General features: G+C 41.1%; 3 protein-coding genes across 3 annotated transcripts in view; 1 reads left to right on the forward strand and 2 right to left on the reverse strand.

Moving 5' to 3' along the window:
• Positions 1-4,435: 4,435 nt before the first annotated feature.
• Positions 4,436-26,657, reverse strand: DNASE2B (deoxyribonuclease 2 beta). Its single transcript, XM_036758255.1, is given in 7 exon segments — positions 4,436-5,813; positions 5,815-6,049; positions 7,217-7,414; positions 10,639-10,800; positions 12,840-12,921; positions 20,812-20,989; positions 26,346-26,657. Coding segments are annotated over 7 exon segments (1,062 nt in total). The 5' UTR covers positions 26,459-26,657; the 3' UTR covers positions 4,436-5,719.
• A 794-nt stretch (positions 26,658-27,451) lies between these two features.
• On the forward strand, positions 27,452-66,903 carry LOC118846458 (uricase-like). The gene is made up of 8 exons (XM_036755014.1): positions 27,452-27,568; positions 37,863-38,081; positions 40,698-40,814; positions 41,398-41,476; positions 57,104-57,290; positions 59,277-59,400; positions 60,448-60,531; positions 66,075-66,903. Exons 1-8 carry the CDS (start codon positions 27,542-27,544, stop codon positions 66,147-66,149), a joined length of 912 nt encoding a protein of 303 aa, XP_036610909.1. The 5' UTR covers positions 27,452-27,541; the 3' UTR covers positions 66,150-66,903.
• Positions 66,904-97,021: 30,118 nt separating this feature from the next.
• The window catches only part of SAMD13 (sterile alpha motif domain containing 13), a 56,767-nt gene continuing 9,609 nt past the window's right edge, over positions 97,022-144,179 (reverse strand). Inside the window, exons 3-4 of the mRNA XM_036757986.1 lie at positions 114,378-114,489; positions 97,022-97,162 (exon numbers count right to left, since the gene is read on the reverse strand). Of these exons, the coding sequence (XP_036613881.1) occupies positions 97,022-97,162; positions 114,378-114,489 (253 nt within the window). The remainder of the gene's footprint in view (positions 97,163-114,377; positions 114,490-144,179) is intronic.

Consider the following 144,179-nt stretch of genomic DNA (forward strand, 5'->3'; position numbering starts at 1 on the left):
GAATACATTTGTAGCTTCCTCTTTTTCTTTGAGCACTAGTTACTTCCTTAACATTCTTCTCCAGATTCCTCTAATTATTCCGCAAAGCTAAGCTTGACTGGGTTATTACACCAGGCTATGTCAGCAAGTTCAGTTCAATTCAAACAAACATTCACTTGGTATGTACAGAGTATAGGAGACTACAGGTGGGTTTACACTACACCAACATTGATCGAAAAGTAGATATTTCAGTTGAATTTTTTTTAATTATTATGACTCTTCACTGAAAGGACCAGTTATTTTGAGTTTAGGTAAACATGGCATTGATTTCTTGCTCAATGATTAAAAACTAGTAGATAGAGAACTGGGTCAAGGATGATCCAGTTTGAAGTCCCATATCTGACACATACTTACTATGTGACCCTAAACAAATCACTTAACCTCTCAGTACCCTAGATGACTGTCTAAGATTATCGGTTACAAAATAGTAATTCCTCTGCCTGCCAAAGTCAGCTACAAAATAGTGGCTGACTTGGATTAGTAATTAGAGATTTCTCCCTCAAGATCTTCCTATACCAATGAAACAAAACAAAAAGAGTTCTATGTGACAAGAAACAGCAAAAAAATAATGTTTACACTCCAGTCCTAAAAACTAAGCATTAAAAACCAGTTCAAATAACATTTATATTTTTTCCTATAAGATTTGCTCTACAGCAAGCTTTTATAAATATTTTGACATCAAAATATTTTGATTTTTGTAAGTATTTTGATGTCTGCATAATTGGTTTCCCTTGAAGTCTTATGTATTTTATTTTTAAAATATATTCTGAGGAGTCCATAGGTGTGAATAGACTACTTGAAATGGTCCATGATGCATAAAAATGTTTAGGAATCCCTCCTTTAAAGTGTTCTGTGGAAACATATAGAACAAACAAAAAGTCTTTTCACGTGAGACAAGGTAAGTGAGGAGTACCTGAGGAGAGAGAGAGGAGCAGAGGAAGAGAGTCAGAAGAGAGGACAATAGACAGAGGAGAGAGGGAAGTTGTATTGGGCATAGATGGCTTACTCTCTCTACCTAAGGCAAGGGAATTATGCTAGCGGCTTAAAAAGGAAGGGAGGGGAGAGTTCTATGGCATGAATCACTCCCTCTAGATTAACCTTGTCTTTGGCCTTGTCCCAGATACCAAGTGCACGATCTGCTCCTGACTTCAATTTTTCCTTTATTTGTTTTGGTATACACATACTTACATGCAATTGGATTTTGATTAGAGGGCTGGGGGAGATTGAATGAATAAGTAGAGAAGATCGTTTCTTGAAAGTGTTTACAAATGCCTCCTTTTTGGCTCACCAAGGAATTAGGGAATTAAGTCTAACAGAGCAGAAACAGACAAAACTCCTTCCACTGTTGTTAGGAGCCTGCCTGCTTAGCTGTCCTTGGCAATATCATAATTTCTGATTGACATTTCATTACCTTTAGCTATTTGGAATGAGGACACATAATAATGTGTTCCTTGACTATTTAGTGCCAACCAAAACAATAGACTTTAGAAAGGCAGTCGGCAATGGATCATGTGACTGTAATGAGGGGGCAACTTTCTGTTCTCAATGGGATCGGACCTTCACAATTAAAAATTACATCCTTTCGAAAGGAAGAGGGGCAGCACCCACTGATCCTCAGATTTGACACAGCATTTTGAATGTTGTCTGAATGTTGAATGTACAATTTTATCCACAATCTCCCCCCCACCCCAGTCCTTAGAGGGAATTAAGGAGCAGACTACAGAAATTCTGTTAGGAAAAAAGCTAACTGCAAATGACCTGGGACCAGTAGAACTAGTGGCCAGGAGTAGATGAAAACATATTTGAATTTTCACCAATATGTTTAAATTTTATACAACTCGCAGCACAAAGGCAGGCTCAGCTAACACTTTATTTTATAACTAACTAATGAATTCCTTGGCTAATAAAGTGTTAATTGTCCCAACAGAAGCTTAAACGAAACCCTGATTTGTGAATTTGCTGATTGTCCTTCCCTCCTGTTCCCTATTCTTATTTAGTCATTAAAAAAAAAAAGAACTCAAAGTACATTAACGGCTTTGTCTAATTTTATCTTTACAATAATTCAAAAAGTCCCAAGACCAGTACCAACACCTAACTGCATACATAGAAAAGCTGAAAAACAAAGATGTAAAGTGATTTTCCCAAGGTCACGCAGCAAGTCAGGGGCAGAACAGAGTCTACTCACAAATATCTGTTTTTTCTGTGTCTAAAAAGGTGAGTTGACTACGAATAATGTCTCAGTTCTCTTGATACTCTTGAATCAAGGTGACCAGACAACTCAGTAAAATCACTAAAGTTAATAATTTTTTTATTATTGTTAGCTCTGGAGAACACTTGAGAAACATCTTTCCTGTTAGTTGGAACAACATTAATTCAAGGACAATTGGGGCTAGGTCCAATGTGGTAACATGAAGGGTGTTATTTCCGCTTACCCACGAAGCACCTGCAGAGTGGGCTGCCAGATTCCCTCAATCACCCTACTGGTACCCCCTACCCTCTACCCAACTTAACCCCATCAGAGTCCTGTAACCTTCATGCTCTAGTGGTGGGACTGCTTTCTGGACTCAGAGTAGGTCACTTGGCTCTGGTGTTTGGAATCATTATGGGAGGGGGGAGAGGAATTAACAGGCATAAGGCCATCAACGGTCCCTGACACCCCACCCCCAAAAACACATACTCATTTGTTAAATATGGCATAGTAATATTTATATTGCATCATTGCTGTTTGAGAAGTAGATGCTTTTACAGTATAAGCTTAAAGTGGCCTGCCCTTAGCTGGTATCCAATGTCCCACTCTAGTTCTTGGGGAAAAGAAGGGTAGCAAAGAGATACATTCAATATATGGGTTACTAGAAAGAGGGTACTCAGTCTCATCAGTGAAAGCTAATAATCTCATAGGTTATAGATGTATCTTGTAGGCCTTAGATCAGCTTGTCTCATATATATGTATATATGTATCTATCTATCTATCTATCTATCTATCTATATATGTATATATTTGAGAAATGGAGAAACTAAGGCACAGAGTGGTAGCTCAACCTTCCCAATATCATACTGCTAGCTTGGGCTAGTAACTGGACTAAGGCTTGGGACAACTGGATTCTAATCTTAGCTCTGTCACCGTCAATGATCCTAGTACCAAACAAATGTCCTTGTGAAGCAACTGTTGAAGGCTGCCTTGTCTATGGTTGTTTTTGTGTCTGAATTGTGAGCAGGAACAGGTCCTTGAACATGGTAGACATGCATTAAATATTTGTTTGCTGAATGAAAGTGGATGAATGATCAAGTATTGTGTAGGCAGGTGGTTATTTCTTACAGAAAAGAGCCTGCAATAAAGAATTTCTTCTATTAGAAGGAAAGAAATTGAAGTGGGCAAGAGAAGTATCTATTCCTAATTGCTCATTGTGATAGAGCATCTAATGCAATGGACCATTGCTGGGCAAAGGTGACCCTGAGCTTTCAAAGTCTTTGCTGGCAGAGTACAAGGTCTACCAAGTCCCACCAAGCTGGATGGGCTTCAAATATGGGCCCAGTAATAATGAGAGGGACTATCTGATTAAACATTCTAAAATCCCTGGGGTGTGTAGGACCTATAGAATTCATTAAGCCTCAAAGCAGGACTTAATTTAAACTATCCCATTCGGAAAGGTATGTCTTTTAGCTTTATCAGCCTCCGGGGGAAGAGACACCCCAGTCTCATTGTCATTGCTACATAATCAGCTACAATCCAAGGCAGTATGTGATTCCATTGAAAGAGTGGTGGGTGAGGAGGGAAATTCTATGTCTAAGTTAGAAAAGGAAAACGTAAAAGGGAGAGGAAAGGAAATGGGTTGGACAGAGAGAAAAAGGGAAGAGGAGAAGGGAGGCATAGAAAGGACAGAAGAGAAAGGGAGAAGGGGAGGGAAGAGGAAAGAGGAGAAGAGTATAGGAGGAAGGGAGGAAGGCAAGAAGGGAATGGAGGAAAGTTGCTGAATCCTAATAAATTTCATTCTACTCTCACCAGATCCTTTCTGCTGTAATCTCTGGGCTTCCGGGCCACCATACTTCCTTTCCAATATTTGAAGTTCATAGTTGTATTCTATACTCCCTCCCTTTAAGCACCCTGGTCTTCATTTCCGCATCCTCTTCAACTCCCATGACCTCTCCCTCCAATGTGGCCCAATCATACATAGCAATGGTCATACCTTAGATCTAAATTACTGAACTTTCCCCAAGTGCCAAAGTTTCTATTTATGGTCTGACATTAGCATTGCTTTGTACTTTTAGCATTCAAAATCTTTTCCATTTGTTCACTCATTTGTGTTCATAGTAGCTCTCGGTGGTGAAAAGTCCTTGCCAAATTCTTGGGGTGTGTTAAAGAAGATGAAAACAAATGCTATTTTAAAATAGTCATGAATTTTTATTTGTAATAATAGAAGAAACCCCCTCAGTAAGTAGCCTCACCAAAAACAAAGAAAAAGAACCCAGTTTTCATTGGTCCTTGGATATGCCTGTCAGCCTACTTTAGCCAATAGGAGAAGTTGGGGTGGGGCAGGTGGTGGGGAGGAAGGAGCAAAATTTTAGGACTATACAGCAAGTCCATATAATTAGAAATTTAGAACTGTCATCTAGCACAACCCTATCATTTTACAAATGAAAAGACAAGTAGTTTGCCTGAGGCCACACAGATTAAGTGGGGCATAACTTTTATTTACAATAGCTAGTATTTATATAGGCTTTTACGTTTTGAAAAGTCATTTACAGTAGTATCATATTTCATCTCACAACAACCCTGGAAGGCAGGTAGGTGTTAGTATTCCCATTTTACAGACGAGGAAACAGAAGCAGAGATTGACTTGCGCAGGATCACACAGCCATCGTGTCTGAGGATGGAGTAGAACTCAGGTTTTCCCTTCTCCAGGTCCTGTGCTCTCCTCACTGTACCACCTAGCTACCTCTCAACTCTGTTACTCTTTCCACCAAACTTTCCTCTAATTGGTGATAAGCAGCCAAAGAGTAAAGAAGAGAAGGGCCGAACCTAAGAGCATCTTGTTAGCCTGGACCACAAGGCTGAGTTCTGCATTGTGCAGATGAACCAGGTGGCTGTTCATTGAGAGATGAACTGGAAGAAAGATCTGATAGAATTTGCTTTGGGTCCTATTAGATGTGGTGGTGCAGGTGGGTATCAATGACATGGAGACGTTTGGATAAATTCGGGATGGTGCTGAGGACTGAAATCTGGGGACTCAGATCAGGAAGGGTATTTTCCTTTTGACAGTTGGGTTAGCAATGGAGCAGATAGGTTTTTCTAGACCATGGTCTTTGGGTCATCACTTGCCTATTTACTTGTCCATTCTCTGGTGGAGATGTTAGTAAGCAGTGAGTTAACCTGAAAAGCGATCAAAGGACCTGGTCAATTAGAACACTGGATAATCAGTTGAATTTTTGAGAGTTGACTTCCTCTCATGGTGAACTAATTTTTTTCTACATTTTAAATTACATGTAATAATATAAAACAGAGCAAAATGAGCTCTGTTTTCTTGGAAAGTGATATGTTGGAAGTATGGAGAAAATACTATTTTAGTTGATGGTTTTATAGTAAAGAAGTATCCTCCTAGACTCTTAGAGTGTAAGGAGTGGATAAATCATAAGAACAGTAGGGATCCCCATAGGTCGTCCATGCTCTAACAGTTACCTCTGATTAAGACTGATTGCAATTCTGGTAGCGCAGAATCAAACCTCTAAATGCGAGGTAGATGTACTTATTTTGAGTACAAATGAATCCTCCGTCTCTGGAATGGGCTTCGGTTCAGGTCTCCAATGCATGTCCAGTGTTTCTGGTAGTATCTTTGGGAAACACACCATTTGGCATGATCATAGTGGGAGCTGAAAGTAGATTGTCCTGGGATTCTAATTCCCTTGATGTTATAGACATGGTATGAAAGAGAACAGTTTGATGGAAGCTTAGGTTGCCAAGTTTCTACCAGCAAATTGGTCTGCAACTGCTGAGCCATCCAAGCCACATAGATATCTATGAGTTAGAAGAAGAAAGAAAAACGAAATTGATATTTCTGACCTTAGATAACAGCCTAAGGAATAATTTCATAGACTGAAAATAAAAAATGGGATACATTTCCCCCACACTCCTCTCCCTGGGATGCCATTCACATAATGTAGTTAAAAACATGTTCAGTGTCATTAAAAAAAATGGAAAGGAAGGCACAGACCTTGCTCCAAAGAGATCTTTGGAAGTAATTACAGTTAGCATTTATTTAGCATTCTAAGGTTTGCAAAGCACCTTACAAATGTTATCTCATTTTATCCTCATAGTAACCTGGGGAAATAGGTGCTATTATTATCCTTCCTTTACAGATGAGAAAACTGAGGCAGACAGAGGTTAAGTGACTTGCCCAGGATCACACAGCCAGTAAGTCTCTGAGGCTGGATTTGAACTCATAGTTCTAGCGTTCTTTCCACTATGGCAGCTAATTGCCTCTGTACCACCTTGAGAGTAGTCATTAGGCAGTAGACCACTTTCTGGGGAACAGAACAAATAATCTGATAAGGTAAAACAAGTTTGCTTATTCCCTTCTCATCTCTGCTTCTTAAAATCACAAGCTCTCTTCAATTCTCAGCTCAGAAGCCACCTGCTCTCTGTCAGTCGGTCAATTGGCATTTATTAAGCACCTACTATGTGCCAGGCACAAGGTCTTTCCCCATTTTTCAAATTGCTTGTGTTCTACTTCCTCATTGAAATTACTTTGTATTTCTCTTGTTTCTCTGTTGCCTGTGTACACGTTGGAGCTCCTTAATAGAACAGAAACCCCTTGAGGGCAAGGGCTGTTTCACTTTCAGTCTTTACATCTCTAGCGCTTAGTAACATGCTTTGCACATAGTAGAAATTTCATAAATGCTAATTGAATTGTGCCAGCGTAGTGAGTTGGGGACATGGATTAATATCATAATAGAAACCAAATGATTCAAAAGTAGCTCAAGATGACACTGAAATTTTTTGCCCTGGATAAAAATCTTCCAGTGAGGAGATTCGATTCAAATCCTCCAAGGTACAGCTCCTTGGTCCTCCTTGGTATCTCCTCTTCTTTCTCTCCTCCCTTACCTAAAGCAGCTTAGTAGAAAATCTCCTCCGACCCAACCCAAAGGAGTCTAGCGTGTATCTTTCTATGATCATTTTTCTTACCATCAACAAAATAAGGTGATTTTGCAAAGTGGAGGAAGTTTTGGCCTTGGTTAGACTGAAGTCTGGAGAGGCGCCGGCGAGGAATCCTGGGGAGGGGGGAGCCGGTACACATTTTGGGCAAATAGGTGAGCTCAGGGTGAAAGATGGCAGGGATGGAGCAGCTATAGACATTTGGAATGCAGCTTAATAGCTGGGAATCTGGGGAGGGTAATAGACAAAAAAAAAAATACAACAGCATTAAGAGGCATAAATCTTGTCATAAAATTTAAAAGACCATCTTATTTGGCTTCCAGTTCTTTTCTCTACCCTCCACTTCTCAGTAGATGGAATTCCTTATCTAATCTAATTAAAGAATTGATTAGTTTTGGTGGGACTAATTGAGCCTAAATGACACAGAAGAGAGATTGATTGGAAGCCATTGTCAGTGAGGGAAATATAAGAACATAAGATTTTGATCTGGGAGGCAACTTTAGTTTGTTATTTTTTTCCTTCTTGTCTGACTCTTCCTGACCCCATCTGGGGTTTTCTTGGCAAAGATACTGGAGTGGTTTGCCTTTTCCTTCCCCAGCTTATTTGACAGTGAGGAAACTGAGGCAAATAGGGTTAAGTGGCTTGCTCAGGGTCATAAGGTATATGTATAAGGTGGGATTTGAACTCAGGTTTCCTTGACTCCAAGCTGGGCAATCTATCTAGCTGCCAGGAAGGAATTTAGAGATCAACTATTCATACTTTCTCCTTTTACAGTTATGGAAACTGAGGTCCACGAAGGTTGACAGACTTGTCCAAAAGGCAAAGCTGAAAATTTAGATCCAGGTTTTCTCCAAATCCAGTGCTTTTTCCATTGTAACACTTGTAGGCAGAATATGGGACTTGGAGTTAGAAAGACCTGGGTTTATATCCTGCTTCGGATTTCTGGCTAAAGGACCATGGACAACTCACCTGAGTTTCTTTATCTGTAAAATGGTCAGATTACTGACCTCAAATGAAATAATAGATATAAAGTAATTTGTGATCATTAAAATGAAATAGAAATGCTAGCTGTTCTTACTGTAGGAGAGGTATTCTAATCCTGTTTATGCATCTGACCGCTGGGGATAAATCTCTTCGTACTTTCTGTTTCTGTTATATTAATTAACAGGAGGAGACAAGGGAATAACAGGCTTTGATCATGACCATGATATATTACTGCAGAAACTAAGCAGGAATCGTTGTAGCATCAGCTACAGAAATTCAAAAATTCAAAAAACTCCAAGGGAGTAAAATCCCGACATTCTGGGCCCATAGAATTAGAACTGTGAGAGTTTTTAGAATTCCTCTCTTTTTACAGATGAGAGAACAGAGGCCAAAGAGGTAAAATTATCTGTCCAGGGTAACACAGTGCAGTGGATGGAACAATCGGGGTCTCAACCCAGTGCCTATGACTCTAAATCCAACAGTCTATCTATGGCACCCTGCTGCATCTCCCATGCAACAGACTGCATTGCTCTGCAGAGCTCCCTGCTGGGACTGGGGTGGGAGAAAGGGAGATGAAAAGGGGGAGAGAGAGAGAGAGAGAGAGAGAGAGAGAGAGAGAGAGAGAGAGAGAGACAGACAGACAGACACAGAGACACAGAAAGAGAGAGGGGGGAGAGAGAGAAAGAGAGAGACAGAGTCAGATAGAGATAGAGAGATAGAGACAGAGACAGAGAGGGACAGAGAGAGATAGAGACAGAAAGCCAGAGAAAGAGAGAGACAGACAGAGAGAGACAGAGAGACAGAGAGAGACAGAGACACAGAGAGACAGAGACAGAGGGTCGGAGAAAGACAGAGGGGAAAAGAGGGAGATGCAAAGAGAGAGGAAGGGATAAGGAAAGAATAGGGAAGGAGAAAGAGGGAGGGAGAGACATGTAGAAAGAGACAGAGATGATAGAGATAGAGACATGATGGAAATAGGTGACAGAGATAGAGATGGTAGAGACAGATGACAGATAGACACACAGACAGATAGATATGGAATGATTTTCCTTAGATGTCTCTAAGGAGACATCTAGAACATCTATAAAAGAGACTGCTGGTATATCATGATGGTGAAAGAATCATATTTTAAAAGTAAAAATGACCCTAGAAATAATATAGTCCAACACCCTCATTTTATATGTAAAAACACAAAAGAATCTCTAATTTTGTCAATGTGGGGAGCTCCCTAGTATGGAAACTCTTCCCAACAACACAGATCACAACCCATCAATGACTCAATAGGTGAGTCTGGAGACACCTAGGCATACAGTAGGCACGCACAGAGCAGGGCTGGTGTGCCAGTCAGAGTACTCTGGAGGAACAGACCCATGGCCACATCCCCTTTCTCTGAGAAGCAAAAGCCAACAGTGTATGCTGCTTTCCCCTGTTATAGAAGGGGAATATTTAGAAGAAATGCATTCCAAAGGTCTGGAATCTCACCAGGCCTATGCATGTGGAAATAAAATGACTTCCCCAAAGTCTCGCTGTTAGTGTAAGAAGCAGAATTTGAACCCAGGTTGATGCCTAACTCCAGCACCAGCACTCTACCCACCATACTCAGCTGCTCCATTTTAAGGATAAGGAAATTAAATCTCTGAGAAGTTAGGTTATGCATCCAACGACACAATAATAACTAAACCTTTAATGCTTTAAGATTTGTAATGCATTTTGCATATATTAAGTTATTTGATCCTCAAGAATGATCCCATTAAAGAGATACTCCAGAGTTTATTCTCCCGACAATTTAAGTGACTTCCCCATGGTTACACAGTAAATAAGCATCTGCCCTGTCTTTGCTACTATCCCCTGCCCTCTTCTCAACTTCCTTTTGTGTGCTGTCTTCCCCGGTTAGAATGGAAGCTCCTTGAAGGCAGGGATCAGATTTCTTTCTGCTTGTATTTCTATCCCATTGCTCACACACAGTGCTCAGTAAATGTGTGTTGATTAACTGACTAATTGAGGTGGGGTTTGAACCCAGGTCTATGACTTCCAGTTCATTGCTCTTTCTAGGACTTTATGTTTCTTCCAAATCTAGTTCCCCTTCTAAGATTTTAGGGGTACTACCATAGGCCTGTGTGTAGCAGTGACATTTTATTATGTATCCAACTCACTTTTCTCCTTTAAATTTCTCCCTTCAAGACATTATTTTTTTGGAGCAGAAGTCAATCGTAGATTCTACTTCCATTTCAGGATCCCTTAGTGAAAGGAAGGTAACACTTCCCAGTTGTATTAAGTCGTTAAAGAAGAACTTAAGGCCTGAGGTTCCTAAGCACGTCATATTTTCTTTTTCCTTTCTTTAGAGGCTGACTGGCATAAGATTACAAAGTCAATTTCCCCCAGAGAAAAACATACTCGAACCAGTTGGGTAGAAGCTTATCACAGAGAAGTACCTTATCCGCATCAGAACCCACTGTTCCTGGTATTACCTATTTCTACAAATTGGCTGTAGTTGTAAGTTATGCAGATACCAATTTGTCCATTTTTTTCCCCAGTAGATGGATAGCTATAGTCTTCTTCAGGAAAAGGAGGAAAGCGGGGAATTGTGTGAATCAGCCAGAATCCTTGTGATTTATCCCAAAGCAAGAAACCTGTCAGAGATAAGGTTAATAGAGATAAATTAGGAAACCCAAGTTCTCTCTCTCTCTCTATTTCTGCCTTTGATGGTCTGCCTCTGTCTATTTCTCTGTCTCTCTAGGATTTTGTCTCTTTTAAAAATACACCCCAAAGCTGTAAAACTCAAACAAAGGTAATCATAGGCCAGTTTTGCTTCAACTTTAGGCTAATGGTTCATTTGGATAATAAGTATTACTTCCTCTCCACTATTTGTCAAAAAAGAGCCCATGATATGTTTGCAGGTTTCAGAAAAGAAAGCATGCTTGAGTCAATTTGCCTAACTTAGACAGCTAGCCATCCCAGAGAAGGAAGGTGGCCAGCCTCCCTAAGAAGAGTTAAAAGGATTCCCATGTTGAAACCACAGGGAGGGTTTGTTTTGGCAGAATTGCGGTTTGCTAACTTGGAATTGGACATCGTTAAAGGAAAGGAAGCTTAAGCAAGTGTCTTCCCTGCCCAACTGTTTCCAAAAGCCTGAAAAAAAGCCAAAGGGAAATGTGTTTCCAAAGGAAAATTATATGGAAAAAAGGGTCCTAGGCAATTTGTGTCTATGTGTTTGTACCTAAATATAATTAAACTCATATGTGGGGTAGGGAGAGTTGCCCAATTGTGCCAAGACACAAAAGAGGCACAAAAGGCAAATGGGAGACAGTACTAAGTGCTCCATCCAAGTGAATTATCTGCACATAAAATCTCCAGAAAGAAAATAAGAAAAATCCGAGAAAGAAGAATATGGATTGCTTTCCATAATCTTATGAGACATAAGGCTTTCCACAGGAGTGTGTAAAAGTCCTTCTATGTTAATAAGTGCGTGTCAGTGGTTTCTTTTATATGATTTGAGCTATTACTCTCACAACGAAATGGGCAAACAATCACAATGCATTCATGTTCGCTTTAATAGAATAATGGAAGCCTGCCTACTAGTATACCAGTGACTCAATTTCGGAGGATGCATATTTGCAAGAGGAAAAAAGTGGATCAAGAAAGCCACCTGACTGGTGAAGGGTTTTGAGTCTCTGTCATATGAGGATAGGTGGAAGACACTGGAGATATTTAGCCTGGAGAAGACTCGGCTGGGGGACATGATAGCTATCTTCAAATATGGGGAACTCAGCCATATGGAAAAGAGATAAGATTTGTCTTTCTGGGTCCCAGAGGGAGGAATGAGAAGTTATGGGTGGAGGTTACAAAGAAGAAAATTTAAGCGCAATGTTAAAAAAATCTTCCTAATAATTCGAGCGTCCAAAGATGGAATGGGGCTTCAGGAGAGGAGTGAGTTCTCCCTCTTTGGGAGTCTTCAAGTAGACAATAGTCAGCTTCTTACTGGGTATGCTCTAGCTAGGATTTCTTTTATATATCACTTGAGCTAGATGCCTACTAAGGTCTTTTCCTACTCTCAAATTTTGTGATTCTGCAGACTCTGGGTGGAAACAGACTGCCTATGGAAGACCACATAGGGCAGTGGAAAGAGGCCTAGATTTGGAGATGGTTCTGCCATGTGCTACCTGTGACTTCTCCTTGTTGGGCCTCATTTATAAAATGAAGGGTTGGAACTGTATGACCTCTGAGGCTCTTTATAGCTCTAAATCTCTCTTATGGCTTGTGTTGAAATGGAAAATGTTTGGCCAGATGCCCAAATTAATATTGCATAATGAAGCTGGCTGCCTCCCAATATGAACCTCCTCCTTGATGGAATGTGCTGCCTTGCCCAGGCATCATCACCTCTTAGCACACATGTCATTGCACCTGGGGGTAGAGTCTCTCCATTGGACCATCTCCCTCATTCCCCTTCTTGCCACCCCTCCCCAATAGGGCAGATGATGCTTTATTCCACCCCCTCACCCTCCTGCCCCCAGAAGGTCGCTGGTTTTGAAATTGTTGGCACAGGTCTTTGAGTTCTCAGGGGCAAGATGTTTTATGAATCTCAAAGGATAGATAAACAAACAAACAAACAAATAAATAAATAAATAAGGGTTTCATCTCTGACAGAAGACATAGACTCAGGGTGTTGTCGTACCTTTTGCATGGCCCTGCTTCCAGCTGTAATCCACAGAGTGAGGGACGTCGTCGTTATATATCAGGTAGGCAGTGCTACCATTCTGCAGAAACACATTACATTTTTTGAAGACAGTCAATCTTCCGTGGCACAGCAGACAGCTTTGCTACCTACGTGGTTTGGAATGCAGAGTTTTCCTGAACACTCTAGAGATTTCATCCTTGCCCTTAAGAGGCAGATTGTGAAGCAATAAGAGCTTTTTACAGCCTTCTGAAGAATGCCAAAGGGAGCCATCCTGCTTCTGCCCTTCTATGACCTTGCTACAGTTGAGGGTGAAAGCTTGGGGCAGTGGGGGCAGTGCCTGTCTTGGAGTCAATCAGTTGTTGAGCATTGACTGAATGCTTACCACAGCCCAGTTGCTGTGCTACATGCCAGGATTAGAAAGAAAAAGCAAAAAATAGTCCCTGCCCTTAATCGATCAATAATCAGTCATTCCATAAACATTTATAAAGTGCCTACTGTGTGTCAGACATTGCGCTAAATGCTCTACAAATATTATTTTACTTGATTCTCAATGCAATCCAGAGAGTTAGGCGCTATTAGGACCCATATTTTACAGTTGAGAAAACTGAAGCAAGTTGAGTAACTTGTCCATGTTCTCATTGCTAGTAAGCATCTGTGGCTAGATTTGAATTCAGGTCTTTCTGATTCCAGATACAGAAATCTGGTATTATTGTCACTGCTGTTGTCATCTTTGTGGTCATCATTGGTTGTTGTTATTTTAATAGGCAGAAGTGAGGAGGGAGAGAATTCCAGGCATAGGACACAGCCAGTGCAAAGACATAGAGACAGGAAAATGAGCCTTGTGTATAATGAACATAACTAGGGCATTATCACAGTATTCTGATTTGGCCTTAGCTGCTTACTAGTTGTATGACCCTGGGTGAGTCACTTAACTTTTTTTAACCTTAGTTTCCCCATTTGTAAAAAATGGTACTAAGGACAGCACCTGCTTCACAAGTTGTTGTGAAGATAAAATGAGACGAGATTTGTAAAGCACCACGCAAGCGTGCTATATAAATGTTCGATCTTATTTCAGTCGTTATCATTGCTATCAAACGGTTCGACTACTTTGCACCATGATGAATGAGGGAGGGATTCTTCCTCTCATTCTTTTCTTCTTTTGTTTCTGTTTTTGTTTTGTTTTGTTTTGTTTGAGATTCAAATTTGTCACTGAGTAATCAGAACATGCAATAAAATCGTGGCTAAATATTTGTTCAGGAGACAAAATAGAACGAACCAGCCGGGATGATACCTGGGCTTTTCCCACTGATAATATAGGCAGGCTATGAATAGAACTTGGAGATGGAGCTCATCATCAATATATCATTCCTTTTCTACAACTGCTTGCTCTGGGCTGTAATGGCTCTTGCCCTTTCTCTAATGTTACCTTAGAGAGCTGCGCTGGTTCTTTCTCCCTCTATACTGAATGGGACTCCTCATTAGCTATTCTTTTCAACCAATTCAGTTCAGGAAACATCAGTCAAAATGTCTATGGTCCAGTCTAGTCTGATCCAATCCAATTCAATCCAACCCAAATTCCACAAGCATTTATTAAGCACCTACTATGTGCCAGGCACTGTGCTAAGAGCTGAACATATAGAGTCAATACAAAAAGTAGTTCTTGCCCTCAAGGACCTCACATTCTACTGGAAGAGGTGAGATTTGCCATACATAAATGGTTAAGTTTACTATGTGAGAAGGGAAAAATCACATATAATAATTAGGGAGAAAAAGAAAGGATCATAGCTATAGAACTGGAAGGGGCCTTAGAAGCCATCAAGTCAATCTCACTTTACAGATGAGGAAACTGAGTCAGCCAGAGGTTAAGTAACTAACAAAGCTAGAAAGTTATTTGAAGCAGGATTTGAACTCAGTTCTTCTGGACCTCAAAACCAGTACTCTATCCATCATATCATCTAGCTGCCTCTATAGTGGATTTTCTACCCTCAGTGAGACTCAGATCCATGATGTCTGACTTGGGAGGCATCGCCTTATCCATATCCTGTAGGAAGTTGAGGGGTTCAGAGCACCGTGTTAGGGGCTGGTAGGTTGGACAGGGAATAGTCTTTGCCTTCCTGTAGGTTGTAGTTCAATGGCAGGATAAGACTAGTAAAATAACTAGATAGCTAAACTATGGGGTGAATTCATTAGAGAAGACCTAAGAAGGGCTTTGTAGTGTAGTGGGGTCATCCCAGGGAGGACGAATGGGGAAGCCTGAAGCTGCTATTCCAAAACCCATACCCATGCATGATCCCTGGGATGGCCCTGCCCAGGCTGATTCCCATGGATTCCCCATGAGATTGCCTTGCACATAGTAGGTGCTTAATCATCAAGAAGATGGTGACCATCCTCAGGGAACTGAGCTTTAAAAGATGGGTCAAAATTCAGCTGGCAAAATAGGGAAGAGAGGATGCTTTTGCACCTTCGTAGGAGACCATTGCAATCATCCAAGGAATGGTAATGAGGACCCGTCCTTAGGGTGATGGCTGTCATATAGATGCTGGATAGAACACCACCCCATAGAGCATTTCCCATTGAGATGGGAACATTTCTCCTGAACTCTCCCCAGTTCATTTTTCATTGGCTTATCACCTTTTTTAGCTTGATATTTTCCTGCCTGGAAAAACAGTGAAATTGTATGCATAACATTTCATTTCCTTGCGTGAATCTTCCCATTAAATAAATACCACCGCATTCTCAAAACATCCAGGGGAGTCTCTAAGGCCAAGTTCGTGAGGCCGTGATTCTGAGGACTGTTCCTTGCTACATTTCAGGGATTTTTATCTTATATTTTTTATTCTGTTTTAAACAGCCCTGACTTTCAGGTAGGTACCAACGATGTGCTTTTAGATATGACTAACAAAGATAATTTCCATAAATCTTCCTTATGGGCATCTCCCCACCTAATGACTCAAAAGAACAATGACTAAAATCCCTGCTTTCTTATTGTGAAGCAGGGAGGCAGGAAGGATGCAATTGTTGCCTAATTCTACCAGAATGGTTTCATTTCTTTACAAAATCCAACTTTTCTTTTTCATTAGGGCAGGGGATCTTATTTTCTTTTGTGTCATGGACCTCTTTGGCAATGCTCTGATGAAGCCTATGGGTCCCTTCTCAGAATCATATTTTTAAATGCATAACAAAAATACAGAGGATTTTAAAGGAAATCAATTTTATGGACATACAGTTATCAAAATATATTTAAAAGGTCATAGACCACAGGTCAAGAATCCCTGCTTTAGGGAATATCCATCTTGACAAAGCAGACTATAACAGAAGCTTGGGGTAGGCGTCTTTGGGATAGAATATAAGCTCTTTGAGGACAGGGAGGATTTCATTTTTGTCTTCATATCCCCAATATCTAGCACAGTGTCTGACACATAGTAGATGCTTAACAAATGTTTATTGACTGATTAATTCACAAGCTGAGTTATCTCTAATACAATTAAATTCAATAGACAATTTTAAGTAGAAGCAGCATTGCACAGAGGGTAGAGTGTTGGACTCAGTCAGGAAGACTGGGTTCAAATCCCAGCTTAGACACATTCCCTGTATGATCTTGGGTAAGTCACTTTCTCTTTTTGTGCCTCAGTTTCTTCATCTGTAAAATGAAGAACTTGGAGTAGATGAGTTCCAAGGTCCCTTTTAGCCACAATTCTTGATCATAAGGACCAAATATATGCCAGGCACTAGGATCACCATTACCACCACCACCACTGCTGCCGCCACCACCGCCACCATCATCATCATCACCATCAGTTACTTCTCTAGATCTAATAATCTATGATCCTAAGGGCATATGATATGGCAAGCAATAGGATAGCTGCTGGAATCTACAGAAGCAAAAATGAGGTACCCTCTATCCTTAAAGTACCTTCATAGTGTTCATGATGGCTCCATGTCTCCCTAGGATGGTCAACTGGGTGGGAATGTGTTCAAAATAGCCAGGAAGTTACATTTGGTATGGAAAGTCAAGAAACTTGGAATGAAGGATCTTGCTTCTTCTGGTTGGTCTAAAGGCATTTTTATAAGAGGAAGGATTCCATAAAGGACTCAGGTCTGGTATCCTAGACTCAAAGGGCTGTTCTGGTAACAGGTGAGCCTCAGGTGAATTGATCAAACTCCCACAGAGCACAATGTCCTGGGTGGACAGGCATATTTTCTTTAGTTGTTGTATTTCATAGTGTTTTACTGTGCATTTGGCAGTAGAATGTTGAGGCAGAGTTCCATGTTTCTAATACCAGGACATATGATTGTATGCCACTGGATAGCAATTGACTTGTGGTTGGCTTCCTCATATCTGGTTGGAGGCCAGGCTTTTGTCGCTGAGCAGCAGGAAGGAAATAGGAACATTTGGAGGCAGGCCATGCTGGGGCAGCAGCTGGACTTATAGATCAATTACCTATGTCCACAGAGTTTGTCCCTAAGTTTCTAGAGCAGGGAGATCTTAACTTTTTTTGTGTGTCACGGACCCCTCTGGCAAAAGCTACCAACCCCTTCTCAGGATAATATTTTTAAATGCTAAAAATAAAATTCATAGGATTACAAAGGAAGTGAATTATATTTAAATAAAGACATAAAAATATTTTTTAAAATTTATGAACCCCAAGTTAAAAACTCCTGGCTAGATAGTGTCAGTTCAATAGAATGTATGCCTCTTGAGGGCAAGGATTGTTTCATTTTGTTTTTGTATCCGCCAGTGCCTAGCATAACACCTTGCATTTAGGAAGTGCTCAAGAAATAAATGCTTGTTGAATGGAGTGAAAAATGAATATGTTAGGTTAATGTCAGGGTCCCCTGAGCTCTGAGGTGTCAATAGGGTGGCATCAGTTTGAAGAAAGAGAGAGAAGAGGGTATGCCTTAGAAAGAGTACCTCTCACAGGTACTCAAAGACAGGTATTTCTCTCACTGGCTTTCTGACATATTCATCACCTCCATTCTCTGTGCTCCAGACCTCAGGCAGATCCTCAAGATGGCCCAGTACCAAAAAAGGCTTATGTTTCTATAGCCCCTTTTGAGACTGGACCTATGATGTCATTGACATAGGGAACTCCTTAGAGGAAACTCCCTCTACCAATGCAGATATATATCTATTCTATATTGATAGTTTTAGTTGTTCAGAGCACCAAGGGGTTAAGAGCCTTGCCTAGTGTCACATTCATTGGTTTAGTAAGTATCAGAGGTAAGACTTGAATCCAGAATCAAGGATTCACAGAATCGGAGAGTTGGAAGGGTCCTAAACAGCTGTTTAGTTCCAATCTATACAAGAAGGGCATCCCTAATATAATCTGGGTCTTCCAGACTGAGGCCAACTCTATAGTCATTATGTCACATCTGCCTCTCATAAATAGTGGCTATATATATGTATATATATATATATATTGTATTGTACATTGTAATGTAATGTGTTATAATGTATATATATATATGTGTGTATGTGAGCACACGCATGTGTGCGTGTTTGTGTGTGTATGTATGTGTATGTGTACATATATATACGTATATAACACATATATGTATATATTGCCCCTCATATAAACCCTTTAAGGTTCACAGAGTGCATTCCTCAAAATCTTGTAAAGTAGGTAGTTTAAATATGGTTATTCTCATTTTACAAATGAGGAAGCTGAGTCTCAGAAATGAGGTGCTTATGATTCATCCTGGTTGTTTAGTACTTGAGGGTCAGAGCCAAGACTAAAGCCCACGCCATCAAGATCAATTCTCTCTCCAAGATAACAAGTGACCAAAGACTCCCATGGAGGACACATACATAATGGGTGGTACACAGATTTGAGACATAGAGAGAAGGAGGCTCAGAAACATCTGAATGCAGCAGCCAGGCTGCTTGGTCACAACAAAGTCCTCCCAGTCTCCTTTCTCCCATCCTCCAAAACTTCTACAAAATCAAAATCATGAAGGCTAGTCTCAAATACTATCACTGAATGTCCTGTTAGTCTTCGGTCTTATGCACTGGTGCAGGTCGTCAGAGCATGAGAAGGAAGCTACTGCAACCAGGGTAATTGAATGAAGTTGCTGCCCTGCCTGTGTTGTTGTGCTAACACAAAATGGTCAGAGTATGGTGCTTACAAATCTGAGTCGACAACTTCAATCTCCATTCTGGCCAGTTTGGTTCATTAATTTCTACAGTTTATTAACCCACTGTCTTGCCATACTAAAACTGCATAGTTAACAATAACTAGCATTTATATAGTGCTTTAAGGTTTGCAAAATGCTATAATAATAATAATAGTTAGCATTTATATACTGCTAATTATGTCAGGGCACAATGCCGAGCACCTTATAATTATAATCTCATTTTATCCTCATAAAAACCCTGGGAGGTAGATGCTATTGTTATCCTCATTTTACAGATGAAGAAACTGATACAAACAAAGGTCAAGTGATTGCCCAGGGTCACACAACTAGTAAATGTCTGAGGTTGGATTTGAACTCGGGTCTTTCTGACTCCAGGCTCACTGTTCTAAACTCTACTCTGCTTTGCTTTGCATATTTTAACTGATTTGATCCTTAAAACAACCCTGGGAGGTGGGTGCTGTTATTATCTCTGTTTTACAGATAGGGAAACTGAGGCAAACAGAAGTTAAGTGACTTGCTTGGGTTGACACGGGTAGTAGGTGTCTGAGGCAGGATTGAAACTCAGATTGTCCTGACTCCAAGTCCTGCACTCTGTACATTGTGCCAAATAGCTTCTACATGAAAGTGACCCCTCTCAGGGGTTCGTGAATGAGTCAGCCCATAGTCATCACCACTAATGAAAAAACAACCAATGGTTCCTGTCTTATTAATGGAGGCTTGGTCCTGTAGTTTCATATTTGTGTTCAAGGAGTTTTTTTTCTTCTGTTTCTACTAGGAAAAAAAATATATCACATAACAAATACAAAGTGAGTAGTAATAGCTTTGCTGTCATACCAGCTTACTTAGAGAATCGTCCCAACCTAAGGTGAGGGATGCCACTGACAGAATGTTGAATCTTACTAGAAGGTAGCCTCACTATGTAGTATGACAACTCGGTCCTTAAGGCCTTGAATCAGCATGGCCTCAAGAGCTGTCCTTGTCCCCTCTAGTCTTCTCTCTGGTTTTCAGAGGTTTGCACACAGCTGCCTAGTTTGTAGCTCTGACCTAAGCTGATTTAGATGCTTAGACAAGCCACACTAGTCTCACGCTGTTCCTCATCATGTACTCTGTATTCTAGCCAAACTAGACTACTTCCTGCCCTCTGTTCTTTCCCTGTCCTCTTCCATTTCTGTGCTCTTGCCGCCGCTGCTTCCTGGGCTTAGAATGTGCCTCTACCTTGCTGAAATGATCCTCTTCCTACAAAACCCACCTCAACTCCCACCTTAACCAGAAAAACCGTCCCTGATAATTGATCCCTAAAGTCAAATGGGATTCCCTCTGCCATGACACATCAGCTCCTTCTCTGAAATTCATAATTTCAGAGAGTTGCCTAGGGAGCTGAGGTTAACAGATCTGCCCAGGGACACCAAGCCAAAGTCAGAGAAAGGACTTGATCCTAGGCTTCTTTCTTCCAAGGCCAGCTAAACCAAACTTCTTCTACCTATGGGACCTTGGGCAAATCACGTAATCTTCCCTGAGACTTGGCTTCATAATTAGACTAGATGGTCTCTGAAGTCCTGTGCAGCTCTGGATCTGTGGTCCTGTGACCCCAAATCTAGCCCTTTCATCTAGTATATATCGTGTGCTGTAGGACTATTACATCTCCTTTGCCAGAGAATATATCGTAAGTCTTCTGAAGATGTGGTGTGATTTCATCTTCCATCCCCACTACATGGCACAGTGCCTGGCACATAAAAAAGCTAACTGAATGAACGATCCCAAGCCCCAGGGGTATGTGCTTTGCTTTCTCTTTCATCATCATCATCTTGCAAGATCTCATCCAACCTTGGCTTACCTTGGCTTCCCGTGCCTCATAGAGCTGCTCTAATGTTCTTCCTAAGACGCTCTGGGTCATATTGACTAGACTCTTGCTCCTCCTCCAGCTTCTGGTGGTAGCATCCAGGTACACATACTCTAACCTGCTCCTTTCGCTTTTCTGTTTTCTATTCTGGGGTAACTTATAAAAAACAAACCTGCAAATGGAAAGGATTCAAGGTTCAACTCAGATGACCCCTCCTCCACAACCCCTGACTCCCCACGGTTGAAAATACTCTACCCCTCTCTGATTCTCTTGGAGGGCTTTGTCTGAATCTTTCATTGGTGGAAGAGGCAGATTGGAATAATAGATAAAGTGTTGGACTGGGGGGCAAGATAGCTTGGGTTCAAATACAGATGTAAATACCAACTGTATGACCCTGGGCAAGTCACTTGACCTCTCTTGGACTCAGTTTCCTCTTCTGTAAACTGGAGAGAAATAACAGCACCTACTTCACAGGGTTGTTTTGAGGGTCAACTGAGATATTTCATGTAAGTTTTCAGTTGTGTCTGATTCTGTGACCGCATTTGGGGTTTTCTTGGCAAAGATGTTGGAGCGGTTTGCCACTTTCTTCTCTAGATCATTTTACAGAAATGGAAACTGAAGCAAACAGGGGTAAGTGACTTGCCCACAGTCACACAGCTACTAAGTGTCTGAGACCAGATTTGAACTCAGGGAGAAGAGTCTTCTGATTCCAGGCCTGGTGCTCTATCAGCTATACCACTCTCCATAAACCTTAAAAGTTTTATGTGTTAGATATTATCATATATCATACTTAACTGTGTATATGTCGGTCAGTCCATCAATAAGCATTTATTAAGTACCTACTATTGCTAGGCCCTGTGCTAAGCACTTTACAAGCATTTATTTTTATTTAATCCTCACAGCAGCCCTGGGAGGTAGGTGCTACTGTGATTCCCCTTTGATAGCTGAAGAAATTGAGACAAAGAGATTAAGTGACTTGTCCAGGGTCACCCAGATAGGAAATGTCTGAACCTAGATTTGAACTCAGGTCTTCCTGACTCCAGGCCCAGCACTCTATTTGCATCACTCTTTTAAACAGGTGAACAAAATACCTGGAGGTGTGCTAGAACCTGACTTGCTCAGTGAGAGCTGATAATTAAATTTTCAGTGTGATCATTTATACCTTGGAAATCAGCAAACACTATAAACAGGGGCTTATTTATTGTTTTATTTCCTGCCTAGACTTCATAAAATGATGGAGAAATGTTAATAATTCATATTAAACTTAAAAAATTGAATGTGTTTTCAGGGAGCCAGTGGCTAAACATTTACCAGCATAGCCCTCAAAATACTTGATTTTTTGTCGTTGAATAAAAGTAGGAACATACAAGCTCAGGGTAGCTAGGTGGCACCATAGTGCATAGAGCACTGGGCTTTGAATCAGGGAGACTTATCTTCCTGTGTTTAAATTCAGCCTCAGACACTTAGTAGCTGTATGACCCTGGGCAAGTTACCTAGCTCCGTTCTTGATCTGTAAAATGATCTGGAGGAGAAAATGCACACCACTCCAATACCTTGGCCAAGAAAACCCCAGATGGGGTCACAAAGAGTCAGACACAATTGAAGTGACTCAACAATAACAACAATATAAGCTCATCTTCTATAAGCTCACTGAAAACATCTTTTATACTCCTCCAGTAGCAGAAAAGTCAACAAGATAGAACAAGATTTAGGCATGATTTTGATCTCTTTTTCTAGGTCTCTATATTTTGAAAGTTTTTCATTCCATGTAGTTTAGATGTCATCACTGTTTGTTGTAGAGATATCCATTAAAAATATTCTCAACTTTTTATGGATCAATGTCATGCATGTAATTGTGGGCAACAGTTTGGTCTACAATGGTGCTCCCATTCTAGTGGAATTTATTTGCTGAGTTCACCAGGATATGATAATAGCTAATATTCATAAAGTGTTTTAAGGTTATATATATACTATCTTATTGGATCATATTTGGCCAAGTTATGACTGTAAATGACAAATGAAGCATCAGTTATTTAAAGCCTTCTCACCAAAGGGACAGAAAAAAGCAATGTTCTCTCTAGATGCTAAAGTCTCTTCTAGTAAAGGGGAGGGCAGGACCTTCAGGGCTTCTTTATAATTAATCCCATCAAAAGGTATAAAATATGGTGGCTTCTCCACCCTATGCCTACAATCTATCCTTACCCTTCTCCACACTCATATTACCAAATCCCTCTCACTCCCTGCACTCTCTCTCTCTCTCTCTCTCAATCTCTCTCTCTCTTTTTGTTTTTCTTGGAGGGAGGAAGGCAGGGCAATTGGGGTTAAATGACTTGCCCAAGGTCACACAGCTAGTAAGTGTGTCAAGTGTCTGAGGTCACATTCGAACTCAGGTTTTCCTGACTCCAGGGCCATTGCTCTACTCAATGCACCACCTAGCTGCCCCCCTGCTCTCTTTTAGAATTTCTTTCACATAGGCAATAATATTCTTTTTCCCCTCATGCCCCAAACCCTAATTCTTTGCAGTAGCCTCCTCCACCCCCTTCCTCAGCCATTCTGAGGTTAACTCAAGTCTATGATATATCCAGGAGTCCAACATGACTCCTCTCTGTCTCTGGTGTACGTGCTATTTTCTCTTAACAAGTTTCAGCTTCAGAATATGCAGAGCAAGGAGAGCCAGAAGGAAGATCCTATAGCCACACCCTCCCTCCTTAATATTTATGAGAGCAGCTGTGCCTTGTGAGGGATGATGGCCCGAGTATGCTTAAGAATGATTGCAGCAAGTCTATCTACTGGAAAGGGGTCAACACTTTGGCATGTAACTTTTTAAAAATTAAATTTGATTACTTTTCCAATTAAAAAGCCTTTATCTTTCTCCCTGCTGCCTCTCCCCTCCCTGAAAAAAAGAACAATTGAACCTTTGTAACAAATACACATCATCACGCCTTCTCAGACTGGCCACGTCCCAAAATGCATCTTATTCTGCGTATTGAGTCTATTACCTCTCTCTCAGGAAGTGGGCAATACTCTTCATTACTGGCCATCCAAAACGGAACACAACTGAAGGGATTGTGATTCCCTACCTTGTAAACTTATCATTTCCTCCTCCCTGGTGGTAGGGGGGACTATGGGACCTGAGAGAAATAGCCTTCTGGTCTAATTCCAATGGTGCTGTGTCTGCATGTTGAGTTCCTTAGCAATTGAGAAAACTCACTGCATGGATCTAGCATCAAAAATGTTTGACCTGAGTTCTGTGATTTTTTTTTAATTTGAGAACTATTGAGTATAATTGGTTTCCTTTGTAATCCTATAAATTTTATTTTATGCATCAAACAACATTATTCTGAGAAGAACTATAAGCTTTTCCAGACTTCCAACCCCTACTGGAGGTAAATCTCTGAATCCCCATAACCTGCAAATTTGCCCAGCGTAGCCCACATATACCCAAATGCTCAAAGATATTTCACCTACTTCAAGTTCTGCCAGGGGTCCCTGATTCCTATATCTGAAAAAAAATGGAGCTTTCAAAAGACCCTGTGAGTACAAAGGGAAAAAGGATTGCTTTTCATTTTGGAAAATATTTCTGAAACTCTTCCCACCCCCACCCCTGTCTCCCCCCAAAATAGAGCTTTTCCAGGGTAAACAGTCCAGTGGAAGGAACACTAGATTGGAGTGAGAACACTTGTTCCAAGGTCAAATCATGCCTCTGTTACTTATAATCTATGCAACTGTGGGAAATCAAACCTCCCTGGGGTCCAGGTTCCTCAAATATAAAATGCATAGGTTGGATTTGATGATATCTAAGGTTCTTTCCTGCTCTAAATCCATGATATTGTGACCAATAATCTAGGGAGCTGGATATCTGATACCCTCCCCCCCATGTTTTACTGGAATTGGGACCAACTGGTATTGAGGTCAGAGCAGCTGGGCACTGGAGAAAGAAGAGGAGGAAGAATGAAGTTTTGTCCCCCAACTTTGATGACTGTTGATTCCATTGCTCCAGTAAATTACATCTTTCTGTAGGAAAATATATTGTCTAAGCAGACTTTCTCCAAAAGGGAAAGACTCTGAAAGCAGGTTTCTGCCCCATCAGGATCTGTACTAGCCCAGGCAGATCTCATCCTTGGACATTTGTCTATTGTGCATTTAACCAAGGGCAAGGGAGGAAATTCTGACATCTTTGGGAATTTTTTTTCATTTTTTTTCCCATTCACTTTTTGCCCATGGAAATGAAAAAGGTGAATTTTAAATTAGTGCCACTTTGCATAAATCATGGGCAGGAATATGGGAGAGTAAAAAAATGACTGGGCCAACAGTCAAGACCATGGACACAGAGCTGGAATGGTCTTTAGGGGTCATCTAGTCCAGAGATTCTAAATTTTTTTGTTTGTTTGTTTCCTGGATTCTTTTTGGCAGTCTGGTAAAGAAAGCCTAGGCACTCCTCAGAATTGTGGTTTTAAATGTATAGAATATAATGCATAGAATGACAAAGGAAACCAATTATATGGGAATACAGGTATCAAACTATTAAAAATTTTAAAAAAATTAATGGACACCAGATTAAAAACCCTCATTTCAGTACAACTCTGGTAGCTAATGGAGTATCTGGTATAGTCAGTGCTTACTAAATGACTTTTGAATAATAATAATAGCCACTGTTTAAATAAGGCTTGCAAGGTGTTTTACATATATTATTTGATTTAATTATATGGGTTCAAATGTTACCTTGTATAGTTATTACCTGTTTAACCTTGGGCAAATCATATAATCTTTCTTGGCCTTCGTTCCTCATCTGTATAAAAAATGGAAGGACTAGCCTAGCCTTCATGCTTTCTCAGGTCCCTTTGAACTCTCAATCTATGATCCTTTGAACCATCAGCCTGTTTGCTCTCAATTAGAAAGAGTCAAAGAATGATCAGAGCTTTCTGAGAACCCATGATGATTTTGCAATCTGAACTAAGCAATGCTATATCGTATCACCTTGGGACGTCACCTGGTGTCAGTGACATATCATTGAGCTGCAGCGGCTGCTCTTATAGACCAAGGTTATTCAAATAGTGCACTAGGGAGTAGGCCATAATGCTGATTTTTCCCATTCTTCTCGGGAAAAACCTATTTTCCATGTTGAGAGGAAAACTACCTTTCTCTACCTTTCTCAGACTCCTTGAATGGGAGCCTGGAAGGACCATGGTAAGGAAACAAGGGAAAGCTTTAATTCAGCTATCTGGGCATCTCATTACACTTCTCAGCCACCTCTGAGAGGTGTAGACCAGGATGATAAGTTGTAGACTTGGTCCTACATGAGATTGTCTGTGCCCAGAGGAAGCAATTCTCTCCTATCCCTATTCATTGCTGTTCAGTGTACAAAGATATCAACGCAGCTGAACCCTTTGTCTTTTGGAGGGTGAGGTGGAGGATGGGAGAAAGAGGAGAGAATGGACCCCAAGAATTCCACAGTCAATCCTTTCATCTGCCTGTCAGCCCAGTGCATTTTATTTGCAAAAGTCAGCCTATGAATTTTCCTTACCTACCAATCTACAGCGTCACCATCTTCATTTCTGCAAGAAATTCGAGCTGCCCCCAGGGGCACACAGGAGCTCAGAAAGAGCACAGTGAAGCCCACGCTTAATAATCTCGCTGTCATTTTCTGTCTGCCTCCTCTAGGAAATGCCAGAAAGGACAACTTTTAAAAAGACGACTGGGTGTCTAAAATGTATTTCTTCACAGACCCGTCGACTCCACTTTTTGATTCAGTTTCGTCACACAGTCCAGGACCCCTGCCCTTTCAGAATGGGCTGGATCTGGGAGAATTATGTGGTCCCACCACAAGTGCAGTCAAAGTGACTTAGGGATGCGATTTTCCTGAGCTGTTTGCCTGCCTTGAAAAGTCATCAAAAAGCTTGGACAAGACGGGAAATATAGTTAACCCTTGAGGGCAAATTTTCTGCAGTGTAGAGGATCAGAAAGAGCCTTTCAAGCCAAGAATTATATATTCAATCAATATTCCTTTCCTGGTTCTTCTCCCACCCTCCCACCCCCGACCTAGTCTGAACCTGTTTTTTATGAGAGACACAATATACATACATAGGTACACAGATGCCTCACCAGATGTAAAATGATAATTTCAAGGGGTTGGGGAATGAGATCTGTGATTTCATTGGAGTAGAAAACTTCTTAATGAGGAAACTCCTTTACCAATGTACTCAGTAAATTTTCTGAAACTTATTTTCTGACAAAAGAACATAGGGCCTTGAGAGGTAATATGTTTTGTCTGAGGTATGAGTCAAAGGCAAGATTTGAACCTTGTTCTTTCTGATTCTGTAGGCAGCTTTGCTATGTAATACTACCTTTCTAAAGAAATAATAAAGATAAATAATGAATCCAGTCTTGTGTAAGGAAAACCACCTGTCCTTTTCCCTTCTGGAAGCATATGGTCATTTATTTGAGGTAACTGCTTATCTGACAGTAAAGGAAAGGGTTAAAATCAAAGTGTGGCTCATCCGCATATTGACATGTCTTCTCCACCTCCCAGACTTAACCATTCAAAGTGTAGCTTTAGCTTAAAGAACTCCAGATAGCCAATCGCCTATGATAGGGAACAAATAAACAATGCTGACCTTCTACCCTTCCATACAAATAAAGAAAAAAAAAGCTCTCACCAATAGGTGTTTTGTCCAAGGTCTTCATTCTCATCACTCCTGAAACAGAATCTGAAGACTAAGTGAAAATGTCCCGTTACTATGAGTATGAAAAGGTGAGAATTACTTTATTTGAGGGGGTGAGGGGAGAGAAACAGTAGAGAGACGTAGAAATCATTGCCTTAAATGTATTGGTTTGAAAGTGATTTTTCATCAGAAGTCTAGGTGTAGAGTTGGCTCTGCTACTGAGCCAGGATTGGGGATATGGGTTGAGATTAGAATCACTTTGAGGATTAGGAACCATTCTTGAGTCTAAACCAAAGAGAACTCTTGGCATCAATCTTTAAGTGAATTTGCCTTGGCACTGAGGGTGCAAGGAGTTGCCTTAACTTCCTAGGATTCTTTTGGACAAGTTATGATCTCAAGCCTGATTCCCTTTGAAGCCTGCTGCAAAAGATAAATTAATATCTACCTTAGGCAAACACCTTTGGGTTTGTCTCAAGCTAGACCCTGCAAGCAAAATAGCCAACATTTTCTTTCCCTGTTGCATCATTTTACAAAGTCATGGACCTCAATAGTCTTCCCTGAGACACCCACAGGTATAGATCTTAAATGGTTTGGGCACATTCCAAAATTTCGATGGCTCTCAACCTTTTTGAAATTATGGTCCTTTATGTTTAATTTCACTTCATGATGCCTCTTGTTCTTTTTAAAGGAGCTACATTATTGATGTTTATTTTTGAAAATTAAAGTTAATTAAATGTTATTTTGGTTTGAAAACTTTTTGAGCATTTATTGATGCCTCCTGGGGTCACTGCAAATGGCTGTTTTTAGTATTTTCAGTGAATATGACTATCATATTCTCTGAGACTGAGAATACATATCTGTTTATTTTGGTGGAGTTTTAAACTCATTCTAATTCTTTTAATCTTATTTTTTATATATCTTCCAAATCTTAGGAAATATGTGTGTGCATACATACATACATATATATGTATATATATATATATATAAACATATATATTGACATGACATTTACAGGGAATTTTGTTCCTTCTTTATATCTAATTACTATTTCAAGGATTGCCAAAATGTTAGTGTTGGGTCAAATGCCATATGGAGGAATTTTTGAGAGCCAGAGCAATTCACGAACCAATCAACTCCACTCAATCCACTTCAAGCCAGAACCTTGGGGGAGGAGGGGAGCAACATTCACATTTAGGGAGCAGGGCAAGGATGATGTTCCAGCAAAGGAGATTGCGAAGGAGCGGTGAAGGACAAGCAGAAGAGAGCGGTGTTGCAAAGGCCAAGGGAGAAGGGATTATCCAAGAGGAGGGGAATCAAGGATGTCAACTGCTTCAGTGAGGTGAAGAAGAGTAAGAATTTAGAAGAGGCCATCTGTTAGCATTGGAAAGTTTATTGGTTATCCTGAAAAACAGTTTCAGTTGAGTGGTGAGATTGAAAGCCAAATTGTAAAAGGTTGAGAAGTGAGAGACTAGAGTCTAGGGGGATTGTGGGCTATATCAGCTGAAATCATGGGTCTTTGGAGCATTGAAATGTGATGTGTTTCCATGAAATCCATGTCTCTCACTGTTGCTGACTGCTAGATCAGAAACCTCAGCAACCATCTGGTCAAACCCATACCTGACCAGGAGTTCCTAAATTCAGCCTCTCCTCTCCTCTCCTCCAATATCACTGGCAAGTAGTCATTCAGCCTCCCCTCCCCTCCCCTCCTCTCCCCTCCTCTTGTCCCCTCCCCTCTCCTCCCCTCTCCTCCCCTCCCCTCCCCTCCCTTCTCCTCTCCTCCCCTTCCCTCCCCTCCTCTCCCAGTGAATAGCTTTGCCCTGAGTATACACCTTTGCTCTCTTACAAGATCCAGGCATTCTGGAAAATGTAGTCCTTCTCCATCTCATACATGATAATTACATGGGGATGCTAATACTCGTGCTACTTATTTCACAAAGTTGTGAGAAAAGCGTTTAGTAAACTTTGAAGCACTACTGAAATAGGAGCTGCTATTATTAGGAAGATCAGAGTAAGAGTCGTAGTATACAGGACATTTCCTTAGAAGCTGCTGTGGGGTGTGTGTGGGGTAGCATAGTGCATAGGGTGCTGGTTCTAGAGTCAGGAAGAACCAAGTTCAAACCCAGCTTCAGACACGTCCAAGCAGGGTGACCCTGGACAAGTCACTTTACTTCTATCTGCCTCAGTTGCCTTATCTGTAAAATAGGAATAGGAATAGTAGTCCCTATCTCCCTGGGTTATTGAAAGGGTCTAATGAGATAATATTTGTAAATTTCTCTAAAATTTTACAAAATTCCCCCCCCAAATTTGAAAAATATTTGTAAATGTATAAAATGCTTTGTAAACTTTAAAGTGTGTTTGATAGCGTATCATCTCCCTCTTTCCACGCCTGGGTACAGAGTACTTCTTTTCCCTCTGTTCATTCACTGCAGTTATGTTTCACCCACAGATTAATTGGCAATGAAGTGTCCAGTATTTGTTTGAACCAAATCCATCTTAAGAAAACAACCTAGATCCTAGAATTGAGTTCAGCTGGGAAGAAATTTAGAATTTATCTAGATTCAGTGTTCTCAATCTAGGGTTTGTGAACTTCTTTCAAAAACTATTTTGGTAACTGTATTTCAATATAATTGGCTTCTTTCAAAAATCTTCGCATTTTATTTCATGCATCTAAGAAAGCGTCCATAGGCTTCATCAGACTCCCAAAAGGAGTCCATAGCTCTAAAAAAGGTTAAGAACCCCTGACTAGTCCTCTATTATTAAAGAAAATACCTTACATTTATCTAGCACTGGACGTTCCCAAAATACTTTACATTCTCGTTTGGTCCCCAGAACAATCCAGTGAAGTTGATTAATAGTATATGGGCATTATTATTATTATGGGCCCATTTCACAGATGAAGAAATTGAGATTCAGAGAAGTAAAATACTGTATTTTGCCTGCGGTCCCATAGCAAGTAAATGTCACAGCTGAGATTTGAACCCAGGTTTCTAACCCTGCTTTTAGTCCTCCATGTTGAACAAAGGCTTATGAAGGTCCAATGATTTATCCCAGAATGACTCATGGAAATGAGCAAGGTTTAATCTTTTCATACCAAAGGCTGAGGCCAAGAATTCAGCTTTTTGCTGCATCCTCATTCCCTGATACCATTACCAGTGTGGCAAAGACTAGCAGACAAATCAGCATTCTGGTCCATGTTTCTTTATGATTTCCTCTCCCTGGGTAACATGAGCAGAGAAGTGGCAATAATCGAGTACCTGTAGCTCCTTCTATTTTGAAAGTTCACTATTCAATATGTAACAGGCCATTCTTTCTCCCTTCTGTAATTAATGCAGATGTGCGGTTATCCTGCTCGTGAAACATTTGTTAGGCGAAATCCCTTTATGGTCTCCTGTTTGCAAGTGTAGTAACTCAGGGTAGTTCGTCTTCCCAGGTGGGCTGAGGTAATGCTCATGTTGTATGATTTGGGGGAATTTGCTTCTCACTGACCAAAGGCAGTAGATCTGGGGCCAATCAGGAAATACAACTGCCCCCCTGGCTACAGCTTTTTGACCCATCACTGTTGTTCTTGGTTTCATTAATATGATTGTTACCTATATTGAGGCTCACCGCAGCAATAATACCTTAGGATATCGGCTTAGAGCTGAAAGAGAACTCAGTACTCATATAGCCCAAGCCCCTCCTTTTGCAGATAAGGAAATGCAGGCCTTGCAAAGTGAAGGTATGGGTCCATGAAATAGTAGGGTTGGGACCTGAACCAGGGACCAATCTCTCCAAAGCTCCTTGCTGCTCAGGTATGCTAAATATTTTTTGTTCTGTGCACTGCCAACATTCACTGTGGTTGGAATGTATTCTTATCCCTTATTTAGAGGCATCTAGGTGACGCAGTGGATAGAGCCCTGGGTCTGGAATCTGGAAAAGCAATGTTCAAATCTAGCCAGACTCTGGGAAAGTCCCTGAACTTCACAGCTGTAAAAAGGGGAGAATAAGAGCACCTACTCTGAAGGGTGGTTGTAAAGATATAATCAGATAATATTGGAAAGCACTTAGCAAAGCTTAAATGCTAGCTACTATGATTAGCTCCCATTTTAGAGATGAGAACTCTGAGGTAAGCACTGAGCAGAACCTTCTGAACTTAATGAAAGAACCAGAGAAAGGAAACCAGTTTTCTAATTCTCAGTGCAGTTTGATCTTGGACGCATTCTGCCGTCATTGTATGGCTATTTACGCAGGTGCGAAGTGTTCTAAAGACACAGCCCAGAATTCTCCCCAGGTGTTTTTGTAAGTGCGTATTTTCATATTGTTGCTGAGAGATAGGGATGAGTGCGGAGGAAAGATACTGTCTTTTTAGACTGAGCGGCAATTCTCCCGCTATTTCATCAAAATGTGTGGCAGTTTTCCCCCTATGTCCCCAAACAATTTTCCCTCGATTTTCCTCAGGCTTTCAGAAAAACAAATCCCAAACAAACCACATTTATTAATATCAGAAAAAATGCAAAACCAAATATGAAGATTGAGGTATTTCCCTCTGGCAGCTGACGGGGGAGTAGACACTGCGAAGAAGCGTCTAACATAACAAATGAAACAAACAACAAAACAAACCCGTCAGAGCCTGAGTGAAAGGAAGCCAGCCAGAAAGAAGAAATGGGCATCCTGCTTGGATAGAAACAAGGGTGTTCCAACCACTTAAACCTTCTCCAAACACCTCCATACCTGGTGCTTTTTCTGGTGGAGAATTCTACGAACGTTTTGACTTAATCAGAATAATTTTGAGCTCATGAGTAACATAAAACCCCGTTGTTTCCCTATAGGGAAGATAGGACATAGGGACTACAAAGACCAATAGAGGCATTTGTGGGGTTTATTTTTCATGAGAAACATAAGCTTGGAGCTAAGTCGATGGTGCGTTCTAGCTTTGCAGTGTATGTCTTTGGAGCTGAAATAATTCTAATGCCGTATCTCTACTGTGTTAGGAAGAGGGATGGGGACCAGGTCTGTGATTTCCTTGACCTAGGCAACTGCTAGATGAATAGAATCCGTTACCCAGGGCATCAAGGTTAAAAGACTTGTCCAAGGTCATACAGCTAGTATGAGTCAAAAGGAGAACAGCAACTCAGGTCTCGATTACTTCAAGACTTGCTTACATCTGGCTTCAGATACTTATTAGCTGTGCAGCCCTGGGCAAGTCACTTAACCCCATTGCCTCGAAAAAAGAAAAGACTAGTTCTCTATTCATTCCCCCACTCTCACCCCCCACATGCAAATCGCAGGAGGAAATTTTTCAGTTGATACTCAGTTTTTTATCTTTTCCCCTGATGTTAATAAATATAGTTTGGTTGGGTTTGTTTTTTTGAAAGCCTGAGAAAAACTGAGGGAAAACGATTTGGGGAGAAGGGGAAAATGGCCACATAGTTTGATGAAATTTGTTGAAAAGCTTTCCTCATGACAACCTCATGTGGCCAGTTGTGTATTAACCCCATTTTACAGATGAGAATGATGAGGCTCCAAGACCTTAAAATAACTTGCAGAGTTCACATTACAACTCAAATCTCTCCTGCATCCAGATCCAGTATTCTTTTCATTTGGGTTATTTGTGAAGTTATACTACCTTCCTAAGTAAACAATGCACTTTTTATACTTTGTCACTCTGATCGATCCCTGCTGGCACTATCTCCCATGATGCACACTGTTCCTGTCCATGCCTGCTTATCCTGGGCAACTCTTGTCCACATCTTCCCCAAACCACCTCCATGCCAGGGACTACATGTGTGTAGTCCTTCTTATAGTGTGTGGATGCCAGTGGAGTAAGCAGACTTTGTCCACCGGTCATCCCTGGATTTTGCTGCATCATAAGCCCATCTTTTTTTTCCTGATTGAACATTTCTCTGAAAGTTTCATCTTTGGAACAGTTTGTCCTCTGTAATTCTTCATTTTAATGGGTTACAGCCTGCTCATACCCACCAACCAATTCTCTATTGACCTTTGGGTGATACTTCCCTTTGATTCTTTGGATACTGCGGTATCTGATGAGTCATTGCCACACATCACTGGAAGAGTATTGGTGCTAAAAATAAAAAGCTGGGTCTTTGTCTCAAGAAGTCTGGGGTCCTTAAAAGCACCATGAAATTCCCCAAAGATATCCAGCATGCTCCCCTTTCTCTGATCCATTTTAGACCCAGTTTCTTGTCCATTTGCATCAGTTCACATGAGTTTGATTGTCATTTCTATGCTGATGATTCCTAGAGCTATCTCTGTCCTGAGCTCCAGCTTAGTCCAGCTTGGACTTAAAATGTCCAAAACAACAATTCATTATCTTTTATCTCAACTTCCCCTCTCTCATGAACTTCCTTACATCTGTCAAGGATATCACCATACTTCCTATCACCTAGCGTCACCATCTTGGTGCTGTCCTTCACTCCTCACTCCCTCTTGCCACCCTATCAAATCATTTGCCACGCTGTTCTCTCTTCACGTTTCTTGCACACAATCCTCTTCTCTCCATTCATACAGTCATAACCTTGGTTCAGTCCCCGATCATTTCTTGACTGGACTATTGCAGCGACGTTTGCATTGATCTCTCTACCTCAAGCCTCTCCGCACTCCAACACATCCTCACATGGCTGCCGAAGGGATTTTCCTAAAGCATAGGTATGACTATGTTACTACTCAATAAACTCCACCTCATTACATCAAGGACCAAATATAGATGCCTCTGGAATTGAGTCTCCGGAATTTAGTCTTCCCTCATCTTACTTTTCCAGCCTTATTACACATCTCGGCCCCTCATGGACACTACAGTCACACCAAACTGGCTTTTCTACCATTCTATTCTTTACACTGGCTTTCCCCAAGCTGGTAGTACACAAAGTGTTTGGCAAAAAGTAGGTACTTCATAATATTTGTCGTCTGATTAGTTAATTCTAGACAGAGTTAGGTGGTGCGGGAGATAGAGTGCAGGACTCAGAGGTAGAAAGACCTGAGTTTCAAACCTCCCTCAAGCACTGTGACCTTGAGCAAGACATTCAGTGTCGCTCAGCCTCAGTTTCCTCATGTGTAAAATGGAAATAATAAATAGCACCTATCTCACAGGGTTGTTGTGGGTACCTAATTAACATATGCAAAGTGCTTTGCAAACCTTATAAATGCTAGTTATTATTTTTATTATTGTTGCTATCAATCGACCTGTCCAAGATATACGAACTGATGGATGGATGAGCTCTATGGATGTCCATCCATCCAAGTGAAGATCTTTTCCACTCCCTCACAGTGTGGATCATCAGTCTTAAATCTTTTGAGTGATTATCAGGGATGGTGCTGGGGTTACAAGGACAACAAATTAACCACTCCTATTCTTAAGGAGCGTGTGTCCTATGGGCAGCAAGGGAAGATATGATGTGTAATAGAAATTCTGTGGTTGTTATGATAGATAGATAGATGGATTTATATTTATAGACTTATAATTAATAGATTTATATTTATATATAAATTTATATATACTTATATATTACATTTAATCAGATCTCTTTGTGTGTGTGTATAGACATAAACATATATATATCTATATATACAAATACATGTATACATGTAAATACACACACATACACACACACACAAACACCTGGCTGCACAGCCAGACCACTGCTTTGTGGTCTTGGTTGATTGCTGGTTGACAGACCGAGGCAAGCCAGTGTGACCAAAGGTCTCCATCTTGGTATAGTGGGGAGAGCCACGGATTTGGAGACAGACAACCTAAGTTTGCATTTTGGCTCTGTTACTCACTGGTTGTGGGAACTTGGGGGTCACTTTTCCTCTCTGTGCCTCAGTTTCCTCACCAGCAAAATGAGTAGATTGGACCAGATGGACTTCTGAAGTCATTTCCAACTCTAAATTTATTATTCTAAAGTATGGCTAGGCCCGTTCTGCTGTTAAACTTTCATCCACAACCTGTTTCACCTAACAAATGGCTTAATAATTCTTCAATTGGCCCAAAGATAAGATATCACCCACTCCCCTCCTTTTCAGACTGAAGAAATAAAAATCCATCACCTATATTAAACAGCCACAAGAAAAATGTCTCCTTTCTTCAGGGAGCTTTTCTTCAGTCTGGGCTCTATTTTTGAAGAGTCTAGAGATTCCTTCCTTTCCCCTTTTACTCCAATTTCTGGTGCTTCATACCTTTGTGCTCACAGACATGGCTGAGGAAATAAAATTTTGTCCTTGGGGAGAAGAGGTAAAGACTTTGTGCTAGTGTTCAATCAATGAAACAAGAATCATTTATTAAACATCTGCTATGTGCCTGGTAGGGTGCTCAGAAAGGGAGACAGTCCCTGCCCTCAAAGAATTTACATTCTACTGGGGTGGGAGGAACATAACATGTGACAGAGATAAGCAAATGAAGGATATGGGCAGCTAGGTGGGTCAGTGGATGAAGTGCTAAGGCTGGAGTTGGAAAAGTCTTCTTCCTGAGTTCAAATCTGGTCTCAGACACTCACCAGCTGTGTGACCCTGGGCAAGTCACTTGACTGTTTGCCTCAGTTTCCTCAACTGTAAAATGAGCTGGAGAAGGAAATGGTGAACCAATCTAGTATCTTTGCCAAGAAAACCCCGAATGGGGTCACAAAGAGTCAACATGACTGAAAAATGATTAGACAACAACAAAATGAAGGATATATATGAAATTAACACACAGGGATGGCATATATGTATATATGCATATGTATATGTGCATATATATAAAATCAGTCACCAGGCAGTCAATGAATAAAAATATATGTACCGGACACTGTGCTAAGCAGGGAAAGACAGTCTATGAAAAGAAGTCTTGCAGCCAGGTAGGAAATATTGAGATGGCTGCCCTGGGGTCCCTCCTTAAATAGAGGATCTGGAAGGAGCTCTCCCCTAGCTGCCTTCTACTCTCTCCAACCAGAGAGAGAGAGAGAGAGAGAGAGAGAGAGAGAGAGAGAGAGAGAGAGAGAGAGAGAGAGAGAGAGGCCTCAGGTGAAGGAAGGTACTGAGGAGGTGTGAGTTTCAGAGCTGATGTGATCATGCAGGAAGATGAGTTTCTGGGGGCAGTGATGATGATATCCAGGAGAGAAGTCAGTTGGGAAATGAAGGGAGATAAAAGTATGTGCAGAATAAAGGCAAAATAAAATACATGGTAATTTAGAGAATAAAAGACAAAGCACCTACTATGTGCCAGGTATTATGCTAAGCACTTTACAAATTTTATCTCATTTGTTCCTCACAACTTTGTGAGGTAGGTGCTATTTTCTCATTTTGCAGTTGAGGAAACCAAGGCAGACATAGGTAGGACTGGACTTGAGTTTTCTGGACTCTGGGCCCAGTATTTTATCCCCTGCCCCGCACTGGCAATTAGGGGGAATCAAGATAGACCTCATGTAGAAGATAGTATTTGAACTGAATTTTGAAGGAAGGGAAGAATTCTTTAAGGTGGAGAAGAGGTAAGAATGCCTACCTGGAATGGACACTGGTCACTGCAAAGCGCCGTGGCTGAGAAACAGTAAGGAGGTTAGTTGGGCTGGACCATGGAATGTGGCAAAAAGAGTAATATACAATGGGGCTACAAAGGTAGGTGGGATCAGGTTGTGAAAAGCTTTAAAAACCAAGCAGAAGAATAGATATTTGATTATAGAATAATAGGAAGCCAATGCAGTTTATTGATTTGGGGAGTGACCTGGTCATACCTGCGTTAGATGTCAATGGAGGCTTCCTCTAAACCACCTCTGTATATAAAAGGGCTATTTGTTCAACTCATTATCTAATTATTATCCAATATTATATTCTAGAAAACAAAAATAGAAAAAAATCTTCTCTCCTTGCATGTAAGCTAATATGATATTAATCCATTTTTGAGCCTTTTTTTCATTGGATTAGAGTAAATTGAGACTAAGACACGGAGTTAAAACAATTTGTATTCAAGTTTTACCTAGGAAACTTACTGGCTGTGTGATCCTGGGTAAGTCATTTAACCTCCTAGTGCTCTAGGCCATTCTCTAAAACTAAATTGCAGAGTGGCTGCTACCTTTCATCGGTAGAGGGGATTTTCTCACCAAAGATTTTTCTATAGCAGTGAAATCAGTGGACCCGACTCCATTCCTAAATAATTTCTATGCTTAACACTTTCATAGACATCTTGAATTTTACCCTTTGTCATTAATTGTATGAGAATCTGGCATGTACCAAGCCTCATCAATAATCAATAAGCATTTAATAAAGACTCACTATGTGCCAAGTGCCATGCCAAAGACTGGAGATACAAAACCAGCGCTCAACTAAGAGTCGAAGCCTGGTCTGATTTAGGTACTGTCTGGCTTCCTGAGGTGTCAATCATCTAAGGAAACTGAAATGAATTTGTTTTCGTTGTAGAACACGGACGTGGAATTTGTGCACACTGGATATGGAAAGGATATGGTGAAAGTTCTCCACATCCGACGCGATGGCAAACACCACACCATTACGGAAGTGGCAGCATCGGTCCAACTCACTTTGAGGACCAAGAAAGATTATCTTTTTGGAGACAACTCAGACATCATCTCCACAGACACTATCAAGAATACTGTCCACGTTCTGGCAAAATTCAAAGGGGTGAGTGAGTCTGCTTTGAGCTTTTGGGATATTCCATCTTGGTTTGGCTTATTTGCTCACTTGGAATTCTTGTGATTTGTTTAGCATTTGGTGCCCTGAATAAGTCTCAAAGGATTTCTTTCTTTCCCTGTTCTGTCCTAAAATACTCCTCCCTCCCTCTCTCCCACCCTTCCTTCCTTTCTTTTTTCACTTTCCTCTCTTTTTCTTTCCTTCTTTCCTTCCTCCCTTCCTCCCTTTCTCCCTTTCTCCCTTCCTTTCTTCCTTCCTTCCCTCCCTTCCTTCCTTCCCTCCCTTCCTTCCTTCCCTCCCTTCCTTCCTCCTCCCTCCCCTCCTCTTTCTTTCTTTCTCTTTGTTTCTTTGTTTCTTTCTTTCTTTCTTTCTTTCCTTCCTTCCTTCCTTCCTTCCTTCCTTCCTTCCTTCCTTCCTTCCTTCTCTCTTTCTTTCTTTCTCTTTGTTTCTTTGTTTCTTTCTTTCTTCCCTCCCTCCCTCCCTCCCTCCTTCCTTCCTTCCTTCCTTCCTTCCTTCCTTCCTTCCTTCCTTTCTTTCTTTCTTTCCTTCCTTCCTTCCTTCTTTCTTTCTTTCTTTCTTTCTTTCTTTCTTTCTTTCTTTCTTTCTTTCTTTCTTTCCTTCCTCCCTTCCTCCCTTTCTCCCTTCCTTTCTTCCTTCCTTCCCTCCCTTCCTTTCTTCCTTCCTTCCCTCCCTCCTTCCTTCCTTTCTTTCTTTCCTTCCTTCCTTCTTTCTTTCTCTTTGTTTGTTTGTTTCTTTCTTTCTTCCCTCCCCCCCTCCCTCCTTCCTTCCTTCCTTCCTTCCTTCCTTCCTTCCTTCCTTCCTTCCTTCCTTCCTTCCTTCCTTCCTTCCTTCTCTGAGATCACTTCCAGATCAAAATACTTTGAGACTAAAAGCAAAATGGACTGCCTTGGGAACTAATAGTTTCCTTCTTAGTGGAGATCATTGATTTGAATCTATAAGGAACCTCAGAGGCCACTTAATCCAACCCCCTCATTTTATGGATGAGAAAAACTGAGACCCAGAGAGGTGGACTCTGCCAAAATTCAAGCAGGCAGCATGTTGCTGGGCTGGGATTTGAAGCAAGGCCCCCAGACTCCAAATCCAGCATCGCTTCCACTGTGTTGCCCTGGGATGACTACTTGCTGGGATTGTTGCGGAGGGGATCAGGCACAGGCTGGACTAGATGATTGCTGAGATCCCTTCCAACCCTCATATTCTGTTGTTCTGGGTGAGGTTTGGAGGAGATCACGGCGCCATTCTTTCCAGAGTCCTTTCCAATCCTCTCACATTTTCTTTCTTTTTTTTGAAGTAAGCACTCCAAGTAGCTCTGTGAAGAATTCCTTTGAATTCTCTTAGGATTTTGGACACTTTGTATTTTCTGAAGGCCATTACCATCTATCTCCCCTATCTCTTGCCTTCAGACTAAAAGAATGCTAAGGTACTCTACTTCAGTCCTCCAATTCTTTGTTCCAATTGTTAAACTCTCCCATCTCTCACTGCCATTAATTATCCATAAACTGCAAGCAATCATGCTCAGTACTAGATGAACTGGGGGTACAATGGAAAGAGATCTGAATTTGGAATTGAAAGACCAGGTGTTGAATCTCAGCCCACGCCACTTAGCAGCAATGTCGCACTTGGGTAATTCACAACCTTTCTGAGCCTTGGTCTCCTGTGTACCTTCCAGGGTCGTTTGGTGGAAAGTGTTCTGTAGCTAAGCTGCAAATAGTCCTACAAAACACGAGCTATTTGTACTTGAAGAGCACACTTGTCCGCCTGGCCTCAGAAGGACATGTATTTGGCGTTGTTTTCCTACTCATCCATCTCCACGCTTTCTCCCTCAGAATGGGTTTCTGAGGGGGTGTTTCAGAACCTCAAGGGAGAATTTGTTTTAAAAAAAATAGGACAGATTCTCATCTGTTAAAGATGGTTTATTAACCGTCCTTGGCAGCTCCAAAGACTTCGCTCTGGTGGAGAAGGCTGAGGCCCAATTAGAGGACAGTCAAAGGAACCCTGGAGATGGAAGCAGAACATAAGGGTCAGACCTGGTAGTTTTACTAATTAGCTGTTTGTTCATGGGACAATTCACTTAATGTCACTGAGTCTCCATCTCCTCTGTAAAAAGAGGACAACAATATTTATACCTTATGGGATGGTTGTCAGGAAATATTCAGTTCTCAATTTTTCACGATTTGCATGTCCATAGCAATGAGGCATAGAAGACAGGGACTTCAAGTTGGAAAGACCTGGGTTCAAGTCTTACTTTATCTAGATACTCAGTAGATAGGGAGCATCTAGATGGATAGAGCACTGGGCTTGGAATCAGGAAGACTCATCTTCATGAGTTCAAACCCAGCCTTGGACACGTAGTAGCTGTGTGACCCTGGATAAGTCACTTAACCTTGTTTGCCTCAGTTTCCTCATCTGTAAAATGAGTTGGATGAGCAAATGGCAAACTACTCCAGTATCTTTGCCAAGGAAGCCCCCAATGAAGAGTCAGACACAACTGGAACGACTGGCAGCAGCGCCTTGATTCTTCTTGTTATTGTTGCTGTGTACCTGGGACCAAGTATTCATGTCATCTGGTGTTTTGCTTCTCTTTTGCAGATCAAAACCATAGAGAAATTTGCCATGGATATTTGTGAGCACTTCCTTTCTTCATTTAACCACATTACTAGAGTCAAAGTCTCTATCGAACAAACTCCCTGGAAGCGTTTGGAAAAGGTCGGCTCAATAAGTTGTATTTCCCAGTTTATGTATCTAAAACTATGTGTTGTTCAGGCTCAGCTCATTCATCACTGTTGCTGGTCCTCCTGGCCACCAGTGATTGCCTCTTTGTATTCCTTGTTATTTATTTATGTATTTATTTTGTACACACACACACACACACACACACACACACACACATATACGCATATATACATGTATGCATGAAATGAAATGAATGAAATTTTCAACAACATCTTATTTAATTGGAATATTAACAAATAACATCTTCAATTCATTTGCAATGCAAAGGTTGATGTGCTTTGCAAGATTCACATGAACTCAATGCAATAACTCCACATTGCCATCAATTGCTTATGTGTCCAGATTTTAGGAACACCCTGTGTATGTACATATATATGCATATATATTTATGTATTTATTTTGTACATACATACATATATGTGTTCTCTCTATGGTTTTTTTGCCTGATAGAATATGGGCTCCTTGAAGATGGGAACTGTGCTTAGAGCTGTCTGGCACTTAGAAAATGCATGTGGATTGATGCTGAAAATTTACTGGATATTTTTCTCATTTTCAGAATGGAGTGGAGCATGTTCATGCATTTATCAACACTCCCACTGGAACGCACTTCTGTGAAGTTGAGCAGAGTCCAAATGGTGAGAAAGAACTTCTCTATCCATCTCTTTGTATTGTGGTAGCATTTTTTTTTCTCCCTAGACTCTTCTGTTCCTTAACTGAGACTAGGGGTGGAGAATGCAGAAGGTTACCTTCACTTGATATGGAAACTTATACTTTACCTTGGCGTTCTATTAAAGGAGTACTTATCTCACAGAATCACAGAATCACAGCATTGGAAGAGGCCTTAGAAACCATCTGGCCCAACCTAAATCTAAAACAGAATCCCCATTATGACATACTCCATGAATAGTCTTCTAGCCTTTTATGGCAGATCTCCAGTGGGATAGCTCTAATTACTAGGAATTCTATTTGTTCATATAAATCCTAAATTTGCCTCTTGGTTACTTTTAACTGTTGTTCTTAGTCTTTCCTCTCCGGGTCCAGCAGAAGAAACCTGTCTCTTCCCCAAGGACAGCTTTGGCTCTTTGAAGCCAGCAGCAGAGAAAAAAAATGGAAGATTTTAAAGCACTGTCCATTGAATTATCTTCATTTTAGTTAAGGCTTTCAGAAAGCTAGAACCCTTTGAGTAGTTGATTGTAATGACAAGAGGTCCCAGGAAGGCTCCATTGCCTTCTAGGGTTCTGTGTGGTAAGAGTTCTAGGACAGTGCTTTTTGGACATGGAAACCATGGGTATGAGGAAGCCCATATATTTGAAGGATCTATAATCTTCACATATATGTATATGCACATATAAATTGTCCTATTTATCTATAAAATACACACATACATATGTACATATATATGTATATAGGGATAGGGATTGGGCCTGTGATTTCATTGATATGAGCAACTCTCAGATAAAGAATTCTCTCCATCAATGCAGGTTGACACTTTCTCTGCAACTTATATTCTTCATGAGTCACTTAGAGCACTAAGAGGTTAAGTGACTTGGCCAAGGCCACATAGCCAGGATGCATGAGAGGTGTGACTTAAATCCAGGTCTTTCCACTCTGAGGACTCTTCTTTATACACAACATCATGTAGCCTCTCAGCAGATATACTCCAAAATAAGAAGCATGTCGCTTCTATCTCCATAACACATTCTCTCTGCTCACCCAGCCTCCACCTCACTCTAGGTCTTCTTTACCAGTCACATTGTTAGTTTCCATATCCTCTGATAGGTTTCCTTGCCTCATCCTTTGCCAATCTATCATCTACATGGCTGCCAAAGTTCGGGTCCCGAAGTCACGTCACAACCCTACCCAATAAACTCCGCTGGTTTCCTATTATTTATAGGGTCAAATATGAATGCCTCTTTTTGGCATTTGGAGCTTTTTACAACCTGCCCCCTTCTTAACTCTCTCCACATGCTCTGCCACCCAGTCATTGATATTAAATTAAAATCAGTTAAACAGCGACAAGGATAATTGCATAATTCCTGCTGCTTATCCCCAAATTTGCAAGTTAAATACAGAAAATGATTAATTACAACAACCTGGACCTCATTATAACTGATAAAAAGGAATGCAAATATTAGTAAACAATTTTGCAAACTGTTAGGCTTTTGCATTAGCAAGATATGTGTCCTTGAAAATCTCTGGCATCTCAGCCACCCTTTTGTATTTCTCACTCGCTGTGCTAAGTGATAAAAAACAGCTGATGCCTTCTTCAGATCTGGCCAACAGTCAGAGAAGCCAGGTACCTGAGAGGTGCTGAGTAATTATGGGCTAGGTTGGGTTAAAAAGACTTCTCCATGGTTTGTGGTCACGTGATAACGTAATACTTTGCTGAGAATATCTGTTAGAGAAAATCACAGAAATATTCTTTCTGATGATTTCAAATCCTCTTTGTTTATTTAGCAGCTCGAAGCATCTGCCTTAGTGGAAGGGGGAAGTCCTTCCTTATCAGAATTACAATCATTTGAAACCGAATTCTAGTAATTGATGGGATGCTCAGCAATTCCCCACTTCATCCCAAGAGGCTGAAAAACATTGTTGAAGTTATGGTCACAGCTCGAGTGGGGTTGGGAGTAGGGCAGACAACAGGCTCACTGAACATGGGAAGGAGTCAATTTTTGCTGTACTTCTCTGGAAAGCAGCGTGGGAGGAAGATTAAGACCTGGGGATTTGGGTAGGCTTCCACCTCTGTATGAGTTAGTAGCATGGCACAGAAAGCACCTTAGATATCTTCATTAAGACAGTCATAAGATCTAGACAGGGGTAAGGAACATATGGCTTTGAGGCTACTTGTGGCCTTATAGGTCCTTGGGTTCAGCCTTTTGACTGAGTTCAAGTTCTATTGAACAAATCATTTTATTAAGGGGATTTTTTCTGTGAAGTTTGTATTCAGTCAAAGGGACACCCTTAAGGACCTAGAGGGCCACACATATGTGTTCATGTGTGTATGTGCCTCTGTGTGTGTATGTGTGTGCTTGTGTGCACACGCGCATGTGTGTGTATGTGTGTGTGTGTGTGTGGAGAGAGAGAGAGAGAGAGCGATCGGAGAGAGAGAGAGAGAAGAGAGAGGGAGAGAGAGAATTCGCTTCCACTCCACTGTGGACCACACCAGACCTGGTGTATGTGTATTGTGTTCAGTTCCGGGCAACATATTTTAGGAAGCATATGGACAAGCTGGAATTTATCTGGGATCTTGCAGAGAACTGTAATCATTCTCCATAAGGCTTGGTGGAAAGAACTGGTGTTCTTTGGCTTGAAGAAGAGATGATGAGGAGGGGCAGGATCAGCACCAGTTGATCAATAAGCATTTATTAAGTACCTGCTATATGCCAGGGGCTGGACCAGTGGGGGAGATTCAAAGACAAAATAAAGTAGTCTCTGCTCTCTGGGGCCTTACAAAGAAGGAAGACAGCATAGACACCCATAAGTACACATGAAATACATAGTAAAAATATAGTGAAAGTAAATAAAAAATAATTTTTTGGTAGGGGAGGGAAGCACTAGCAGCTAGTGGGGATGAAAAAAGACCATATATAGGAAGTGACATTTGAACTGAGTTTTGAAGGATAAAATATTCGATATTTGTAAAGTACTTTTCAAACCTTAAAAGCATTATCTAAATGTTAATTATAATAATAATGATAAAAATTATTTCTCCAATCATCATCATCATTATTGAAACCAAAGATTCTATCATGTAGAAGTGAGGACAGGATATATTCCAGGTGAGGAGATGGGAGATGGGGTGTGAGGAACAGCAAGAAGGATGGAGCCAGGTTGTGAAGGACTTTAAATGTCAGACAGAATATGGTGGTGGAGCAGTGGAGAGAGTACTAGGCTTAGAATCAGGAAGACTACCTTCCTGAATTCAAATCTGGCCTTAGACACTTACCAGTCATGTGACCCTGGGCAAGTCATGTCACCCTGCTTGCCTCAGTTTCCTCATCTGTAAAATGAAATGGAGAAGGAAATGGCAAACTACTCCAGTATCTTTGCCAAGAAAATCCCCAAAATGGGGTCATGAAGAGTCAGACACGACTGAATAGCAACAAGAGTAGTTTGTATGTTATCATTGAGGAATTAGAATCTCTTGATCAGGAGAATGATGTGGTCAGACACAAGCTTTTAGAATATCACTCTGGTAGTTGTGTGAAGAATGAATTGGAGGGAAGAGAGACTTGAGGCAGGGAGAACAACTGGAAAACTTCGGCAATAGCTTTGGCAAGGTATCTGAACTCGGGTGGCGGTCATAGGAGAGAAGAGGAGGGGACCGATGTAAGAGATGTGGTGGGGATAGATCCAGCATGACTCGGTAACTGATTGGATCTATGAGGTGACAGAGAGTGAGGAGCTGAGGATGACTCCCAGGTTACAAATGGTGGCTAGACAAATGGGAAGTTTGAAAGGGGGAGAGCTTAGGAGGAGAGATAATGAGTTCTTTATCAATGGAGTTCTTTAAGTGGCGGTTAGATGGACCACATATTTGGAGTGTGATAAAGGGAATTCATGTTTCAACTGGGAGTTGTAAAAGGTGATCGCTGGGATCTCTTCCAATTTTGAGATTCCCTGATTCCAAGCCATCTGTTATCCCCAAACTGAAAATTATCTTTCTTAAAATCACACTGAGGGGACACTATAGAAAGATATTAATGTAAGGCAAAGTAAGATTAAACATTCAAGTGAGTAAGGATATCTAATATTTATATAGTGCTTTCAGTTAGTCAATAAACATTTATTAAGTGCCTACCATGTGCCAGGCACCGTGCTAAGTACTGGGGATATAAAAAGCCCTCAAGGAGCTCACGATCTAATGGGAGAGACAACAAGCAAATAAATGTGTACAAACAAGCTATAGACAGGATAAATTGGAAATAATTAAGAATGAGGGTAATAGAATTAAGAGGGTTTGGAAGAGATTTCATGTAGATGTTGAGATTTTAGCTGGGACTTGAAGGAAGCCAAGGAAGGCAGTAGGTGATGAGGAGGGAAAGCGTTCCAGGTATGGGGGACAGCCGGAGAAAATGCCTGGAGCTGAGAGATGGAGTATCTTGTTCAGGGAACAGTCAAGAGGCCAGTGTCACTGGACAGAAGAGTACTCGGCGGTGGGCACTAAGGTACAAGAAAACTTGGAAAGGTAGGAGGGAGCTGTGGTATGAAGGGATTTGAAGGCAGAGAACAGCTCCTGGAGGCAATAGGGAGCGACTGGTGTTCATTGGGTTTATTGTTTTAAGATTCGTAAAGCATTTTATGTACGTTATCCCTTTTGATCCTTACAGCAGTTCTGGGAGGTAGGTGCTTTTATGATCTCCCTTTTACAAGAGTGGAGAATGAGGCTGAGAGAAACTGTGTGATTTGCCCAGGGTCGGGAGCTAATAAATATCTGGAGCAGGATTTTCACTCGAGTCTTCCTGATTCCAGGACCAAGACACGATCTCCTAAGCAATATCGCCTCAGCTGACTGATGCATGTCAACAACATGCATTAAATGCCTGCTTTGTGTGCAATGCTATACTGAGAGAAATGCAAAGATGATACAATTGGATTCTTATCCTTAAGGAGCTTCTAAACCAGGAGAGGAGATAAGAAAGTACTGTGTGAGATCCAAGGAAGAAAAAAATATTATCATAAATCATTTAAAAATATCAAAACCTGGGGCTTTGGGTGGTCATTATGACACATACATTATTATTCTTTAAGGTCAGACTTTATTCAGCAGACAATAGGGAACCACTGAAAAAACTGTGAACAAAGTGGTGAAATGAGCTTATCCATAGGTGTGAATCGAGTTGAGTGTGGGCAGTGTGTACTGAAACCCCTGGGCATATCCAGCCCACATTCGTGCATGCCTATGATTATGTCTGAACATAGGGAAGACAACTCTGGAAAAGGAGTGGATGGAGAAATTAGAATCAAAGAGACTAGTTATTAGTCTGTAGCAATAGTCTGGGCACAAGGTAATGAAAGTGTGAACTAGGGTGGTGGCAGGAATAGAAAGGATGAGATAGATACCAGAGGTGTTGCTGAGGTCAAATAGGCAGGACTTGGCAATTAATTGGATTTACAAAAGAAGAGATAACTAAGACTTTGTGTCTAAGTGACTGTGTAGAGAATGATGATAGAAATAAGTCTAAAAGAGAAGTACATTCGGGGACAAGTGCGAAATAAATTCAGTTTTGGAGTTCAGCGTTGAGTTTGAGGTTCAGGGAAGTGATAAAACTGAGGGGTCGGGGCTGAAAATATAAATTTGGGAGCCACCTCCATAGACGGGGAGGGCATTTCATGAATAGCACCTGGAGCCCCTCTCCATCTGGGCTTCCTTCAGGGAACTACCCCAGGTTCTATGTTCTCTGTGGGTCAGAATGCTCTCCAAACCATAAGTCATCAGCCCCTCCCTATGGGTTAGTCAGCCAGGGCTTACACTTAATTCATAACAAAGATATTTAATAAAAAGGTATAAAAATAATCTTTGAGGTCCCTCTCCCATATATTCACACACACTCAGTGGAAAGAAGGAACATGCATAAGGTATCCTATAAACCCTGCACTTGTGTAGAGTAACAGTTCAGGCTTCTAATGCTGCAAAGCTGTCAATTTTTTAAAAATGCATTTTATTTATGACTTTTGCTTTTATACGAGTTATTTCTGCCCCCTTCCAAATTGTATCCTCCTTCGCAATAAAGGAAAAAAAATATTAAACAAAACCCTCCAAAACAGAGGCCATGTCTGACAATGTATACAATAGTCTGCTGATCTATAAATGTATATCTATATAATATATAGATATATAATATATATTATATATAATTTATTATATATTATAAATATAATATATAAATCTATAAATAAATCTATAATTATTAAGGGTCCATTATGTGCCAGGCACTGTACTAATGACTGGCAATACAAAGACTCCCCCCACCTCCAAAAACAAACATTCTTTGCCCTCAGAGAGATTACATTCTGTTAACAGACAACAAGTGCATATCTAAACATACACAAATTATACTCAAATAGATTTGTGATCTCACGGTTTTGACAATTTCCCCAACAATGCAGACTGTAACCTATCCATGAGAGACTATCCCATAACTTTGCAGCAGGTAGTCTACCCAGTGTCTGACTTTTATGTCTCTTGGTGGTATGGAGGTGGCCCTGGGTTCTCTAAAGTTAATGCCAGAGGAGTATAAGATCTGTCAAGCTCTACCATGCTGGAATACCTCTACTACAGCCCCAGCAAGAGACTGAGTCTCCTTTCCAAGGATCAGAACAGCTCAGGATATAGAGACACATCATTTTGTGATGAAAAACATTTTTTTAAACCATGGTAATTGATGAAGCAAAAAATATAAATACAGGCATACCTCAGAGATATCGCAGGTTTGGAGTTATTGTGGGTTTGGCTCCAGACTATCACAATAAAGCAACTATCTCAATAGAGCAAATATCACAATAAAGCTAGTCACACAAACTTTTTTGTTTCCCAGTGCATATAAAAGTTATGCTTACACTATACTATATAGTCCAGTAAGTGCGCTGAAGGTTGGGGATGGCTGTGGCAATTTTTTAAAATAAGACGATAATTAAGTTTGCCAGAGTGATTGACTTTCACTTGAACATTTAGAAGCCATTGTAGGGTTATTAATTGGCCTAATTTCAGTATTATTGGGAAGGGAATAGGGAGATTCAAGGAGAGGGAAAGCGATGGGGTGAATGGCCAATTGGTGGAGTAGTCAAAACACATGCAACATTTATTGATTAATACACTGTCTTATACGGGCATGATTCATCGTGCCCCAATACATGTATGATAAGAACATCAAAGATCATTAATCACAGATCATCATAACAAATATAATAATAATTTTAAAAGTTTGAAATATTTCAGGAATGACCCAAATGTGATACAGAGGCACAACATGAGCACAGGCTGTTGGGAAAATGGAGCTGATAGACTTGCTTGATGCAGTTGGCATGAACTTTTTAATTTGGTAAAAAAAAAGCAGTATTTTTGAAGTACAATGAAGCAAAGCACAATATAATGAGAAATGCCGGTACAGAGTAGTGAGGTGGGGTGGGCCATACGAAATGAGGGTGATGGGTAGGGAATCAAGAAAGTTTTATGTAGAAGGTAGGATATGAGCTGAGGGGTTTTGTTTTGTTTTGTTTTGTTTTAGGAAATGAGAGATTTTAAGGGGGTGGGTGGTGAAGAGGGAGTATATTCCAGGAATAAAGGACTACCATTGCAAAGGCCCAGAGATAAAGAGATGGAGGATCACATGTGTAGAACAAGAAAGCTAGTTTGTCTCTATTGTAGAGTGTGGAAAGGGGAATAATATATAATAAAGATGGAAAGGTAGGTTGGGGATATTTTGTGAAGGGCTTGTAAAACCAAGAGAAGAGCTATTTACATTTGAGGCAGTAAGGAAACACCAGAATTTCTTGAATAGGGGAGTAACATGGTCAGAGTTATTTTTTAGGAAAATCACTTTAAAAGCTGTATGGAGAATAGATTGGAACCTTAGTGATTCCCCCACCTCTCTGTCATTGAAGGAAAGAGGTATTTTTCATGTTCTCTTCTCTGGGACCTTATCTACTTTTTGTATTTCTCAGGGTCCAACTTTTATTTAGCGATCTGTTCATTTATATTGTTATAGCTGTCCTATTTGTTATAGTTATTATAGTAGACATAATATTTTTCTTCTCTGATATTAGCTATATGTACTTGGGACAATCCCTTAACCTCTATGTGCCTATGGAAAATCTTTCAGACTTATCTATTAAGTCACAATTGGGTTGAGATCTCTTTTAGTGGAGGAAGTTCCCACACTAGGAGATCCTGACCCTGATGAAACCATAGATATTTCTGTTATCCCTGTTTTAATGATACTAAATTATTTCCTTACCTTATAGAAGGCCTGAAACCCTGCCTATGACTTCAATCAAGGCTGCCTAACTTTAATAACAAAGGCAGTTAAATCTCTGTCATCCATGGAGAAACTGCTAACAATGGTGCCACCCATTGTTATGCCCATAGGCATGTAGAAAGTATGGGCTAGATGTACACTGGCACATAGTCAGAGGAAGGAACTGTAGTTTCATCAGGGTGGGGAGCTCATGCTCCATGCAGGCCAAGGATTATGCCAAGACCAACTGGGCATTTGCTCAATGGCCTGCAGAGTAACTTGGTTGCCATGTCTTGGTAGGTGAGGCAAAGGACAGAAATGTTTCTGCTGAAAACTTTGCCTACAGGCATCATGAACATCAATCATGGGTTGATTTGTAGCATTTAGATTCCACTCCTACTGGTAGATTTCCCCTCTTGCTGGCATTCCCTTCTGTAGTGTCACCAGAGATTCCTTTGTTGCTTCATGCAATGGTGTTTCTTCAGTTTTCATTGGACCCTTCTGCAACTCTGACTACTTCTGACCATTGCTTCATGCTGCTCCATGCATAGTTCCTTCTCTTATGGCCTTCCATTTGGAAAACAATAATTTGTGTTTATATTACAATTTATGGTTTACTATAAATCAACAAACACAAATCTATTAAGGACCTACTATGTGTCAGGCATTGTTCTTGGATCTAGGGATACAAATGCAAAGAATGAAACAGTTCCTACTTTTGAAGAGCTTCGATTCTTATGGCAGAGACAAGTACCCATATAATTATATAGAGAATGAAGGTAAAATAAAAGGCAGTTTGGAAGAGGGACACTGGCAATTGGGGGCATCAGGAAAGGCTTTGTGTAGAAGGTGGTACATTAACTGCATTTTGAAGAAACGGTTATGTGTGAGGAACAGAGAAAAGGCTGGATCAAAGACTGTGGGAGGAATAGTAGTGACCATGATGCAAGAGAGAGAGAGAGGCTGGGGCTGGGTTAGAAAAGGCTAAAATACTTCTCCCTGAAAAAGTCAGACTTGACAACTCTTTCAGCACAAAGCTGAGGTTATGGTCACTATAGCTAGCCAGGAAGTTAACAAAAACCAGCAGAATGTGGTTTAGAAAATTCATTATAATGCAGTTATATCCTTCATTGTGAGCCCTGAGTCTGTAAAATTTGATTCAGGGAATCTGTTCCTCCCCCTAAATCTGAAGGATCAATGCCAAGGCTAGAGCACCAAAGTAAGCTTTGCTCCCAAGATGCTTTGCAATTGAAATATAAATAAGCTAGGATCTAGAACAAAACAGGGCATGTCTATCGTCCTAGACCTCTCATGCCCATCAATACTGCTGCCTTAACTATGCATATCTGCCAACAACAAAACCTCACTGGTCTCCCTACAAAAGGCACTAGTGATGTGCTCATTCATCTGGACTATTTAATCAGCAAATAACATTTCAGGGGTTTGCAAGTTGACCATCAGTAGATGCATCAAGTAAAAGGTGGATGACCATTTGTCCAGCAGAGGGGATGCCTATTTAGGTATGGGTTGGACTAGATGGATGATAAAATCATAGATTTCGAGTTGGGATGGAGTTTCAAGGTCATCTAGTCCAATTTATAGAGGAGGAAATGGAGACCCAAAGAGGGAAAATCACTGACTCAAGATTATACAGGTAGTAAACAGTGGAAACAGTTCTGATTCTAGGTCCCCTTGACCCCAAATCCAATACTCTTTCCCACCGTGCTGAGTTCCCTTCCAACTCTAGGCTCTGTGAATGGACGATTTGCACTTGATGTGATATACTATTTTTTAAGTTTCATGCAACTGTAAGTAGAGTGAGTTGATCACATGGATTCTCTTGGTCCCCAATGCAAAGTCTAGGCTTGCCTCCAACACTGGCACAGAATTGACAATACACATGGGAGTACTTGTCCTCCTCAGTTCTTTTGGAACCTTCCCTTTACTGATACATTATGAAAATGGAGAAAGTAGTTATGGTTTCGAATGTATTTTGGCTTCAGTTTTACACAGAAAGAAATGGCTTATGTTCCCAGAGACAATTAACTATTACCACATTTTTGGCAGAATAAACCCTCATGACTCTGGCACTCTCATTCTTTCTATGAAAAAAAAATCTTTTTTCACACAGCCTGTGTGTGTGTGTGTGTGTGTGTGTGTGTGTGTGTGTGTGTGTTTTAACTTGTCTTGGCAGACATTAAGAACCCCAGATAAAATATGGAGTTTATTTTATCTTCTCTATTGGCAGCATCCCAACTCTCAGCACAATGGCTGAGTTGGAGTCTTTTTAGTTTGCAGATCCACCAATGAAAATATTATGCTTCACACACTCAAAGAATATTCAAATTTATGCAAACAAGAAGCAACTCACCCCCCCAAAAAAAGACTGCCCTTTTCTGGGTTGCATTTCCATGAAACCACTTAATCAGCTTTTCAGGTTTCCCTCAATGATTGTGGAGTAATGCACCAGGATAAAAAAGGGGAGAAAGGAAGAGGAGAAAGAGTTTTCAACACTTCAATTTTCCTGCAACATAATTTTCTCTGGCTTTTAGTATTCCTCCTACATACTCATTAACCTACCAGACTGCAATTTCTTTCCCAAAGAACCATATACTCTACCCTTTAGTTCACTAAGGGAAAGGAACTCACTGACAATTAATAGAAAACAAACCCATTTCCTTACTACCCATCAGGTGTCACAAAGCACAAAACTTTCCCTGAGCCATAAAAAAGTCCTGTCATGAAGAAATATAATTGCTTCCACATTTAACACCCCTGAAGAACATACAGATAGCAGGGAGTGGGATATTATTAAGACCACATTAAGTCATTCTAGTAAAAGATCTTCCAAAGTGGGAGGGGAGACTTGTAGAGTATTCAGGCAGGGGTAGATAGATCAAAGACCATTTACTGGGGGAGAATGAGCCTGGTTCATAGTGAGTTAAGGAAAAAATATGGAATCCAGGCAAGAGAAAAGCTCCCTTGGTGGACTTCTGCACAGAGATGGTAGGTATCATCTGGGTGGAAGTAAGTTGATTGAGCTTTTGTATAGAAGCAAATGATGACGAAGATTATTAGAATTGCACTGTGTTTATAAAAGTCTTTCCTTCCCAAGGCATTGTGAACCACTTTCTATTCTGTTATAAGCAACAAAGACACAGATGGTGCTATTCTGTTCTTATTTCCAATTCCAGCCTAGTTCTGCCCTCAAGGTCTAAGTCAAATTAGTCCAATCTGCCTTCCACATGACTACCCATCAAATACTCAAAGATAGCCATCATGTTATTCCTCCCCAAACACAAATATTCCTGGTCCCTGCAACCAATACTTGAATGACATGGTTTCAAGTCCTTTAATCCCCCAGTAACCCTCCTTTGGACATACTCTAGCTTCTCAATGTCCTGCATGGAGTTAAAAGAATCACAGAATATTAGAGTTGGAAGAGTAATCAGCAGCCATTTAACTCAATCTATACCCAAAAGGCATCCCCACTAGAACATAATAGTCAAGTGGTCATCCAGCATCTGCTAGAAGATTTCTGTTGAGGGAGAACTCTACTTCCCAAGGGAACCCATTTCATTTTGAAATAATTCAAATTATTAAGACATTTTCCTAAAATGTGAAACCCAGAACTGACCTCACCAAGACAGGGTAGAGGAGGACAATTTTTTTTCCTTTGCTCCAGATACATTTCCTCTAGTACATGGTCTAAAATCTCCTAAACTGGTTTTTTTTTGGACATTATAGGATGACACTGACACTATAAATACATATTGGATTTGCAGTCTGCTAAAATCCAAAGACCCCTTTTATTTTAAAAAATTTACTTTTTTCAATTAAGCATTTATTTTCTCTCCTTCCTACCTCCCATCTAAGAAATAAAGAAAAAGAAAATCAAAACTCTTATAACAGCTATGCATAGTTGAGTAAAATAAATTTCTACTTTGTCCATGGCCAAAAAATGTATATTTCATTCTGCCCTCTGAGTCCATAATCTTTCTGTCAGGAGATGGGTGACATTCTTCATCATCGCTCCTCTGGAATCATGGTTGGTCAATGTGTGGATCAAAGTTCTCAAGTCTTCCCAAGTTTTTCATTCTTCTGACATTGTTAAGAGGTATCTGGCCAGAAGTCCCCTGCCCTGCCCTGCCACAGTTAACATTTTAAACCTGAGTAAACAAATTTACATTTTTTTCTAGTAATTTTCACCCTACTTGACTTGACTCCATCATTGTAGCCCATGGATATATTGATGGATCCTGGTTCTTGAATCCAATGTGCCAGTTAATTGCTTTCATAATTATGTTGCCTACAGATCTGAGGACCATGACAACTGTTCCTTCATCCAAGTAATTCATAAAAATGTTGAACTGGAAGGGGCCCAGGACAGAGCCCTGTTTTCCCAGCTGCTTTTATCCTCCTTTCTTAATCATGGATTGCCATAGATATTTGGTATTTTTAAAAAATCGATTATTTCTAGCTTTGTTTAGAGGAGAACACTACACTGAACACTGCAGATACTAATACATATTTAACGAACCAACATTTTACTGGTCATTGTTCTCCATAGGACGTAACAGAGAGGAACGTGAAATAGTAATTATTCCACTTTCACTGAAATTCAGCTACTCTTGAGTGCAGAGCAATATCTATTGAACCACTTCAATTAAAACTGTGTAGGGAGTATAAATCACTGTGCTATTAAAATCTGTAACTAGAATTTAGCTGGGGTCCATGAGCTTTTCATGTTTTGTATCTAGTGAGTACTTAAATAAATGTTTGCTGATGGTCTTCAGAAAAGGCTACTTAACATTCAATAAAGCTAAACTGATGGGACCCTTCATTTTGTAACCCAAACCAGTCACCTTTGCCCATGGAGGGAATCTGGTCAAGGATCCACTTAGACTGAGGAGAACCACTTTCTGAATTAATTCCTTCTAGAATCCCAATAGCAATTTGGAAATAAGTGGCTTATCTCCAAGAATCAAAGTTGCCTGGACTTTTGAGATCGACAGAATTGAGAGGTAATGGGACCTGTGACCATTGAGTGGAGATGAAGGAGTGGTACAGGTATTCCTTTAGATGAAGCAATGTTCATTAAAGTATAACCCTTTGGGTAGTCCTTCCTGTCACTTGCCCATCTTGACTCCATTTGAGTAGTCTTAAAACATGGATATAACAATGATACTCCTCTGTTTAAGAACCTTCAGCAGCTCCCCAAAACCCACGTCACCAGTTTCTTTCCACTTAACCACACTACCACACTGGAATCGCTTGGTGGTGGCGAGCAAAACTTTCTGAAATACATGCATTAAAAGAATATGCATGGTAGAAAAATGACCCAGATCGAGACATGGCTTTTTTTTTCTTTTATTGCATGATCAGCACTGGAATTTGTTTTGCTTTACTATATGTACTTGTAACAGGGGTTTTATTTTTCTTGCTTCCTTAACTGTGAGATAAGAGGATGTGTGAAAGAGAGAAGGCAGATCTGAAAATAAAATAAAATGCAATTTTAAATAGAGAGTGGTGTATACACACGCGCACACACACACACACACACACACACACACACACCCACACCCCAGAACCTTCAACATCTTCCTAGTATCTCTAGGATAAAATGCAAACACCTTTCTGTGGTATTGAAAGTCCTACAGGATTTGGCTTCAACCTTTCTTTTCAGGCTGATTAAACATTACTCTGCCTCATACAGGATGCATTTCAGACCAACTCACCTCTGTATTTTCTCTTCATGACATCTCACATCTCGCCTCTCCGCCTTTGTACAATGTGTCCTTTACCCACCCACCCATTCCTGGAACGGAGTCCTTCCTCATCTCTGCCTCTTAGAAAGCTTAGCTTCCTTCAAACCTTTTCTTAGGGTCTACTGTTTTCTAGGCATCGTGCTAGACACACTGAAACAGTCTCTACCCTCTAAGAGGTTACATTATAATGAGGAAACAATACCTGCCTATATAGACATATACAAATACACTGTAAGGTGACAGAAAGCATTACCAGCTAGGAGACCAGACGAGGCTGTAGCCAACTCTAGAAGGAAGCCAGGGATTCCAAGAGGTGATTGTGAGGAGGAGCATTCCCCTCAGAGGGGACAATCCATGCAAAGTGCCACCTCTGACACAGTACTTTTTCTGACCTTTCCTGACATCCTTATTGTTAATGACTTCCTTCAGCATATATTTTGCATTCACTTTTCTGTGTATGTGCTGTTCCTCCATTAATCCCTTTGTAGAATGTAAGTTCCTTGAGGGCCAACATTGTTCCATACAAAAATGAACAGGAAAGAAATATTTTAGTTTGGCTGAAATGCAATATGCATGAGAGACAGTAATGTTTAATCAGCCTGAAAAGACAGGCTAAAGCCAGATTCTGGAGGGGTTTGTGTCCCTAGCTCCTAACACAATGCCTGGCACTTGGTAGGTACTTAATAAATGCTTATTGAATGAATAACCTCAATGGTTAGCCCATAATATTGTGTCCAGTATTATAATAAAAGGAGTTAAAGGACAATAGGAGACGTGTTAGATGACCCTGGGTAGGGGGTTTCCTTCGTGCTGTCCATGCCTATGATTTTGTGATTTCACTGGTTTAGGGAGCTGTTGGTATAGAACCCCAATGCACTCCCCCTACCTTCTATTAGCTCCTGCTTTAAAATTTATAATTTTAGACAGTTGCCTAGTCACTGAGGGCTTAAATGACTTACCCAGGATCAAATCAAAAGGCTACATCAAAAGTGGGATTTGAAATCAAGTCTTCCCTACTTCAATGCTGGCTCTCAATCTACTCTGTAAGACTGCGTCTGTACCCGCAGACTTTTCATTAAAATGCAGAATGTTAATTACCGTACACAATGCCTGCCTTTGGGTATGGCAGCATGGAGGAACAAGGGTATTCATTTCTGGGTGTTTCAGTTTAAATGGGTGGTTTAGAGAATCTTTCGGACTCCTACTTTCAATTTGAACAGGCCTAGATTGGGGTGGAGTTGGAGTCTTGATAACAGTGAGAAATACATTGTAAATAGAAGAGCTGATAAAAGCAAATCCATAGAAGAGAGAACAATGTTTTCTCTGAAAAGGTTATTCTGAATTTTTTAATTTAAGAATTTCAAAGCCTCCTGGGAGATGCACAATGTGATGGGTCTGGGAGAAAGTAGTGTTTTGGGAGAAAGCCGGGTTGTTTTGTGAAAATTGCAACACCCCCAGAATTTCTGCTTTTCTTCTCCACTGGGATCAGGCTTTTACCAGTTTAATTTCTCCTCTCTACTTCTTTTTCCCTGAACAGGACCCCCAACCATTCACTCTGGCCTCAAGGATATGAAGGTTTTGAAAACAACCCAGTCTGGATTTGAAGGCTTCATCAAGGACCAGTTCACGACCCTTCCTGAAGTAAAGGACCGGTGCTTTGCCACCCAGGTTTACTGCAAGTGGCGTTACAATCAGTTCCAGAATGTGGACTTCCAAGCAGTATGGTGAGGAAGCAGGAGCATGTACTGATCCCCCAACCCCATGGGTTGGGTTGGAGTCCATGGCACCAGAAGGTCAAATAAACCAACACCACATTCATAAGGGAATGCCTCCTCTGATATCTCTAGATGATGGGTGACTGTAGGTTCTCTTCTCTTGAATAATTCTAGTGCTTGGACCTGGCATGTACATGCTTAACAAAGCTCTCTCGGTCTCTGTCTCTGTCTCTCTCTGTCTCTCTGTCTCTGTCTCTCTGTCTGTCTGTCTCTGTCTCTGTCTCTCTCTGTCTCTGTCTCTCTCTCTGTCTCTCTCTCTCTCTCTCTCTCTCTCTCTCTCTCTCTCTCTCTCCCTCCCTCTCTATCTCTGTCTGTCTGTCTTTCTCTCTCTCTGTCTTTCTGTCTCTCTCCCTCTCTGTCCTTTATTGTGACACAGAACAGGTGTTTCAGAGGCAGCATGGGAAAATTTCTGGGTAGAGTCAGAAGGACCTGAGTTCAAATGTCTCACTCTGTCATTTTGTCATACTTGTGTCACCTTGGGCAAATCATATAACATCTCTGTGTCTCACTTCTCTCAACTGTAAAATGAGGAGGTGGACTACATGACCTTTCTTGGGTGAGTTTTAGAGAGGATGTTTGTTCCTATTAGGCAGCAAGCTCCTTGAGGGCAGGGACTGTCTTTTGACTCTTTTCACACCCTCAGCACTTAGCACAGTGCCCAGAACACAGTAGGTGCTTAATAAATGCTTGGTGAATCATATTGAATTTAGGAATAGGATGGACTAGACAGCCTTTGAAGTACTAAGATACTTTGCCCCAAAGGTCCTTTCCAGCTCTGAATCTTTAAGTCAACTTCCTCTATATTACAAAAAAAAATTAAAAAGTCCATCCAAAGGCTTGAAGACAGCCATCACGACCTCCCTAAGTCTTCTCTTCTCCAGGCAAATCACCCCCAGTGTCTTGAACCATTCTTCATATGACATGATTTCCAGATCTCTCACCATTCTAGTCACTCTCTTCTGGATGGATTTTGATTTGTCATGATCTCTTTTGAAAAAGACATTGCCCAGAACTGAACCGAACTCTCTAGAATGGTCTGGCCACTGCCAAATCCTGCTCTGTGATTCTGTCCCATGACCAATCCCCATCGCTCTTCTTTATTTTAAAGATGTATTTCATCTGAAATACATACATGTATGTATGTATATGTGTGTATATGCATACATATTTACATACCCATACATGTTTATTTATTAATGCTACCTTCTAAGTATGCTAGCCTTTCAGTTTGGTGTGGTTTTAAAAGAAAGCTAGGCCTGCATTGGGAATCAGATAGTGCAAGGAGATATAGTTTTGTTATCAATTTGGGGACTAGCTGGGGTAAGGAATGGGAGGATTGAAGTTGTCAAATACCTTCTTCCTATTTTCCTGACAGGATTAGAGTCTGGGGGAGTTTGTATCTCACTGGTGCCAGTTGTCAAATGCACTAGGTGATGGAAGTTGCCTGGTAGCTTGATGCCAGGGGCCAAGGAAGGGGTGTGTGTGTGTGTATGTCTGTGTGAGTGTGTGTCTGTGTCTGTGTGTGTGTGTGTGTGTGTGTGTGTGTGTGTGTGTGTGTACTGGGGAGCGGGTGTTTGGAGACGAGATGTACAGAGGGAGTGGTAATGAGATTTTGAGGCAAAACCAAATATCACAATGTTCTAATATTCTTAAAAGTTCTTTCTTTCCAGTGACTCATATTTGATCATCTATCAGACGACTAGAAATATTGTTTGCCTTTACTGCATGGGGAAATGAAAAGCATAAGCATCATGATATTAGGATCCCTAGCGAGATGAGGTGGGGGGAGGCAGAGGAGAAGGGCAGGAGGGGACAGGTAAAGTCATACTAAAAAGAAGTGGCATTATTAATGAAATCTTCATTTTTTTTTTTTACAAAAAAAGGTCATACCATTGCTGTCTCTTGAATTTATTATTTTCCCTTTCTATGTTTAAGGAATGGTGTTCGAGATATCGTCCTGGAGAAATTTGCTGGGCCGTATGACAAAGGAGAGTATTCCCCTTCAGTTCAGAAGACCCTCTACGACATTCAAGTGTCCTCCCTGAGCCAAATTCCAGAGGTATCTTTTTTTCACTAAACCCTTTGGAGAGTTTAGGTTGGGATAACTTGCTGGAGATCCTCTTGTCTTAAGAAAGATCTTGAAGACAAAAAAGAGAACTGAATACCAGATAAAAAAAAAACAACCTGCCACGGCTTAATAATTCTGTGCAGCAAAGAAAAAAGAACAGGAGATGACTTGGATTGGCAATATGGGTCAATAGCATCATTCCCAACTTGTTGAAAACTCTGCTTCCTTTTCATTTGTTACTGATTTAGGATAACCGTGACCTATAGCACTTCTATGTCACCACCTCATGGTCTCAGCATGGATCCAAGGATGTGCTGATAAATGTTTGAGCGCAGAAGACATACTTTTCAGTATAATCTGCATTACTAACATTTTCTTTATCACCTTCTTAAGTCTAGGCAATCAACAAAACAATCAAGCTAGCACTGATTTGCAGTGTTAGCCTATTTCTGAGCTCACGCTGAAAATTTAGCAATTTACTTTCACTAGCTGGTAGCATACCCTTGAGTGGATCTATGTTTGTAATGAACCAAAAGACACGAGGAGGGGTGTGGAGAGGAGCAAGGAGGTTGTGGGCAAAGGGTGGTTGACAGGAGGGGCTGGTTAGGGGCTTATGTGGAAAGAATTGAATATGTTTAGTATAGAATGATAGAAGTAGCCTAAGAGCTGACCTGGATAATATGAGATGGGAGCTGGCAAAGGAGCAGAGTAGGAGGAGAAGAAGAAATATTACAAATACCCGAGGGACAGCAGCTAGGTAGCCTCAGACACTTACTAGCTGTGTGACGCTGGGTAAGTCATTTAACCCTGTTTAACCTGTTTCCTCATCTGAAAAAAGAGCTGGAGAAGTAATGGCAAATCACTCCAGTATCTTTGCCAAGAAAACCCCAAAGAGGATCACAAAGGGTCAGACATGACTGAAACGATTTAACAACAGAAAGTCTTAAACAGGAAAAATTTGGAGGGTGGTTAAGAGAAAGTGGGTGGATGGATGGAGGTTCAAAACAATCACACTCCATATTATTGAATTGATTTTAGATAGAAGAAATGGAAATCAGCCTCCCCAACATCCACTACTTCACCATCGACATGTCCAAAATGGGGCTAATCAACAAAGAAGAGGTAAGGAAACTTTTGGAGTATTGGGCACATAGCCACTCTCAATAGCCAGCTACCTCTCCCGCCCTACGTTTTCAGAGCAGAAAGCTATCTACCATCTTAGCCGCTCTTGGGTCTTCCAAGGTGACTGCTAATTAAGAATTCCACACTCCGGGAACTACAAGGTCTCAAGGATTGGATAGTCTAGGAGTAGATGGATGATTGGATGCTTGGAGGGGAGGCAGAGGTGGAGATGGAGAGGGACAAAGAGAATAGAAGGTGTTCAAAGTACAAAGCTCTCTGGGAGACTTCCCTGGCAAGTGCTACCTTCCCCCATGTCAGTGCTTTATTCCTCCTCAACCAGCTAAAGAGTTTTATTGATTAGGAAGCAGCAATTCCAGTAGTAAGGAAGATTTTTAGGGAAGATGAAAGGATGTTCATATTTCTAACTAGAAATATAGAAGGTGGGATGAGGGGGCTGCCTTCCATCCATGATGTCTGGTTTTAGAAAACGAGCTAAATTTTGGGAAGGTCTCTTGTTCGTATGTTTGTTTGTCTTCATTTCTCTTGTGAAGTAGAAAACCAATTAAATCATTTCATTTATCTACCTACAAAGCCCAGGGACATTTTTAATGGCACTGGAATCAGGAGTAGTTATTCCCTATTGCTAAAAGACAGGGATGGTGGGGGGAGGAGATAAAAGAGGGAAGGCACTTCTGATCATTTCAATCTATTGGCAGTTTCTTATCATCAGCATCCCACGGTAACATTCCTCTTAAATTATTCTTGTCCCAATTTAATTGATGGATTTTTAAAATTTGGATTTTTCTATTAATATGATTATATCTATTAGTTACATAAAATACCTATGTATCCATATACGTGTTCATATGTATGTTTTATGTCCTGGACTATTAACTTCATGCATGTGGGGAAGTTCCTGAGAGGAACTCCCCCCACCAATGCAAACTGGAAGCTCATCTGTAACTTAGAGTCTTAGACAGTTGCCTGGGGTGTTGAGAAGTTAAGTAACTTCACCATGGTCATACAGTCAACATTGTCACAGGTAGGATTTGAATCCAGGTCTTTCTGCCTCCAAGGCTGGCCCACTATCCACTATGTTATATTGCCTCTTATGTGCATGTATGTGTTAAAACATATATATAATACATATGTTTACATGTATATATGGGCATATGTATATATATATATATACACATATGCTAAAATATTATAAGGTTTCCTATATTTCATAGGATTTTAAGTTGAAAAGAGACCTTTTGGATTCAAATGGTCCAAAGGCTTCATTTGGAAAATGAGGAAACTGAGACCTAAGCAGATTTAAAAATTTGCCCAAGGCCTCATAGGAAGTTAGTGGCAGTGCTGAGATCTGAGCCCAGATTCTCCTCCTCCAACCAAATCTAGTGCCCACAATGGCCAGGCAGTATACACAATTTTGGTCAAACATTGGAAATACTGCACTTTGACTAGAGGTTCTATAGACTCTCTAGGCTAGATGCCTCAGGCATGCTTGTGCCATGTTTTTCTTTATACCCTTGCTAGTTTCTCCATGTTGCCTCTTCTTGAGAACAAGCATCTACCCTTCCCCATGCCAACTCACAGGACAATCGCCAAAAGATGGCTCTTTTAGGATCAAAATATTTTGCATGCCTGCATCCTTAAAAATATAGTTCATGAGCCCCTACCAGTGTGCTTAGCTTCATAGTCAGCCAGAGGACAAAATAGCTCAAAGAGAAAGCATTTACTGGAGTGGCATATTAAGAAAAGCTTAGTGCCTAGTCCAGAGTAATAATGGAGCTCTGGGACCAAAGAAGGAAGCTGATGCAAGTTGTACATAATGATATTTCTCCTTCCAGGTCCCTTTCATGGAACCTCAGCCTAAAACAGCAAGGTAGCGTCAACTGATGAGTCAATAGACATTTATTAAGCCTGTACTATGTGCCAATCACTATGCTAGGCACTGGGGATACAAAAGCAAAGGGAAACATTCCTTGTCCTCAAAGACCTTATATTTTGTCAGGAGAAGCAGCATAATAATAATGACTAGAATTTATAAGTGCTTTAAGTTTGCAAAACATTTATATACACTCTCACTTAATCCTCACAACAACCTGAGAGGTAGGTACTACTATTTCCCCCACTTTACAGCTGAGGAAACTGAGGTGAGAAGTGAAGTATCTTGCCAAGGGTCATATAGCTGATAAGTATCTGAGGCAAGATTTGAACTCAGGGTTTCCTGATTCCAAATCCATCACTCTATCTACAGTGCAACCATATATAAGTATATTTGAATTATATACAGAATAAATATAAGGTGATTTGTTGGGAGAAGACACTGTAGGAATCAGAAAAGGACTCATGTAGAAGGTATCAGTTAAGAAGAAAATACCTCAATATCTGCTGAGAGAAGCAAATGAGCCTCCCCAGACTCTCAGGATCACAGGGTAATAAAGGCTTCTATAAGGGTTGACCAGGTAGACCCTCATCCTCAAGCCTCCCATTCTGGGAGCCCCACTGTAGGGTCCACATTTGCAAGAGAATCTTATATCATCCCTCCAGTAATTTGGCAGTGAAAAGTGCCAAATTTTGCATCCCCATGAGTTTCCAAGGAGGGCTCCGGAGAGTGTGCTATTTTAATTGTCTAATATAAGGTATATCTAATAATATAGATGGAGAGTACCTCTCTTTCCCCTCCCTTCCCCTGGTAGTATTATATAGTTGAAAGACCACTAGGAGGCAGAAGACATGGGATCTTGGTACCAGATTTGTCTCTTATTATCTGAGTAACTTTGAGCAAGAAATTTCAGCACTCTTAACTCTCAGTTCCTTTATCCACAAAGGGAGGGGATTAGACTCAAGGATCTAAACTCCTAAATTTTGGCAATTCTATGAATGCCTAGAGTTCCTTAGGAGGGAGCCTCACCATTCACTGATGCAAACACATATCTGTTCATTTTTCCCTGTGACCAAAATCAAGCTGATTGGGAGATCACAGAAAATGAGTGAGATGAAAAGAAAAAGGGGGGAGATGATTCCAAAAAGAAAAAGCAAAAGGAACAGGATGAGGAACAGAAAGTGAAATTACCCACATGTGAGGTTCTGTTAATATGTCACTTAACATGACCTCTCATTTATCCAGAGGTCACTTATCTTACAGCTTAATTCTCTGGAGCAGAGCAAAATAGGTCTCTCTGAGCTCTTGGAACAGAGGGTACCAAGTCCATGTACTTAACACTCCTGTGCTTTGCTCCATAGGAAAACCCTGTCAGTCCCTCTCTTGGGATCCATTCATTCTTACTTTATAGGCAATTGTAACACATTCAGTTACCTGGGTTTTCTGCTCTAGTCAGATCAGAAGCCGGGAAATCAGGAGGAGGAAAGGACACTCGGAATTGACAGGAGGAAGAAAGGGCAACTGACTGTGAGGAAGACAGGAAAAAAAATCCTAAAAAAAAACAGAGGAGAGAATTCCAAAAGCATAGCCCTCTGGAGCTCTCTAGACCAGGGGCAAGCAACACTTGAGAGTATCATTCTTTGTGACAAAGTGCACTAATTATCATAATGATGGCCTTGAGTCTTTGATAAAATGTTAAATTATCTTCAAGATGCCAGATGGGTGATGTGAAGACTGTATTGATACTCATGGCATTTAAAATGTAGTCGACTGTTAAGGCTGGGGCTGCTTAGTTTTTGGCTTTCCCAGGGTCTTATACTTGATAAACACCATTAGATGGTGAGTTCCCTGAGGGCAGGGACTGTCTTTTGCCTCTTTATGTATCTTCCGGGCTTAGCACAGTGCCTGTCATATAGTTGGGCTTAATGCTTGTTGATTGATTTGTATGGAATTAAAATGGAAATCTTCAAGTAGGGCAAGAATTTTGGTAGGACAGGGAGAAGAACTAGAATGAGAAGGTATGGATTGGGTGCAACCATGGACAGTCACCTCAGTGAGATCAACATCTCACCTTTCCACTCCTCTTTCCACTCAAGCTGCCAAAGTTGTATTGCTAAAGCACAGTGCTGACCAAAGCTGAAGAAACTCCCCCTTCTCCCTAGGGGGGACCTCTAGGATAAAATACAAACTCCTCAGTTTGGTTTTTAAAGCCCCCAACAGTGAAGTGCCAAGGCTTCCCTCTCCAGCTTTCCTGAATGTAGATCACTTTCCTTCATGAACTCAACAGTCCAGCCAAACTGACCAACTTTCTGCTCCCAACACGCCACATTCCATCTCCTTCTTGACTGCCCAGTCTCCCTCCTATGCCTCCACACTTCCACCTCACCTCCACCTCATGGAAGCCTGGTTTCTTTCCAAGCTCAGCTCAGGGGCAGCTTCCCAAGGGAATCCCATCTTGGTGCTCCACACCCTTCATAACCTCCCCAAAATAATTTTGAGTGTATCTGGTAAACAGTTTCTATTGAAGTGTGTGTGTGTGTGTGTATGTGTGTGTGTGTATGTGTGTGTGTGTGTGTATGTGTGTGTGTGTATGTGTGTGTGTATGTGTGCGCGCGAGCACTCAAGCTGTTCTTTCTCTCCCCTCCTCAGTAGAATGTAGGCTCCATGAGGGCAGGGACTATATAATTCTCTAACCTCCAGTCCTACCACAGTGCCACAGCCTCATAATTACTTGTTGGATAAGTGTGTCAAATGTTGCATTGTTGAACAAAGCAAGGATCCACCACAACATTGAATTACTCTCTGTTGAAGGCAGAGTAACTAAAAAAAGGAAGTTAAACCTTGAGTAATGGAAAAAGCAGTGAAGGTCCTAGAAAAGAAATAATAAAACATACCTCCTCTTTCATATCAAAAAAGCTGGGGGACTCTGAGAACAGAATATTGGATAGGTTGTCAAATAAGGGTTCTGCATCAGATCTTTTTGCTAAATCGTTTTTGTCACAAGATGGAGGTGGAAAATGATTTGGAAGTAAAGAGAAAAGGCGTAAATATAATGTCTTCTCTTCTTTTTAACAAGGGGGTAATTATGCTACACTGGAAAGAATGCTGGCTCTGTAGTGAGAGGACTTGAGTTCAAATTCTGCCTCTGATAATTTAGTGCCTTTGCAACCTTGAACAAATTACTTAGTGAGGGCCTCAGTTTACTCAAAAGTAAACTAAAAAGAGAAGGGTCTCTGAGGTTCCTTCTAGTTCTAAATCTATGATTCTATGTAACACTTGGGAGAGATGCTTATAAAATATTTAAAATATTTTCAAAAAAATTTTTTGTGCTGGGGAAGCAGAATGAGGGAGTTCAGCTCATAAGTATATAGAAAATTAGCTTATTTGGAATATCTCGTTCCCTAACAATGCCATATATATGTGTACATATATACACATATTCATGAGTGTGTATGTGTGTGTGTGTATAATTAAGGGCATACTATGTGCTTGTATGTTCATTTTTAAAAACACACACACACACACACATATATATATATATATAATTTATGTGCATTTTTCCTGAATAGTTCCATGACATAAATTAATAAAACACAAGTGAATGGCTAGATGTCTATTTCCCTCAAGCTAATAGTATCGGTTCTTTCCATAGGTTCTGCTCCCTACTGACAACCCATATGGCAAAATTACTGGCACGGTCAAAAGGAAGCTGTCCTCAAAGTTGTAACCCATTTTTGCCAGTCATCAAAAACCATCCCTCTGCCGAAGAGATGTCAGATTGTTGTAGTAGTATTGGGTGTCACAGCAAAAAACTATCCTTGCTTGCTAAGTGCCAGGTTAATTTATAAAGTGTATTTTCTTCCCCGATTCAATCATTTCTCTCTACTGGACCTACCTCACCATGATGTTCTATGGATGAACTCATCAGTAGCTGTGACATGCTTTACAAAAACAGAATGTTCTATGAAAGCAATGATAATTAACGATAGACCAACTTTCCCTTTGGGTCAGCTTGTGCTTTCTCAGATTCCTGGAGCATTCAAATCGAATCATTAAGAAACTAATAATAAATTATAAAGATGCAAAAATCAATTAATTAGGCTCTGAGTTAGGGAGAAAAATATCCAATAATGTTTTTATGCATGTGATGGCAAATTTCTCTTATGGATGATGCAGATAATTTAATGATAGAATCACAGCAAAAATTCATTATGGGAGTAACTTCAATTAGTGTCTGAGTACTGCAAATCTGTAAGCACAATGGAGTCCATGGAGTCCTGGGAGCTCATATGCCTGTTTTAATGACATATTTGTGATTCTATGCCTTGACAATATGTTGGGTTTTAATTTTTTGCAGTCTATAAATAATGATGATCACATAAAGGGTCAGGAGGGAATAGTCAGATTGTCTCTCTTTTAATCATTGAATCACTATGTACAAAAGAGCTACACTTAATAAACACTGATTATTTCAAGACCCATTGGGAGTTTTGTTCTTGTCTTTTTAATGACCAAGTAGCAAAAATGACTGTGTTTTCTATATTATTTTTGACATTTTAGAAACTGAACTATGAGAAATATATCATAATAGAGTGCCTAAGGAATCTTTCTTTGTTCAGGAAATTATCTGATGTGTTTGACGGTAAAATTTCCTGTTTTATTCCCTAAAATGTCATTCCTTACCCCACCTTCTACCCCTTCCTCATCCCACATGTTCTAGACCCAAGGAATAGGTCATCATCACCAAACTTTACTTGTGGAGATGAGACTCTAGGAACTTTTGAGGATGTAAGAACAGCAATTCTCTTAACTGATAGCAGAAAAATAGAGTCTATATTGGCCAAAATCTTCTTGAAGAAGGATATTATACAAAGGGTGAAGATAATTTTCAAGTGAAATTCAGCACTACATTGAATCAACTTACTAACGAAAACTGTTACCCCATATATGTTGCCTCCGTGTATTCAAATGCAAGTTCCTCAAGGGAAAGAATTGCTTTGAGACACTGCCTGGTATAGTAGATAGACCACTGGACCTGGAACCTGATCCAGTGGGTCCAAATGGGAGTTGATAGCTCAACCTCTATTGGCTTTTCTTTCTTCACTTGTAAAAAGAGGGGGTTACACTCTATGACCTCTAAAGGAAGGTCACTTCTACCTCCAGATCTTTAATCCTATGACTGTCTCATTTTCGTATTTGAATCTCTAGTATTTAGCATACTACTTGCAACATAGTGAGTCCTTAATAAATGCTTTTTAATCGATTCAAGTACTTTGGCTACATTTCATTTATTACTAGTTTTGTCATTTCATTCAACCCAAATGTTTGAATGACTTGGAGGTGGGATATAATAACTGACTTTGAGTATCTAAAAAAATATCCTAGGGGAGTACAATAATAATGTATTATTATTAGCAGTTATATAGTGATTTATAAAGTCTTTTACATATGTTAATCATTTGATCCTCACAACAACTCTGCGAGGTAGATGCTATTCCTATCTTCTCTTCGAGATTGAGGAATTGAGGCACAGAGGGGTTAAAAGGCTTGCCTAGGTTCACCTCACTGAGAAGCATCTGAGACTAGTTTTGAACCAAGGTCTTCCTGCCTCCAAGTCTAAGACTCTAGACAATGTGCTATCTAATAGATCCGAATAAGGAGTAGACCCTGTTTAGCTCTAGTGAGCAGAGTTAGAGTGCAATATTGGGTAAAAAGTGGCAGACAGGCAGACTGAAGCTCAACAGAAGGAAAAATTCAACAATTCAAGCTGTCTGAGAGTGAAATGGCATGACTCAAGAGGTAGTTAGCTCACAGTTTCTGAAAGCCTTCAAGCTAAAGTTGAACATCAACTTCTCAGAGATGTAGGACTCGATGGCATCTAATGGCCTAACTCTGGCTCTTTGTGAAGTTCTTAAATTGTGGCTAATCTATCTGGTTCCTTATAAATGTGACCTCTATCATCAGTATTCCACTAGTCGTAAGATTATGAATCAGGAGCTAAAAGGGACCTTATAAATCATCTAATCTATCCCCATTGTTTGACACATGAGAAAACTGAGGTTAAATTATTTACCCCAAACCACACAGATAGTAATTGGTGGAGCTGGGATTTGAACCCGGTTCCCAGGTTCAGCATTCTTTTCTTTGGAATTTTGCAGGAATCCTTCATATTTATTCCAGAAAACAAGAATATGGGAGACTTATTAGACCAGAATCTGTTGGCCCATTTTTGACATGTATCTTCCTGCTTCTCTTGAGTTTTGAAAAAAAAAATTGCAAGTGGTTTCCAATTAACTAATTGATTTGTTATCTCATGCGTGCAGCAGTCTGGACTCTGGTCTGTGAAATTTCCAAAGGATGTGCTCCCATTTTCCCCTTTTCATGGACGGTATTGAGGTTGAGCTCTTTTTGTTGTTGTTGTTGTTGTTTTGGCCTTCTTCCCCAGTCAGGATTTAAATCATGTGCTGAAAAACAGGTTTCATGCTTCACCTGTCCTTTTCACACCAGTAGCGGCAGCATAGCACTGGCAGATGGGTGGGCAGGCGAGGAATGAGAAGCAATCTGTAAGCTGATCCCATGTAGGAGCTGCTGTGGAAACACTTCAGCATTCAAGTCAGGAGGAGGAGACAGGGAAAGTTACCTCCCTTTGAGCAGGGGAGCTCCCCTCACCTCTACTCCTTTCAACCTGGGCCTGTCTCTCCTGCTTCAAGCACCTCAAACCAGGGATTTTCAGAAAGAAGGATTGGTTGTGGTTCTTTTGGGTTTATTTCTTACAGTTGCAAATCACTTTCCTTTTATTCCCCCATTACATAATTTGGTTTTTTTAAAGTGTATATTAAGTTTAACAGAGTAATCACAAATTTGCTCTGTTAATTTGTTTTCACTTATGTCTTTTTGTTTCCTTCTGCACTTTTAAAACTTTTATTGATGGTTTTTCTTTCTTTCTTTTCTCACATGTTCATTACTCCCCACTCACTCACTTCCACTTCCCACCCTCTCACTGCACAAACAGAAGCCTTTCCTTAAAACAAATGAGTAGTTAAGTAAAACAAATTGAGGCCCTGGCCTCATTACTCTGTCTTGTTCTATGCCTATAGTCCATCTCTGCCAAGAGGAGTGAGGTGGGTAGGCTTCAGCACTGTCTTCTGATGTCATGATAGAGGAGGAAAAAAGAGATGAAAGAGAAGGAGGGGAGCAAGAGGAAGAAAAAGGGAGTAGGGGGAGGAGAAGGAAGAGAAGGAGGAAGAGAAGAAGGTAGGGGAGGGGGAAGAAGAGGGAGGGAGAAAGAGAAGGAAAAAAGGAGGAGGAGGAAAAGGAGAGGGAAGAAGAGGAGGAAGAGGAGAAAGTAGAGGAAGAGAAGGGGGAGGTGGAGGGGGTAGAGGAGGGGGAAGAAGAGGAAAGGAGAAGGAGGAGGAAAAAGGGAGGAAGAGGAGGAGAAGGAGGAGGAAGAAAAGGAGAAGGGAGAAGATAAGGAGGAGGAGGAAGCGGAGAAAGAGAAGGAAGAAGAGAAGAAGGAAGATGAATCATTCTGTTGATTCAAGGTCTATGTCATAAGAAATGAGAAAAACAAGAAAGGAGAAGCATGGGAACACATATAAACTAATGCGGATTGAAGTAAGGAGAACCCAGAAAACAATAAATGCAATTGATTATGACAATGTAAATAGAAAGAGTAAGAAAAAAAACAACAGAAAGCTGTAATTCTAATGATCAAACTTGGAGTTGGCTGCATAGGCAACTAGGTGGAACAGTGGATCAAGCACTGGACCCAGAGTCAGGAAGACCTGAGTTTGAAGCCAGTCTCAAATGCTTTGTAGCTGTGTTTCCCTGAGCAAGTCACAGAACCTTTGTCTGCTTCACTTTATTTATCTGTCAAACAGAAATAATAGTAACACCTGCCTCCCAGGGTTGTTGGGAGAATCAAATGAAATAATATTTTTTACAAACCTACAAGCAGTCCATAAATACCAGCTATTATTATTATTAGTAGAGAACAGTAAGGAGATGATATAATAATAAAAAATATCAATAAACCCTTTTTTAAGAAAAAGAAAACATTTAGGTTCTTTGCCTTTCTAAGGTCAAGACTAACATCATTCTTCCCCCATTTCAGGACTTCTTTTCTCCAGGTTCTTTGCCAGGATTTACTGGCTCAGTCTTGAAACAATACTGGCTCCCGCCCCACCTCCCCATGAGCCTTAATTGGAGAGATGTGAGCTTTCCTCTGACCCCCTCTATTTTCCCACTTTCCTTTCCTTAGGACTCTGAACCATGGGGAGAGTCCACAGCTGTTCTCTGATGATGCTTTCTCTTGGCATCCTCTCTTGCAAAGCCATTGCCACATCTGCTCCCATAATAATGTCTCTGGAGAATCATCAGGCTTTTTTTCGAACAAGTGAATTTCATCATTTTCTTCAACTTCCACTGGGTTCCTTGAAGCTTGCAAATTTGCCTCATTGCTACCCTCATCTCTTCATAGTGCTGTTGTCCAAGGGCTTCTTTCTGTCTTATTTTAACTGCATGTAGGCAAAAACGGTCCTAAACACTCTTACTCTGTATCAACCCCTAGGTCGCACCCAACCTTTAGAATGGAAATGTTACCACTGGAATCATAGGATCATAGATTTCCAAGGAAGTCATCTTAGAGATCTTCTAGTCCAACTTTCTCATGTTACAGATCTGGAAACTGGGACTCCCAGGGAAGGTAGGGTGGAAAGGGGTCAGAAGAAGTGTGTTCAAATCCTAGCTCTGATGCCTCTTCTGCCACAATTTCTTTATCTATAAAATCAATGGGGTTGAATTTGATGGCCTTTGAGGTCATTTCCAGCTCTAGACCTACAATCTATGTGATTTGCCCAAGAACCCACACAGAGTAATTAGCAGACCTGGGGTTCAGACTCATGTCCTTTGACTCCAGATCTAATAGAAACCTATCATTTTATTGGCTTCTTTTCCAAACTCAAAAGAATTAATTTCATTTGTTACTTTTAGGGGAGTAGAAGTAACTGAATTTGGTCTCTTGGTCCTCATCTGCAGAATCAGGGAAGTTGGATTAGATAATGATAATAGATAGCATTTATATATAGTACTCTAAGGTTTGCAAAGCAGACCCATGAAGGATAACTGCTCTTGTTATCCTCATTTTGTAGATGAAGAAACTGAGGCTGAGAGAGATTAAGTGACTTGCCCAGGGCCACACAGCCAGTAAGAGTCAGAGGTAGAATTCAAACTCAAGTCTTCTTGACTTCAGGTCTGGCACTCTATCCACTAGACCTGTCTTACTACAGTCTAACATGACCATTTTAGAAACAACGGTAGTATGGTAATATTGACTTGCTTGTGAAGCCCAGAGTGAGAAATGGAAGGGACTGGGGAGGATGATGGGACACATGGACACATATATGGCAGCCAGTCAGTTGACATGATGACTCAGGGGAGATGACTGACTGGGATGTGAAGCATGGTCTGAGCTGGGTGGTCAGGGGCCATATAAGCAGAGTGGGCTAAGTGAGTTGTTTCCTAGTCATTCGCTAGCCAAAATAGCTCTGCCCAGGCAAAAGTTCCAAAGCTGAGCAGGTTTATTCTCCTTCACCCCGGGGGGACTGGGGACCATTTTTTTTCTGGCAGCCAGGTCTGAAGATGTCCTAGGTAGGGAAAAGTAGAGCATCAAACAGAGTGGCTCGCTAGATAGCCAAGTGAACAACTAGATGGAATGCAAAGTATGGTTGAATTTGAGTAAAGTTTACCCTCATTTCCTTGGCATTCAAGGCTTTTACAATTGATGCCATCTCTAGTCCTAGAGTACTCTTTTCCACATTCTCCACAATTCCCCAAACCTGGACTCTATGTGCTCTCTAGAAACCTTATATTTCCTGTTTTCTATGCCTTTGCTTCCATCTTAGGAGCCCAACACAAACGCCAACCCTTCTTCCTCCATGAAGCCTTCCATTGGTAACAATATTTCTCCCCTTAGAATTTATAAAGCACTTTATATTGCTGTAATATACTTATGTATTTTGTTGAATTATAGTTATTTGTTTAATGTGGCCTACAGTTCTGCTAGACTGTAAGCATCATGAGGGCAGGGACTATGTCTTATTTATTCTTTCTGCGTCCCTCAATACGTAGCATAGTGCTCTGCAAAGAGTCGCACACGTAGCAACAATGTAGCTGGCAGCTGCTGTAGGGGTGTAAGACCCAACAAGACCAGCAACAAGAGCTTCCAGCACAGGTTCTTTTGATCTGCTTTACTAAGGAAAGCAACATTAAGGGGTTAACAATCTTACTTTAATCACACATACAAATATCATTCACTTAGTTCAGGAGGAAAAGTCAGCACCCGGAACGTCAGAGCAAATACAAACAAATTACAAACATACACAATATAAACAGACCAAATAACAATTCATAGTTACCCGGAAAGCATCAACATCTAGGTTTACAAGCTGGGGGCTCTTAAAATGGCTGCCCAGAGTTTCATGCCACTCTTCCAGTGACTGAGAACCCCAAGGGAAGACGCCAACCTCTTGAGTTTATATATTCTGTTCAGAGTCAAAGGGAGTCACAACATGTGACTCAGCCACATGACCTAAAAGCATCACAAACATGTTTCTTAAACCCAAGTGGCCTAGGCTTTCCCTTGAGGCAAGGAGGTCATCAAAGACTCCTGATGTAATCAAAGAAACAAAGGCCAGACTCATCAAGGACACTTGATTAAATAAGTACTAAAAGAGAAAACAGTAAAATTAAGTCCCACCTTAATTACCAATACAGCACATAATAAAATACTTGTCAAATTCAATTCAGTTATGGGGGGGGAGGGGCAGCAGCTTTCCTCTTGACAAGGGTAACCTCCAATTGGTAGATCCCATTGTCATGAACCCCGCAGGGGTAAAGAACAATGAACAATTAGAGTATATTTTATTGTACATTCAGAACTAGGACTCTGGAAATAGAAGACTCTGGAAAAAGAGGACTCTGGAAATAGAGTGGGGGTACATAGTTCTTTGCCTTGCCTTCAGGCAGAACTACCCTTAAAACATGTTAGATCATAAAGTCCCAGCTAGTGCTTTCCCTTTGAGATCATTTCCAATATATTCTGTATATATCTTGTTTGTACATGGTTTTCATATTGTGTTTCACCCTCCTCCTTAGATTGTGAGTTTCTTGAGAATAGGATTTGCTTTTGCCTTTCTTTGGATCCCCAGTGCTTAGCACAGTGCCTGGCACATAGTCAATATTTCCTAAATGTTTGTTGACTTGCTAGTTGGCTTCTTGACCCTGGGTTTTGCACTTTTTCTCATAAACCACATTGCATTCCAAAAATCTTATTGAAATCAGCAACATCCTTCAAAACAGCACAGTTCAAATACAGCCTCATCCATGATACCTTCCTCACTCCTCCTGGCCCGAAATGACCCTTCCCTCCTGTGATTCTTTTTAGAATTTTCTTTGTACACCATGTACACTGTCAATATTCTGTTTTATTGTGTATGTAAGCCATACATATGTGTATGTATGGCTTATGTCCTTTACTGGATTGAAAGCTCCTGCAGAGTAGGGATTGTGTTTTGGTCACCTCTGTGGACGTTTTCATGCCCAACACAGTGCTTTGCCCCATGGAGGTGCTCCATAAATGTCTGCTGAATTGATTGTTCAATAAAAAGCTTTCCAACTGGTAACCCCTTAATATCTCTGAGCCAACCAACTGCAGGCATTTGAACAATTAAAAGAAGAGGCCTTTTTTCAATTAGCAGCATTTTAAATCTTTAGGCTATCTTGGCATCCACCCATGCACAGCTCCTTTCTATGTGCCAAAAAAGAAAATTAACAATGGTTATGTGTGGAGAATTTACTTTCTTTTCTACCCTCCCACTCCTTTTCAGGTCTACACTCCTTGTTTCTTTAATAAGCCAAACTTGACACCCAAAGGCAGTTTCCAACCCACTCCATAGCCAAGAAAGAAATGGAGCCAGATACCAGGCCACTGGGGTACTCTCAGGCACCATGTATGGAAAATGTGATTACCACCTACTTTTAATTATCTGAACTCAAGGAGGGGAGACATAGCGTGGATAATCCCAAACCTTGGTTAATCTAAAAAATCGGAGATTGTTAGAACTAGAAGAGGTCATCATAGAAGTTATCTAGCCCAATTTCTCTATTTTTCTCTTGCTATTTCTATGCTCACAACATCTGATCCCTTCTTTCCACTCACACAGTGGCCACCCTAGGTCAGACTCTCACTCTAGCTTAGATTATTTCAACAGTTTCCGACCTGGTCTCTTGGCCTCAAGGCTCTCCTCACTCTAGTCCATTTTATACATTGCTATCAAAATAATTTTCTTTAGCTGTACATCTGACCATATGACTCCCATGCTCAATAAAATCTAGTGGCTTCCTATTTACTCTGGGATAAAATATAAACTACTCTGTTTAGTTTTTAAGCCCCTACACAACTTGGCCCCAAATTACCTTTCCAGTCCCACTGGATATTGTTCCCTTTTCTGATCTCTGCTATCCAGCCAAACTGGCTTATACCTCCTCAATACCACTTCATAGAATTTCTCTCTTCCTTTGAGATGGACATCAGGCATCATCCTCTGCATGAATCCTTTCCTGAGCTCCCAACTGTTGGTGCCCTTCCTCCCCAACTACCTTATATTTAACTACTTTGTATATGTATATGTTTATGTATATAAATCGATGCATTTACTAACTTTATGCTTCTGCTGTGGAGTTTGTGGGGTGTTCAGAGAGCACCGGCACCTTTGGCATGAGGGCTTGCCAAGCCCTTTTCAGGGCTTCTCATCTATCTTTGGTATCTACCTGTTACCCAACTCTTACCTGTGGCTCCAAGAAGCTGTAGCATGCTCAGTGGCCAGACCCTGGTAAAATCACCTCAGCAGATGGGCTAAACCAGGTTAAGGATTACTGACAGCCTCCAACCTGTTGGTGAGTTAAGGGGATGTCTACCCCAAGTATGTGGAGACTTTTCTTGGCAAAACAGCTGGATGACAACAATTTGTACCAGTAGCCGTGAAGGTAGCTGAAGGAGGAGTCATGGGGCACTTAGGGCTTGGTCAGGCATCAAATACTCCGAGGACCCTCTGCCTCCCAGGCCAGTGCAGTCGTCTTGACTTTTACTTCACCACTGGACTTCGATAACTCAGGAAGAGAGAGTGAGGCTGAATTGCACAAAGTTGTGCAATTCATGTGCAAGTCAAGACACTACCCTATAATGTCATTGATCCTCTTCAAAAATGAAGGACAAGCAACAACAGCTTATACTGTATAGGTACTTCCCCCTCCCCCCCATTAGAGTATAAGCTCAATGGGGGTAAGAATGATTTGTTTCTTTGTACTTGAATCTCCAATGCCTGGCAGAGTGTATCTAGGACATAGTAGGTGCTTAATAAATGCTTCTTGATCATAGAGGCTCAGAGTTGGAAGGACTGTCAGAGGCCATCTAGTTTAACTCATACAACAAAATGAATCCTCACCATAACATAACTGGGGGAGCATGTTGCCCAAGGCCACACACATTGTGGTAGAACTTGGCTTATAATGTAGGTCTCTTAAAGTTTTATTCCAGGGCTCTTTTCACCACTCTGACTATAATTGGCTTTGAAATGCAATAGTCTCCCCTTTCCTTGAAGAACTGTGGTCTTATTTCCGCCTGGATTAGGCTCGTGTTAAAATGAACTTGCATTTGGTAGGCAGATAATAGCTGGTGGTTGGGTAGCAGCTTCCAAGAATGTGGGGGGCAGGGTGGCTGGGGAAGCCAACCTGTCATTCACAATTCAATCTGTATAAATAACAAAGTGGCAAGTTGAGAACTGACTATATTGTTAAAACAGCCAGGCCTCAGCTCAATTGGCCCAATTTAGTGAATGAAATTGCAGTCATCTTTTATTTTCATTTTTCATTGTTTGTTTCTGACCTATGTCCACCAAACTCACAAAGGGACTAGAGAGATGGGACCAGTAGCCACACAAATCATTTTGAATGTCATTGAGCCTTAATAAGGAACGCAGACAAGATACATTTGGAATGCAACAAGTTTCTTAGCCAATTTTTCCAGGGGCTTTGGGGCCAATAAAAAACCAGATGCATTTTGCTAAACACATTTTCCTTGACTGATCATAACCTTTCGTATTTCCCAGGAGCTTGAAAAGACAAGTTTTTAATTTATTTGCATGGGTATAGTTTGTAGAGTTGTCCAAATGTCTAAGAATAGAGCATCAGATACACGGCATTTACTTGGTCCCAGGCAGAAGGGAATTCAAACAATGAGTAATTCTCCTAGAGTTCACAAAGGGGCTCTGTTAAACACATTTCTTTTCCTGACAAACAGAAACATCAATTGCTTGATTTAGGCTCAGCCATTGGTTAGGATTACATTTGTCTAAGTTGCTTTCTAAGCCTTCCACCATTTCCCATTTAGGTGGTGTTTTTCCTTAGCATTTTAGCTACTCTAGAGAAATGAGTGGGGATAGAAGGCACATTTTAAAGGCAAATGAGGTCCTTCTGTGACTTGGGTTATCATTTGATAACCTTTTGTGCCTCAGTTTCTCCACCTAATTAATGGGAGTGAAGAGAAGGTAACAACACCTACCACCTTTCCATTTTTTCCTTCATTATGCTGATCTAAAACAGGTGAAGTAATCTGATCTCAGCATTTTAAAAAAAAAGGTCATCCAGGGTCGAAGTGTTTAATATTATATTTTGGTCAGACGTGTGATTTCCCTAGTGGAAGAAACTCCCTGCAAAGAACTTCTATCTAATCTGCAATCTATAGAGGTTGAGAGCCGTTTAGGGGCACTGAGAGTATGCAAGTTAAGTCAAGTCAAGTCAAGAGGCAATGATTAAGCCCTTGTTGTATGCCAGGCATTATGCTGAGTCTTGTGGATAAAAATGCAATAAAAAAGATGAGCTCTGTTTTCAAGGAGCTTACATTATAATGGGGTAACCCAAGATACCCCTAAGAGGAAGATGAAAAGGGGGGTGGGAATGGCGATAAAGTCTGCAGAATGAGGCATGGCTGGTCTAGGTCCTTCCTCAAAATGGCATTTCCATGAGGAATTCCCCATTGGGAGAAAGAAGGACCCAGGGCCAAAAGGAGAAGGAAAGGCTAAGTAACTTGCTCAGGGTGATCTCACCTCCAGGCAGGCTCTGTCTGCTATGTTGTATTCCATCTAAGGGATAAGGGGAAAGCCTTATCAGAATTCCATATTTATATTTGCTAGTTTTAAAAAGATTTATTCCAAACTTAGTAAATATCAACAGAAACCTGTAAAAATACCAAGAAAAAGTTCTAAAATGATCGCTTATAAAAACAAACTATTATTTACAATTTGTTAGCCGGTAGACAAGGTGGCAGAGTTGATAGACGATTGGTCAACCACTGAAACCCTTTGAGCCTCAGCCGATATTCTAAGATCTACTCAGTAATTTATAGCTGGGTTGCACCCACTAGCTAGTGGAGCAAGTCCCCGTATCACTGGGATGATAACAGCTCATTGATATGTATTGAGATAAACTAGATTGTAAACTCCTCAAGGTCAGGGTCCATTCCACTTTTGTATTTGTTTTTCCTATTACTTAGCATAGTTCTTGGCACACAGTAGGTGCTTAATAAATGCTTGCTGCTTGAGTCATTCCCTTCCTCACGAATAACTAGTATTTGTTTTGTTTATTCTTTTACAATATGTGTGTATTGTCTCCACTGATAAAATTAAGCCCTCTGAGGACAGGGACTATTTTTTTTTTGCCTTTGTGTCTCCAATTTCTAGCCTAAGTGCTTGGCGCATAGTTGGTGCTTAAAAATACTTGTTGGCTGATGAGACACTAACATAATTATGGCAAAAATGCCTTGTTTGCTTTCATGTCCCTAACTGACTGAACTCTTTCTCTTGGACATTTTTACTTTCAGATCTTGTGGATATTATCAATCATAATTGCCAGTATGCACACTGTCATTCAAATTCCTATATATTCTTGGTTAGCGTCGGTGAAATAAAGATCTTGGTAACCTTTATAGGGAACATAAACAGCCTCATAAAGATATACAGTGAGATAGGAGATCTACTCCACCACATCTGCATGCTGAATCGAATCTCAGAATCAGAAATTCTCTGAGCTAGAAGGGACCTCAGTGGCCATCTAGATTCTACACCTGTCAATGGTAACCTCACTGTACACTGAATGTTGATTAACCTGGATTACTTCCATTATCCATTGAACTGAGATAGAGGAAATTGTAAACTTTGCTGACTGGTAGATTGTAAATTGATGTTATCCAAGTTCAACAAGGCCCTCACTGCAGCAAGGCGATCCATTTAATCTTCTCTAATTGATTTCCTATTTCACTTCCCACAAAAGATCACCACACCTTTTCTTCTCTCCTCAAGCCTTTCACAACTCCCTCATTCCTCATGCCCCTCATTTCTTACTTTACTGAGAAAATTAAGGCCATTCGATGTGAGTTTCTGCTTCTCTCCTCCTCTTCATCTCAAAACCCCTAAGCATTATGTCCCACCCTCTCCCCCTTTACTCCCATCTTTTAGAAAGAGGCCATGGTCCTTATCAAGGCCAATCTCTGTACATATTCATTTGATTAATCCACTCCTGTCTTATATAGCAGATTACAATCTGAATCATATTCCCCCCCGAACCTCAGAATTTCAGTCTCTCCCTACCTACTGGTCTCTTCCCTACTGCCTTTAAAACATATCTTAGTCTCTTCTGTCAAAATACAACAACAAAAAATCTTCATTGGACCCTACCATCTCCTCATGCACATTATGCATCTTTCTTTCTCAGAAAAACTCTTGGAAAAAGCTATCCATCCTCTCTGTGGCTGCTTTCTCTCTCATCTCACTCATTCCTCAGTTTGGCTTCTGATCTTATCCATTCATTACTGGTGATGCTCTCAATTGCCTAATCTGCTGGCTTTCCCCACTCCGGTCCTTATATTTCTTGCCTTCTCTGCTGAATTTGAAACTGATGATCATCTCTCCTCCAGATAGTCTCTCCTCTCTGGGCTTTTGTGACACTGTTTTCTTCTGGCTCTCCTCCTACTGAAAAAATGGTTCATTCTCAGTCTTCTTTGCTGGACAATCTTCCATATATACTGCCCAGTAACTGTGGGTGCTCTCCAAGGTTCTGCCTTATGGTTCTACTGTTCTCTCTGCACTCTCTCTTTTGGTGATCTCATTAGATCCCCTGGGTTTCATTGTCATCTTTATGCAGATGACTCCCAGGTCTATCTATCCAGTCTCAGTCTCTCCCTTGAGCTTCAGTCCCACATCACCAATTGCCTATTAGGCATTTCAAACTGGCTATCAGAGAAACATCTCAAACTCAACACATCTAAAACAGAATTCATTAACACTCCCCCAAACCCATCCCTATTCCCACACTTCTTTCTTTTTTCCTATCAGAGGCACTACCATTTTTCCAGTCTCCAAGGTTCATGACGTTATCATTGCTTTTGACTTGTCACATAGCCAATCAGTTGCCATTTCTACCTTCACAGATCTTTTACAAACAAATCCCTTTTCTTTCCACTCACAGAGATACCACTTTAGTTTGGGTCCTCACCACCTCTTACCTAGATGACGGCAAAGCCCTCCTAATTCCTCTCCCTGCCTCATCTCTCTCTGCCCCAGTATATCATACACACTGCTGCCAAAATAATTTTCCTTAAGCATAAATTTAACTATGTCACTCTCTTGCCAAAAATAAAAAATCCAGTGGCTTTTATTTCCCCTAGGACAAAGATTCTTAACACTCTTTGTCTGTCTGTTTCATGGACCCCTTGGGCAGTCTGGTGAAACTTTTCATAATAATGTTTATAAAAGAATAAAGGAAGCCAATTTGAAACATATGTTGAAATACAATTTTCAAAATATATTTCTTTAAAAAGCAAGTTCACTCAGCCAAGTTTAAAGACTCCTTCTTTAAGATTAAGCATAAATTTCTTTATTTAGAATTTAAGGCCTTGTCCCAGTTTATTGTTCTAACCTCATTACACATTACTCCCCCTTCCATACTCTACAAATGAGCCAAACTGTTCTTCTCTCTGTTCCTTATACACTCCATCTCTCCCATTTATTTTCCTTTTCTCTGCCTGTCTTTCATGCCTGGAATGCATTCCCTTTTCACCTTTCCTTCATAGAATTCTTACTTCAAGATGCAGCTCAAAGTCTCCTTCTACTTGAAACCTTTCTTGTTCCTGGCTAATGGCACCCTCCCTTTCAAACCACCTTGCATTTAACTACTCTGCATTTATCTGAATATATTTTCTTCATATTTCTTCTGTATATACTTCTTTGTCCCAGATGTTTCCCACAATAGACTGTAAGCTACTCACACACTGGAATTGTTTCATTCTTTATTCTTGTATTCCCAGGTCTTGCAAAGTGTCTGGTACAAAAGAGTTACTCTATAAATGTTTGTTGATTGAGTAATTGAGTGGAGGAATCATCCTTCCTGACCTGAGTATAATACAACTTTCCTGGTTAGTGATTCCCATGCAGAAGGTGCCCAAAAGCTTTAAATATTTTGATGTAACAAGAATTTTCCATTCAAGAGTCAGTGTGTCTGGTAAAGGACCTGGCACATTATTGCTGGTAACCAGACTGGGTTGGATTTAAAAAAGAGAACATTTGGCCTTTGGGTGTCAGACTCTGCCTACAGCCTCCCAGGATAGATGGGATTGGGTGCCTCGTGCACTCTCCTAAAGGCAGACACTGCTGGTTGCCTGCTGAGTTTCACGGGGTCTGCCACACAATCTGTTTATAATTAGAACAGTTGCGGAAAAGCATTTTCAAATTACATATTTCCCAGCATATTAAGAGAGAATGCAAGCTTTCCCAAAAGGAAATGAAATGCAATTTGCTGAATGAATTTGCTACCATTAACTCTGAGGGAAGACATTTAACTTGAATGCTTCCACACGGATAATGGCAATGGAACGGAATAGCCTTAAGCCGGAGTTTCTTTGGTGGATTTGTCTCATTTTCCAGAAAGCTTAAGACCTTTCACCCCAGTGACCAAGCATATATCCTGTTGGTGCTTGGGACATTTTCAGGACTATCCGTACATTCAGGACCAATTCCTCAGCATCTTATCAGAGCCAAGCTCAGAGACATAGCTAGGAAGTATTGAACCTGGGGGCAGTACAAAGCATACCCTGGCAAATGACACATAGCATGCCCTAAATCAACTTTTTAAGCCCTTGAAAGGGGGTGGGGCAGAGTGTATAGCTGCCAGGGGGAGGAAAGGGGCCATCTGGTAGCTTCCTATTTTAACTAAATATATTTGCTAACAAAGCTCTATTATTTCTCTGCTGCTAAAAGACACAAGTGTTTCCCTGCACCTTCTAAATTTCAAACCCTGAAGCAAAGCCCTGGTCTCCCATCTCTCCATATGGCTCTAAACAAAATCCAGCAACCATGCTCAATGAAAAGCAAATTACTAGAGAGTCGATTAGTTAAATAACATGGATCCTGGGTTCCTTGATTTACTTACCTCATCCTGTCTGGAATAAGAAAAGAAACATTCCAGGGGCTCTCGAACTTCTGTAGAATTAATCCTACGTTTCTCTGTTTTGCTTTTAAGGCCTTCTTCAACATGGCACCATCCTTCCTTTCCAGTCTTATCAAGTCAGCAAACATTTATTAAGCACCTACTATGTGTGTGCTAAGTAAGCACTGGGGATATGAAGAAAGGCAAGGACAGTCTCTACTCTCAAGGAGCTCACAGTTTAATGAGAGACAACTATGCACAAACAAGATGTATACAGGATAAACTAGAGAATCTCAGAGGGAAAGCACTAGCAATAAGGGGGAATCTTCACCTGCTCATACGCTTCATTTGTGTTTTCACTGTTTGGAGGCAGCTAGGTAGCACAGGGGATAGAGCACTGGAAGGAGTTAAGTTCAAATCCACCCTCAGACACTGTGCAACCATGGGCAAGCCACTTGGCCTGTTTGCCTCAATTTCCTCTTCTATGAAATGGGGATAATAAGAACATCTCCCTTGCAGGGTTGTTGGGAAGACCAACTAGGAGAATAGTTCTAAAGAGTTTAGTACAGTACCTGACACATAGTAGGAACTCTGTAAATGTGTATTCCCTTCCTTTCCCTCTACTAGGTACGACTACAGCTCCTTCACCTGGAGCTTGACAAGGACTCCAGGAATCAGCATGATCCAATGCAGACAATAGTTATCAAATATACTTCAATTCATTTCAGTTTTGCTCAATTCAGTTCAGCAACCATTGACTAAGCTGGTATTCTGAGTGAGGTACTATGCTAGGTGCTCCAGATATAAAGACAGAAAGGAAACTTCCCCTGATTTCTGCTCTGCCTCAGCGGTTCCTAAATTATTTTTCAACTTCTGGTACCTCCCGGAAGGTTAAATTAATCCAGAAAGAGAACCTGGGCTATTTAATCACCTAAAAAACTCCAGGGGAGGCATTAACTGGTGCTTCATGAGTAGGCACATTGCCCATTCCCACCTTCCCTTCCTTCCTCCTAGCTCTGTTCAGAAACAGGAATGACAAGTCTCCAACAGAGGTATCACTGAACCAAAGAAATCAGCTCTGTGAAAAGTGAACTTCATAGAATTACAAAATATTAGAGCTTGACTCTCCTCCATGTTCTACAGTCCAGCAACACTGGTGATCTTGATCTTCCTTGAACAGGACACTCCATATTGTCTGACTTTGTACTTTTTCACTGGTTGTGCCCCCATGTCTGGAATGATCTCCTTCCTTATCTCTTTCTCTTGGCTTCCAATTAAGATTTAGCTCAAATGCCAATCTGTGCAAAGGGGGCCTTTTCTGGTCTTACCCAAACCTTTAGTGCTAGCTCCTTCCATCTGAAATTAGCTCTGATATTTGATATGCATGTGTATAGATAGATAAATATACATACAATACATGTATACATATATGTGAATATATACATATTTATGTTGTATACAAACACAAATAGCAGTAATCTCAGATTGTATATACATGCACTCACATATGGATATATACATTTATATGTAGATATAGGCACACATTAAACTATTATATAGAAGATATGTGCATATATGTATATATAGGAAAGATATAGATGCATATCTTTCATATGAGATATTTTATATATTTATAAACATACATCAAGCTAGATATAATCTCAGTTGTATATACACACATATAAGTATATATGTACAGATACACATACATTCAACTATGTATGTATGTGTGTATATATACATGTATGTGTATATATATACACATATGGGAAAGATAACATGCATATCTTTCACATGAGATTTTATATATATTATATAAAAACATCAAGTTAGATGTAATCTTAGCAGTATATAAACATATGTGTATATACCTCTATAGACACACATTTGACTATATGCATATAAGTATATGTAATATATATGCATATAGGAAAGATATAGATGCATATCTTTCATGTGAGATGTTTCATTTATAAATGCGAATCAAGTTAGATATAATCTCAGCCATATATACACACATATGTGTATATATGTACAGATACACATATAAATGTACATATAAAACATATATAGGAAAGATATAGATGCATATCTTTCATATGATGTATATATAAATATACATCAAGTTAGATGTAATCTTAGCTGTATATGCACACATGTACATATATGTACAGATACATATGCATTTGACTATGTACATATAAAATATATACTACATATAGGAAAGATATAGATACATATCTTTCATATGACATATTATATATCTATACATAAACATACAGATCAAGTTAGATGTAATCTCAACTGTGTATAAGTATCTGTAAGGCAAGTGTCGTAATATTGATAGTGACCATGAATATGCCTGCTTAGTTTTGTATTGCAGAATATAAGAGACTTTCCACATAGAAGGCAGAAGAAGTAAAACATTTATTCAGACACCAGAGGATCAAATCCCAAAACCAATAACTCCAATTTGACATAGCAGCAATTGTATCCCCAAACCAGTAAGTCCACTTGATTATAACAGCAAGGAAATTAAAACACAATATCACAGCAGGGAGCCAAGCTATCCTATAACCTTCCTCTCTGCTGGGGCCTTCCTGTAAACACTCATTCACAAATCCTAGCTGTCTTCTTGCCTTCATCCTCTCCTCCCAAAGTTCTGAGAGCTTGAAGTTCTAAGAGCCCTTGGAGTTCTGAGCACTAACAGCTACCCTCAGTGTATATATACCATTTTTAGGGCTCCAGGGCTTCACACATCTCTCATGACCTAATTAGCAAAAAGGTGTGGGCTTTCCTACAAATAAGCCTCTCCTAATCAAGCTTCCCTTAACTAGCTCCACCTGAGGCCTATTAAGGAGATTAATGGGAGGGAAAGATCTTTAATCACAGTAACACCGCAACACATACACCTGTATACATACGTATATGTAGATATACAGATACACATACATTCAACTATGTAGGTACAAGATATATATTATACAGGAAAGATATAAATATATATATGAATATTTCCCTCTAAACATATATCTATAGACATGTTTATATCTTATATGTCATTTAGATGCATGATAGACAGATAGATATTTAGAATGTAAATAGTTGTTTGCATATTGCCTCCCGCTTATATATATGTGTTCCTTGAGATCAGGGAACCTGTGTTTCCCTTTCTTTGTACCCTCAGCCCCCAGCACACTTTCTGGCACAGAGTTAAATGCTTAATAAATGCTTGCTGATTTGACTTGTGCTGAAGGGATCCTAAGCAATCATTCTGGGGCCAGCACATCTCTACAGTGAATAAAGCAATGGGTGACATCAAGGTCAGACATGGGGGGAAGAGGACCCTGGGTTAGGCCTCAGAGTCTCAGTTCCCTCATCCCAAAATGAGAATTAGAACATCTATACTACCTATATCTCAGGATTTGGGGATTATGTAGGAAATATTATGTTTATTTCAGTAATTGGGATTATTATTAACTAGCCAAACTCATTTCACAGCAGAGAAAAACTGAAATCTAACAAGGTTTGCCTGAGGTCACACAGTGAGTGATGGGAATAGCCAGGACGTCAAATATGTCCCACTACACTGCTTAACTAATCATCACGGGGTCAGAGAGAAATGGTCCTAGGACAAATCAATATTCTATTTGGATTCCTGCCTGTTGATTGTTTGGCAAACTATGGCTCAGGTAGGTAAAACCCTTGATTCTTTTAAGTGAACGAAAGTGTTGGGATATCAGCCTTGCCAAGTGCCTTTCACATTGGCTAATAATAATAATAATAGTAGCTAGAGACTAATAACATGGTGCCTGGCACTGTGCTAGGTACTTTAAAATTATGTCATTCAATCTGCTGTTGTTACCCTCATTTTTCAGAGGAGGAAACTGAGACAAGCAGAAGCTGAGTTACTCGTCCAGGGTCACACTGCTAGGAAGTGTATAAGGCTGGATTCAAACTCATGTTTTCCTGACTCCAGGCCTAGCACGCCACTTACTGTGCTACCCCGCAGCCATTTATATAGTACCTACTATGTGCCAGGCACTGTTTTCAGTGCTTTTTACAAATGTCTCACTGATCTTCCCAACAACTCTGGATGGTGGATGCTATTATAATCTCTCTCCACCTGTTTTAGCTGCCTTTCCTATCCCCTCAGCTGCCAAATTCATTTTTCTAAAGTGTAGGTTTGACCATGTCATCCCTTTACTCAGTAAACTAAAGTATCTCCTTATCACAAGGATTAACTATGAAGTCTTCTGTTACTCCCTCCATAGAGGCAGCTGGTGGTACAGTGCACAGAGTGCTGGACCTGGAGTCAGAAAGACCTGAGCTCAAATCTGGCCTCAGATATTAGTTTCATGACTCTGGGTAAGTCACTTTAATCTTCGTTTGCTTCAGTTTTCTCAACTACAAAATGGGGAGAATAATGGCACCTACCTCATGGGGTTGCTGTGAGGATCAAATGAAATACTAATACTTGTAAAAAGCCCTTAACACAGGCACATAGCAGGAGCTATCTAAATGCTTATTCTCTTTTCATTCCCGTCCATACACTTGACAATCTAGTTATACTCACGTACTTCCTGTTTCTCATGTATGACACTATCTCAAGACTCTGCACCTTTGCAGGGGCTATACCCCTATGCCTGAAATCTTCTGCCTCTTCACCTTTGCTTCTTATTTCCCCAAGCTTCCTTCAAGATGCAGCTCACCTTTTCTGGTCGTTCCAGCTGCTGATGCCTCTTTTCAAGTTACCTTTCATGTACTTTCTAGGTAGATAGATAGAAAGGCAGACAGATAGACAGACAGACAGATAGATAGATGGATAGGTAGATAGATGGATAGATGGATTGATAGATGAATAGATGCATGGATGGATGGATGGATGGATGGATGGATGGATGGATGGATGGATGGACGCATAGATACATAGATACATAGACAGATACATAGATAGAGACATAGATAGATGCATAGATATATAGACAGATAGATAAAAAGGCAAATGGATAGAAAGGCAGATAGAGAGATAGAAAGGCAGATAGAAAGATAGAAAGGCAGATAGATACATAAACAGGTAGATAAAAAGGCAGATAGAAAGGTAGATAGATAAAAAGGCAGATAAATACATAGACAGGTAAATAGATAGATAGATAGATAGATAGATAGATAGATAGATAGATAGATAGATAGATAGATAGACAGAAGATAGAAAGGCAGATAGAGAGATAGAAAGGTGGATAGAGAGATACGCAGACAGGTAGATATACAGGTAGATAGATAGATAGATAGATAGATAGATAGATAGATAGATAGGCAGATAGAAAGACAGAAAGGCAGATAAATACATAGACAGACAGACAGACAGATAGACAGATAGATAGACAGAAGATAGAAAGGCAGATGGATACATACATACATGGACAGATAGATAAAAGGGCAGATAGACAGAAAGGTGTATAGAGAGATACACAGACAGGTAGATATACAGGTAGATAGATAGATAGAAAGGCAGATAGATACATAGATTAAAAGGCAGATAGAGAGATAGATAGAAAGGTAGATAGATAGATACATAGACAGATAGACAGAAGATAAAGAGATAGAAAAGCAGATAGATAGATACATAGATATATAGACAGATAAAAAGGCAAATGGATAGAAAGGCAGATAGATACATAGACAGACAGACAGATAGATAGAAGATAGAAAGGCAGATAGATACATAGATAGATAAAAAGGCAGATAGAAAGGCAGATAGATACATAGATACATAGATAATAAGGCAGATAGAAAGGTGGATAGAGAGATACACAGACAGGTAGATATACAGGTAGATAGATAGATAGAAAGGCAGATAGATACATAGATTAAAAGGCAGATAGAGAGATAGATAGAAAGGTAGATAGATACATAGACAGATAGACAGAAGATAAAGAGATAGAAAAGCAGATAGATAGATACATAGATATATAGACAGATAAAAAGGCAAATGGATAGAAAGGCAGATAGATACATAGACAGACAGACAGATAGATAGAAGATAGAAAGGCAGATAGATACATAGATAGATAAAAAGGCAGATAGAAAGGCAGATAGATACATAGATAATAAGGCAGATAGAAAGGTGGATAGAGAGATACACAGACAGGTAGATATACAGGTAGATAGATAGATAGATAGATAGATAGATAGATAGATAGATAGACAGACAGGCAGGCAGATAGAAAGGCAGATAGATACATAGACATCCCTCATCCTGTTCCCATATAGTTTTAGTTACTTCAGTCACCAAATAACAAGCATTTAAGTCCTTGTTACATGCCAAGTGCTATGCTTATTAATTCCAGCAATTGCCTTAGACTTTGTTTGATGCTTCTTTGCAGGCTGAGTTCATGCAGATATCTCCCATGAAGGGCCTTTTAATTCTATTCTTGGATCTCAGCTCATAGATCATTTCTCATATTCCATTTGACAAATCTGAGGGCACTTACCTATTATTAACCTTAACTATAAGTTAACGAAGTGATAATGTCTACTTATTCCAAAAGCACTTCTGTAGTTGGTTTTTTAAAATCTCTTTTCAACGTGTTCTAATACTGTCTATAAATAGTCCTCCTTTGTGGTGACAAAGTGTTAATCTTCCTTTGGATGCCTTACTGTAATGGGCCCTATGTTTTGTTAATGTTACAAAAGCTTTTGTTAGGATACTTTCTACATTTGTTATAGTTTGTTTTATAGCTTTTTAAGCGTATGTTACATCTAGTATTGCGTAGGTGTTAATTGCTTTAAACATGTTCTTCCCATTCAGTTTTGATTTCAAGAATGCAAGTAAGTCTTGTTGTACTCAGCCACATCCTTCTGTCGTTGTGTCTCGCCTGGAGGAGACCAAGGCATGAGTAGATATCGCCACCAGCCATTGGTTCAATGTGACTTCCTGATTCAAGTGTGAACTTTTAGTCTCTATATTTCTTTGACATATGTTGAGAATTTTACACTTATCAAATCCAAACAACATATAGATGTTACTGAAGAAAGATTCCATGAAATGATGAAAATAATAATGACAGAATCTCAGAATTTTTTAGGTAGAAGGGACCCCACCAACCATCTAATCAAGAAATCCTCACTATAACATAATCCACAAGTGGTTATCCATCTAATTTCTGCTTGAAGACCTCCCATGAAGGGTAACCCACCACATCTTGAGGCAGTCCAATTTTTGGACGTTTCTAATTGTTAGGAAGTTTTTTCTGAAATCAAATCTAAACTTCCCTCTTTGCAGATTAACCCCTTTGCTCCTGATTCTGCCTTCTAGGGCCAAACGTAGTAAGTGTAATCTGTCTTCCACATGACAATTCTTTACATATTTTAAGACAGTGATTGTAATTGTGCACTCTCCCCTCCCCCCAAGTGTCCTCCAAGCTAAACATTCCCTGTTCCTTCAATTGATCCTGATATGACTGTATTCACCATCCTGGATGACTTCCTCTGGTTACTCTCTAGCTTATCAGAGCTAAACTCTGGTTCCCAAAACTGAATGCAATACTCTAGATGAGATCAATCTAGGGTAGGGTATAGTAACACAATAATGTCACTATATCCGGGAGTTATGTTTCTCTTAATGCAGCCCCAAATCACATGAGCTTTCTGGATGCCAACCCATATTGAGCTGACAATCCACTAAAACCCCCAGATCTTTTTCAAATAAACTGATCCCCACACTGCCCCCATGTAACCAGGCTTCCTATCTTGTACCAGTGAAGATGATTTTTTTTTCAGTACAAGTTCAAGACTTGACATTTATCCCAATTGGATTTTATCTTATTCAATTTAGCCACATGTTCCCATGTAACCCATTAAGATCCTTTGGAATCCTGACTATTTTCCAGTGTGTTAGCCATCCCTCCCAGCTCTGTGCCATGTGTGAATTTGATGACTGTGCCATGTCTGCCTTTTATCCAAGGTACAGCGATAAAATGTTAAACAGCACAGGGTCAAGTACAGACCCCTGGGTCCTCTACTAGATACTTCTTGCCATGTGGATTTTCCACAATTAACTCTTTGATTTCAACTCTCCAACCAGTCCTGAATCCCTCATATTGTATTCAGATAGAAATTGAGTTCAGTGCTGGCACAAGTCACTATCTTGCTCTTATTTTTACAGATTTAGAAGTTTTTGGACTCTTGTTCAGTCGTTTCAATCATGTCGAACTCTTCATGACCCCATTTGGGCTTTTCTTGGTAGCAGTACTGGGATGGCTTTCCATTTGCTTCTCCAACTCATTGAAATAGGAGGAAACTCAGGCAAACAGGGTTAAGTGACTTGCCCACAGTCACACAACTAGTCAGAAGCCAGATTTGAACTCAGGTCTTCCTGACTCCATATCTGGCCCTCTATCCACTGTGCTACCTAGCTGCTCCTTGGACTCTTCTACAGGTGGGTAAAATGGCTGCTTTTTTGGTAATTGAATAAGAATATCGAGATTTAAGTTCGTCTTCCATAGATTCACTGAAAGCAAATTTGGGACAATTCTAATAAGAGTATGACAGGGAAGACGTGTACTTACCTCATCCTATTCCCATATAGTTTTAATTACTTCAATCAGCCAAACATCAAACATCTAAGTCCTTGTTACACGCCAAGCACTGTGCTAAGTAAGCACCAGGGATATAAAGAAAAAGTGAAAACAGTCCCTGGCCTGAAGGAGTTTACATTCTAGTGGGGAGACAACACTCATGTAGATAGGGATGTACAAAAACCAATGATGATAATGATGATAGCACTAGGGTGTGGGAAAGGCTCTATTTTGAAATCCTTTCATTCTATAGTTTGGAGATTGTAAGTATTCTGCCAAATGATCTCAGTTGTGCCTTGGAGGTTTTAACTTTTCCATTTTCAGATCTTTTGCCCTTGATCCATCTGGTCCTGCCCTGATTAACAGCTGACTCACTTGGGTCACCTCTCAAGCAGCCCAGTCATGCTTCAGCACCTGGCCACCTTCTCACCCACCTGGAGCTTCGCTTTACCACCCTTTTTCCAGTTCTGTAACCATGGTCAAATCAGCTCTGCCATGGTTTCTGGAAGAGGCAGGTCAATCAACTCTTCTGTGGCTTCACTCACCAAGCCAGTCACTTTCCAAACCAAAATCTCCCTCCCTGGCCATAACTCTCTCATGCAGATTGCTAAGCTCCTTGAAGGGAAGGATAGCCTTTGCTCTGGTATTTGTAAACTCAGTGCTTAGCGCAATGCTTATGGGAGAACTTGGTTAGAAGATGACTCACAAGTAGGGAGTAAGTATGTAACAAATGTTTTTTTTTTAATTCATTTATTCTTAAATTTTTATAGATCAAATGTTCTGCTTGGGGAGTTGGGATCAAGTGGTGTCCATCATGATGGTCTGATTCCAATACACTTTATTGATTGAATAATGATAGGGATAGTGACCACACTTGCCATTTCATTGATACAGGAAACTCTCTGGGTGAGGAAACCCTCCCTACAAATGCAGGTTGGCCACTTGGAGTCTCAGAGGTGTTTAGAGCACTGTGTTGTGTGGTTGTGGTCTGTCCTTCCTTCTTGAAGAGGACCATGACATCAGGAAGATGATACCATGACTTGCAATTGAATTGGATTTGAGGGAGGGAGAGTGGTGCAAAGTCACCAGCCTCACCTTCTCCTCCAGAGCCATCTGGGTCCAGTAGCCAGATATAGATCAGGACAACCAGAGATGGCAAGTCAAGTGACCCGCCCAGAGTCACAGAGCCTAGGTAGCTAGCTGACGAAACCTGGGGTCGTGTTTTCCCAAGTTTCCACAATTTCATTATAATTATATTTAGATTATAATTCTATACTTAGATTACTACATTGATCAATAAGTCCTGGCTCTTTAAGTCTAATCCATCTGTAATTTCTGGTGGAATGACCTGATTCTCAACTGCCATCATAAACCCCGCCATTTCTATAAAAAAATCGTCATGACTCAGATGTTTGTTCCACCATTGCTTCTTTATTGGCATAGTTAGTGGAGGTCATGTGGGTATCGCCCATGGAGAGCCGTATTGTTGTCCTTAGTGTTGGTATCATCATTACCACGCAACTCATGACTGCAAATACTCGATAGCTCTGGGCCAGGTATTGACCTCTACAGATCCCCATTTTATACAACCTCTCTAACGCTGATGACGAATCGCAAAGAACTATTCTTTGTGTTTGACCCTCCAAAGTCCTCAGGACTTTGGCAAATTAAATTTCTTCCAAGTTATTAAAGAAATCTAATCTAACAGGATGGAAATTCTGCTTTGTATTCCCGATGGCATCCTCTGAAACTCAGTGCAAAAACAACAAAACAAAGGAACCAGGCTTAGTAAGGACGGCCCGTGAGAGTAGAACCCAGAGACTTACACCAAACTAGGCAGCAATTATTTAAACCCACTTTGTCATTAGGCATCTTAAAGATGCCTAAACTTGCCATACATTCTAATCCAATAATCTAAGTGTTGTTTCCCCCACGGCTGAGGCTCCCGTCTTTGTGCCAGGATCTAACTTCTATATAATATCTATATTATATAAATTATACAGTATCTCACTTGCATATGATAAGAGGCCTGATACTAATGTTTACATATTGCTTTCGTATTTGCCAAACACTTTAAATATGTAATCTCATTGGATTCTCATAACAACTCTGACATTGTTATCCTTCCCATTTTATAAATAAATTGCCCAGGATCACACAGCCAGGAGGTGCCGAAAGCAGGATTCAAACCCAGGTCCTCCTAATTCCAAGTTCTGTGCTGCCTCCAGTATATCATACTACCTGTTTCTTGGTATAGATCAATTCACCAAGTCTTTGTGCAGGATCTCAAATATTAAGTGGTTCCTCTCCAAGTCCTCTCCACAGAAGACATTTTGGCCAAAGGATATACCCAACCTGCTCCTATCACTGCTACCTTTTCTTGAATGGCTTCATTTCTTCAAGGTGCAGAACCAGTCCTCATAAATTTATTTAAAGTTCAATGTGAGCTGAAAAAGAAATCAGACTTCGCCGATTTCTGCGGCTGTCTGGTAACAAGAGCCGCCCGGGACACATTTCAAACATCAGCCATCCTCTGTGGCCTGTTCTGATCACGGTGTTTTTCCCCTGGTAAAGTCACAGCGAAGACAGCTTTTAATTATTGTCCAATGTGGCATTCTGATGGCTCCCTGGAGTATGCAGAGCCTGCCTGTAGCAGGCCATTATTCAACGTCTTAGGGACCTACCTTCTGTCTTTGAGTTTTTTTGCCTCTATTAGGAAAGAGACTGCTAGAAAGGCTTCACAAGAGACCAGAAAAGTTGCATAATCTCCTTTCTGCTTTCTTTTAAGTCAGTCAGTCCAAAATTACTTTCCTTCATTTCATATCAAACATTTATTAAAAGAGCACTCCCTGTGTCCCCAGGATAGCCATTGTGTTTTGATCAGTTAACTTACATAATAGAATGTAAGCTCCTTGAGAGCAGAAACTTTTTTAAATTTTTAAAATTTTATCTTTGTATCCCCAGTGCTTTTTGTGCATTTGGGGAAGAAATCAACTCTAGAGAATTTCACTCCAGAAGGAAACTACTGGTAACTCTTCCCATCAATGGAAATCAGCTACTCATCAGTGCTGTCCACTCTTCTCATCTCCTCCTCTGGGCTTCCCTGGATTCCTTTAAGTCCCATCTAAAATCCTTCTGTGGGAAAGCTTCCCCAGTATGTCCTAATTCTAGTACTTCTTCCATGTTGATTATTCCCTATTTATCCTTTATATAGCTTGTTTACATGTTGTTTCCCTCAATAGATCGTGAGCTCTTTGAGGGCAGGAATTGTCATTTTCTCTTTCTTTGTAATCCCATCACTTGGCACAGTGTTTGGCACATAGCAGACACTTAATGTTTATTGGTTGATTGGCATTATCTTAGACAGTACCTGAGGGGCTGATAGTTCAAAGGACTTGCCCAGGATGCCAGAAGGAGCATATGTCAGAGGTAGGATTTCAACAACCATTTTCTTCAAGGCTGGTTCTCTACCCACTACTTGCTAAGCTGCCATTCTCCTTGAGTATAGTAAGCACTTAATCAATGCTTCTTGGCCTGCACTGGATTGATTTGGACTCACCAAACAAGGGTCCCAATGTCTATACTCAGGAGTTTTAGAGAGAGTGAATGTGAGTGTGGACATGAGGTGGTTACTAATGGCTGCTGTCAACTACTACAGTGTTGAGGGAGTACAATGGCTGGAGAACAGAATAACCACCAAACAGAGTTGAGAATGTGGCAATACACTAAAGCAGTAATTTGTTTTTCTTTGGTCCTTATAACATCCCTGGTGAATCAGAGGAGGGACAAGGATTATTTTCCCCATTTTGCTGATGGAAAACTATTCTGGAGAGGGGAAGTTATTTTCTCACAGTGTACCTTCCATCTTACAGAACCTTCTCAGTGTCTGGTCACTCCAGTTCAAATTGATCTCTGCCCTTTTTGGAGTCTAAGAAGGATTAGGTTTGTTCTATTTGGCTACAGAGGGGAGAGGAGCAATGGACAGAAGCTGTGAAGAAGAAAACTTCATCAGGAAAACCTTCCTAAATAGAGATGTTCCGAAGAAGAACGGGATGCAGAGTGGTGGGGGGGTTGGGGAGGGAGGGAGTGGTGGCATGGGGTGATGAGTCTTTTCTCATTGGGGGCTTTCAGGTAAAGGCTAGATGGGTATGTTGTAGTGAGATTTCTTTTTTAGGTCCAGGTTGGACTTGGTGACTACTGAGGTTCCTTCCAACCCTTGTCTACATCATTCATTGGAGAATTTTATCTTTTTTGTTTAGTCTCATTCCTCCAGCTCTACTGTGTTTCCCTTAAGGAAAGGAACTGAGTGCTTCCTGCATCTCCCTTTCTTGGCCTTCTTGACCCTAGCAGAATCCTGGGCATATAAAGGTGGTCCAGAAATCTTTACAGAGCACAGGCTGAGAGAGACAGAGCTGGAAGGGACCTTTATAGTCATCTTGGTTCAATCCCTTTCATTTTATAGATAACAAACCAAGGCCCAGATAGGTGACTCCACTGTGTAATAAGCAGTAGAATTGGGATTTGAACTAAAATCCCATGACTCTTCAATTCATCCCTCTTTCCATGGTACCATTCTGCATCTAAAGAATGAATTTAGGATTAGAACATAAATAGATATATTATTGACTTCCTTTGTTAAATGGCTTACATTGTTATTCTCAAACTTCAGCCTCCATGTTGTCCAGTCAAAATACCTCCACAGAAAAATAACTAAATGAAAATAAAACGTTTTAGGGATGACCTTTGTTAGCTTGGGGCAAAAGGGAATGACCCCACATTTTGAGATTTCTTCTGACTTGAAATTTCCAGTTGCCCATCTGGACTCATTTAGCCATATTTAGCCATCTAAAGCCCTTCACAATCTGGCAGCAGTCTATCTTTTTTCATTAATTTCACCCCACTCCTCTTTAGCCAAATCGGTCTACCTACTGTTCTCCCCATTTACCATTCTATCTCCTACCTTTGTACAATTTACTCCCCATATCTGTGATACTGTCTCTCCTCACCTGTTCTTCTTGGAATGCCTAGCTCCCTTCAAAGTTCAATCAAAGTTGCATCTCCCAAATAAGGCCTTTGAGATTCTTCCAGTTTTTAACCCCTCTGATAAAATTATTTTTTCTATATTTTGTATTGATTAATCAATGTCCACATTGTATCCCCTCATAGAATGTAAGCTCCTTGAAGGCAGGGACTCTCCCTCTTTTATATTCATATCCCCAGCAACATAAAGTGTTTAGCAAAGAGCATGAGTTTAATAAATACTTGTTGGAGTGAAGTAAACTAAATTAATTCCCCCATCTCTGTACTTTATTTGGCATGATGTCATCAGAATCTGAACATTAAGAAATTCTCCAGAAGATAGTAAATTCTAATCCTAAATGAAGAAGTGATAAAGCAGAAAAAGCAAAAATTCATTGGGAATGAACCAAAGCAACACTTTATTAGGACCACAGGGCACCAATTCAACAGAGCATTGGAACAAGCAGATTGAAGAAATTTCTCTTGGAACAGAGATGAGTAAGTAGCAAGCCCATTTATTCTAAGCTGTTAAAAGCAAGTTTTCAAACCAGAAATTAAATAAGGAAAGCATCAGAAGATTGGGGCGAAAAATCACACCACCATAAAAGAATATACGTCAAAAAAAATTTTGTGTAAGGAGCAAGCCTTTCTTTTTTACAGCTGTTTGCAAAGTTTTTCAAAACACAAGTTATTATAAATATAAACCATAAAGTAGAAACATTTTCTTCCAAACAATAGAACCTATTTAAAAGCAACTTTACACAGAAAATGTCATTACATCCTCATGAAAACAAGCTAGAAGTGGATGATTACCCCAAAGACTTAACAGTGCTTCACTTCTCAGCATTGCCTTTGGTTCGAGAATGGGCTATATGCATGTTGTCTGCTCATTCCTTTAAAACATTATATGATAACATATGTAAACCTTAATAAGGTCAAGTAGAGGACCCTCTACAAATAAGGGTGTTGGCAATTCCATCCAAGTAACACAAAGCTACAAGGAGCAGGAACTTGGGGGCAGGGCATGTTTCTTGCTTTCACCTTTCTCCTTCCCTCCCCCAAATTCCACCTGCCTTTTTCTCTTTCCATCTCTCTCTAAGTCCATAAGCAAAGATGTTTGTTTTCTTGTCTGGTTTTTTTTTTGAGAGTTTGGGGGAAATAGCCTATGAAGGAATGAAGAAATACGTAAAGTAAGCCTTGTCATTCAAAGCACTGTAGCCTAAATCCCTCCTGATTCTACTGATAAACCCCCAAAGGAAAACCATGCATTCCAGTGGCGCTCCTAGCTCCCGATGGATGAATCGGGGACAGTGGATTGCCTATTCTATCCAATAGGATAAAGTTTTCTTTTGGCTTAAATTCTCAACATATACATATATATGTATTCTATGTTTACAAAGTTTCATCACATGAAACTAAATTACTTAATCATTTATTATTTGAGGTCCAAGGCCCCAATTTGACTTTACTATGAGTTGTTCTTTAAATGCTGTGTCTGCAGAGGTTTTACATGATATTCGTAGATTTTCAGAGCAGGACCCAATTTTAATGAAAGTCCTGTCAACACATCATTCCTTGTCATCAGCAGCAGGGATTTTCCATCAATTTCCTAAAACAGAAAACATAAAATAAAACCAATTTTTATCTCTAGAAGCTCTAGAGAGTCTGAGATAAAGGAAGAGATAAAGCACCAGGAATTGTTAGCAAACCAAAAAACCCAAATCATTTTACATCACATGGGACAAGTTCAAGAAAACTGTTTCCAAGTGTTGTCTTCCCCTTAAAAAAGCCAGACAAACTGGGATTTGATTAAACATGACCCACATCTAGTCACAGCTATCAAAATCTCAAATATTACATCTTAGTAACTGATGGTGAGGTCTATAGCTTATGACCTTAAGATGGGAAAACCGTAGCTCTCTAGATTGAAACATGACAAAGAGAACTAAGTTACTGGTTTCTTCAAATGATGTGAAGGGAACAAAAAAGATTCCTAACATCGGGCACTTGGATATGCTAACTGTATGTTGGCTGATAGGTTAAATAAGAGACAGGCACTCAGATGTTCCTGAAGTCACATTCATATCTGACATATCTTGACCTTATTTGGGTTTCAGTTTCCCTCTTAAAGAAAAAAACAACCCCGTATTCCAACCTCACACTAGACATTAACAGTTAATATATGTGTTAGAATATCCAGCCAATCAACTGGGATCAGAGATAACAGGATTTAAAGCTGCAGGACCTTAGAGACCATCTACTTTAGTACTTTTATTTTCAGATGGGCCTGACAGTCGGACAAGTGGAGTGGTTTGCCCAAAAGTCGAACAATTAGTGAGCAGCTGAATCCAACTTGAGTGACTCGAACCTGAGTCTTCTGACTCCAAATCTAGAGGAGTTTCCAGACGAGCAGGCTGCCTGGAAGATCTCTAAGCTAGCTGCTGATGCCACATTCCCTTCTCTGTGGTTTGCTGGGATGCCCACACAGAAAGTTGTAAGGAAGAAAAATCAAGTTCCCCATAACCAACAATTTAACTGTCAACCAAGCATGCTATCACTTCTGCTCTGTGTTGAGCTACATAAGCAAAGGCTGGATAAACACTTTTCAGAAATGATGTAAGGAAGATCGTGACTCACCTGTGAGTTACAATAGCTGGCCCCTAAGATTTGAGAAGCATAAAGCCAACGAATGTAATCTCCTTGAGGGTGAGGGCAGGATTGGCTTTATTTTTGTCTTTTACAGCTACTGGGACCTTAGACATCTTTTCTTTAAAGTGGATGCATGACATTACCAGCATAGAAAACTCTTAAGTATGGAGATTTCCACCAGATCAGTACTCATCAGGTCAGTTAATTATAAAGCATTGCCTGGAGTCCCAAGATGACAAATGATTCGCCCAGGGTCACTTGGCCAGTATAGGTCAAGGGCAGAACCTGATCTTACTGACTCCAAGTCCCATCTTCTATTTACTACAACATGCTACCTCTCTCATACTTTGCACACAGAGTCAGCTCATAAGGTTTGCATGTAAGAGTAAGCTTATAACATTTGTTTAACCATGGACAAGTCCTTCCTCTTCTCCTAGTAGCCCAGGCAATGGACTCTAAGGAAACTCGAAGCTACAGTAGCGTTGCCCATTTGGATCAATAAAAAAGTTTCTACATTGAGAAGCAGGTCCTCATACAGATAAAATCCCCGGGCAGAACCAAGATAAAAAGCTTCAGTTTCTTCATCTGAGTAAAGGGACACTAATGCCTGTACTCCAGAGATTACAAGGGTTGGCAAAGCTTAAAATACCACCAATCCCTCATTAACCTTGTTCTTACTGTCTAATTGAATGGAATCTCAAGGTTACAAGCCAACTATTTCATCCAAGCAGCTACCAGTATGGGCATGAATATATGAATAATCTGAGACGCAATGTGGCAGAGTAGTCTGAGTGCTAGCACTGGAGGGAGGAAGATTTGGGCTCAAGTCTTGCCTCTGATGGATAATTAGTCATGTGACCACGGCAAGTCACTGAGTCCCTTAGCATCCCAGGCAGCATTCTGATACAATAAATTACAGGAGACTTGCTGATCTATATCCTTATCAGTTCAGAGAGTTTCCACACTGGAAGGTTCCTACACTAAAGAAATCTCAGGTCTAGGGGGCGGGAGGGAAGGCACGGAGGATTCTCTCTCTCTCTCTCTCTCTCTCTCTCTCTCTCTCTCTGTCTCTCTGTCTCTCTCTCTCAGACTTCTAGAATAGAAAGTGTTCTGAGATCCTTGGAATGATAGTACTGTGTGTAAAGTCACCTACTATTTATCTCTTATCAACATCATTGGCATGAATACAGTAGTTAGATACCTGGATTCAAGCCCCTAAAATGCCTGGCAGTGCCAGGGCTCATTCTCCCCCCTCATGCCTAGACACATTTTCACAAATAAAGCAAGTTGCTTTCCCTGTCACTCCACGCTGCAGGTGAGCTCATTTAGGCAATGGAGGTCAGTGCCTAAGTGGAAGGTGGCATCCAACTGGGCACGAGGCTGGAGGAAAACAGCTCTGAAAAGAACCGTTCTTTCCCCAGGGTGATATAGATGGTTCACTGAAGGGATCAATTTCCTAAACTTCTCATCTACTTGAGGAAGCTGTTGTGAGAATAAATGTGATCAGATCCTAACAAAGTGATCTGAATATCTCCTGGGCAGAGTGCTAAGGAATTGAAATGACATCATCATCATCATCAACTTGACTACGGCCCCCATAACACTCCAATTCTCCAGGTTCCATGTTGTTCCTGGCAATAAAACTGAAGAAAAATCCCTATTAGTTTGGACTAGGTCATTTGGGGATTTGGACTTCTCAGGCCTTCACTGGACTTCACCATTGAACAAAACCATGCAAGTTGATCACATATCACCCAATAACCAATGAGACAAACACCCAGAATGGCTAGTTAAGAGGGCAAGAGAATAGAGTCTTTTAATAGCCACATGACTAGGTCTAGCAATGCACCCTCCCAGTCACTTGATTCTTTTCTCCCCCTTCTCCTTGGGCAGCTAAGTTGGGAGCTTTATAAAGATCACATAGAATAGAAAAATGCAGTGTGGGGCTCCAGGCAACGTGTTTGTGCCACATTTGAAGGCTCTGTGAAGTCACCAGCATTCAGAAGCCTGAGCTGATCAAGGTTTGTTTTCTAGAGACAGGAGACATGTAATCTTTTTCTGCAGTACTACCATCCACTTGTTCTCATTTGAGATTTTTTAAACAAATAGTTCAACCTACGGGCTCACCAGCCTTGCTTTTAGTCACTCATTGAAGGGGACTCTGTGTGTTCTACACAAAGATTAAGACAGATGAATCTGCCTCCACCCTGCCCTGTCAAATCAGGAGGCTTCCAGGAGGGCCTAGAAAGTGAAGTCTTTTCCTCTCTGTTGGCATTATGTTCTACCACAACTCAGCACTTCTGTCAAAAGCAGAGAATGTCTGTGAAAGATGCTGAAATCTGGCTTCCACTTCAGACACAACGGAAAATCATGTTTCGTGCTCCAATTTTGTTTTCCCTATGCTCAGCGGACACATTGCTGCTCACCTTGGACCAAGATCAGGAAAAGGGCTAGATGTAATTCACAATTAAAAACATCCAAATAAATGTATGGGCTCAATGAACAAGATAAATCTGCCAATGGCGTGCTTTGGGGAGAGGTAAGTGATAGCTGCTAGGCAGAAATAAGCAAGTCTATCTTGACTCTCCCGCCTCCTGCCCTGTGCTCTCTCCCTCCCCTGGACATAGGCGGACCTCGACAGAAGTAACCCAGGCACTTTTCACTGTCAAGGCTCTGCAAACTTCCTGAGGTTAAAATACAAACAATAAATTTCCGTGGCAAAACCACAGAGGTTGCAGGGTGGCAGTGGGGGCAGCCCCCCTCTCTCAGAGCAGGACCTAACACAACTGAATCCAATCCAGAGAAGCCTCTGGTCCCAGAAGGCAATGGGAGATTGCAGAAATAACATTAGCCCGAAAGTCAGGCTCAAGTTCCACCTCTGACACCAGCTAGGCACTGCGAACAATTGACCTAACCCCTCAGCGTCCTTATCTGTAAAATGGCTAGCTCTGTTGCGAGGACCGGATGAGATGGACACAGCCCTTTTCAAACCTCACAGCCTCGACAAACACTTACCCCTGTCAGGCATATGATGATATGTGACATGGTGGTACGATGTAAAGGGGAATACTGAGCTGGGGAAGATCAGGCCCTCATTGCCTCCCTCTCGTCTTCAGTTTCCTCCTCCGAAAAACGAGGGAATGAGACTAGGGAAAGTCCTGCCCTAATATTCTATCATTTTATGTATTGCTTAAAGGCCATGATGCACCACGTGGCAGGGAAAACCAAAAGCTTCGCACAATAGGGTATGGTTTTTTTCACTTTTATTTTGAGCGAGAATATTGCTGACTTAAGGAAGGACTGGGACTTCCATCATCATTGTATCTCTCAAGAAAACATTGACCAGGAGCAGCTAGGTGGCACAGTGAGGAGAGCACCGGCCCTGGAGTCAGGAGGACCTGAGTTCAAATGTGGCCTCAGATGCTTGACTTACTAGCTGTGTGACCTTGGGCAAGTCACTTAACCCCAATTGCCCTGCCTTCCCTGCCAAAAAAATATTAACTAAACTGGGGCCCCTGCTAAGAAAGAAGTAATTTGAACTTTACAAGTTAACATTGACCAGTATTTGCCAATGACATCAAGGAAGGTGAGAGGCCTTCTATACATATATGTATACATGCACATGTGCAAATATATTTAATAATCCAACATACATAATATACACGTTACATTTATGTTTATGTATGTATATACACATACAAAAATGATTATATATTAGCAAAAAAAAGACATTGAAAGGAATTTGCTAAATGATTGATTCCATCTTGCTGTTCACATTCGTCTATATTAGTCAGCATGGTGGTAATGGTAATACTTACAAATCTCTTTACGCATATTATTTCATTTGAACCTCACAACCGCCCTTGAGAAAGGTACTGTGCCTATCATTATCCCTGTTTTACAGATGAGGAACCTGAAACTGAGAGATTAGGTAATCTGCCCCTCTCCCACCGCCATCACACAGCTACTTAGTGACAAGAGGGAGGATGTGAACCCCGCTCCTCCTGACCACAATGCTCAATCTCCCATGCCAAACGGTCCTCAACAGAAAAGGCGACATCCCGTCATGTTCATGTGCTTCATTGGGATGCTGCCTATTTATTAATCTCATTTGCTCTTCAAGACAATAGCACTGTGACACGAGCAGGGAAGATCTTACCCTCCCTGTACAAATGAGGAGACTGGGGTTCCAAGGAACTTACTCGCCAAGCCTGGTGCAAAGATTTTCTGCCCTCCTAAGCTAGTGTTCTTCACACTGGACCATGGTTCTTCACACACAGACAAGGGAGAATGAACCACCCGCATACCACAAAAACAAAAAAAACATTGACTCAAGTATTCCCTGTAAAAATGTACATTTTTTTAAATGGGGAAAAAAGTCTGACAAGAGTCCTATTAAGGGTCTCTTTTTAGAGAAGCAACATGGAGAGATGGAGAGTATCCTAGATTTAGAGTCAGAAGACCTGGGTTCAAATCCCAACTGCTGCCTATCTATGTGACCTTGAGACTGTCACTTAGGTTCACGCGTTCTCAATTTCATCACCTATAAAATGAAGGGGTAAGACCAAATCTCAAGTTCCCTTCCAGTTCTAAATCTATGGACCCAAATTGTAAAGAATGTGGGAGCTTTCATCCTGTATTTCATACATACATACACACACATATTTATATATATATGTATATAGTATGTGTATATGTATATATGTATGTGACATTTTTATTTATGCATGAATTTGCAAATTATAAGGGACCTAAGATGCAAATAATTGGTTATTTTCATGATGGGCCTTTTACTGATTAATCACAAAACCATAGGTTATGGTCTAGAAGGAATCTCAAAGGTCATGTAGGTCAAACCTTTCATTTTGAAGATCAGGAAAGTGAGGGCCAAAAGCACTGAGTGACTTGCCTAAAGCTACATAGAGAATAAGCAAATGAGCTGGGATTTGAACCTGGGTCAAGTGATCCCATCTTTCCACTATAACATGCTGCCCCCATTGCTAAAGAATTTAAAAAAATTTAAAAAAATTTTTTAAAATAATAATTTATTTGGTAACTTTTTCCTCCAAACTGCTTGATTTTTGTAGAAAGTGAAAATAGTTTAATAAAAAGCAATGTAACCCAGCATGATATATTAACAGTGTTTAATCAAACTTTTAAAGCACTAATAAGTATGTTATTTATTTTTTTCATTTTTGTTATTATTACATAGCATAAGGTCTAGGGGATTCCTACCAGTCCTTCCATGGACCAGCTTAACATGTGCCACTCGCATGCCACAGGTCTTCTCATCCCTTACCAGTTGTAGCTGAGGAGCCTAGTGGGTCATCCTCTCTTCTTCTACTTCGATCCTCTCTCTCCCATTTTCGAAAATTTTCTTTGTTATGATTCTCCTGCCATTCACTATCTGAGTGTAGGTGGTGACCAGTCTGAAGCTGCCCACGCCATTGCTCACAAATGGTATGAAGGATTGAGCAGAGCGTGAACTTCTTCCTGAACTCAGCGTCACATAGGTGGACTCTGTGCTCAAAATGGGGGAAGTATGATACCTCCCCCTAGCCCGGGGCCAGCGCCGGCCCCCTGCGCTGCTCACGTGGCTTGTGGATAAAAAATCCTCTGAAAAGAAGTCATCCTCATCAAAAATGTCCTGAAAGACACTGTGTGGCCTTTGGAACATCAGATTTTCTTCTAGCCGACTTGTCTCTCGGCTGCTGTCACCTTTCTCTGCTCTTCTGATGGAACTCTCTCTGGAACTGTCATAGTCATCACGTTTCCTGGCGTCGGACAAGACCTCGTAGGCCTTGGCAACTTGTTTGAATTTCTTTTCTGCTGCTTCTCTGTTCTCTGGGTTCTTATCGGGATGAACCTGCAAAGCCAGCTGGTGGTAAGCCTTCTTAATGTCAGCTGACGAGGCGTTCTGAGGTACCCCCAGAATTTTATAGTAATTCACCATGCTTTTTCACTGGACTCAGAAACAACATTAAGTCATCTGCTCCACAGAACAGCCTGCTGCCCTGAGGAATTCCCACACACCTGTGAAGGATGGATGGCAGCTTGCTATTCTAACCAACCACAAGACCGACCCCACCCCCTCCCTTTCCTACCACATTGTTTCCTTGGCAGAAATTTTGTTCTGGGGAAGAAACCCCACTTTGGTGTCCTCTGGAATTTCTAACCCCTTGTCCTCAGCAGCTCATTGCCAGTGATGGAGTGATTGTGAGCTCAGAATTCTCAGCCAATGACTCTGCGGGCTGAGTTTTGCCTTGAGATCCTATTGGTGGAAATGTTAGGATCATGGCACAGAGAGAAAGATGAAGTATTCCGAAGGGCCCTGGAGGCCAGTGCTGGGCTCACCAGGTGATGGGGATGAGTTTTCTGTTAGCTTTGGCTCAGAAAGGAGATGACCGTCACTGCATCATGCTTCAGCTGATGTCAGAACAAGCAGGTTATGCATCTGCACCAGACACAAAATCCAGTTCAGCTCATTGTGAGGGTTAGTACATTTCAGTGACCTAACGGAGTTACACACGCCTGTGTTACCTAACTCTTGTTGCTAGAAGCTGGTAGGTGAGAGAGGAGCCATGTTATCAACAGTTACCCTATACAGCTCACCCTGGGAGGGAAGAAGAAGTATGATCCTTATTTTCACTTGTAGAGAGCCTTGGGATAAAGGATGTCTTAAGAAGCAGGATAAGAACAGAAGGCTTGCAGAGTTAAAGCTAGAAGGGGCATCTAGACCTCTCAAGTTGGATTTACCATGGGCCTCCACTCTCTGTGCTAGGTGCTACAGTTGAGGCAAAAGGTAAAAAACCAATCAGTCCCTGTGCTAAAGCTCACATTCTATCAAGATGGACAACACATACCTATAAAACAAACACAGGCCACTTGTAGATACATTCAATAATTTGGGGAGCGCAACAACTGAGAGGTGTGAAGGAGAGGACCTGAGCCAAGCCTTCTAACATGCCATGTTGTGCTCCTGGGGCCCAGCTTTTGTCTCGTACCTATCTATCTATGCCTACTAGAATCTCCCCCAAGTTGAAGATGGGTAATGAACATTTGATAAATCATTCTTGGATGAACTGGCTTCATTTTTGTTTTTGCTTCAAAGTGGTGACCTTTAAAGTCATCTTTGACCCTCAAGTATAATATGAATTTATCCATCATAAATTAAAACAGTTGAAAAATTATGCCTAAGGGTGATCAGGCTTAAATGTCCAATTGCATCCAGGAAGGTCATTTAAAAAATACACCTTCAGTGAATCACAAACGTAGCCATCTGTATTTTCTGATCAGAACAACAAACATGAAAACAACAAATTAATAATCGTGATCATAGTAGCTAGCATTTATATTTTGCTTTAAGGTTTGCAAATTACATTACAAATCTCCCATTGAACAAATGAGATAAATCTCAAATAAACAAGATGAAGCCAGGAAACCTTACAAGTGTATCTTATTGAAATACTTTTCTTCTGAACAAAAATGAACACTAGCCCCACCCCCTTTCCAACTGAAAGTACTTTTTTATGCAGCGACCCCTGAAGAGAAAGAATTGGGTACCTACCAACCCAATTTGCTACAAGAGAAAATATTACCTACTGAGCAAGATCCAGTCCCCTCACCGGCTGTGACTGTAAAATAGGCCAAAGAGTCTAGTTTTATGAAGGCAAGGGAGTAAGTGGCGGTGTAGGAGCAAAAGGAAAAATGAACAGTGAAACAATAACTGTTTCTAGCTATTGTGTCTGCTGAGACAGCAAAGAATGCTGTTGTTGAGTTGTGTCCGACCCTTCATGACCCTATTTGGGGTTTTCTTGGCAAAGATACTGGAGAGGTTTGCCATCTCCTTCTCCGGCTCATTTTACAGATGAGGAAGCTGAGGCAAGGAGGGGTGACTCGCCCAGAGTCACACAGCTAGTAAGTGTTAGAGGCTGGATTTTAACTTAGGAAGATGAGTCTTCCTAACTCCAGGCCTAGCCCCCTATCCACTGAGCCACCTAGCTGTCCCACAAAGAAGAATATCAAAGGATAAATACTCTAGGAGTGAGCCCCAGCTCACTCTTACCCAGCTACCATCTTACAGAATGGATAAGACAAGGAAGAGATTGATTTCTATTGATGCTGTTACCTTAAGATGTCTTTAGAAGGAATTTTGGATTTCCATCGGATTCCATTTGGATTTCCATTCTTGTAAGTCTTCAGGTAAAACCATTTTTCTTATTGATCAGCTCTGGAGGACTGAAATTCCATAGGTCAGGTGACCATACAGGGACGGATACCTGTACTCAATTTTTTTAATTCAATTTAATATTTTGCCACTTATTGTAGGCTCTTCCTAATTCAGTCAAGAATTCCAAGTGCCATTTTCCTACACATTGTGCTTTCAATTACTGATTATTTTGTTGTGTTTTATATTTGTTCTGATGAGTTTTAATATTTCTTTTTGCATTTGCATGCATTGAAATTCTCATCTATGTATTATTTCCTTCCTTTCTCATGATGATCCCCGACACTTTAAGCATTCCCAAAGACTGAAATATCAAAGTGTCAGGATTTCTGGAAAGTTTGCAGACTTTGGTTTTTATAGGAAAGAATACTCCTAATGGAAACAAATATAACTTCCAGATTGGAAGGTTCAGATTTCTCTACCAACATCTACTTTATGACCCCTGGCCACTCAATTTCTTGTTCTAGGATTCTCTAATTTCTTTATCTGTAAAGATGAGGGAGTTGGATGAATGGCCTTGCAAGGTCTCTTTGATCCTACAGTCTTCACTGTGGCAGAAATTCTCAAAGGCAGGCAGGACCTACCCCCACACTGGAAATGACTTCCCATCCAAGGACCGACCTCACTACATTAGAAAGGCTTATTAATAGCACTGGTCTGCCAGGTGGCACCACAGCGCATAGAGCTCCTAGTCTGGAGTCAGGAAGACCATCTTTCTGAGTTCAAACCTGGCCTCAGACCCTTAACTAGCTCCGTGACCCTGGGCAAGACACTTAAGCCTCCTTGCCTCAGTTTCCTCATCTGTAAAATGAGCTGGAGAAGAAAATGGCAAACCACTCCAGTATCTTTGCCAAGAAAACCCCTGCATTGGTAATTAAGATGGGCTTTTAACACTTATTCAATCAAGTGCCCTTGAAGAGTTTGGCCTTTGTTTCCTTGATTAAATTAGGAGTCCTTGATGACCTCCTTGCCTCAAGGGTTTAAATCCAATTTTTGTGATGCTTTTAGGTCATGTGGGTGAGTCGCATGTGTGACATACCTTTGACCCCGAACAAGAGATATAAACCCAGAGGTTGGTGTTCTCCCTTGGGGCTCCCACTCTTGGAGGTGTGTTGATGTGGAGACTCTGGGCAGCTGTAGTTAAGAGCCACCCAGCTTGTAAACCCAGATGTTGGGACTTTGTTAAACCCCGGTAACCATGCATTGAGATTTGAATCAGACAAGGTCTGTCTGTTGATTTTTGTATTTGCTCAGAAGTTCAGGGTGCTGGCTTTTTCCCCTGAACTAAGTGAATGATATTTGTATGTTCGATTAAACTGAAGTTTTTAACCCCCTTAACGTTACTTTCCTTAGTAAAGCAGATCAAAGAATCTGTGCTGGCAGCATTCTTGTTGTTGGGCTTGTGTTGGCTGCTAGCCGAATCATTGCAACAACCCCCAAATGGGGTTGGGCACAACTGAAATATGACTGAATGAAAACATTTAATAGGGTTGCCAAAAGGGATGACATTTTTTGGCCAGAGAAGCTCAAGAAGACTGCCAGCTGTAGCAAAGAAGAGTTGTGAATTCCATCAGTGGAGAACGTACATACCCACTGAAACCTTTTTCCAATACTTTTTCCAGAATCCCCCACTCAGCAAATGCTGCTGATTGCTTAATGCGGCATCCTCACTTTGCTACTGAGTTTGGGGGTAGTTGCTGTTACTTTATGAGAAGCAACAAGGTGTGTTTTATTTTATTTGATTAGCTGAGTTCTAATCCACCCTCCAGAAAGGATCATAAGTCAGTGATCTGGTCATCTGGAAAAATGTCATCCTGCCTGACTTTTTTTTCTCCTAAAAGGAAAAAGATGTCTCAAGTGAGCAAGTTCAACAGAAATGCTATATGAGTAACTACATATAGTAGAATACTGTTCTCCTTGGTGTGTTTGGGTGAGTGATGGAGTAATGAAGTGAAATTAATTCAACATCATGGGCTGTAGTCTATGATGTCATAACGCTGAGAAAAGAAAATTGTCTTAAGAGCAAGTAACATTCTGGGGACACAACTGTTGTCACTCAAGTTGTAACGGCTTGAGGAGCTTATGACAATGACAAGAAGAGGAGGAAAGTGCTTGCTTTAGGAGCTCCAGGCAGGGATAAGCAGGCAGGGAGAGGCAGACAGAGAAGAATTCCAAAGGCAAAGGGGCTTTTGCTGCCATGATCTAGAGTTGGTATTCAATGGGAAGACGGTCAATGCCACACTGGATTGAAAGACCTTCCTTTCCTGTTGATACCATGTGGCTTCAAACTTGGAAATGGTGATAACCAGAACCAATGTGAAAATAGTACTGGATTTCGAGTCCCAGGATCACCTGCGTTAAGTCATCTCTCCCACTTAGACTTGGGAGGCTCTGGGTAAGCCGTGTCACACCTCTGTGGGTCTCCATGGCTTCATCTGTAAAGCGAAGGGTTGGAAGCCATGAAGTCAGCATGGGGTAGTGGAAGGGACCTTGGCTCTGGAGTTAAGGGATCTGGGTTCAAATCCCATCTCTGAGGTTGCAGCACACTGGGCAGATCACTTAGCCTTCCTGGGTCACAGTTTCTTCATCTGTGAAATGGGAGGGATGGACCAGATGGTCTCTGAGGTCTCTTCCAGCTCCAGATCTTTACCTGAATTAAAATCCAACCTCGGACACCTGGGGCGAATCCCTTGAGCTCTCTGTGCTTCAGTCTCCATCTATGAGATGAAGGGACTGTACTATGATGTTCTCTAAGGCTGCTTCGAGCTCTAAATCCATGTCCCTAGGATCCAATGACATCAAGCAAAAGGCTGAGGGGGGCATCAAGATGGTGAGAAACTTAACAGATGATGCCACACTATGTAAGCTCTTTGAAAGCTGGTACTGCTTTATTGGGGGTGCAGCGGATAGAGTGCCAGACCTGGAATCAGGAAGACTCACCTTCAGGAGTTCAAGTCTGGCCTCAGATACTTACTAGCTGTGTGACCCTGTGCAAGTCACTTCACCCTGTCTGCCTCAGTTTCTTACCTGTAAAATGAACTAGAGAAGGAAAATGCAAACCATTCCAATATTTTTGCCAAGAAAACCCCAAATGGAGTCACACGGCAGCAGAAAGAACTGCTTTATTTTGTATCTTTGTACTCGCTTCCTTCCCCCTACTGCCTAGCCTCATGCCCAGCACACAATAGATGAGCTACATATTCTCATCGGCTGCCACAAAGATCCGTTGAAAGGGAGTGGGGATGTCTTCCTGGAGGAGAAGATTGGGGTGGGGGGAGAATGGGCAGGGCACAAGAGCTGTCATCAAGTACCTGAAGGAGCGCTGATGTAGTGGCAAGAACGCCAGACTCAGAGTCGCTGGATGGCAACGGCAACAATAAAAGTCGCTCACATTTATGCAGCACCTACTATGCGCCAGGCACTTTATAATTATTGTTTCAATTGCTCCTCACAACCACCCGGGGAGGTAGGTGCGGTGATCATCCCCATTTTACAGATAAGGAAATTGAGGCAGGCAGCAGCTAAGTGACTTGTCCAGGGTCACACAGCCGGTAAGTGTCTGAGGCCAGATTTGAACCCCAGGCCTTTCTGATTCCAGGCCTAGCATTCCATCTACTGTCCCACCTAATTTTAGCCATGATTATGTAACCAGGTGACCATTTCTCTGACTCTCAGCTTTCTCATCTCTGAAGTGGGGATAATAATACCTATGTGCCCTCTTCACCCTGCCCTGGGCTATAAGAGAACAGGTATAGAGCCCTTTACAAATTTTAAAGCATTATATGAATGGTACTTATTATTATTTACATCATGAGGAAGGGGCCTAAGCTTTGTTTTGCTTGACCCCAGAGGGCAGAAGTATGGACAGCAGTTGTAAGCTGCAAGGGTGTGTGCCAAACTGGAATGAGCTGCCTTGGGAAGCAGCAGGGTCCCGCTCAGTGGAGGTCTTCAGGCAGTAGCTAGCGGACTCATCGGGGATGTTGTGGGAGGAATTCCTAGTCAGGTAGGGCCCATACAGAAAATACTCCCAGGTCCCTGCCGAGGCTGAGATTCTGTGGGATAACGTGTTGATCGATCAGCAAAGAACCATCCATGGAAAAACAGCCCCAAGTGAATGCATTAATGAAATGTCGATGGCCAGAGGAAGATCACATTTTCCCTTCAAGAGGTCTTTTTTTGCAGACAGCTCTGAAATCATTTCCTGGGAATTAGCTGCTGCAGAAGATTGTGCCCCAGACAGGCCTGTTGGTACAGAGAATGAGGAACTAAGTAGAGGTCTCCAAATGAGTCCAGCAGCCCAGCGGTGGTGGACCTGTCCAGTATGGAAGGATGGCTGCAGTAACAAGTCAGTGAATTGACCTGAATCAAGAGCTAGGCCACAATGGTGTGGTCTTGAGTCCACAGTGGACTGAGCCCATTCTAAGTCCTGTTCCAACAAGACCATGCTTTCCATGAAGCGGCAAGGCAGAGTCCAGGGAGGGGATCAAGGGGTCCAGTACTGCTTTGGGGGGCAGGGGTCCCTCAGCTGCTATAACTGAAAGGACATGGCTGGGTCAAAAATTCCAGCCATCACTGGGATAAGGGGGCTCTCAGTGTGTGGACTTTAAGGTGAGGGTCCATTGGAATAATTAAAATGTCCTGGAACTTCCTTGCCTATTAACCAAAAATGGAAGCCCCTGTCTTAAACTGATAGGAGAATCAGCTTACCCAAGATTCAGGTTCACTGTCATTAGGAAAAACATCGTAGCTTGTTTGTTTTGTCTCTTCAAGGGAGACAAGAAATGTCAGGTCAGCCCCACTAGATAGTGTCTTATAAGACACACTAGTGTCTTATCTATTAATCAGGGAAGGAAAGAAAAATGATGAGAATTTAGAAGTTTCCAGAAGATTCCAAGTGTGTCTGGAGGATTCCTTAAGGCAGGCTCAGTCCTCACCCTCCCCTCCCTTCTTCCATGAGAATAAGGATCCATCTGGCTGTTGGACCATGCTCACAGAACTCCAGTCCCTGGGATCAACACAGTAACAAGGCATTATCTTTTTCCCTGGAAGCATTTCTGAATGAAAAAGCTTTAGGAAAGACCATTCCCATTTCAACTCCCTGTTTCCCTGTGCCAGAGAAGTGAGGTCAGCCCTGGTAAGGTCTTTCCAAAGGACATCTCTGAGCTGAGCTATTTCCACTTCTGAAATACTTCACAGGATTCTTGAAGGGCTGGATGTGCCGAAAAGAACATTTACCCCCTTCTTCTAATCTGGGCTGCAGCCATCTCAATTCAGAAAGCAAAGGGGCTTCAGGACAGCTAGGACTCTAGCCTGTAGACATTTCTGTAACTTGTTTTGGCTAATCTTTTAAAATATAATTTAATTTTTTTTTATTTTAGAAGGGAGTTATTCAACTCCATTAATCCAAATGGACACCTTGCCTCTAACCACAAAGGTGAAACATATTCCAGCCCATCAGACACCTTCCACATGTCTTTCCAAAGCTATGATTTTTGGAGCTACCAAATAAACAGAGGTAAAAAGACAAGGATGAGGTTTGAAGGAAGCCATAACAGCTAGCAAGGAGACTATGGCTAGCTCAGAAATTTACTCGCCTTATGATGTTGGACAAATCAAGTCACGGGACCAAAGTTTCCTTGTCTATGACATGAGAAGAGTCATTGGACCAGGTAGCAAGGTCCTTCCAGCTCTAAATCAGAAATTCTATATAGACAGCAAAGTGGTATGCCAGATAGAGCCTTTCAGAACGTTGCCTGGAGCCTGTGTTAACCTCTCATAAACTCAGTTTCCTCTTTGTGAAACAGGGATGTTAATGTTTGTGCGTTCTTGCTATCAGACCAAATGAAGATCTCCATCCCTCTCACACATCTGTCTCTCTGAAACTGAGCCAAACAACCTGAACAGCTGGAGATAACCAGAAGCTGAATGAGGAATGAAGTTTGGGATGGAAGGATGAATTCCTTTACTCATCAACATCCTGCAGCCCAGAAGGCTTCGTTTTCTTTTATTAGATGTTAGGAAACCCTCCACCAAAATTCCCACCCTCCACTTCACCGTCATGTATCTATGATCCTATATTCTCCAAGGCTCTGCAAACAGACCCCAACCTCCGGGGTGGGGGTGGGGGGGCTCCTACCTAGCTGGAAAGGTTTGAAGTATTGGCCCAGCAAGGGATGATATGTCGGTCAGTTGTACAAGGGCTGTGCACCAGGCTGCCTTGAAGGGTGGTAAATTTTTCTGTCACAGACAATCCCGAAGGCCATCTATTTAAGAGAATCCTTATACCAGCATATGCACATAGAGAAGTCATACCCACAACCAAACAAATTACAGACCCATTTAGCATTTATCAACTTAGAAAGGTAAATCGAGTTTGGTGGACTTCACACATACGGTTTCTCTACTATGGCAAGTTTCCTTGCAGAGCTGGTATGGCACAGACCACGTTAGAAAAGATGCTCCCAAACTGCTTTGCTTCCATGCTGCCCCTTCAGCTTCCTTCATCCAACCCCCGGGTGCTGGGGATGGTGAACCTGCACTAACCCAACAAGGCCATGAGTGGGACCATTGATGTATCCTTGCTCGGGCTAAAGATGTTTGTAACGAGGTGACCTCCCCTGGTCCAGCTCCCTGTTTCCTATCACCACCCTTTGCTCCAAGCACCTAGACAGACCTTCAGGAAAAATGGCTCAACTTGAGATTACTATAATGATAATGACAGCTAATATTGGTCTAGCACTCTTCAGTCATCCTGATCTATATGTGGCCACCGGACCCAGATGGCTCCAAAGAAGAGAGCGAGGCTAGTGACTTTGCACAGCCCTCCCTCACTTAAGTCCAATTCATTTGCATGTCATGGCACCACCCCCTGATGCCATGGTCCTCTTCGAGAACAAAGGATAAACAGCAACAAGCAATTATGTGCCAGGTACTGGGCTATGTGCTTTACAGTTATTCTTTCATTTGATCCTCACAATAACCCTGGGGTGAAGTACGTGCTATTTTTATCCCTATATTAGAGATGAGGAAACTGAGGCCAACAGAGGTTAAGTGACTTGCCCATAGTCACATAGCCAAGTCAGTGTCTGAGGCAGAATTTGAACTCAGGTATTCTTGACTCCAGGCCCAGCACTCTACACACAGAGGCACCTAACTGCCTACAAAATGACAACAAACCCCCTAGCCAGGAAAAGTTGGATTTGTTCTTCCCAATTTGCTCTTCTAACCATGTCAGGGTTGAGGTTATAGTCACCTCCCAATCAACAAACCAACTGACTAGCATTTATTAAGGAGCTACTTTGTGCCAGGTAAGGTTCAAGCTGCTGAAGATACAAATACGAAGAATAAAACTTCCTGCTTTCGAGGAGCATCCAGCCCTCTACTGAAAAAGTGCTTGTCAATGGTAGGGAGGGGCTGGGTCTCAGACTGTGCACTTGGTTTATGGCTCTTCTCCAAGTCATCAAGTGAACAAGAATATATTAAGTGCCTAGGGTGTGTGTCAGGCATTCCGCAAAGTGCTGGGGATGCAAAGAAAGGCAAAAATAGACCCTGCCCCCAACAGGCTCACAATCTCATGGATCTCTCATTGCTCATTTTTTCCTGTCATCTTCATCCCTTGATTCTTGGTCCCCAGGAGCAGTGCAGAGGATTCACCAAAGAGTAATCGTTCACTTGGTCTTCCTTCCAGCCACTTCCCCAGTTTGCCAAATGGGGCAGGTTCTGCCCTTAAGAGGTGCAGAGGGGCAATCCTAGTCAATAGTTTTCTTTATGCAAATTTTAAATCTAATTTTTAATGAATACTTATTTCCTCTCCCTCTCACCCCTCCCCCACTGGAAAAGAAAAATCAGACACAAAAACCTTGTTGCAAATACATCTAATCAAACCAAAAGAGTTCCCACATTGGCTGGGTCCAAAAAATCAACAGCTGTTTTCCCAAATAGATTTTACCTGTTCCTGAAAAGCAATGGCTTGTTCCGCGAATCCCACTGTACGGAAATAATTGACAACATCTATTACGGCCCAGTCCACAGGGTCAGATGGTCTCCCATTCTCTACGGCACTGCAAAATGCAAATTCAGAAAGACAGATGGTCACCATGGCTGGGTGCAGGATATGCCCAAAGCACCAAGGACAGCACTCGCTATTTGGGTCCCTATTTGCAGAGCCATGGCCAACTCATTGAGCTCTGCAAATCCTCCCTCATCTCTCAGAGGGCCTACATGGTAATTGGTAGTTCTTCAGTCATCTTTCAGTACTTCTCCCTTGTGTTCTCCATAGGCCAGCCACACATACACTAACCTCCAGAACTAGAAAACCAATATACCCTGTCCTTACAGACTCTTAGAGCTTTAAGATGAGACCAGCCCACACTACATGTTTAATTAATGGGTGTGGAAGGAATGAATGAGAGACAATGTGTGATGTCATTGACCAGTTCTTATCCCAGTTAGGGCTAAGGAGTTCTGTAAGGCAATGGGGCATATATTTTATGATCTCTGAGTTACTTGATGTTCTGCAAATTCATAGAGAGCATGGCAGTAGAAAAGGATGGAGGAATATTGGCAAGGAGTAAAAAGTGACAGCTAGCAAGGTATCTTGATGATCCGTCTGGCTTCCTTTGTAAAGTTTTTCCAACCCTGATTAGAGAGATGCACTGCTGTATCTGAGGTCCACAGGATCATGGATTTTAAGCCAGAAGGACCTCAGGGTTCATCTGAAGTGGGATTATTTGCATATCTACTTGGTAGAGTGGAATAAGCAATGTATCTGGAGTAACAGAACCTGGACCCAAATCCATCCATCCCTTACAAGTTGCCTGGTTTCTTCATCTACAAAATAAGATAGGTGGACTTGATGACATCCCTTGAAGATCTAAATATCACATCAAAAAAGAGCTCTCCTATGGTCTTTTACCTATATTGACTTTTTTGGTCTGAAATTATTAGTTGGGTCATTCCACTTAGGTCCATTCATTTAGCCTTTTCTCCATGGGAGCTGTTTACTATTGAGGCATCTTCTATCTTGGCTAGCTAGCTAGCTTTCTTTCCTCCTCCAACACCAATGGTCATTAAGACCATCCTCATTTAGGTCTGTTTTCTTATTCTTAAACTTTATATTATTTCAGCTGGTCTTGCTCTGTTATTTCTGAATGAAACTGGTCTCAGACTGTAGGGATAGGGTCAAGGTAAGCATAATCCTCTCTCTCTTCTCACTATAACCACTGCACCCTCCCCTTCCACCCCAGAGACCCAGGAGGGTCTCTCTATCATTGTGTCCTAGGTAAAAAGAACCTCAGACTGGATGGAAGTTAGGCCTTGCTGTGCCCTAACTGCTTGTGACAATGGACACATCATAATCTCTAAGCATCTCATCTACCAACCCATCTAATCATCTATCAAGATGCCAGGGCCTATCGAGTGTGAGTACTTTGCCATTTGTACCCTCTTCCCCACCAAGATCAACCTAGATAGACTAGGATTTGGGCCTCCAGAATCATAGACTTGGGGAGTTAGAAGTGACCTCAGGGGACATCTAGTCCAACCCACATATGAAATGATTTCCCTTAGGAGTGACCCCCTTCCCTGTTCCAGGAGAACTGGGGCCTGGCATGGAACAGAACTGCCATGATTGGTGAGTAAAAATTCACTTCAGGCTACTATATCTATGGGGTCCCAAACCACGCTTTACATCCCAAGTAGCCAGGACACCAGGGCCTACCTAGCCATCTATCACTGTCCACTCTTCTTTCCACCTCTTGCTCTCAGAACAATGTTCAGCTCAGTACAACTCTTACTACTAGGAAGGGAATGACAATCAACTGCCCATGGTTCCATTTGCAATCCTCGGCCACCACTTCTCTCTAACATGGTTGACCCTCATGGATACTCCCTGAGGGCTGGGATGTTTCATTTTTGTCTTTTCTATGCCAAGTGTCTGGCAGCAGAGAGAACAGAGCATGGAATTTGGAATCAGGAAGACTCCAGTTCAAATCCTGCCTCAGACATCGACTTGGCTGTGTGATCTTAGGCAAGCCATTTAACTTCTCTGTCTCAGTTTCCTCATCTGTAAAGTGGAGATAACATTAGTACCTTATCTCCCAGGGTTATTGTAAGGATCAAATGAGTTGACATATGCAAAGCTCTTTGCAAACCCTAGAGTTCTTTATAAATGATAGCTATTGCTATTATTTATAAATACTTGTTGACTGAGCCTCCATTAGAAGCTATGTTCTCTGAGGGCAGGGATCTTTCTATTAATATCTGCAAAGGTCTTGGTACACCTACCAGCTAAATGCCTCCTGATTAAGTGACTTTATAGACTAAAGTAACTAAAGTAACACTTGCCCCAACCCACATCCTGCTTTGAGGATCTACTGTTTTGCTCAATCAATAAACATTTATTAAGGGCCTACCATGTGCCAGGCATTGTGCTAAATACTGGGGATACACAAAGAAGTAAAAAATAGTCCCTGCCCTCAAGGTGCTCAAATGTCAGTTCCTCTGCCTCTAGGACCAGAGCTTTCCCCACAATAGCAAGCTGCCTCCCCATGCCTAAAAACTTTTGTGTCTCCCTGTAACGTCAACCACACTGGCTCACCCAGGATGGCTGCTAGCACAGGTTCTTAGGTCTGGTTTGCTAGGAAAGATTTCAGGGGTCTCAGGGGTTAACGATCTTCTTTGATTATATAAAATACAAACAGAAAAAACACAGAGCAGAGAAATAAAGGCCAACAGACAGGGCTCTTACCTGCCTGAATCAAAGCAGTATTACTATATACTTTACATACACCGCTGGATTGAGAGAGCTTTTACCTCTGAGCAGTTGGGGAGCTCTAAACATATGGCCGCCCAGTCTTGACCAGGGGATCACAAGACCCTTCTCGTAAGCAAGCCGTCCAAAGCAAAAGTTCACCTCTTACAATATATATTCTTTCAGTTAATAGGCTCAGAGCCAGAAGGCATCACAAGCCTCCTGACTCAGTGCCTAATTAGAAATTAGCAAAAGGTGTGTAAGCCTTCCTACAAGCAAACATGCTTCCCTTAATGGGCTCCACATGAGGCCTATTGAGGGCAGGGAAGATCCTATACCTCATTAACCTTACACTCTGCCTGCCCCATCTTCTCCTCTCCCTATATTTGAGAGGAAGAGATCTTAACAAAGACTCTACTGTGCCCAAGGTGCATTGTTTACCCTGAAAGAATGGAATCTCCTTGAGGGCAGAGCTATATAATGTTTGTCTTTGAATGCCCAGCACCTGCCAGAGGGCCTAGCACATAGCAGGCCCTTAAAAATGTTTGTTGATTAATTCCCTCCTACCTCCTCCTAGATCTCCAGTGATCCACTCTCCCTCTTATATCTTTAATCTCTTCTCCACTCTCTCCTTCCCCTCTGCTTAGATCCTCTATCTTTAAAAAACATTTTTTCTTAACCTTTCTAATCCCTCAAACTATTGTCCTTCCTCTCTCCTATCCTTTAATGCCAAATTTCTGCAAGGAATATGTTATGTTAGCTCCTTCTCCTTCCTCACCACCTGAGCTAAGTCATCCATTCCTTTCAATCAGGCTCTCTTAGAGACCACTCTACAGAAACTACCTTCTTCAAGGGTGTCAAAGGCCTCCTCATGGCCAAGTCAAATCTTACAGTTAGCGTTTCTAAAGCACGTTCCAAACAGCATCTCCTTTGGGCCTCCCAATGACCGTGGGAGGTAGGTGCTCTTATTACCCCCATTTTACAGATGAGAAAACTGAGGCAGAGGTGCCCAGGGACACACAGCTAGTAAACATTAGGCTGGGTTTGCATCTGGTCTCCTTGACTCACTAATTTCATTTAAAAATATTTCCACTAATGGTCCCCCAATGCATTTGGGAAAGGCAGTATAGCCAGGATTCTGCTTTCTCTCAGCAGGCTTCAGATAGGAGGCAGGGAGAGAAAAAACCCAAAAGCAGTGGGGATGTCTAAGAAATGAGCAGAGAAATGAGAGTTCCCCACATGCATTTCAGCCCTCCTGAGCTACCTGGTAAAACACAGCTTCAAAGCTCAGAAGGTCTGATTCAGAGGGTCTAATCTTCCCTCAAGCATTGACTTGCACATGGAAGGCAATCAGCGAAAGGCTTGATCGGATTCCTAGGAGGAACATCTTAGAAGGGACAGAGTTTCTGGCTTCCAGGTAAGGAAAGGGGGCTTGCCAGACCCAAGACATAAGACTGACTTGGGATATTAGGATAATAGATTTAGAGCTGGAGGAGAACTTAAAGGCCATCGAGTCTGACTCCTATAGGTGAGGAAACTGAGGTATGTGACTTGCACTGTTAGTGTCTAAGGCAGGATTTAACCTTAGGTCCTCCTGACTACACATCTAAAACTTTTTTAAAATTACAAATATAACCAACCACAAATTGTAGGCATGGTATAGTGGAAATGCCAAAGGTCTTGGAATTGGGTGTCCCAGGGTTAGGTTTCTGGTTCTGCCACTAATCAGCCATGTGCTGAAGACAAACCATCGATCCTCCGTGGGGCTCCTTTCCTCAGAAGAATACAGGGTTTAGACGAGCTGACCAGAACAAAGACAACAACAACAAAGTTCCCTCCAGCTTTAAGTCCTAACCCTGTGACTAGCTGACCTCCGAGGTCCTGTCTAGGTTTATAGTTCTGCGATCCTATGAAATGTTTAATTCTGCATTGCTTCTGTACATTGTCCAACTGGTATGTGTTCAAGGAAGGGAAATTATCTTTATATTAGTTTATGCTAATGGCTTAAATGAGCACTTGACCTACTCTCTTAAAAGTAATTTAATTTTTTCCCTGGTTTCCCTCCCTTCCATTATATCATCAGCACAAACAATAAAGAACTGGCATATCTGTGTTTATACCTTAAAAACATATCATCTTTCCATCTCAGCAATTCAACCCAGTCTAACAAAACTTAATATTAAGAACCTACTAGGGTTGTGGCATGATTGTGATGGAGTACTACTGTGCTTTAAGAAATGACCAGGATTCACATGTACAAAAATATTTCTAGCAGCTCTTTTTGTGGTGGCAAAGAGCTGGAAATTGAAGGGATGCCCATCAACTGGGGAATAGCTGAACAAATTGTGGTATATGAACGTAATGGAATACTATCATGCTATAAGAAATGATGAGCAGCATCTCTAAAATATATAGGGAACTGAGCCACATTTATAGGAATACAAGTCATTCCCCAATTGAGAAACGGTCAAAGGATATGAACAGGCAGTTTTCAGAGGAAGAAATTAAAGATATCTATAGGCATATGAAAAAATGCTCTAAATCACCATTGATTAGAGAAATGCAAATCAAAACAACTCTTAGGTACCACATCTCTCCTGTCAGATTGGCTAACATGACAAAACAGGAAAATGATAAATGCCGGAGAGGATGTGGGAAAATTGGAACACTGTTACATTGTTGGTGGAGTTGTGAACTGATCCAGCCATTCTGGAGAGCAATTGGGAACTATGCCCAAAGGGCTATAAAAATGTGCATACCCTTTGACCCAGCCATACCACTTCTAGGGCTGTATCCCAAAGAGATCACACAAGTGGGAAAGGGACCCGTATGTACAAAAATATTTATAGCAGCTCTTTCTGTGGTAGCAAAGAATTGGAAATCAAGGGGATGCCCATCAATAGGGGAATGGCTAAACAAGTTGAGGTATATGAATGTAATGGAATACTATTGTGCTATAAGAAATGGGGAAGATACAGACTTCATAACAACCTGGAAAGACCCATATGATATAATGCTGAGTGAGTGGAGTGGAACCAGGAGAACATTGTACACAACCACAGATATATTGATTCTGTGAGGACTAACTTCGATAGACTTGGCCCTTCTCAGCAATACAAGGCTCAAAGACAGCTCCAAAGGACTCATGATGGAGAGAGCTATCTATGTACAGAGAAAGAACTACAGAGTCTGAATGCTGATTGAGGCAAACTGTTTGCTCTTTTTTTTCTCTCTTTTTTTTGGTTTTGTTTCTTCTTTCTCATGATTCACTCCATTGGTCATAATTCTTCTCTACAACTTGACTATTGTGTAAGTAATTTTAATGCAAATTTATATGTAGAAGATATGCCGTCTTGGGGGGGAGGTAGGAGGGGAGGGGAAGAAAATCTGGAACTCAAAAACATACAGAACTGAGTGCTGTAAACTAAAAATAAAAAATCTTAATTAAAAAAAAAAAAGAAATGATGAGCAGGTGGACCTCAGAAAAACCTGGAAAGACTTACATGAACTGATGCTGAGGGAAGTGAGCAGAACCAGGAGAACACTGTACACAGTAACAGCAACATTGTGCGATGATCAACTATGATAGACTTACTTCTTCTCAGCAATACAATGATCCAAGACAATTCCAAAAGACTCATGATGGAAAATACTATCCACATCCGGAGAAAGAAATATGGAGTCTGAATGCAGATCAAAGCAGACTATTTTCACTTTTTTTGTTTTACCTTTCTTGTGGTTTTTCCTTTTTGTTCTGATTCCTTTTTCACAACATGACTAATATGGAAATATGTTTAATATGATCATACACGCATAGCCTGTATCAATTGCTTGCTGTCTTGGGGAGGAGGGAGGAGAGGGAGGGAAAAAAATCTGGAACTCGAAATCTTATAAAAATGAATGTTGAAAACTCTCGTTACATGTAATTGGAAGAAAGTAAAATACTATTAAGTGAAGAAAAAAAGAAATGACTACGGGGGTGGTTTCAGAAAAAAAATGTGGTGAGATCTATATGAACTGATTCAAAGTGAACTGGGAAGAACCAGGAGGTCATTGTGCACAGTAACAGCAATGTTGTAATGAAAATCAACTGTGAAAGACTTGGCTACTCTGATCCATACAATAATCTGAGACAATGCCAAAGGACTCTCCATCCGGAGAGGGAACCGACAAACTCTGAGTGCAAACTGAAGTATGATTTTCTCACCCCCTTTATTTTTCTTGCTTTTTTGTGATATGGCTAATATGGAAGTATGTTTTGCATGATTTCACATATATAATTGCTATCATATTGCTTGCCTTCTCAGTGGGTAGGGAAGAGGATGGGAGGGAGAGAATCTGGAGCTAAAAACTTTAAAAGAATGTTAAAAATAAATAATAAATTTAAAAAAATTTGTAAAGAACCTACTAGGTACCAGGCCCCTAGGTGGATAAAAATCATAGTCCCTGCCCTCAAGGAGCTTACTTGCCATTTGGGAATACAAAATATAAACAGATAATTGTCCTCTCTGGGGTGGATAAAGGAAAGCACTCCTGATTCCCAATCTTCTGGGATGTGGCATCACATATGTTATACGGAGTAGAATGTTTCCTAAGTATCCACAAAGAGCTGAGCACCAGGAAAATAGAGCCTTTGTCAAATTCCCTGGCAGCAGGCTTCAGAAGACATAATTTCACCTTGGCTATCTGTTGTTTAGAGTGGCAATGGATGTGGAGTGCTTCTCTGGATGAGGGGAGGAAGAAGAGGGCTAGAAGGAGAAATATCAGTGATGTAAAAAACAAATGATAACAATATAAAAATGTATTTTAGGGTGGTGTTGACACTGGGATGTTCCCTTACATACAGTGACCAAAAGATTAGAGACTGAGAGTTGGAATAGACTTTGAATGTCATCAGGTCTAATCTCCACCTTATAGACGAAGAAACTGAATTTCAATAGTGAAGTGACTTATCACTTACTTACATAAAGGCAATGCCAAGATTTGAACCTAAGTCCCCGGATGCTAAATCTAGCTTACTTTCCAGCATGCCATACTGCTTCAATGGAATGTACCCAGAGGAGACAAAGTTTATCCATTTTTAAATTTAACTTTATTTTTTAAAAAAGATGAACAAAAATCCACTTTCTCCCCCTTCTTCCTCAATTTTATCTCTCTTTGTCTACCATTGAAAAGAAGAAAAGGAAAACCCACGTAATAAATATGCAAAGTCAAGCAAAATAAATTTCTGCTTTGGCCACAGCCAAAACAATCCATGAGACGCAAGGTTTTAGAAGCAATCCTAAAACACATATTGGTCTACCCAAGCTTCATTCTGATAGCAACACCAACAACTGATAGCCCGAGAATCAAACTAATCAGCACCAAGTGAAGTCAACAAGTGTTTATTAAGTGCTTACAATATGTCAGGCAAAAACAGTGGCTGCCCTCAAACAGTTCACACTCTAATGGAGGAGACAACAGTCAGACAACTATGTGCCTACAAGATACATACAGGATAAACAGGAGTTCATCCTCAAGAGAAGGCGTAACTTTCAGGGGGATCTGGAAAGGCTTCCTGAGGAAGGTGGGATATTAGCTGGGACTGGGAGAGAAGCCAGAAGACAGAGAGACGGAAGGAGAACATTTGAGACAAGGGAGACAGCCTGAGAAAAAGTTTGAGTGAGGTGGTAGAGTGAGGGTCTTGTGAAAGGAAAAGCAAGAAGACCCTTTGCACTGGATCTTACAGTACATGGAGGAGAGTAAGGTGTAAGGAGACTGGAAAGGGAGAAAGGTGTCAGGTTCTGAAGGGCTTTCAAAGCCAAATGGAGAATTTTATATTCTATCCTGGAGCTAACAGGGCCACTGAATAGGGAAGCGGCATATTGGGGTGAGGGGTGGGGTGACAAAAAGGAAAAAAAAAGGGGGACCTAAACTAGCTGTTCATGTTTCTGAATACCAGGCTAAATAAACTCTGAAGTAGCTGTAGCAACAGTCTTAAGCAATATAATCTACAAAGGACTTTGGGGGAGAGGAAGAAAGAAAAAATCAGCATGTCAAGACCTGATATTTGGAGAATGCAGTCTAAGCTTTACCGCCCTGACATGGCTTGCACTTTGTCCACAAAATAACCTGACCTGAGTTTCTTCAAGAGCTGACATTTAGAGGCACGCTCACGTCTTCAGTTTTACACCCCTTTAAATGCATCAATGTCTCCAGGTATTTTGCAGGCCAAGTCCTGGATCTTGAAACTCACCCTTAACATTTTGCAGCTCTTGTATGTGGCTCCTGAATGTCGGCTACTCATCTTGCCCCAATAAAATAAGAGACTGTATGTGCAGATCTTTTGAAAACTTAAAAAATGTCAGGAAAACACAAAGTATATGATTGGAAATTAAATTGGAATGACTTCACACATGTGCAAATTCATTTGATACTCGATTCAGTTTAACCAGCATTTATTGGATGCATGATATGTGAGGTACCTCAAAGTGTTGGGGAATACCTAAAAAGAAAAAGAACTGGGGGTGAGGGGGGCTTACAGCCTAATAGGGGAGATGCCAAGCATGGACACAAAAAAATTAAAATAAAAATTAATTAGAATATTATCACTGGAAAGGGGAACCAAGCATGTAAGGCCTACCAAAGGCTGGCTGGCTGGCTCCAAGGTGCCTTTCTAGGCTTATTTCATAGCAGTGTCCTTCCTATTCACCAAATCCCAAACAAAATGGACAACCAACTGTTGCTCAAATTTGACATTCTATCTCCTACCTTCTGGTCCTTGCAGAAAGCATTGATTTTATCTAGAATACAGTCTGTTGAGGAACTTCATCTCTCAAAATCCTTATCTTCCAGCTAAGGCTCAGCTCTTGTCCCCATCCTTCCCTGTTCTCTTCATCAGACATTACTACCGTATTTGGTTTGCTTACACTTTGGTCCCTAGTCTTGTATTATACTTATTTGTTGAAATGTTATTACTACCCCCTCCCCCAGACCCAAATCCTTGACTTCCCAATGAATGTAAACCCCTTCAAGGTTTTTTTTTTTTTTAAATTCCTGGCACCTAGGACAAACCCTTTGCATGCAGCAGGTACTTAATAAATGTCTATTGAATTGAAAATTTCCAACCAGTGGAGAGCTCAAAGGAGGCATCAGTTATGTCAGGAAAGGTGGCAACATTGAAAAGATTTTAGTAATCCGATATTGGTTGGTAGGGACCACAGGACCATTGATTTAGAGCCAAAAGGGACCTCAGAGGCTACTGAGTCTGACACCCTCATTTTATGGATGAGGAGTCTGGGGACCACGGAGTTTACATGACTTGTTCAAGGTCACACAGAGAATAAGTAGTAAAAGTAAGACTATGAAGTCAGGTCCTCTGACTCCAGAGCCAATATTCAATCCACTACTGAGTCAGCAGGCCAGTCAATAAGCATTTATTAAGCACCTACTACATGTCAGGCACCATACTAAGAGCTGGGGATACAATCTAACTGGAGAGATAAGCAAACAAATACATACAAACAAGCTATATACTGGACGAATAGGAAATAATTAACTACAACACATATTCACAATTCTCATAATGCTTCTCAATTCATAATGTAGGTGAGATGTTTGAAATATATGCACATGAGAACACGGGAATCTTTACATGGCACAGAACATATGTCACAAGTTATATCAGGCAGGAAAGAAGTTAGGTTTATTTCTGAACCATTAGCAATCTTTCAGGTCTTACACACGCTTCAGGAGGGTGCTCTCTTGGGGCGGGAAGACACTACATAACAAATCTTGCCTTGAGCACTTACTAGTTCTGTGGTCCTGGGCAAGTCTCCTAACCTAGTGGCTGGCACACAGTTGGTCCTCAATAAATGCTTATTATTTGACTGGATCTCAGTTTCTTTACCTATAAAATGAGTGGGTTAGAGTCTATGACCGTTGAAGTCCCCATAGCTCCCATCTATGATCCTACGGCATCTGTCTGCTATGTATAGATTGTTTTTGTTGTTGATCTTTCATTTCCTTTTTTTAATTTTATTTTAGACTCAAGGGCCAGAATACAAATACAGAATAGAGAAAAGAAACATATCATAAACTTAAATATTGAAGCTTAAATACAAAGTAAGAAAGAAAAAAAAGCATGGCATGTGCATAGCAGAACATACGTAACAATAAATTTTCATTTCAAGAAAGCCTCTACGATAAATAACACACCTTGTGTTGAGAATGGTCCATCTTTTCTTTGCTTCCTTGTGAGTATTCTTTTGTTCTCTGCTGTGCACTTTTTTTACTTTGTTCTTTTTTCCCTCTCCCCCACCCCCGCTAAGGCTACAATAAAGTTTAGATATGTTTCTCTATAGCTATATATACATACACATATACCTACATACAAACATATATAGACATATTTTCCCAAACATATTCTACTCCTGATCTTTATTTTTATGTTTGTGCATATCTCATTTCCTATCCCTCCTGCCTCCTCTACTTTACTTCTGCCTACTACCTTGCACTCCTATTACTTGCCTACCCTCCTCCAAGGATCTCTCCCCTATCCTCCCATTCCCATAAATCTAAACACCCTTCTATAGCCCCCTTTTATCTATTCCTTCATTCTCCCTTCTAAAAATCCCTCCCTTGTCCTCTCCCCTCTTCCTATGCCCCTACCATTTTATTTCTTCTGAATTTAGAAGACTTTTATAGTCTTCTAAATATATATGTATTGTTCCCTCTTAAAATCCACACCCCCTCCCCTATCTAATTCCTCTGTATCCATTCTTCCTCTTGTACCTCATTTGTATAAAATAACTACTCTTTTTAGCTGTTCCTAAATGGTTTTACTTTTTAAATTCATATCATAGTCAGGTTTACCCCAATCTTTCTTATGAGCTACCCAATTATTAATAAGAATCTTAGACATACATTTTACATATATAAAAGGTAAAACAGTCTGTCCTTACGAATCCCTTATAATCAGTCTTTGGTATGTACCTTATATTTCTCTTAGTTCTTGTATGTTGAATCTTCTATTAAGTTCAGGATGTTTTTTTTAACAAAGTCTTCAAAGTCTGAGAGTTTATCAAAAGTCCATTTTTTTTTTCATTCAGGATAATACTTAACTTTGTAGGGTATGATATTTTTGGCCTGAGCCCCAGTTCTTTCACTCTTTGATATATTGTGTTCCAAGACCTGAGGTCCTTTAATGTCTCTGTTGCTAGGTCTTGTGTAATTCTAATTGTGGCACTCTCACATTTAAACTTTTCGTCTTGATGCTTTTAATATTTTATCCTTGAGCTGGGGGTTTCTGAATTTGACTAAGATATTCCTACGAGTTTTCCTCATAAGATCTTTTTTAAGTGGTGATGGATGGATATTTTCTATTTCTACTTCCCCCCTTGTTCCAATGCTTCAGGATAATTTTCTTTAATTATTTCTTGTATTATTGTATCAAGACCCTTTTTTGATCATAACTTTCAGTTAGTCCAATTTTTTTATATTTTCTCTTCTTGATCTGTTCTCCAAATCTGCTGTTTTTCTTTCAAGATGTTTCACATTCTCTTCTATTTTTTCATTATTTATATTTTGTTTAATTAATTCTTTATCTCTCATAATTTCACGAGCTTCACTTTGCCCAATTCTGATTTTCAAGGTGTCATTTTCTTCCTTAAAATTCTAGATCTCCTTTTCTAATTGGTTGACTTTCCTTTCATAACTTTGTTTTTCCTGGATTATTTTTATTTTTTTAGTTTTTCCTCCATCTCCGTCATTTGATTTTTAAAGTCTTTTTTAAGATCTCCTATAAATTCTTTTTGGGCAGGTGACCATTTGATGTTACTTTTGGGGGGTTTCTTTACTTCAATATCCCCCTCTAAAGATGAACCCTGGTCATCTCTATGCCCATAACAGCTTTCTATGGTTGGATTCTTTCTCCTTTGCCTATACATTTTTTTTTGTGGTAATAGCTTGATTTTTGTAATCATCTCTAGCCCTGGGATATGGGAAATGGTGCCTCTTGCCCCAGATCTTCAGTTCTCCCCTCTAGCCTGGAACCAAAGCCAAACCTCCAACCTCCTGTAAGTACCCACAGCCAGGGGCTTTCTGCCCCACTGCTTCTGCACTCACCAGGCATATGCTGGTTTCTTCTTGCTCCTGCTACTCTTTGCAGCACAGTTGGGTCTGGTGTTCCTCGTCAGCAGAGGTTCCCTCAATCTTCCTGGGCTCAAATGCCCAACTCCCCACAATACCCTGAGGTGAAAAGTTCTGTGGTTGGGGCTGAGGCAGCTTCTCAAACCAACTAACCCCAGGACTTTCAGCTTGTTGTGTAAGTGGCTTGCCGCTTGTGGTTAAAACGGAATGTAGCCTGGAGGTGTTTACTCTTCTCAGGGACCAAACTTTGTCCTGGGATGTTTCTTCTGATCTTCTCAAATTGTCCCAATAAGACCCCGGTTGTGCCCCTATTCTTCTTTATCTCCACCCACACTTTGTTCACCCTAAGGTGCTATTTTAACTCTTTTGTGGGGGAAAATTTTGAGAGCTTGGAATCTTCTGACCTACTCCGCCATCCTCCCAGAATCCTCTCCAATCAGGATCTGATCCTTCATTTTTAAAGAGGACCCATAATGACATTACAGGGGGATGTCTCGACTTGCTTATGAATTGGATTTAAGTGAAGCAGAGTTGCACAAAGTCATCAGCTTCATCTCTGTTCCAGAATCACCCAAGTCCAGTGGCAAGACAAGATTCAGGACAATGGTGATGAGCAGGACGCAGTGGATGACCCTGGCCTCTTCAATGCCTGACCAAACTCTAAGTGCTCCACAGCGCCTCCTTCAGCTGCTTTCATGGTCATTAGAACAATCTGTTCTCATCTGGCCATGTCACCAGGGGAAGCCTTCACATGCTTGAGGTAGATAGTCCCTTAATCCACCAAATGGTTACCCTCAACCTGATTTTACTAGTCACATCACAGATAACACCATGTTCTCTAAGTGCTCACTAAGGGAAAAGATGGCTCAAAGAAATGAAAGCTGTGGATTATAACAAAACCTCATTTCCCAAATATTTCCTCTACAATGTACCTGACAAATGGTCATTCAGTCTTTGCTTACAGACTTGAAGTTGTTTTAGACGCTATAATTACAATTTTTTTCTTAAATGGAGGGAGTTGGAGAGGTTCAGACCTGTGATTTGATTGTGGGAGGGAAATTTATGGTATGTCAGCTTCCTCTACCAACGAAGAGAAGCAACTCTCTGCCGCTTGATTTGAACAACTTCATGCAGACGATATAAGTCAGAGGCAGGTCTTGAATCTAGGCCCTCTTCGCTCCAAAGTTAATTTCCTATCTATAATGTCTCTTCCTTTACGAAATAACTTTAAAATGGTAACTGTTTTATGCTCAGAAACTTTATCACTTTGATGTTTTCATCCTAAAAATTTATCATAAGCTTATGTTGACTTACCCTTTGCCCTAGAATTATACAACAACCCTTACTCAAAAGTTTAAAAATTCTGATTGTGACCCAACAGTGTTGATGTCTGTCCACCACAGCACATCTAAAAGTAAGCAGTTAGGTCACCCTAGGCTTGATTTGCCTTCTTTTTGACCCTCCACTTTCTTTGCTAAGGAGCAAATAACTGTCCCAAAATGTGGGTCCAACAGAAAAAAAGGAGAATCAAGAACCCTCAGCAAGGCATTTAGACTCTATTTCATCAGTATTGGGAACATTATTCGTTGACCCTAACACACTCCAAAGAGAAGCCTGAATCCCACCTAAGGAAGGTTCCATCTTCAAACCGAAAGCTATCAGTTTCTCCTGGAAATTCTCAGGTTTTCCATCACATTGGCATCTTAGTTTGCTGTATGCAGCTCTTCTCTCTCTAGAAGCAACAGTTTCTTAGTTCCTGGAGGGCGCCCACAATGTCTTATTTGCTAAAGCTCTGTGCCATATGTAGGAATGAGGTCAATGTTTAAACTGAATTAAAAACACAAATGATGTCAAGCCTTCAAGACTTCTCTGCCAGTCTGTTCTAGAGAAGAATTGCAAGGAAACAGAAACAGGCAGTAGTCCTTTCTATATCACTAAAATCAGCAGCAGGCCTTCCTCCAGGGGACCAAGAACTTTGGAGCCTTTCCATCCACCCTACAGCTGTGCTCTGTTTCTCATGTTACAGTACAGAGTTCTTTGAGAGCAACTGCCTTGATTCTTCTATTTGTATCCCCAGTGCTTAGCATAGTGTTTGACAAAAAGTAAGCATTTAATAAATGCTTATTCATTCATGCATCCATTCATTCATTCATTCATTCAAGTCCCAGCAACAAACACAGCCTTACTTCTGCATAGCTGTTGTATATATTTTAATTTTGGAGACTGAGTCTCCCTATCTCACCCAGGTTGGAAGGGCAGAGGCTACTTACTTAAAGTGGGTTTCAGCTGACATTTTTAAAAAGATGCAATGTTAAAAACAACACTGTCCTTCACTGTAGGAAAGGCTTGCAACCAAGGCCAGACACTGAACTGCACAACATTGGTGGAGAGTCGGCGAAGGGCTCACCAGGCAGCTGTTGGATTTCCATGCAGGGTCCCAGTTGTTGGAATGGAGATCTTCCCTAAGTGGTCAGTAGCGTAGACCACTTCATTCTGAGGTAGGCAGTAAGACCACTAAGGCAGCTGGGTACCCTGCCATCTAATTTCTTTATTCTAGTGGACTATTTTCAACTGGACAGGCAACTTTCATTTGCATATGTGAGGATGGGATTTTTTTTTAAATAGATGAGCAAATTAATGTTGCCAGTCAGAGGATGCTAATTCAACATACCAGACCAAATGCCAAAATGCTATAGCTATTGGTGGTATGGAAGAGACCAAATGCAACCACTGGACCTCCAGAGTTTATGTAGGAACATGGAATTAAATGCTGCCACTTCATGGGTGATTTTCTTTTTAATGCCATCCCAATGGTTTCCTCCATCTACAGTAAGATCTATACCCAGGGCAGTAAATAATGATCCTTTAAGCCTAAGGAGATCACCTCGGCCAGGGAACAGAAGGTTAGAAGAAGAAAATGCCTTAAAGGAGATTAGAGTCTCAGAGAGTGAAGTATAAAACCTAGTCAGTGCTGACTCAAAGGCATTTTCAGAAATGAGGGCCTCATTCACAAATGAGAGGAACATTTTTTTTCAGTAGCTATGAATTTTTTAGTGTACTCTTTTGTGTTTGCATGTACATGTGCATAGTGATGTAATTTTGGTTCTCTTTGAGAATGAAGGACAATAACCAGTATACGTGGGGCATGAGAACCCAGGCCAGCAGTTCCTGAGGCAGAGGTAGGTGGACTGCTTGAACTTGGGAGTTCTGAGGTGACATAAGACTGGAGACAATCAGGTGTCCTCGTGAAACAGGACACCAAAATGGTGGGACCCCAAGATGGGGCAAGGTCAGGAAAACAGAGTAGGCTAAAACCTACTTTAAGTAGTGGCCTCTCTGCCTTTCCATCCTGGGTGAGATAGGGAAACTCAGTCTCAAAAAATAAAACATATACAACATCTATACATTTAAATGATGGTTCTGTTAATAAGAATAGTTAAAGGTCAAAGTGCTGAAAGGGACCTTACGGGCCATGAAGTCCAACCTCCTCAATTTTACAGGTGAAGAAACTGAGACCTATTGAGGTTAGGTGACCTGTCAAAGGTCACACAGGTAGCCCTGTCAGAGGCAGGATTCAGAAAACCCGTCTTCTGACTCGAATTCCAACACTATCATTTTCCACTTTACAGTTATCATATCTTACTTCTAAATCTCAACCCCTACCACCACCCAGCCTGCCCTAAGCTCAGAAGAACGGAAGGTTGCCAGGAAAAACTGTATAAACAAGCTGATTAAATCAGTAACTTAAATATGACATACAATTCCAAGTCACGAGGCTCTGGCCTGATGCTGACCCTCTCTGATGGTGTAAAATGTATACACTTTTCATTTTAAGACTCCTTTTTTTTTGCCTCACTGCACACAAGGCTTTTTCACTGATTTTCAAAGTCACCTAGACTGAAACCTTTGGAGGTCATTAAGTCCAACCCTGTCAGTTGACACATGAGGAAATTGAAGCCCAGAGAGGGAAATAGGTTCTCCAAGGTCCACTAACAAGGACAGAGGCGAAACTCAAATCTGAGCCTTGTCTCCACATCCAGTGGATGACACCATGCTTGCTCCTCCACTAAGACACCCCGATAGAAATCTCAATGCGTGGTAAGTGTGGATATTAATACTTACTTCATAGATGCTTGGTGTCATCAGTCTGGGGCTTCCTTCTACCCAAAGTGACCACAGCCCCTCTGACTTGGTAGATTCTCTTGCTAGGGATTGTGGCCTCCTGAAAATTTGTCTTCTGGTGGCTGATGACCTAGTGAGGAGCCTCTCTGTTCTCTGCTCATCTGGCCCTTGAACTGCAGCCACAAAGCATGGCCTATACCCAAAGTCTTTTCGTCCTGCAATTTTCAGATTCTCAGTCATTACTTTTGATACTCTCAGTCCAGCACCTCCAGCCATAATGAGCTATCAGAGAAGGACTTCAGAGGAGCAAGTGGGATATTATCAAATACCAAAGTCTTTAGTTCAGGAAATCAGATGATAAAACATCTACCTCTCCCTCTTCACAAGAAAGAGTTAAGAGATGACTAAGGACAAAATGTTGGGTGCATGGTCAGATATAATCACTATGTCGATGTCTTTGCTTAATTTTTATTGTCACTGAGTGTTCAATCTGGAGGGGAGAGGAAGTTCCCCTCCAACCCAGAAATGACAGGATATAAAGACAAAAGGAATCGATAAAACTTTTTTTTTAAATGAGGACGTTTAAGAGAAACACTAAGCCATTTTGCACTTAGCAGAAGGTAATAAAAATCATTTTTAACATAGCTAACATTTATAAAGCACTTTTAAAAAGTTTACAATACGGTTTACATAGATTATTTTCCATAGGTGTTACCTTCCCATTAGAATGTAAGCTCCTTGAGGGCAAGAACTGTCTTACTCTTCTATTGTATCCCCAGTCCTCAGCACTGTGTTTTGAGCATAGTAAGTGCTTAAGAAATGCTTTATTTATTTCATTATCTCATTTGATCCTCACATTAAACAGGAGAGGTTGTGGCTTACCCAGAGACATTCAAATGTCTACGATGTGTTTTGTACCTAGGTCTTCCTGACTTCATTTAGGTCATGCTGCCTCTGAAGGGTAGATTTCTCCATCTGAAATCCTCATTTAAGGGCAAGGGTGAAGTAGAGAACAGAATAACAGAATCTCAGATTTGGCAAAGAATTGCCTGGGAGACCATCTCATCTAACATATCCATGAACAAGACTCTTCCCTCTAACATCCTCAGCAAGTGCCCCTTGAAAACATTTCATGAGGTGGAACCCATTACCACTGGGGTAGTCAGCTGCCATTTTGGATCCCGTGAATTGCTATAAATTTTGATTTATATTGAGCCCAAATTTTCTTCCTTACAATACCTACCCACTGCTCCTTCAATCCAAAAGTATGTTACAATCTAAGATATACATTTGTTGTTGTTTATGCCAGATCAATAATTTCTAGGGAACTCCCAGTGAGAAAATTCCCAGTGGGGCCAAACAGAATAAATCTTCCCCCCCTTCCACATTATAGCCCATCAGATGCTTGAAGACAGCTATTATGTCCCTCCTAACAACAAGAAAATTAGAAACACTGTGCAACTGAACAATTTGTAAAGTACAGAATTAAATGAGTTAGCTGATGAGAGTGAAGACATACCATATGGAAGCCCCATTGGGAAAAAACATGGGACTCTTTGGAATTTCATTATACTTATTTGATCAATCTAAGAATCAAGATCAGCCTCAGTTCTAGTACAGTAATTACTCAACTGTCTTCCCAGTGACCCCTTTGCCAGGAAAAAAGGACTTTGCTGGTCACCTGTCTTTCACCTGCCACTACTAATAAAATTCCTCCCAATTAGAGGGAAGGATAGTGCTGCCGGAAAGGAGACTCCATCAAGGCAACATGGCCTTTATTGATCAGGGTAAGAAAATCACTAGACATGCCCCCAAACAAAATGATAAATATTAATACTATGGGAAAGCAGTCCCAAGACCACCCCGGGGGAGCCTTGTAGATACTGAGAACTTTTCAAGAAAAAATGATTAAGGAAACTTTCCCCATCTTCCAGTCACAGTGGGCTGGGCTGGGATGGGCTCGGCTTGCCTTGACAGAACCTTGGGTATTGCTCTGAATCCAGTCTGAGTAATCTTCTTTTATGGGGACATGAAAAGTAAAACAAGTGTTCTCTGGAATATGGTGGCCGTAAACACTATATAAATACTTTGGGCTAGTTTGTTTCTAAAAGACACATGGTGTAGGTCTCTGTGTACTGAAGGAGCTACTTACAATTTTTTCATAACTGTTTTCATGTTTAAAATGACATTACCATGCTCTCAGCTGATATTATGGATTTTGCTCTTTTAAACTTTGTACTTACATCTATATATAAATATAACCACATTCAATTGTAGCCTGGAGCAGGGGCAAGAAGGGGGAGGAAGGGGGGAAAAGAACAAAGTAAAAAGTGTACAGCAGAGAACAAAAGAAAATCTACAGGGAAGCAAAGATGGACAGCTCTCGATACAATGTGTAGTATTTAATATATAGGCTTTCTTGAAATGGAAATTTATTGCTGCATGTTGCCATGCACATGATGTTTTTTCTTTTCTTATTTTATATTTAAGTTTTAATATGTAAGTTTATAAGGTTTCTTTTTCTTTTCTTATGTATTTAAATTTTAACAAAAAATTAAAAAAAACCCTTTGTACTTGTTTTGGAAGGGGGGACATGTGCGATGAAGGGGCGGGGGGGGGGGGGGGGGGGGCCCTCCCCGGGGAGTATACTCTCTTATAAATCAAGATACCAAACATCACAAGGCTTCTTCCTCCCAGTTGGCAACTTGGTGGGAGGGGTAGTATTTGCACATTAATAGAAACAGTTATCAGGCAAATGTTCAGGGCTGAAATCTGTTCAGCTAAGACAACATATTGTCAAAGTTTCCGATGCAAATTTTCACTCACCTTAGCTATGGTTTTAAGAAACTAAATATGGCATAATTGTAATGCTCATGAAGCTTAGCCCCAGAGAGGAGCTGAGAAAATACCTCCCCACCCGTGGCCACCCCCTCTGCAGGGGTGGGACACTATGGGGAGGGAATAGTGCATATACTGGCAGAAGGTCCCTGTGTTATCTAGTTCTGATAAAGGGATTTTCTTTTTCTCTTCAAGGGCAGCTAGAGGCTAGGGGCTGGAAACATAAACACTAGCAGAAAAGGAGAACTCCTGCCCTCAAAGAATTTAAACATTCTAATGGGGGAAGACAACACATAGAAAGAAGATGGGAGCCAGGGAGAGAAGGATGAAGATACCCAGCTCAGGGGCATGGTTCTTCCAATGGGTTTAGTCCAGGGATGGAGGGAGCTTCTGGATTTCTACGACATGGTAGAGAAGGTCCAGAGAGCCAGGAGTACAGTCTAGTGAATGAAGATGTGGCTGGCCTGGGTGTCCTCCTTAAAATGTAGGCTCTGGAGGAACCCGCTAATCAAGGGGCCAAGGGGGAGGAAACAAGCATTTACACAGAACTTACTTTGTGCCAGGCACTGTGCTAAGCACTTCACACCTCATCTGATCCTCGAGGTAGGTTCAATTATTATCCCATTTTACAGGCAAAGAGAGCTAAAGTAGTAGTGTCTTTAGCTAAATTTTAACTCGGGTCTCCCTGACCCCAAGTGCAGCGCTCTATGGACGGGGCCACCCAGGTGTCTCTTCAGGCAGGGAGGGGGCAAAGGGGATTTCCAATGTGTGAAGTCCAGAGGGAGAGTAAGCTTCCAGGATGAAGAGGTTTCTATGGCAGGAGAATTCAGAAACTCTGTGGTGGTCGACATGTGACACCATGTTTGTAGACAGGAAAAGGGCTCCAAGACCAAAGGACAAAAGTGAGAACATGCCCTCAGCACCGTCATCTCTACAATGCAACCAATTCGAGCTTCTGAAATTCTTGGCAAGGGTCCCATCCCATCCCTCCCCAGCCCCTGCGCACCACCCCACAATCACCCTGGCTCACTTGGGTAAAAATAACCTCCTTAGCTTTTAACACGTTGTTGAATATATACATTCAATTACACAAGACATTATGACAGATGAACACAGGACATGATTATGCAAATAGCTCTGCTCGGGGATCTCCTGCATGCTGACATCAAGCCAGATGCTGAGCACAGAGACTTGGGCTCCCTTAAGATGCCAAGCTGCAGAAGAGGTCCCACACCCCAACAAAAGGAGGAGGGACGATGGTTCTCCCAAAGTTCCAGTCTTTGGGGGACAATATACCGACTACCAGAGATTCCTCAGAGAAATCTACAACAGCGTGGGAAAAACTGGTCTAACCGGCCGCGCCGGAGAAAGCAAGGGAGAAAACCACACCCTGTCCAGACCACGGCAGGCAGCTGTAGCCATTCAGACGGGACCCCTTCCCTACGAATTCTGCTGTTTGTTTGGTTTTTATAGCGCGGTGGTTTTTGTTTTTCTAAACCATACCTGCGTTTTCATTGAGGCGGCCGGGCAGTGCAGCGGATGGAGGGTCTGGCCCCGAGTCAGGAGACGCTCAACAGCTGTGTGATCTTGGGCAGGTCTCGTCACCTCTGCCTGCCTCTGTCTTCTCATCTCTAAGATGGACATAATAACGGTACCTCCCTCCCAGAGTGGTTGTGAGGATAGACAAGGTGATAGTTGTAAAGTGCTTCCTCAAGGTCAGCCTTTATCACTGTTGTTCTAGTTGTAACTCCCAGCGAGAAAACTCCCTCTGTCAATGTAAATTCGCAGCGACTCTTGGAGTCGTCTAGAACCCTCAGAACTTGGGTGACTTGCCTGTAAGGGTCAGAGGTAAAATTTAAAACCAAGTCTTGCTAACTATACACTACAGCATGCTGCATCTCAACGTGTGTGTGCGCGCAAGCGTGTGCACTTGCATGTATGGAGACATTATATATACATAGACACGCATGTACATGTGTACACTTTGACATACATAGTATACTTACTATATATGGATATACACGTATAAGCATATATGTGTGTGCACGTGTATGTGTGTACAGGGGCAGCTAGGTGGCGTAGAGGATAGAGTACCCAGCCTGGAGTCAATAAAACTCATCTTTTCCGAGTTCAAATCTGGCCTCAGATACTTCCTAGCTGTGTGACCCTGGGCAAGTCACTTAACCCTGCTTGCCTCAGTTTCCTCATCTGCAAAATGAGCTGAAGAAGGAAATGGCAAAGCGCTCCAGTATCTCTGCCAAGAAAATCTGAAATGGGGTCACAAAGAGTCAGACACAACCAAAACGACTGTACAACATGTGTGTGTGTGTGCGTGTGTAAACATGTATGCGTGCATACACGCATACATGTATATATTTATATTTATACACAGTCTCCTCCAAGTTTGCTGTTAACTACAATTAGTAGTTCTGTACCTGGAGGGGGAGAGAGAAAAGAGGAGATTAGAAATTATCTATCTATCTATCTATCTGAAATGTGTGTATCTATATCAGAGGCATAGATATATTATATATATGTTATCCCATTTGAACCTCACACAACCCAGTGTATGGATATATGTATGTATACACACGTGTGTATGTATATATAGGCGTGAGCACATGTATATGTGTATATATGTGTGTGTTTTATATACTGTATATATATATATCTGTAGATGTGCATCTACAGAAGGAAATACCCGCAACTCTTAATGACTGTTTGTTAAGATAAATGGAAGATGTAGCCAGATCAATCGAAGCATCTCATCAGAACCACTAAGAAGTATTTTAAAATGTGAATTTTTTAAAAATGATCACTATTGAGAAGTTATCGTCTCGATCGCTGCTATAGCTGATGAACTCACTGTTCTTTTTATTGTCTTGATTCACAGAGACATCTGCGTCTCTTTCCTCTTCTTCCATGACACACAGAGATGTCTACGCACATATACCCAGACCCACACGTACAGTTTGAGGAGAGTCATGGGCTGGACGGAGAGCTGACCTAACTACCAAGAAGGCCTGGGTCTGGGTCCTCCTCCGGCACATCCTGGTTCTGTGACTCTGGGCAAGTCACTTCATCTCTCTTCAGTCTAGGAAACTGTGCAAGACCATAATCCGCAGACTAGGTGCAAATCTGCACGGGTAGGAGGCGTTTCTTCACTGGGAATTCAAAATACCGATGAGGGAAAAACGACAACAAGGAAAAAGTACACTCCAGTGCAAAGCAGAGAGCTCAAAGGGCCAGCTGCCTGGCTGCACGCTCTAGTCTGGCCAGGATGTGTTTTTCTTCCACTTTGTCACTGTGGATGGTGAAATCACTCTCCCCCTCCCCCCGTCCACACGTTCTGCTATGGATTTCACTAAAGAGGCTCTCTGTAGTTAGTATAATACATATATTACAGGCATTACAAATGGAAAATAAGTTGGCTGTAGAATGGAATAGGGCTCTCTGTAGTTAGTACAATGTAAATATATAGGTTATCCCAAAAGTCTTAGTGCAGTTTTAGGCTTCAATATCTTAATACTGCACTAAAACTTTTGGGACACCCTGCATAACAAGCATCACCAATGTACGGCAAGTTGGCTCCAGAATTGAATGGGGTTCTCTGTAGTTAGTACAATGTAAATATATAGGTTGTCCCAAAAGCCTTGGTCCAGTTTCAGGCTTCAATATCTTAAAACTGCACTAAGACTTTTGGGACACCCTATATAACAGGCATCGCAAACGGACAGTGAGTCGTCTCCAGAATTGGACGGGAGGAAGCAATTAGGCCGTGTCCCATTTGGGAAACTGCATGGTGTTTTCAGGTGGCTCGCTTCCCCAAAAGCTTATCTCTGTAACATCAACATTCTTCCTCGATGAGGCTGTGTGGCTGCCAATGATGGAACACGGTGAACTTGGAGAAAAACAAAATTACAAGTAATTTAAAAGGCAATGGAAAAACTCACGGTGGGTGTAAGTGGGCTGGAGCCTACTAGGAATGATGACTTACTCATGAAAAGCAGCAGGAAAAAAAAAAATCATTAAGAACACACATGAACCCGGAAGCAGGCAGGTCGGCTGGTGGTGGGAATGAGATCACGGATGGACGGTATTTCAGAGTCCCCAAGCGGGAGGCTCCCAGGAGCTGAGCAGATCTTCCATGGGAGCCTTAGGAGAAGGCGGAGCTACGATTTACCCAGAACAAGAATGGAGGAAGGAGGCTGCAATTTGCACCTTTTGTCTCATCACGAAAAAAACACGCCAATAACATTTCAAGAAAGGGAAAAAACAGTGCCTTTGACTCACGACGAAGCATAAGAAAGCCAGGAAGCAGAGGGATAGTGTCATAAGTCACGAACATGAGAGTGGGAAAGTCTATTTTCAAAGCCACTGGAGAACAATGCAGTTGTGAGCCCCGATCCTCTAACAGCAGCCAAGGTGTGTGTGGGAGGAACAGTGATAATGTTAATAATGATAATAGCCAGTATTGATAGAGCGCTCTAATGTTTGCGAAGCACTTTACAAATACTATCTCATTTGGTTCTCATCACAATCCCGGGAGGAGGGTGCTGTCATTACCGCCATTTCACAGAAGAAGAAACCAAGGCCGAGAGAGGGTTAAGTGGCTCGCTCAGGGTCGCGCAACTGATAAGAGTCTGGGGTTGGATTTGAACTTGGGTCTCCCTAAATCTCAGTCTAGCATTCTGTGCCAGACCGCATGGGTGTGGTCTACTATTGTGACTGTAATGAGCATGTACTTCATTCTGACCGTTTATGATGAGGAATCGCCTAACTTCTTCTTTTGGGGCCTTTGGAGGGGGGGGTGGAATGGAAGAAGGGAAAGAAGCTCGACCGTGTAGGACGAAGAAAACTGAATAGACAAGGTAAATATGAACAACATAATGATTCCCCATTCAAGACACACCTTTCATTTAACATCTCCGGGACTCAGTTTCCTCTTTTGTAAATTGTGAAGCCTAGGCCGGATAAGCTCTACAGTCCCTTCCACATCCCAGACTTATGAATGCCCGTGATTTGTTTTGCTCACATAAACACACACAACAGATGGACAAACATACAAAATGCCTGCAATTTAATAAAATCATGAATGAGTATGATAATAATGGCAGTACAGACTGCATTCATTTCTAACTAACCTGGGTATACATGTTATATATACATATGCACACATACAAGTGGGCTTGCAATTTCATTAGTCTAGGGAACTCCTGGTGAAGACATTCCCTCTATCAATATGGAGCTGCATCTGCTCTTACAATTTATGTCCCAGAGAGAAACCTTGGTGAATGATTCAGTAACTTATGCAAGGGTCACACAGCAGTGTCAATCAGCCGGTAGGTCAATGAACATTAATTAAGCACCTACTATATGCTGGGCATAGTGCTAAACACTGGGGACACAAAGAAAGGCAAAAGTTAGTCCCTGTCTTCAAGGTACTTACAATCTGATGGGGGAACAGGGAACATAAAAAAATGCTGAGAAGGGGATGGCGGTGGGTATCTGGCTGGAAGAGAGTAGCTGGGCGGGAAGGGATGAGATGGGTCCTGGGCACTGCTGCCTTTAAATGGAGAATCTCGGAGAAGTTATCTAAGGTGTACTCTCCACCCTCTCCAATCAGGAGGGAGCGGCCCCAGGGGCAGGGAGAAGGTGTGAGGTTGAGAGTTAATGTTTTTCATTTCTTATAGAACAATAACATTCCATTATGTTCATATGCAACAATGGGTCTGGCCATTCCCCAACTGTCCTAAGAAGCAATCTAAGGCACTCCCTTCCCCTTCCCCAATTCTTCAGTGTTCCAGGATTGGAAAGTCCGTTTTGCTTATGACTATTTCTTCCCTGGTTTTATCTTTCCTTTTAACCCTCCTCCCCGACATCTTATCTCCATTTCATTCCATCATTCAGTCAGTCAATACACATTTATTAAGTGCCTATGAGGCAAAAGACAGTCCCTGCGCTCAAGGAGCTTATAGTCTATTGGGGGAAGACAACTGTATCATATATGTATGTGTGTGTGTGTGTGTGTGTGTGTATGTGTGTGTGTTCAACATTCCTTTGTCCAACTCAGATAAGAATGAGGTTCGGCTGATGCCCACTCTCTTCCAACCTTGCCCTCCATGTTTGTGTATTCTTCTCACACACCCCAATTATGAGAAATAGCAAGTTCTACTCCCTTCTTGTTCCTTTTCTCTCCCTTTCTTTTATCTCTCTTCAAACTTGCCATTCCCAGGCTCTCTATTACTCTCATTCACCTCCCTCAGTACATTAAGGTACCAAACACTCGGTTTTTCTGCTCTATTGGAATGTTAGCATTACATCATCATCTAGCACCTAGCTCCTTCCAGTTGCTTGACCCTTCTAGGCTTCACGGGACACTTGGGTTTATATTTCAAAATTCCTACTCAGCTCTGGTCTTTTCATCAGAAATGCATAAAGTCCTCTATACCATCAGAGATCCTATTTTTTTCCCTCTAAGATTACACTTGGCTTTGCAGGTTAAGTTATTCTTGGTTATAAACCCATATATTTTGTCTTTTGGAATTTTGCATTCCAAGATCTGTTCTAATTTATAACTGTCACTGCCAGGTCTTACTAACTGTGGTTCCTTGGTATTTGAACCATTTTTTCCCCTGGATGTTTGCAGTATTTTTCCTTCAATGCAGAGGCTTTGGATTTTGGCTATGATACTCCTCAATCTTTTCTTTGGGGAAGGTAGGGTTCCTTTCAGGAGGTGACTATGAGAATCTTTCAGTCTTTACTTTGCCTTCTGGTTCTAACAGATCTGGGCAATTGTCATTTATGATTTCTTGAAATAAAGTATTCAGGATTTCTTTTTAAAACCAATGTTCCCAGGGAGTCAAACAATTTTCATTGGATTTCTTCATCATTTTTTGTGATCTGTCGCAAATCTTACGATTTTGCTGATATTAATATGTGAAAGCTGGGTGGTATGTCACCATTAAGAGAGCCATCTTTTCCAGAAGTCCCTTCTCGCCACTTCTCATATACAAAACTGCTTCTCCTGTCTCTCTGCCTGGATCCTGGCTATCCCCCATGTCTGAAATGCACTCCATTCTCATCTCCATGTCTTAGCATCTTTGGTCAACTTTGAGACTCAGCTCAAGAGCCACTTTGTCTGTGAAGCCTTTTCTGATAGCCACAGCTGCTAGTGCCTCCCCACTTCAAAAAAAAAAAATTACCCTGTATTTACTTCATACATATTTTGCATATGCCCATAGATGGACATGCTATCTCTCCAACAGAATATTAAATACCTATATATTTATTCCCTGCAGATATTAAGGTCCTCCAGATGCTCCTTTTTGCTGATGACACTCCTGATTACATTAAGCTCTAGAGCATTATTAAGTCTTCAGGAAGAAATCTGTACTCCACTCAAAGGAGTTTGGCCTGACCATCCACACTAAAAAGAGCAAGTGGATGAAAAATGTCTATTGTTTAGGTTTTAACCTGAATTTATATGGATAACTTACAGAGCATGACCTTCTAAAATGAGGACAGAAAGGACAGATGGTAAACAAGTTGGACCCAGAGTTGAACAAGAAGATGGCAGGCTCTCCTGCCTTCAGGAAACTGCAAAGCTCCAAACTTCCCCTGAAAGTAAAGGCCTACCTTTTTAAAAGCACCATTCTACTGGTGGTCCTATATAGTAGTGAGACACAGGATATAACTGTCTCAGAAGAATTTTTAAAAATGAATATTGTAACAGAGCAAAGGAAAGGTATACTGCAAACGGTCAGCTACAACATATAACCAATGAGGAACTCTAATGAAGAACAAGAATAAAATATAATTTCAAGGAATTAATTGTACAATAAGAAGAGAAGATAGTTGATCATAGTTGATCAAGAGGGTGGTGTGACAGATGGATGTCCAGAGTGTTTCACTACATCCTCACAGAGTCAGGATTAAGTAAGGAAGGCCTTCAGCATGGTGGGAAGACCCCCAGGAGCAAAGTTATGGGAAGATATGAGCAAGAGTTCCAGAGGGTAGTCAAGCATGGATAGGTTGTGTCCATGTATGTATGGAGCTGCATCACTGAAAGGAGTTTCTGAATTGATAAGTTCACGGAGCCCACTGGAGTACCTAAAAATCCCCAGTGCCTGGCACACAGTAGGTACTTAATAAATACTTGCTCAGTAATTCCAGTGAAGTTGGCTCTCTCTTCACCACAAAAAAAATTCAGAACTATCCACTCAGGGATACTTCCTCATGATTATCATATGCAAGGAAATGAAGCAACACACGGCTCAAACTAATTGCCAAAGTTTTATAGCTAGGATATTTGGTGTAAAATTAATCATCCATATCATTTGAGGATGGGTTCAAGTGTTACTCCCCCATTCTTGCTAATTAGCACATCAAGACCATGTGGGCATATAGTAAATCACAGAAGAAGGTCGTAATTTGAGAAATCTTAGGGCTATGTTAAGGGAGGTATGATGTCCAACAGATAGGAGATAGTATTCCTACCATAATGTACCCTAGTGGCACCACTGTTCAAAGGACATCAACAAACTGGAGTATGAACAAAGGAGGTCAACCAGAAGTGTGGGAGGACTAGAAATCCTGCCATGTGAAAACTGATTCAAGAACTGTAGATGGTCAACCCATAAAATATTTTGGGAACCAGGAGCCAGAGAGAGGGGTTGGAGGGGTGATAGCTATTGTCTTTGAGTATTTGAGGGGTTAGAGTATTTGAAGGGTTGGCAGCTAGATGGTACAGTGGATAGGGCACTGGACCTAGAGGCAGGAAGACCTGAGTTCAAATTCAGCCTCAGACCCTTATTAGCCGTGTGACTCTGGGCAAGTCACTTAACACTGTTTGCCTCAGTTTCCTCATCTGTAAAATGAGACGGAGAAGGAAATGGCAAACCACTCAAGTATTTTTGCTAAGAAAACTCCAAATGGGGTCAGGGAGAGTAGGACACAACTGAACAACAACAAAAAATTTTTAAATGTTATTGTAGTAACAAAAATGTTATTCTGCCTTGGTTTCAGCAAGCAAAACTAGGTAAAAGGGGTAGAGGCTGAGGGAGGTGGATTAAATTTTGATGACAGGAAAAAAACTTCCTAACAAATACAGCTATCCTAGAATGCAATGGACTGCCCATCATGGAATGTTATCCAGCAAAGGCTGAATGACTACTTGCCAGAAATGTTGTAGAAGAGGCTCTGGTTCAAGTGAGAGTTAGACTAAATTATCTCTGGTGTCATGTCCATGCCTATGAATAAATGAATGGATGGATGGATGGATGGATGGATGGATGGATGGATGGATGGATAGATGGATGGATGGATGAAGAGATGGTGGGTGGATGGGTGAATGAATAGAGAGAGGAAATTTGTCTTCACTGGAGTGGAAGATCTAGTCGCCTTCCAGACAATCCCTTTCACTTACTGATATCAGATCCACCCTCCCACCTTAAAAAGTAGAGAGCTAATAACACAGCCTTGATCTGGAATGATTTTTTTTTCATGATAGAAATGACCCCAGTAGGGAAACATCTCGGTATGTTGTCTTTGTAGCCATGGGAGCTGAATTCAAATCCCTGGTTCTCATACTTTCTAACCAGCAACAAGTGATTTCAGTTCTCTGAGTCTGTTTATCCATCTGTAAAACATGGATAATACGGCCCATACCACCCACCTCGCATGGTTTTGGGGAGGGAAGTCATTTTACAAATCATAAATGGGCATGTCAATGAGACAGGGCATGACTGAAAGTCTGAGTGACCAGGGTGCTATTCTCATCCTTCCAGGGACAATTAAAAACCCACAGTAGCTACGACCTCAGAAGTCCCAGCAGTAGGACCAGTCAGGGTCAGGTCCCCTCCAGGATGTGTCAGAGAAAACACACTTCTCATTTCCATCCCACATCTGGTC

The sequence above is a fragment of the Trichosurus vulpecula genome, chromosome 4 (assembly GCF_011100635.1).
Source record: "Trichosurus vulpecula isolate mTriVul1 chromosome 4, mTriVul1.pri, whole genome shotgun sequence".
Lineage (NCBI taxonomy): Eukaryota > Metazoa > Chordata > Mammalia > Diprotodontia > Phalangeridae > Trichosurus > Trichosurus vulpecula.

Excerpts from the sequence above, each read along its gene's own strand:
- LOC118846458 (XM_036755014.1), top strand. The coding sequence starts at position 27,542 with ATGTCCCGTTACTATGAGTATGAAAAG. Across the intron at positions 27,569-37,862 it reads GTTACTATGAGTATGAAAAG|AACACGGACGTGGAATTTGT; the intron begins GTGAGAATTACT and ends TTTTCGTTGTAG. Across the intron at positions 59,401-60,447 it reads CCCTGAGCCAAATTCCAGAG|ATAGAAGAAATGGAAATCAG; the intron begins GTATCTTTTTTT and ends AATTGATTTTAG.